The sequence below is a fragment of the Triturus cristatus genome, chromosome 1_1, assembly GCF_964204655.1.
Source record: "Triturus cristatus chromosome 1_1, aTriCri1.1, whole genome shotgun sequence".
Taxonomy (NCBI): Eukaryota; Metazoa; Chordata; class Amphibia; order Caudata; family Salamandridae; genus Triturus; species Triturus cristatus.
The window spans coordinates 1309362276-1309506454 of NC_140579.1; positions in this window are offsets into that span (position 1 = coordinate 1309362276).

Sequence of the window (144179 nt, forward strand, 5' to 3'; positions counted from 1 at the left end):
CCAGATACCCAATTCCTATGCCCCAGATGTCAATTAACGGAAGCAGACTTCCACCATATGTTCTGGAGCTGCCCTACATTACAACCATACTGGAAAACTGTTCATGAAACACTTAGGGATCTCACAGGACTACTACACATGAATACATGAGAGGCCTGCGCACTGGGAGTCTTCCGGAGATGGAAACAACACAAAGTGTCCATCCGCTTCGTTTCGCTGGCAATATTACTAGCGAAAAGAGGCATAGCAATGTACTGGCGGACCCCTACAGGCCCCCCGATAGAGGCATGGGTGGGAGCAGTACGCAAATGGGCGGCAGCGGAGGAGGAAACACTTAGGGGCATATTATCAAGAAACGGCGTTAAAATTATCGCCGCTTTAGCGGCAGAAAACTCCCGCTAAAGAAGCGATAATGGGCTTGATAATATGCCCTGGAGAATTCCCATAGAAGCCCATGTTCTGGTGTCAACACGGGCTTCTATTAGAATTCTCTGCGGCATATTATCAAGCCCATTATCGCCGCTTTAGGGCAGTTTTCTGCCGCTAAAGCGGCAATAATTTTAGCACCGTTTCTTGATAATATGCCCCCTAGGGAGGAAGAGGTTAAAGGGATGCGTAAACACCCCGTATCCACAGAGTGGACTTTACTACTACATCAATTCAAACAGCAGCCAACGCGCGACAAATCAGACACCTCCACACAAGCCCCAGCGAACTCGCAATCACAAGCCCAGCCCGACACCGCACACACTGACACTCATACAACAGCAAATATGTAACGACGCACAGCAAAGCAACCACGCACCACACAGGACAGCTAGACGAGTGATGATGACTGGACCAACCCTTAGTAGCAGAACTCTGTCACACCTACCAGCAGGATTCATAACAGCCCCGGTACCCTGTCTGACTAATATACCCAAGGCCCTATACACATTCCCCCAGTTTTACTCCCCAGTTATGTGTTGAAATTGGTTACTGCAACGATAGACGTCAGCCCAGAGAAACGACTGTAATGCCAAATATTGAGTAATACATGAAACGAGGTCAATTTACTAGTATTACAATGCAATGTGTTTCTATTATGAAAATGTTAATAAAAAAAATATTTCATTAAGAAAAAAAAACAGGTCAAGGAGAGGGCTTTGTGTTTCTATGAACATCCTGATAACGAATATTGTTATATGTCGCTTGACAAATTAATTTTATTTGAAGGGCACCTGCCTGTGAGAGCACTCATTCATGATGCGCAGTGGCGTGTGGCTCAAAGGCATCCTGGTTCTGTGAACAACTGTAGGCATTTTTTCAGTTGGAGATTTATACTTATTGCACCTGCTACCACTTTAATCAACCTCCATATGCGAGTTGAAAGACTGGCATATTACTGCAGTATGGCTCTCACTATGACGTAGTTGTGGTAAACGTTTGTGTGACTGGTGCTTCTCCAGAACAGATAAATGCCATCTTTGCATTCTTCACTCCCACCACCTTTGCGTGTGTCCATTACATTTGTTTACTGTTCTTGACATGCATTGTGTGTTTACTGGAGCATGTTTCAGAATATGGAATTGGACATGGACTATTAAAGGTATCTACATATTTAACTGTGAATATCTTAAGCTCTACATGTGTGTAAATGGACATGGGGTACCTGGTGTAGTATTACTTCAAGTCAGCAGTTTCTGCGCCTTCAATTCCAGCCATTTTTGATGCAGTTGCGACCATCACATGTTCTCAATTGCAGTGAGTCTCTCCTAGGCATCACAAACTCTCCTTCTTACATGCTTTTTCTTTGTTCTGCATGCCATTCATTTTAATAATGTTATTGCCTTTACTTTTTATAATATGTCATTCTACAATGAAGCTTTCTTTTCAGGTGCAATTTTGTAAGTCACACATAGAATGATCGTTCACGTTTTGCTTAATCAATGAGGATGTCCACCTCCTTATCTGTGAAACGCTGTTTCCTCTTCCTCCCAAGAATGCCTTCTGATGCCTGGATCTTAAGCTGGTCCTTCTGTCCTAGCTCTCAGACTATGCTATGGTTTCGCGAGGACATGGCCATGGTTGTAGAACGGACTCACTTCCATAAAGTTTGATGGGTTCTTATTATCTATTTTTGTTCATCAAGCAGTGCAATTGCTATGTGTACCTCTTTATGTGGCAAACTGTACAGCGCTGTTTGCAAATGTGCCGCACACATTTAAAATAAGGCATGTGGATGTATGCTAGCCAGGCTTATCACATGCCACATGTTAGACTTGGGGGTCTCTAGTTGGCACAGGTAAGCACCTGTGACAAATAGGGACCCTCGCCTCTAGTCAGGGTAAAGGGGTACACTCCTAAAATAACCCCTGCTCACCCCCTTAGTAGCTTGGCATGAGCAGACAGGATTATCTCAGAGGCAGTGTGTAAAGCATTTGTGAACACATACAGTAATCAAGTGACAACACTACAGATGGACCCAACACAGGTTTTATATCAAAAATAAGTATTCGTTATATAGATTTACCACAAGACCATTAAACGACAAAAATGCACAATACTGTTACTTTAGATGGTAGAATTTTGCTTAGTTCTCTTTAGTTCTTAAATGCGACACTTTAAGTCAATGTACCTTTTAGATGTGACACGCAGGGCAATGAAAGTGTTGCAACGATGTTGATGCGTTGAAGATTTTGGTGCAAAGACATAAAGAAGTGAAGATCTTCTAGATGCGGCACGCTTCTCCAATGTTGCGAGAAGACTCGAGTCGATGCTTCAGCTGAAGCGGCGACACACTTTACGCGATGCAACGACAGCGGCCTTGGCAGCGACACTCTTCTCCGACGTTGCGAGACGCTTCCGCTCGATGCGATGCTGCAGCGGCGACACCCCTTTACGTGATGCGACGACAACAGCTCCGACGGCGGCACGCTTCTCCGTGGATGCGAGGCGCTTTTCTTGATGCGGTGCAATGCGACAACTACGATGGCGACACGCTTCTTCCTCGATGCGAGACTCTTCTCTTGATGCGGTGCAATGCGTCAGCTACGATGACTGCAATGGCGACACGCTTCTTCGGCGTTGCAAGACACTTCCTGGATGATGCGAGATGCTTCCGCTCGATGCGACAGCTGCAGCGGTGACACACTTTATGTGATGCGACGACAACAGCTCCGACGGCGGCACGCTTCTCCTTCTTGAGTCGCGCTTCCAGCTCCTTGCGACACGCAGTCCCTCAGAAGGCCCAACACAGCAGCAGACACTTCCAAAGAACTCTAAGGAGCTGGGGGGTGAAGTCTGTTGTTCCTGAGACTTCAGCAGGAGGCAAGCTCTTTTCCAAGCCCTTGGAGATCCTTCACAAGTTGAGCAAAAGTACACACAAAGTTCCTTTCTCCTCTCTTTGGCAGTAGGCAACCCCTGCAGGCCAATCCCCCAGTTTCAGGGATAGTCTCTCCTCAGTTTCTTCTTGGTTCCTCTCCTCAGCAGAGTTTCTTCTTGTTTCCCAAAGTGATCTAAATTCTTGGGATCAGGGTCCCAATACTTATACCCCAAAATCCTTTGTCCTCTGAGGGCAGAGGGGCCTTTGCCTTGTTCAAACCGGTTCTGGTCAGTCCTAGGGCACTTTGTTTACCTGACTCCTTCTTTCCTTTCAGAGTGCAGGGCAGAGACATCAGACGCACCACAGGAGGTGGAGCCAGCATTGTGGAGGGAAGGCACAGCCCTATTCAGGTCCCAGGTGCAACTCCTCCCACCCATCTAGATGCAGGTCTCTCTATTCACCACTGGGACACCTCACCCTGTCTCCTGGAATTCCCCAGCCCTGTCACTCAAACTCCAGACAGGGAATACACAGCCTAGTAGAGGCAGGTTTTGAATGGTTAGACAAGAAAATGCCTACTTTCTAAAAGTGGCATTTTCAAACACAGAATGTTAAAACCAACTTCACTAAAAGATGTATTTTATCATTCTGAGTTCAGGCATACTAAATTCGAATTTCTACCATGTTCCCTGAGTCAGTTAGGATTATAAAATGTAATAACACACCAGGGCATGTCCTACTTTATCCTTACAATGCACCCTGCCCTTGGGCCTACCATAAGGGTGTCTGATATGAAGAAAAGGGAAGGTTTAGGGACTGACAAGTGGGTGCACTTGCCCAGTCAGCATGACAGTACCAGACTGCACGCAGGCTCTGCAATGGCAGACCTTAGACACATTTTTACAGGCTGCTTCTGTGGGTGGCACAACCAGTGCTGCAAGCCCACCAGCAGCATTTGGATTTACAAGCCCTGGGCACTCCTGGTGCACTGTACTAGGGTCTGACAAGTAAACCAAACCAACCAATCATTGAATCACAAATCATACATTCATTTAACATAGGGAGCACTTGCACTGTGGCACTGGATAGCAGTGGCACAGTGCCCTGAGCAACTAACACCAGCAAAAATACATGAGGCAACAGCGAAAAATGGAAGGGAGCCCCACGCCAATGTGCCAGGTCTAACACGTGTCCCCTCCAGCTGAAATGTGGGGAGAACTACCCTACCTCCTGGGAGTTCTCATCACTAAGGCGGAAAGATCTGGACAGACCATCAGCATTGGCTTGTTCTGTACCGGGACGATGTTTCACCGTGAAATCCATCTCCTGTAGGGAAATGGACCACCTCAACAGCTTTGGATTCTCACCCCTCATCTGCATCAACCATCTGAGGGGCCTGTGGTCCGTCTGAACCCGGAAGTGAGTCCCAAACAGGTATGGTCTCAGCTTCTTCAGTGCCCAGACCACAGCAAAAGCCTCACGCTCAATAGCACTCCACCTCTGTTCCCGTGGAAGTAACCTCCTACTGATGAAGGCTACAGGTTGATCTAGGCCCTCCTCATTCATCTGTGATAGAACAGCCCCCACACCATGCTCTGAAGCGTCTGTTTGCACTATGAACTCCTTGGAGAAGTTGGGTGCCAAGAGCACGGGCGCTGTGTACATAGCAGTTTTTAAGGCCTCAAAAGCTTTCTGACAGGTGTCAGTCCAAATCACTTTCTTTGGCTGCTTCCTGGAAGTCAGCGCTGTCAGGGTGCAACAATGTTGCCATACCCCTTGACAAACCTCCTGTAGTAACCCGTGAGTCCTAAGAAGGCTCTCACCTCTGTCTGGGTTTTGGGCGGCTCCCAAGCCAGGATGGTTTCAATCTTGGGCTGCAGGGGCGCCACCTGGCCGCTCCCTACCTGGTGTCCCAAGTACACCACGGAACCCTGCCTGATCTGGCACTTACTCGCCTTGATCGTGAGGCCTGCCCTCCGCAGCGCCATCAACACTTCCCAGAGGTGGCGCAAATGTTCTTCCCAACTGGCGCTGAACACTGCGATGTCATCCAGGTAGGCGGCACTAAACGAGTCTAGTCCAGCCAACACCTGGTTGACCAACCTCTGAAAGGTGGCAGGGGCATTCTTCATCCCAAAGGGCATCACCCGGAACTGGTAGTGCCCATCTGGTGTGGAGAATGCTGACCTCTCCTTTGCCCCATCGGTCAAGGCGATCTGCCAGTACCCAGACGTTAAGTCAAACGTGCTGAGGTACCGTGCAGGCCCTAGCCGATCTATGAGCTCATCAGCTCGGGGGATGGGGTGTGCATCAGTCCTGGTGACTGCATTGAGCCCTCGGTAGTCCACACAGAACCAGAGTTCGGGTGTGACACCCGGCGCGGCAGCCTTTGGGACCAAGACCACTGGGCTGGCCCAAGGACTGCTAGAGGACTCAATTAACCCTAGCGCAAGCATCTTGGAGACCTCCTCCTTGATGCAAGCCATTACCCTGTCAGTCACTCTGTAGGCCTTGTGCCTCACAGGTGTACTATCCCCAGTGTCCACCTCATGGACACCAGGAACCAGGGAGAACAGATCAGAAAACTGTCCCAGCAGCTGGTGGCAGTCCTTCTGTTGCTCAGGGGTCAGGGTGGAAGAGAGGTTGACACCATCCACTGACCCATCTTGCTCTCTGGCTGACAGGAGGTCAGGAAGAGGCTCGGTCTCCTCCTCCATCCCAGCATCTGTTGCCAAGAGCATGCCCACTTGGGACCTCTCCAAGTGGGGCTTCAAGCGGTTGACATGCAGGACCCTCAAGGGGTTCCTGGGGGACCGCAAGTCCACCAAGTAGGTAACCGGACTCTTGCGCTCCACAACCTCAAAGGGGCCGGTACACTTATCCTGGAGCGCACAGGGCTCCACTGGGGCCATGACCCACACCTTCTGTCCAGGCTGAAGCTCAACCAGAGTGGCATTCTGGTCGTACCACCGCTTCATCTCCTCCTAGCTGGCTTCCAGATTCGCCTCAGCGAGTTGTCTGAAACGCCTAGTCTGGTTCCTAAAGGCCAGCATGTAGCTATATACATCCTGGGGAGGTTTCCTGGGAGATTGCTCCCAGCCTTCTTTGACCAGACTTAGAGGTCCTCTTACGGGGTGTCCATAGAGAAGCTCAAAGGGACTGAACCCTAGAGATTTCTGTGGCACCTCATGGTAAGCAAAGAGCAGGCATGGTAAGAGGACGTCCCACTTACCCCTCATGGGTTCCTCAAGACCCATTATCATGCCTTTAAGGGTTCGGTTGAATCTCTCAACCAACCCGTTTCCTTGGGTGTGGTAAGGAGTGGTGAACTTATAGGTTACACCGCACTCCTGCCACAGGGATTTCATATACTTAGAAATGAAGTTGGTTCCCCATTCAGACACCACCTCGCGAGGGAATCCCACTCTGGAGAAAATTCCCATCAGTGCTTGTCCCACCACGGGGGCTGTCACTGTCCTCAGAGGTATGGCTTCCGGGTACCGGGTGGCATGGTCCACCAAGACCAGGATGAACCTGTTGCCCATGGCTGTCTTGGGGTCCCGTGGCCCCACTATGTCAATACCCACCCATTCAAAGGGGGTGCTGACTACAGGGAATGGCTGGAGAGGAAACTTGCGCTTCCTCCCACTCTTTCCACTTGCCTGGCAAGTCTGATATGTCCTGCAGTGAGTGTCTGAACCCCTGTGCATTTGGGGCCAATACAAATGGATAAGAGGCCTTTCAAAGGTCTTGTCCTGCCCCAAATGTGCTGCCAATGGAACATCATGAGCCAGCCCCAGTAGGAAGGCTCTGAAGCGCTGGGGTACCACCAGCACACGGGCTGACCCAGGCTCAGCAACCTTAGGATCTGTATAAAGGAGGTCATTCTCCCAGTAGATCCAATGTGACCCAGACTGATCACCTGCTGCCTGGTCTGCAGCCTGTTGCCGCAGACCCACAAGAGAAGGGCATTATTTCTGCTCCTGGCAGAATTCCTCCCTGGAGGGGCCTCCTTTTTGCTGCTAATGGGTCAACTCAGGCATGTCCCCCAGTTTGGCTACCTGTTCCCCTGTAGGCTCCAGGGCATCCCCCTCAGGGTCTGCTCCCTCCTGGAACGTGGGAACTTCGGGGGCCGGTTTCCCGCACCCCCTGCCTCTACTCTTGACGGCAGGTACTTGGGCCTCCCTCTCAGGTTCCAGGTCCTCTTGAGCACCTTTACTTGCTGCCATTGACCGGGTGGTCACACACGCCTAGTCAGGCAAACCCAACATTTCTAAATGAGCACTCCGCTCCACCTTCGCCCAAGGTGAGCTCTCCAAGTCATTCCCTAACAAACAGTTAACAGGCATGGCCGGCCTCACAGCTACCTGAAGAGTACCAGAGACCCCCCCCCCCCACTCAAAGGGAACCTGAGGCACCTTGCAGTGACTCTCTGTGTTGTCAGCGGCAACAACTGGGTAGAATGCTCCAGGGACAACCTGCTCTTGAGACACCAGGTGACAATTGATAGCTGTCACACTGGCTCCTGTATCTCTAAGAGCCTCCACTCTATGGCCATTGATGGTCACCCACTGCCTGTATTTTTTAGTGTGATCAGACAGCTGGGTCCTGGGGACCATCTCACAGTCTCCTAAGGAGACAAGGGACATCTCTGCGGGACCCCACCCACCTTGGGCACCCATCTCCTCACCCAGGGCTACACTATCCATCTGCCGGGGGGCTGCACCAGTGGGTGCTGGTTTTCCAAACAGGCGACACTTGGGTTCATTGGCAAAATGACCCAGTTCTCCACATTTGTAGAATTTCGGGTGCCCTCTTTGAACAGGTGGACCTGTCGGGGCCACTGACGGTTTCTGGGGGGGAGGCTCAGAACCTTTCCCTTGGTTCCCTTGGGGATTACTTTGGGGCCTCCTATGGAACTCCCTCTGTTTACCCTTGTCCCCCTCACTCTTCTGCTGGGGACCCTGCCCACTCTTGGCTGAGTCTCCCACGTGACCCTTGTGGACCCTGGTACTGACCCAGCGGTCCACCTCCTCAGCAAGCTTCCTAGGACTAGTCAGCCTACTATCAATCAGGTGCTGGCGTAGCTCAGGAAAACAGTTACTTGACAAGTGCTCCCATGCAATTAAATCAAGAAGTCCCTGAAAATCATCAACTTTGCTACCCTCCTTCATCCAACCATCCAGTGCTCTGCAGAAAAAAAGTGACATACTCAACAAAGGTACTGTTTGCTATCTTGGTGCAACCCCTGAATCTCTGTCTGTACATCTCAGGAGTCAAACCATATCTAGACATTAATGCATCTTTCATGTGGGGATAGGAATTATAGACATCAGAAGGCAAGTCTAGCAGGGTGTCCCACCCCTCACTAAGGAACCGCCCCCACAACCCCGCTCTCCAATCCTTCTCAGGGACCCGGTGGGAAGACATGGCTACCTCAAAGTCCTTGAACCACTGTCCAATATCATCATTTTTTTTAAAATTCCTTCACCACATCCTTAGGGATGTACACTCTAGATTCCACAGGCATTGACGGTGTTCTGCCACCAGAGGGAGCAATATCTAAGCTTTTGGCTTTCAACTCCAACTCCCTCAAAACCTTTTCATGTTCAAACTGTAGCTTCTTCTCTTCTAGGGCTAACTTTCTACTCTGCATTTCAAATTCTAACTGCCCACTTAACTTGAGCTTGGTCAGCTCCATTTCGTGCATCCTACACTCTTTTCTATCTGCCAACTTCTCTGGAGATAGACTTTTACCAGAAACACTGCTACCGGCAGGGGAAGGGGTTCTCCTTTCTCTTGGACCCACTGGCCCTTCCAGCTGCTCCTCTGCATTATCATCATCAGTGGCATTCCTTGCTTCTACCCAGGCCCTCAGCGCCTTGTAGAACTCTGGCTTATATTTGCATCCAGTAGTAGAAACATTGAAATTCTTGCAGAAGAACTTTAGCTGTTTTACTGGGTAGCTGTCCAGTTTCTCTTCTTCCCACTCCCATTCATTCTCAACAGAGACTATGGATGCTGCTTTCTCCACCACTGTTAAACTTGGCAGTACTCAAAAATAGAAAGTCCCAAAAAGAAATCTACCAACAAGTATTGGTTGCGTTATGGTCTGCACTCACTAAGTAGTGTTCACCAATCACTGTACATGAGTCACAAATGCAAGTCCAGAATCCTCACCGATGACCACCAATGTTAGACTTGGGGGTCTCTAGTTGGCACAGGTATGCACTTGTGACAAATAGGGACCCTCGCCTCTAGTCAGGGTAAAGGAGTACACTCCGAAAATAACCCCTGCTCGCCCCCTTAGTAGCTTGGCACGAGCAGACAGGATTATCTCAGAGGCAGTGTGTAAAGCATTTGTGAACACATACAGTAATCAAGTGACAACACTACAGATGGACACCACACAGGTTTTATATCAAAAATAAGTATTCTTTATATAGATTTACCACAAGACCATTAAACGACAAAAATACACAATACTGTTACTTTAGATGGTAGAATTTTGCTTAGTTCTCTTTAGTTCTTAAATGCGACACTTTAAGTCAATGTACCTTTTAGATGCGACACGCAGGGCAACGAAAGTGTTGCAACGATGTTGATGCGTTGAAGATTTTGGTGCAAAGAAATAAGGACGTGAAGATCTTCCAGATGCGGCACGCTTCTCAGATGTTGCGAGAAGACTCGAGTCGATGCTTCAGCTGCAGCGGCGACACACTTTCCGCGATGCGTCGACAGCGGCCTTGGCAGCGGCACTCTTCTCTGACGTTGCGAGACGCTTCCGCTCGATGCGATGCTGCAGCGGCGACACCCCTTTACGCGATGCGACGACAACAGCTCTGACGGCGGCACAATTCTCCGTGGATGCAAGGCGCTTTTCTTGATGCGGTGCAATGCGACAACTACGATGGGTGCAATGGCGACACGCTTCTTCGGCGTTGCAAGACACTTCCTGGATGATGCGAGACGCTTCCGCTCGATGCGACAGCTGCAGCGGCGACACACTTTACGCGATGCGACGACAACAGCTCCAACGGCGGCACGCTTCTCCTTCTTGAGTCGCGCTTCCAGCTCCTTGCGACACGCAGTCCCTCAGAAGGCCCAACACAGCAGCAGGCACTTCCAAAGAACTCTAGGGAGCTGGGAGGTGAAGTCTGTTGCTCCTGAGACTTCAGCAGGAGGCAAGCTCTTTTCCAAGCCCTTGGAGATCCTTCACAAGTTGAGCAAAAGTACACACAAAGTTCCTTTCTCCTCTCTTTGGCAGTAGGCAACCCCTGCAGGCCAATCCCCCAGTTTCAGGTATAGTCTCTCCTCAGTTTCTTCTTGGTTCCTCTCCTCAGACGAGTTTCTTCTTGTTTCCCAAAGTGATCTAAATTCTTGGGATCAGGGTCCCAATACTTATACCCCAAAATCCTTTGTCCTCTGAGGGCAGAGGGGCCTTTGCCTTGTTCAAACCGGTTCTGGTCAGTCCTGGAGCACTTTGTTTACCTGACTCCTTCTTTCCTTTCAGAGTGCAGGGCAGAGACATCAGACGCACCACAGGAGGTGGAGCCAGCATTGTGGAGGGAAGGCACATCCCTATTTAGGTCACAGGTGCAACTCCTCCCACCCATCTATATGCAGATCTCTCTATTCACCACTGGGACACCTCACCCTGTCTCTTGGAATTCCCCAGCCCTGTCACTAAAACTCCAGACAGGGAATACACAGCCTTGTAGAGGCAGTTTTGAATGGTTAGACAAAAAAATGCCTACTTTCTAAAAGTGGCATTTTCAAACACAGAATGTTAAAACCAACTTCACTAAAAGATGTATTTTATCATTCTGAGTTCAGGCATACTAAATTCGAATTTCTACCATGTTCCCTGAGTCAGTTAGGATTATAAAATGTAATAACCAAACTGCCCATTCTGGCCTATGGAGAACAGGTAGCCTTGCAATAGTGAAAAACGAAAATGGCCGTAATTCACTATTAGAACATGCCACACACACCAGGGCATGTCCTACCTTATCCTTACAATGCACCCTGCCCTTGGGCCTACCATAGGGGTGTCTAATAAGAAGAAAAGGGAAGGTTTAGGGACTGGCAAGTTGGTGCACTTGCCCAGTCAGCATGACAGTACCAGACTGCACGCAGGCTCTGCAATAGCAGACCTTAGACACATTTTTACAGGCTGCTTCTGTGGGTGGCACAACCAGTGCTGCAAACCCACCAGCAGCATTTGGATTTACAAGCCCTGGGCACTCCTGGTGCACTGTACTAGGGTCTGACAAGTAAACCAAACCAACCAATCATGGAATCACAAATCATACATTAATTTAACATAGGGAGCACTTGCACTGTGGCACTGGACAGCAGTGGCACAGTGCCCTGAGCAACTAACACCAGCAAAAATACATGAGGCAACAGCAAAAAATTGAAGGGAGACCCACGCCAATGTGCCAGGTCGAACACCACAGTAATTATTTAAATGAAATTTAGGTTAATTGTAAAGTGCTATAACCACCCAAATATAGACTCAGAGCACTTCAGCATGTGGGTATCTATAAGAGTGGGTTGCAGGTAGCATTATAAGATATTTGCTAGAACTGGTGGTAGGGAATCAGCCAATAATCCAGCAGTTATTATCAATTTCTGGAGGCAGCACATTGTCGATTATAACACCAATGAAGCAGCAAAGTCTTGAAAAAGCAAAAGTCCTGAGAACATGGATGAAGGGGAGAGATCGATCTTAAGAGGTTTAAGGTAGAAGAGGGTAAAGAGGTGGGTCTTCTGAATTGTTTTTAGGTCTCAGTTGATGAAGCAGGGAAGGCCTGGACGTGGGAGATCAGCTATTGTATTTCCTTTATGTTTACAGACAGGACCACAGCAGGTGCCAGTTGGCAGACTTGAGAATTCCGAACAGTTGGTAAGATACGGTTTTGCAAAGCAGATGAGAATGCAAGCTTGGAGCACCTTGTATGAAAGGCAAAGTGTTGTAAAGGGCACTCTTACTGTATTAACATAAATGAAATAGCATTGTGCCTCACTGCAATATCATAGGCTTTCCACCCCCAAGTTGTTAACGAAAGGTGTTATCCCAGGAGTCTCCAACCAGTCGAACGTGAAGTACGAATAGCTCACATACATTTTCAGAGTAACTTACAGCCCTGAGTTTATTTTTAAATAAGCACAAGGTCACATATTCCATTTACAGTTATGGGAAGGCTGTGTTTATTTATCAACAGGCTGCAGATAGCAGGGCCTGATAATGAGCAGTGAATGTATTTATTAATTGTTCGATTAATTAAAATCATTACAGTAAAATATATATAACCCCCCCCATCCTATAAAATACAAGCCAATTCACAAATTAACCTTTTTTCCACATTTCATTTCGAGCTCTCTTTCCTCATGCCTAAATTGTAAAAAGAAAGAAGTGAGCTTCAATAAGTATTACACAGAACCTGTAATTGCACTTTACTTTCTGTGACGCCCTAGGACGCTTTACAGTTCTCGCTCGTACCCATTGTCATCATCTCTAATAAGGAATAAGCATTTCCTCACAATTACAGTACCTTGGGGGTAAATTTGCACAGGCCTTTTTTGCCTCACCCTAGGGCACCTACCCTACCTCAAACGTGCCCATGAGACGGTGTGAGTTACACTTGCAGATGTGAAGGCTGCAAATGAAGATGCCGACTCTTAGTTAATATGTTAATATGCAACAACAATTGGTTCTGTAGGGAAGGTTATATTTCTTTTACAAAAACATTAATTAATCTCAAACATTCTTCGAGATGTGGCAAATCAATTCCACCTCAATACAAACTAAATAATACTTTAAAACACCAAAGAGAGAGAGTTTATAAGAAGGGTATATTATCAATCATATATCATGAAGTGATGCAACATAATACCATGTCACAGAAACACACAGTACTGTTAAGAAACATATACAATAATGGAAATGAAACTACAGGAATGAACACAAATGAAGACTACAACAGAATAACCACAGTGATACAAAGGTTACATAAATGATTCTTTTTAGGGTGTCCCAAGGAACAGGTGACTGCACAAGCAGATGTCCTTTTTAACTTTGAAATGAAAATGGCTTGACAGGAATAGGGAGCACCAATAATTATCATCGACGTTTCGATCCTTTATGTGTATGGATATCATATTCTAAAAACAATAAATAAGTAAACACTTAGGCTCAAGGCCATTTAAAACAAATTGTCAATTAAGGCCATTACTATAAGCTTCTTCTAGTAGGAGAGGAAGCATACTGTCCTAGATCATGGAAGGGGTACAGTGCAAAGTGCTATTGTATTAATCTGTGGTACTCAGTCAGTACAAACCTGATGGAATTGGTGAACTTCTCCAGTCTTGCCAAACTGCATGCCATGTTTTCCGTGAAGCACAAGTCCGAGGTCTCCCTGCAAGTTCTGACACCCCTTGCCCTAAAAATATTGCAAAGCAGGGGGCGTCGATAATTAGCCAATTTAGGGCAACAGCGCAGCAAATGTATCCAAGATTCTTTGCGATACATATATAGCCTGCATGAAACTGACTACTCCTCGCGTAGCCTGGCGGGATTGAAGTCAGAGATTGGTAAAGCGATGAGCTTCATGTAGAATATTTTCCTGCAAGCCTGGACTGTCAGGGCATGATAAAAATAGGGTTGAGCTTTCACCGAGATGTATGATGCATCCAATGGCACTGTGATGGGCTTAGCACGAAAATGTGCATGATTTTTTTCAAATGAGGTTTCTACCACCTGCCTATTCACCGTTTTTTTGCCAGGCAGACAGTTGACTGTCGAGGGAGAGCAAACTTTCTGCCTTGATCTTCAAGTTGCTGATTTCCCATCCAGGCCCAGTTTCCCAGGGGAAACCCTCCTCCTCAATGATCCTCCTCAGTTGGCATTTGCGTGAGTTATCTTGGGCTCACAAATCCCTGATGAAAAACGTTATTAGGTCTACCTGACTTGCCAAGTCTTGTCTCCTGAGGCCTAGCTCCAACCTCAACCTCATGCTTTCAGCTTGCCGCCAGGCTAACAACACTGGCTGTTAAAAGCCTGTCCAGAGTACCTGGAAAGGCCAGGTGGCCTTAGTTGAGGGCCGGGATCAGCTTGGATTTCAAGACTGTCAGCATGGGTTCTGTAGTTGAACTTAGTAGATGGTTGATGAGGCACTTCAATGTGTAGATGACACGATTTGACTTTAAACTGAGGTGCCTTAAATGGGGGCCGGTTTGGCCCTCTCAGAAAACCAAACCCCAAGGTAGTTCTAAGCTGGCGCTGTTCTAATTGGCAGGTCTCCCAATTGCCAGCGAGATTGCTTTTTATGGGGATGACCTTGGTTTTGCTCTGATTAACCTGTAGATTGTAATGATGGAGTGTGTTGAGGACTGTCTGTAGGCCAACTCTGGTGTCGTCCATAATTACTGTGTCATCTGCATATTGCAGGGTGGAAAGTCACACCCTGCCCAGCCTTGGGTGACTAAACTAGCACCTTGAAGGGCAGCCTCCAGATCTGCAGTGTAGTGATTAAAGAGAAGGGGGGCCAAAACGCAGCCTGGTTTAAGTTAAGTTTGTGGCAACTCTGGGGGTTACAGTGGTGGGACCAGTTTTAAACCAAACCCATGTCCCCTGGTATAATGACTGGAGGAACATGGGCGGAATCCACCATGTGGACAGTTTCACCCATAGACTTTTGCGATCCACCCTCTTGAAGGTGGTGCTATAATCGAAGCAGCAAAATAAGGAAGGTTACTTCCTCCTATCAGCTTGTGTAGACAGGTAAGCCTTTCTTATGATATTGTCCATAATTGAGCAGTCTAGCCTGAATCCTTGCTGAAAAAATGAAAGGAGGCCTTTTTCCTTTGCCCATGTCTCCAGCTTCTTCAAAATAATTCAGGCATAAGCCTTGGCTTCTAGATCAAGCAGGGTAAGAAGCCTGTAGTTAGACAGATTAGAGCGGTCACCGGATTAGAGCGGTCACCATTTTTGTGGATGGGAAAGAGTATTGAACCTCTTCAAGAACACAGCGTTGTTGCAGTGGCAAAGGCATGATGAAAGAGAGGTGTTACAGTTGTCGCCCAAAAATCTTGTGCTGATTTAAAAACAGGTGCAGGACTCCCTTTCAGTCCTGGGGTCCCATCATTCCTAAAAAAAATTATGGTCGCTATTACTGCTCCATTAGGTAATTGGAAAACCTTGAGAGGTGCCAGTGGCTGGTTCTGAACAGCGTGTTGGAGCAGCTACCACTGCCAATGAATCAGTTGAGTATCGTTGTTCAACATACCACATCCAGACTTGTTCAGCAACCCTGTTCTCCTTTCTTATTCTTGGGTTATCAAGCAGATTTGTATGCCTCCATAGACGGGAGTGGTTCTTCTCTTTTAATAGAGTAAAGACTTTCAGCCATTCTAATTCTATGTGCTCCCCTTTAAGCTCCTGTGCTTTCTTTTTGTAAGCTGTCATAAGAGCAGTAATAGAATGGCCATCAGTTGATTTACCACCTCTTTTGCTGGCATCCATGGCCCTGGGAAGAGCATGTTTACTGTTGATGAGATCCTTGGGACGATGGGGAATGTATAATGTTGTTGCAGGGCTATTTCTCAGTGGTGTACGTTGGCTATTCCCCAGTGTCTGTTGAAGGTCAGCAACGAGATCTTCCCAATCTCCCATTACTGAATTCGAATTAGGTGATTTGAGGCCAGAGTTTCTCTTCTCCATCCAGGCTGACAATGTATCTCCTAATTTAGCAGACCATTTGATTCGTTGGAGAACCGTGAGGCGCTCTTCTCCTGTTGTTTCCCTGATTGCTGAAAATGTTGTTGCTGTGGGGACCGCTAGTTGTAAAATAGCATGCAGGGGCCTGTGGTAACTTTCAATCCTGTCATCATTTTCAGAATCTTCAAGCATGGGAGCAATCTTATCGCTTACTAGGATGTAGTCTATTGTAGATATATTGCTAAAAGTAGGTTTCGGGGACCATGAAGGAAATCGGGCTCCCTTTAATGAATGGGTCAAGCTAACTTTACGATTGTAAAATAAGGCATGAAGAGGAGCGGCCCCACCTGCTCACCTGAGGGGGTTAGGTGTCTTGTCCAGGTCCCGCGTATTGAAATCCCCAACTATGATTGCTTGGTGAGAGTCGTATTTAATCAGTAAGTCATCCATCGTTCTTGTTAGGGAGTCCAAAATATCTTTCTTCTGAAGCTGTGCGGGATTAAAATAGCAATTAATTAACAGCAGATGAAGGGCTTGGGAATTAAGCTTCAGGACTTTTATGAGTAGGGCTTGGATAGCAGGTGAATTAGTGGTTATTTCATGAGCGGCAATTTTCGGCCATGCTTTTTAGAGACTGAGAGACCTCCAGATGGTGGCCAAAAAATATTTTGTTTTAAAGCTGTGACGTGGAATTCATAATAGCCAGCAAGTGGTTTAGTGCTCAAGGCCCAAGTCTCCTAGAGGCACACTATGTCGCCGTTGGATAGATAGTCCTGAATAGACGTATCCTCGAAGATTTTCATAATCCCTGCTGTGTTCCAGGAGATAATTGTCAGTTGTTGTAGGCCGGGGGTTTCCCTCCTTTCCCCATCGTCGGACTGCGCCTGTTAATAGGAATACTGCCTCTATGCTCAATGAACCTCTGTGGGGCAACCAGAGGTAGACAAAGGTGCGCTGCCGTTTGGTTTTTAAAGCAAGTAATCCTAATGTCAGTCTTGATTGTATTTGACTGATTCTGCCGCCCTTGATGTTGCTGTTAGTGTTAGTGCCCCGCAGAACTGAGGAGACCCTCTTTGCCCCATTAATAGGGTTGAGGACATAAGGCTATTTCTCCAGCCAGGATCAGACATTTACACCCTAGTTGGCCAACTGTGGCACTTGCCCAAGTACTGCAAGTTGAAGTCTCTGATTACGGAATTCCACTAGAGTTGAGTCACCATGAGAGTTCCCAGGAAGTTTCAGGAATCTTACCCGCTCCAGTTCATCTGAATGGATATGAGCAAGAGATTGTACATGTTTAAATAGAAAAAAATGTTACTCCTATTCAGGATGTCATGAGGGCCCTTGATATGATATCAGGGAGTAAGCACAAACTCATAGATGCAGGAGATTTCATTGGAGGCTGATGATTCTGCCGTTCGTAGGCCACTTCCTTGGTTGGTGACTGGAGAGCCAAGGCCGGATGGTCCCCTCTGGATTTTTCTAGTTTGACAGCTGGCTAACCTTCCTGAAATAAGGGACTGCCTCTCTGGTGTCGTGGACTTTGGCTGTAAAATTGTGGGAGATCCTACCGGGCATATTGACTCCACGGCGTTTGAGGCATTAGCTGCAGATGCCTGAGTACGGGCGTCCATCTTCATAAGGTTTGGCACTGGTGCATCTTTCAACTCAGGGTTAGGTTCTGCAATGCAAAGAGCCTGGGAATCTTGTGTGTGACTAGGATAAAGTGAGATCTTATGGCCTAGAATCCCTCCCTCTCTCGTTGCCCCTAGTTTAGCCCCCTGTGTGAGAGTCAATATTGGATATAGTGGCTTTTTGTTGTTGTTTCCTAGTGTCTGCCTGTTCAAGGTAGGTGGCAATATCGTCCTTCTTTTAGCTTTGGCTTTTCTTTGCTGCTTCTTCAACTTTTTCTTGGCTCTCCTAGATAGAGGGGCCTCTGGCAGGATTGGGCTGGCTGGTGCCACTCTATTGTGGCTGTTCCTTTTGAACTCAACCACACCACTGGGCCTGGTCCCCAGTTGGACGGTTGAGGTTTCTAGCTATGACACTGGGCTCAAAAAACCCTGGATGGGCTTGTGGATGTTGCTTGAATTTGTTATTGGGCTTGGAGGAGACCCATCTACACCTGGTGGGGCCTACGAGAAATCATCCAGAACTGTTGGTCTGGTGGTTGCCAATGCACACTCCCACCCCCTAAGTTTTAATACGATTTCCCTGAGAGTGGCCCACCTATCTACTATTGCTGTACATGAACAGGAGCAGGACCTTATGGCCAAATTTTGAGAATTTTCTCTCCCATTGCCTCAATCCTGGAGCTTAGTTTCACCAGGCGTTGCACAATCGATTGTAAAAGATCTATTTGAACCTCCTTTTTTGTGGACTGCCATATTAAGAATCTTGCTATGATGTTTTGTGCCATGCTTATGGCTGTCGAATGCAGGTCTTCCTTACCGTTGGAGACTTGTGTCTCAGAGGGTGATTCCCTTGCCCCTTCCAGCATTCTGAACAGCTTTGGGGTTAGTTCTAGGGTTCTTTCTATTTTTGACTCCGGGTTTTGTAGGAAGGAGGCTGTGAGATCACCCATGCCAATGGAATCAGCCATCTGGTTGGTTACGGGTGGAATGAGCCCTGGAGTAGCTGAGAGGGTTTCTCGCTTTATATCTTCTGATCCGGTTCTGCTATGATAATGAATTTGCGTGGAAATGACTTGAATGCCACCCTTTTTTAAGACCTCCCGGGCGCGCACTGAGTTCTGTGCAATCACTGGAACTGATGTCACAGGCTCTCTCTCTTAACTTATGAGAGAGACGTTGAAATCTTTTGGCTCTTGACGGACCTTAATCGAGTCCCTCTTCCCTGGACAAGAAAGCGATCTGCGCCTCAAATTGAGCTTACTAGGATGGAGAGTGTTAGTTATGCCCCGGGTTGGACCAGCCATAGAGATGATTGCTTACGATCCTTCTGGTGCCCTGGCAGTAGAGGAAACTGGAGTGGATCTTGACCTTTCAGATATTTGAAAAAACTATGTGATTAAGCCTATTTGAGGGGATTTAGAAGGAGGTTTCTTTGGGCTGCTGCCGAACAGAGCTCTGTGCGACCCTTTTGGTTATTACCAGTGAAATGACTTTCTACTCAGAGCCTGTTATTGCACTTTACTTTCTGTGGCGCCCTAGGGCGCTTTCCAGTTCTTGCTCATACCCATTGTCATTGCCTCTATTAAGAAATAAGCTTTTCCTCACAATTACAGTACATCAAGGGTAGGTCTCTTTTTGGGTACCGTCATACATGTCAGTAGTAGAAGGGGTCAGTTGAGGCCCTCTCAGATCTTGCTGACGCCACCTGTTTTTTTTGTTGTTGATAAATTTGGGGTTGTTAGAACTTGTTCCTATTGGCCCCTTCTAGATCCGGTTCACCATTAGGTTGTCCGAGGAGAATACCTCATGTCTGCAAATACTTTTGCACAAGATAAATAAGTAAGTGGGGCCAGAGAGAGTATGAGTAGTTCAGGTAGAAGTTAGAGGTGCTGGATCCTGGGAGGGAGGTGACATCATCGGGCCGGAGCCAGACTGTCTTTCCACTGGATGAAGCTGCGAGGATTGGCTGAAGTGTCTCCTAATGAGCAGTGCTCAATTAAATTTATGACCTGAGTGGGGCATAGAGATGAAGAACTGACGCAAGGAGGTATTTAACTCTTAAATAAAAGTCCTTGTTAATTCAATATTGGAGTTTGAGAACAAAATTATGTTTCTGAATGTATACCTTAACTCTTCATTCTAATTTTCTCCCATTTCAAAGTGTTGCTTTTACAAACATCCACAAAACAATGTTCTAAACACTTTCAAATAAGTATTTCTGGCCTTGGTGCGGTTTAAAGTATTTCAATACATGCATGTTGTACATGGCCCTTATCATGGGAAATTACCACCAAACTATCCTCTTAGTCTTTGCTGACTGTCTCCGTATGACCTTAAGGATCGGGGCACCTTCTCACTGTACTGCAGAAGGAAGGTGCACACATTTGCCTCGCCAACTCCAGGAAGTGGGCTGCGTGCTCGATGGGGTCAGCTGCCATACTTCTGTGTGCACCGTAAACAGATATACCACATAGCCGGGGCGGCATATGGCACATGCTAATAGTGGGACGTTGCACTGAGTGTGCCACCCACGAGATAGCCTATCAACCATGTATCGGGCCTGTCAGCACAGTCCTGTAGGGAGCCATTGCACCCCTGCCTAGGTTGGCATAATTAATACCTCAACCAACCCTGAGTGGGTCATCGTATACCATGAGGGCGCTCCCCAGGGGAGACCTGAAGGGCACGGGGTGGTAGGCTGAAGGCTGGGAGGATATATGCCCAGGTAGTGAGGAGCCCACCACGGGGGGTGCTTCCCTTTCCTTGGAGTTCGACTCTTCCCATGAAGATACTCCTGAGGTGTTGCCAATTCTCTTGTACGGCCTCTGGGTTCTGAGCATGTCCTCACTGTCGAGGCAGTGTGGAAGTGCGTGCAAATTTCTACACAGGCTAGGAAGAGGCGCTGACACGGTGTTCTGGAACATGGGTCGGTCTGCCAACACAGACCTGGAAGTGCTCACTTGCTCCTGTGGAGTGTTAACTAGGCGCCCGGCTTGCCATACAGGCCTGGGTGCATGCACCGGCCCTCGTGCTGTTTTGAATATGTGTCCAGCCTGCTGTGGCCGGCTTGAGGATGCACCCTGGTACCTATGGCATTTAGGATAGGTATCCGTCCTGCCATTGCCGGCCGGTGAATGAATACCTGCTTTCTAGGTGTTCTAACAGCGCCTAGAGATCCTGCTAGGGATGATTAGTGCGCCTAACAAATGTAACTAATAAATAAATAAATAATAACACTCGGGCTAAACCTGCCATTGCAGGACTTTGTCCATGCGATTGCACCCATGTTGCTAGTGCTGAGATGCCCGGTCTGCCATCACAGGCTGGACATGCGTCATTGAACCCATCAGGGGTCAACCTGTGTCCGGCTGGGGGGTACGGTGGTGTGCGCGCACTTGCATCGAAGGTGCTGGGGCTGAGGGAATCCCATGTGCCCGACTTGTCACTGCAGGCCGGTGTGTGCACCCTTGCTGCCAAAGGTGCTAGGGCCTGGGTAAGCCCATGTGCTCAGCCTGTCATTCGAAGCCGAGTGTGCGCACTGGCATCCATAATGAGTAAACTCATGAGCAGCCTGCCAATGCAGGCCGCAGTGTGTGCATCACGTGCACCTATGGTGCGAGTGATTGTGTGTGCAGCCTGCCGTTGCAGGCGTGCGGGTACACTGACCCCCATATTAGTTGAACCCGTGTCCAGCCTGCTATTGCAGACCGGTGTGGGTGCACTTGCACCTCTGGTGCTGGAGAGTAGGGGGTGTATTTACAAGGAAATTGAGCAGCGCTGCAAGCAATTTAGCTGCACAGTGATGCATCATTTGAAAAGCGCATGGATGCGCTATATTTACAGTAATACGTGTTTTCTTTTGCCCCGGCGCTAAAAAAGCTGCCTAGCACGAACTTGCGCCATGGTTCAAGGGTGCATGCATTGCAGGGATGATTGCTTATGTGCAAAAAGGGACACCTTCCTGCACATAAACAATCATTAATGGCAATTTGCTCCTTGTATGTGTGCTGCACAAATAGAAAGACTAAAAAACAAGGAGAAATAAAATTATTTATCCTTGTTGCGCCACACTAACGCTTGCTTTTCCATAGCATTAGTTTTAAGCGCTGCCTCAGATTTGCATATCCTTGTAAATCTGGGGCAGTGCCAAAAAGCAATGGGTGTTGCATTGGAATGCCCACAGCAGCACACATTGCACACCCCTTTGATGCAGATACCTACGTCAAAGGGTATGGTATTTAAAAGTCGGCGTTAGGCCACGCAAAGTAAATATGGAGCAGGCCATTGCCCCACCAGAGCATCGGAAAAAGTGATCCTGCAGTGGTACAATGCCCTTGTAAATATGCCCCTAAGGGTCCATCCTGCCATTGTAGGTAAGTGTGCTCAATAGCTCACATGCACTTAGGTGGTGAGGAATAGCTGTGTGTGTTTTGCCTACCTATGAGGCTTGCTTTACCATAAGCTAGCACGGGGAAGTGGTTGACACTACTTCGGGCTGCAATAGTCGATTGCAGTAGGTCAGTGTTGGATAGTGGGTTATTGGTAGGGATAAGTATACACCTACTCCTAGTAATAAAGCCACCAACACAATAGAAGGTTCAATAAAGATCTCAGTAAATTAGTCCCTTGCTCAACCCTTGGTAGCTGACAACAAGCAGTCAGGCCTAACTTAGGAGACAGAAGTGTAAAGCATCTGAAGACACCAATACACCATACACCACATAAGTAAGACACAACACACAATAAAAATCCCACACCAATTTATAAAAATAAGAAATATTTTATGAACAAATAGAAACCACAACAACAATTCAATGTAGGGAAGCGGAGACATGAATTTTTAAAGATTATGCACTTTATAGTGCTTAAAAACATATAGTGCCACTCTGGGACATCTGGTTGCGCTTGACTAAGAGAAAGTCAAAGTTCGAGGCTGACCACAAAGGAGCTCTGGTCAGGACACACTAAGGGGGAGGCCCTGGTAAAACTTTTACTTTCACAAACTTCTCTGGAACTTTTCCTTCCGACATCGCTCGACCTTCCACAGCAGGCCGGATTCAGTGAGTGTTTACCGGTTGGATTTTCTGTGAGACCCCGGGCAAATCCTGGAAGTATGAAGCTCCAGAGCGGGACAAACCTGAAATCCGGGTCGCAGTTGAAGGTAGTCAGCTTGACTCTCAGCGTCGGGTTGGTCACCTTATGGATAATTTTCACAAAAGTGCTCCAAAGTCTCCAAACTTCAGGAGGTGCTTCCTGAAGGTCTCCTTGTAGGTTCAAAGTGTCCAAATCACCGATTCATAGGTCTGGAAACTCCGAGATGGTCGCTGGAATGTCTGGACCGCAATTCCAACAATGCACCCGGTAAAGTCCTTAAAAGTCCACTGGACGCACACCAGCATCGCAACTCTTGATGGAGATGATGCAGGTGGGCTCTGTTAACCTGTGGCTTGCAGAGAGTCCACCCCTTAACGCTTCTTGAAGCAAGGCAAAGTCTCCAGGGGTGTATTCAGGTGAAGTCATTTAGAATGCAGGCCTTTGGGTGCAGATTCAGATTCTAGCAGGGCAGTCCTTCTCCTTATAATTTCAGGCAGCATGTCTGAGAGACTATGCAGCTTTTACATATTTATTCAGTGTTCTGGGGTGAAAAGCAGGGGTGCACCTTGTCGTACTTTACAATTTGGGACCGCGTAGGAGGCAGGGCCCTACCCCTGTCTATTCCGGTATTAGCGAACCGCGAATGGTCAATGCGGAATGTACAAGTGCTTTGTGTAACGTTTTAGCTATGAATGCACTATGTATACGTTATTATACATTGACTCCGTGGGTTCCATCTTAGAGCGGTGGCCATCTTATGGTTGCCCTCACATAGGCTACATATCATGAAGCAGATACGGGCCTTTTAGAGCACATGTGCCTTCCTTTGACTTCTCTGTGACCTGGGCAGCTTGGCTCCACTGCCCCAGGTCAGTCCGGTCTCACGAGCTCCCCGTCCTTCGCTCCACCTGTGATTAGCATCAGGGTTTGACACACCATAAAGCCTTTTCATCCCACACGAGCCTCCAGCTAATCTCTTTCACACCTGACTGTTCCTGCTTTATGGCTTGTTTTCCAAACAGGAGATGCTCATGTTTATTGGGGCCTGTTGATATCTGATGTGGGATCTGAGCCTTGCTGGGTAAATAATTGTGGGCTGGCTTAACTGGAATGTGGGATGGTCATCATGACTCTGCCTTTTCGTTTGAAATGTATACATATGAATGACCATGCCATAAAACAAGGAATGTATGCCTGAAGCAGGATATTTTGTATTTAAGGAGAAGCCCGTTTCTGTGACTTTTAGCAGTCTCCTGAGAACATACACGCTGTTGTACTTCTAGGATACCTGTAATTGGTCTGCAGCCAATAAACTGATCTTTGACTTCACCCAGAAGACTCTGTGTTTCTGTAGGTCTGAAACAGGAAGAACCCGAAGTCATAGGGTGTGTTCCCCTGCACCGCTGGGCTTAAAATTCCCAGTACTTCAGTTGGCGCCCAACGTGGGGCGATTTCAGCGGTACCGGTCCAAGCCAGAGGTTCGTGAGGAGCTTCGTGTGGAAATTCTGGAGGAAGGCCGCCACTTCATCGACCCCTGCATGTCGACGTGGTCCGAAAGTCTTTTCTGCGAGGTTCTACGCGTCCCGACGGCTACGAAGGACTGCTGCCCTGATTAATCGCCCTGTTTTGGACCCTTGACGATTTTGGTAGAGCGAAACAATTGAGAGAGTCTTCTGGTGACGCCATTGATCATCGATATTCAGTTAAGTATAAGTGGAGCGTCTCCCAGTTTGTTTGGTATCCTTTGGAATTTTTGGTATCCTTCGGGATTATTTTGATTTGGAGTTTGCAAACGCCAAAGCCAGAGGACTCGTGTATTCACGAGACTATCGTAATCGATAATCCTTTGAAGTTTTGGAACTAGACTAGTGAGCGAAGATGCCTGGTGCTAGTGTATTTGGAAGATTATTTTGTTTGGGTTGTGGAAGGGATTTCCAGTTAGAGGATTCATGTCCGGTTCCTCCAATTGGAACTCCAACTTATGAGCTTTATGTAAAATATGGCGTGGGCCACACTGCATATAATGAAGTATGGATCCGATACACCAGACAAGACGGCGTTTTAAAATGGCCCCAAAATGGTAGTTTCGATACAGATATCTTAGATAATTTGGAAGTTAAATTGTTTAAAAAGAAAGCCCGGCCGGCGATGTTTGATTCTTTCCGCCTATGGCGAAAGGAAGCCAAACAGAAGGAAATTAAGCTAGCGAAAAGGAATAGGAGAGAAAGAGGTATGTCAGTGATGCAAGCAGCTGTGCAATTTAAAGATAATGAGGAGGAACAAATGAATGAGCAATTGCACAGACAGCGCAAACTAGGGATCGATAAATGTTACCCTGTTTTGTCACCCCTTGTGCAAGATGAGACAAAAGAGAAAGAGAAAGATTCCCTAATGTCCCATTTGCTAAGTTCATCACCCCCGTATGTGCAGACTGCCACAGCGCCTCCACAGCTTGTAAATGTGCAGCCTCCAGTAAATATGCCGCAAGCCTTCCCACAGCCGCCAGCTCCTCCTCAGCTGGCTCCTATCCCTGCAGTACAGCCCTCTCAAGGGCCGCCAGTTTTGTTACCTGTTACCCCCGCGCTTCCTGCGACTTTGCCTAGCACGCCAGCGGCTTCCCCTGGCGCTCCTTCTTACACTACCCAGGTACCTGTATCTGAATCCGTTTTTCTTCCCTCTGTCTATCCCCCTGTTTTCGCCTCAACTTCTCCTTCAGCACGACAACGACTAGCTAATGTAGTTACTAGTTTAATGTCGCCTCTCTTTGGGTCATCTAGTGCGACTCCTGGCTTACAGCGTAAGCAATTGCGTAGTCAGCTGCCTGGTTCCGACGAGAAAGAGGTGTTAGATCATCTGGCGCGTAGGTGGATTGGTTTCCCTTCACTCTATGATGTGGAATCAGTTGTTAACGTTTTTCACCAATGGGATGCCCCAAAACAGAGGTATGTCTTTGATAAGATGTGTGAATTCCTCTGTGAGGAATTGGAGGATAATGGTGCAAACCCAAACCCACAGGAATTGTGTCGAGTGCGATTTGATTTTGAAAAAGGTACAATTGTGGGCCCCAATGTAGATAAAGCAGTTGCGACTTTACTGTCCTTCAGAAATGGCGATTGTCAGCAATCGTTGTTTGAGCAGGATTTCCCTGTGGGGAAAAAAGGAAAAGCGCGACAATACCCTATGAGAGAAGTCCCTCCGGTATGGAAGGAAGCTGTTGCGGCTGATGCCGCTAATGGTATTGCTGCTATGCCAGCTCATTTTCAGCGTGTTTGGGTGCATGTCCCTTGGAAACGATCTGAAGTAATAGCACTCAAGCAGACATTGCCTGACCCCCGTAAAAACCCTACAGGATATTATAAGGAGTTATCACAAACTGCAGAATCATGTGTAATGAATCTGGCTGACGTAGATATGCTGTTTGGGAATGTGGTTCCACAGCCTTTATGGGGATCCATTCGTAATGTAGATCACGCTGCAGAATTGGGTAACACATGGGCTAATATCATTGCTGCAGATGCTGGCCAAGTTGGTGGTGCAAAGCCTGACCCTTTAGTAGCAGACCTCCCTGGTAGAATTATTACCTATATGAAAACTATAATGCCTGCGATGCGCGTAAATTGGGATAAACTATCCGCATGTAAGCAGAAGAAAGATGAGACAGTGTCCGATTTCTTTACCAGGTTTGAAGAAACGTTTATCGACCACAGTGGTCAAGACATGAGCACTGAAGGTGGCCAACGGTTATTTGTTGATAAATTTGTGCAGAATCTACTTCCCGAGTTGTGTAAAAAATTAAAAGACTCAGAAAGTTCCTGGGCTGTTTCCTCTTCAGCGCAAATACTGGCTACTGCACAGTATTATGAAAATAGGGATAAAGATGAGAAAGATAGAACAGATAATAAAACGAAAGAACTGAAAACGAAGGTCCTCTTGCAGCAGGCTTATCCACCACGTGGAGGACAGAATAATTATAGGCAAACACAAGGTACCTATCAGCAACCCCAACAATTTCAGAATAATCAGCAAATGAATGGGTATTATCAACCACGCATCCCTGTAGGTCCCAACCAATGTTCATATTGCAAAGAGGAAGGTCATTTTAAATATAGTTGCCCTAAATTAATGCAGCGTAACAGTAATGCGTATGGCGCAAGAGGTAGAGGTGGTCAGCAAGCTCCTAGAGGCAGAGGGCGTGGAAATGTTCCCCAGAACGCGCGTCCTCTTCCGCCTCAAAATACCATAAATAGCTTTGATCAGCAAGCCAATGCGACTGGTAATACAGCTCAGTACTACAATAATGATTATTATGCAGAAGACGACAATATAGAAGATAATGATTACTAGGACAGCCGTAGACAGAGAGAGGGAGTTGTTTCAGTGCCAGTGGATCAGAGCGGACCCTATGTTAAAGTAACTACAGCAAATGTAACGGAGCCCTTTCTGCTGGATACTGGTGCTGCAAAGAGTTCAATCATGCATTCAAAACTCCCTGGCGCGCCTTTGTCTGGCGCAATGAATGTCTCAGTAGGTTTTTCTGGCGCCCCAGTTAGGAACCCGATTTCTAGTCCTTTGTCACTTTCTGTTGTACCTTGCGAGTTAAAAGCACCCCTCATCCTAACGACAGGTTGTGGTGAAAATTTGCTAGGCTTAGATTTGCTAAAAAGATTGCATGCAACACTATATTGTTCTCCCTCAGGAGTACAACTTACATTAGGTAAGAAAGTGATTTCCCCGATGTATTTGTCTAAGAATGCAATGCCACCTGAATTATCATCCCTTCCGGATGTCCTTTGGGCTACTGGTCCCAATGATGTGGGTCTTTTGGAAATACCGCCATACGTGGTCACTTTAAAAGCCAATGTCAGATTGCCACATATTCCCCAGTACAAGATCTCCAATGAAGGTCAGAAAGCATTGTTAGCAATTGTCAGTGATTTGATTAAAAAGGGTGTAATTGAAGAGACAAGAGGCAACGTTTGCAATAGTCCTGTTTTACCTGTCTTAAAACGAACGGACCCTTCACAGCCACCTGTTTACAGATTTGTGATTGATCTTAGAGAGGTTAATAAGATTGTTGTGCCACAGTTTCCAGTTGTCCCTGATATAACTGCCTTGTTAACCATGATTCCAGCCTCCGCTGCATGGTTCTCAGTGATCGATCTAAAGAATGCTTTCTTTAGCATCCCAATTGCAGAGGAGAGCAGAGACATTTTTGGCTTCAGTTTAGGAGGTCGAAGCTTCCGCTTTAAACGCACTCCACAGGGCTACTGTGAAAGTCCATCTATATACAGTCAGGCTTTAAAAGCGCAGCTTGATGTACTTGTTTTACCTAGTGGCGCTATCCTTATTCAGTATGTTGACGATTTACTAATCACCGCGGATACTGAAAAGATTTGCAAAAAAGCTACATTGTCATTGTTGCGTCATTTGTCTGCCTTTCATCACAAAGTGTCTCTCTCAAAGCTGCAATATTGTCGACAAGAAGTGACCTACTTAGGTCATCTCTTATCGAAGGAGGGAAGGAAACTGACCCCAGAAAGAATTCAAGCCATTGCACAGTTGAGTGTGCCAAGAACACAGAGAGAAGTGCGTGCTTTCTTGGGCATTACTTCATACTGTAGGCATTGGATTCCCAATGTTTCCTTGTTGGCAAAGCCTTTGTTAGCATTAACATGTAAAGACACACCGAATCCTATCCCATGGTCTGAAGAGTGTCAGAAACGTTTTTTGGAATTGCGTAATGCATTGTGTTCAGCTCCTGTGTTGGGTACCCCTGACTACAGTAAGCCTTTTACATTGTATGTTCATGAAAAAGATGGTTGCGCATTATCAGTGTTAACACAGCCTTTTGGTGACAGACCGCGTCCATGCGCGTATTTTTCGTCAACCTTGGACCCGGTAGCGAGGGCATTGCCAAATTGTCTGAAAGCCACAGCCCCCGCAGCTATGTCTATTCGACAGTCTGCTGGCCTAGTGATGGATAATACATTGATTGTTATGGTTCCACATGCTGTGGACACATTGTTAAACAGGACCAAGACACAACACTTAACTAGTGCGCGATTATCCGGATATGAGCTGACACTGTTAGCAAATCATATACACATAAAGAGATGCAACACGTTGAATCCAGCTACATTTTTACCAGTTCCAGCAGACCTAGATGAGATTGAGCAACATGATTGTCTGTTCAGAACAGAAGAAGAGACGAAAGGGAGAGTAGATCTTAAAGATACTCCCCTGACTGAGTGTGATGGTACTTTATGGGTGGATGGTTCGTGTTTCAAGCTTCCAAATGGTGATACGACTGCTGCATATGCTATCACGACTTTGCACACGATTGTTGAAACTGTACGTGTGCCACAAAATTCGGCTCAAGCAGCAGAACTGATTGCCCTTACAAGAGCATGCGTGTTGTCTGAAGGAATGAAAGTGAACATATATACGGATAGCCAGTACGCCTTTGGCGTGGCACACAGTTTTGGGCGATTGTGGAAAGAACGTGGGTTCCTGACTTCGCATGGAGCTAAGATTCAGAATGGCAAGTTGGTGAAGGATCTCCTTGAGTCACTGACCCTACCATTACAAGTTGCGATTATGAAATGCAGTGCGCACAAGAAAATCCCTGATGATGTTGGTCGTGGTAATGCGTTTGCTGATGAAGTCGCGAAAGAAACAGCAAAAGATGTAAAGACTCGAATGTATGTTGCAGGCCCTGCAAGATGGGTTGGTGATGTTGGAATGTGTGAAAACACAATAGAAAGTGTAAAGTCCCTTCAAGCTGAAGCCACAGAGAAAGAGTTGAGCAAGTGGAGAGAAAGTATGGGTAAGTTGGATGAGAATGGTTGTTGGATTGATCTGTCAGAACATAGGCGATGGTTGTTACCTGATGCATATGTGCTTCCAGTGGTTACTATGGCACATGGAATGGCACATATCAGTATGAAAGGAATCTGTAAGTTGTTGGCTCCAGTATGGCAGAATGCTGGAATTCCCAAGTGTGCAGAGAATGTGGTCAAGAATTGTATGGTATGCTTGAAGTACAACCCTGGTAGGGGAACCCCAACTCCAGCTGGTCATTTTGCGCCTCCATCATATCCATTTGAAGTTTTGCAGCTAGATATTATCCACATGGAAAGGTGCAACAACCTGAAATATGTATTGGTGGTTGTTTGCGCTTTTTCAAAATGGATAGAGGCCTATCCCCTAAAAGACAACACTGCTCTATCCACAGCCAAAGCCCTTGTGAAGGAATTTTTTCCTAGGTTTGGAATGCCAAGAATGGTGTGGAGTGATAATGGGAGTGAATTTGTGGGTCAAGTGATGAAGAATGTGTGTGAGGGATTAGGGATCAAGCAGAAGTTCCACGCTGCAAATCACCCCCAATCAGCTGGATTAGTAGAGCGCTACAATGGCGCTCTAAAACTCAAGCTGGCCAAAATCCAGGCGAGCTCCGGTCTTAAATGGCCTGACGCTCTGCCTCTAGCACTCCTGTCCACCAGAATGACCGTACACTCACGAGTGGGACTTAGCCCATACGAGATTATTTTTGGCCAATGTATGGGGTGTGCCAAGACCGTCAAAATTCAGCGAAATCGAGCATCCAGTACTGCTTGATTACTTGTACGAATTGACGGCTAAATTGCGTGTTTTACACCAACAGGTGCACGATACTCTTCCCCAGGCCTCTGAAGCTCCAGGACACCCTATCAACCCTGCCACATGGGTGCTCGTCAAAAATTTCCAGCGCAAAAGCCACGATGAGCCCTGTTGGATTGGCCCTCATCTCGTACTTCTGTCTACAAGATCAGCTGTTCGAGTAAAGGGGAAAAAGAACTGGATCCACGGCGCCCACATCAAAAGGATCCCTTTGCCTCTGCCGTATGACCAGTGGGTCCAGGAGGGTATCGCCGATTCTGAAACAGACACTGTACCTCGTTTTGTGCCGTTCAGTGATGCACGCGTAAGAGGCACAGCCTCAGCACAGGAAAGTGACGATATTTTACAAGGAGCTGTGCCACCGTCAATTCGATTGGACACTACAGAGCCTGAACTCTTGTTTCAAGATCAGACAGTACCTGGCCGTCTCCACTATAACTTAAGACCAAGGCCTATGGACAAATAAATATTCTTTTCCTTACCTTTTTGTTTTTTTGATAACCATAGCTCTCCCATCTGAAGGACTTTCTTGATTTTTGTTTTTCGAACCACCATCCGGGTTCAGCAGCAGGGTTGCGGTGCCAAGACTGTGGGGTACAGGCCGAAGACGTCAGGTCGACGGTTCTGGTTGGTCTAGGGCGTTCCCTGGACCGACAGGCGTACTCCTTAGCAGAAGATACTCACCCGCCGCGAGCGGCACGATTAGAGGATGGAGTTTTTCAAGATGGAGAGACTCGCTGAGGAAATGAACTTTAAAGCAAGAATGTGTAAAATAATGAAGAGCAAACGTTTTGTATTTTTATGTCGGTTTGTATTATGTAGTATGGTAGTGTTTACTGTAGGATTTGTATTCTTCTCCTCTCAAGAGCCCATTGCACCCACTGAACAGCCTATACCTCCTCCTACTGTCTCCTCACACTCTTTTCACCCTCTGCCTGAACATGAACAAGCTAGACGGTCAGAGTTTGTAAACAACTCGTTTATTCAGCTTCTGCACCAGCACCAACTAGTCATGAATACAACCAATTGCTGGGTGTGTGGTTTAATGCCACATACCATTAATAAGGGTATTCCCTATCTAGTGCTGCCGTTTAGTTACAATGGATCGTCATGGGCATTCCAGACCATGTTTCTCTTTGCTCTAGATGCGTACTCCCCGCGACAACCGCGTTCCATCAGACCTAGCACAAATAATAAAGCTTTAATGAAAGGAGTTGCCGATATGAGCAGAGATATCGATGCATACTCATCTATTCCCAAAGATGAATTGAGAGCTTATGTAGGGTGGAACGCGACGGGGTATAGTATTAGTCTGGGTGAAAGACAGCGAAAAATCTCATCCCCAATCTGGGTCGTACCCCACATAGGTCGGTTCTGTTTACAAGGTAATGGTCAGAATCCTAGAGCTCAACTGGGAAGAAGTGACTGTACTGAAACGTACACTTTTCCGTCACAGTTTTCCCCTGCGTTTTTGGCTGCCAAGGGTACATATTTTATCTGCAATGACCGAGCGTATACATGGTTGCCCCCTGATTTCTCGGGCACATGTTATATTGCAAATCTGCTACCGCCAACATTTACTGCTGCCTCTGACTATCACAAGACCAGAGTTGTGAGAGGCGTGATTAGTAAGGAGGATACTGCCGGTCAGGAAGCAGGAGACTTCTTTTTGGGTTTCCTGCCATTTTGGGGACCTATAGTCAATAGAAGGAACCTGAGACAACTGACTCGTGTGGTTGAATCCACTGTTAATGTTACGGCTGGTGCCCTTGGTAATTTAACAGCTGAGCTCCAAGCGGATCGCCTCATGACTTTGCAGAACCGCATGGTTCTAGACGTTATACTTGCAGACCGCGGTGGGGTATGTAAGGTTATCCAATCTAGTTGTTGCATTTTCATACCAGATAACGCTCCAACGGTCTATCAAGCCATCTCCAAACTGCATAGAATATCTGAATCCATACACGTGGATAAAGGAGATTGGTCACTAGTGGGGTGGTTCTGGGAACTGATATCTGCCTGGGGTTGGAAGATTCTGATGGTCATTGGAATGATCTTACCCATCCTTTTCCTGTTCTGTCTGTGCATACAGTGTGCTCCTGCGATATGTGGCCTCTGTGCTACATTATGTGTAAGGAAACCTGTATCGAGGGACGAGCTAAGTAATAGGATGATGCTACAGCAACATCTCCATGACTTTGTGAATATTGACCTAGACTCGGATTGATGTGAGCATAGTTATTGCCTATGTAAGGGCAAAAGGAGGGTCTGTCGTACTTTACAATTTGGGACCGCGTAGGAGGCAGGGCCCTACCCCTGTCTATTCCGGTATTAGCGAACCGCGAATGGTCAATGCGGTATGTACAAGTGCTTTGTGTAACGTTTTAGCTATGAATGCACTATGTATACGTTATTATACATTGACTCCGTGGGTTCCATCTTAGGGCGGTGGCCATCTTATGGTTGCCCTCACATAGGCTACATATCATGAAGCAAATACGGGCCTTTTAGAGCACATGTGCCTTCCTTTGACTTCTCTGTGACCTGGGCAGCTTGGCTCCGCTGCCCCAGGTCAGTCCGGTCTCACGAGCTCCCCGTCCTTCGCTCCACCTGTGATTAGCATCAGGGTTTGACACACCATAAAGCCTTTTCATCCCACACGAGCCTCCAGCTAATCTCTTTCACACCTGACTGTTCCTGCTTTATGGCTTGTTTTCCAAACAGGAGATGCTCGTGTTTATTGGGGCCTGTTGATATCTGATGTGGGATCTGAGCCTTGCTGGGTAAATAATGGTGGGCTGGCTTAACTGGAATGTGGGATGGTCATTATGACTCTGCCTTTTCGTTTGAAATGTATACATATGAATGACCATGCCATAAAACAAGGAATGTATGCCTGAAGCAGGATATTTTGTATTTAAGGAGAAGCCCGTTTCTGTGACTTTTAGCAGTCTCCTGAGAACATACACGCTGTTGTACTTCTAGGATACCTGTAATTGGTCTGCAGCCAATAAACTGATCTTTGACTTCACCCAGAAGACTCTGTGTTTCTGTAGGTCTGAAACAGGAAGAACCCAAAGTCATAGGGTGTGTTCCCCTGCACCGCTGGGCTTAAAATTCCCAGTACTTCAACCTCTGTCCAATGAGATGTTGGGTGCCAGCCTACCGCATGACAACTTCCTCCAAAGAGTGGCATCTTCTTGTCCCACAAAGCACAGCACTTCCACAATCCAACATGGATGATTTCTGTCCAGAGGTGTAAGTGCTGGCTTAACCAACTCACAGTGTGGTTCAGCTCCATTAGCTCACCTCCCACTGACCTCTGCAAATTCCTGTCCTAAGCCTACCATCTGGCTGGGGCACAGGGTGCGGGGGTAGGTACTCCTGCCATTACTTACTGATCTGCTCTCTCTTTGGGCTCAGTTTGATTTACCCAGCCCCACTACACGACCCATCCTCCTCAGCTTCAGAGCTCTCTCCATCAGATAACCTCTGCTCTGGCTAGCCCACATATCACCTAATTAAAGCAGACTGGCTAAGCCTGTTATGGCTGACCAATCAGCAGAGACCACTAGAAGGTTAGATAACTTCTCTTCCGTACTAGTTATGATAAATTCAACAGTGGCGAGCTGTTGACTTTATCAATACTAATCTTTTAAGTCCTTAAATATTTCCTCCTTTCCTAGCAATAGTTATACCTAAGTAAAACATTGCAATGTTAGCCTAAGGAGCTAGGTATCTACAATGGGGAAAAATGAAATGGGCAGTTATTTTCCTCACCAGGGCATATAAAACATATTTTATAAAGTCCCTGCTTATAACTACATGACCCTCTATCCCAGGGACCTTAGGGGTGCCTAATATTTAAAAATATGTTAGAGTATCACTTTTGAAGTACCCATACCACCAAAGTCGAATTTGCACACAATTTACTTTTAAAGATAATCTGCAAAGCCAGGCTGCATTTAAAATGACAGCAGGCACTCAGCAGTGCACACATGCAAGTGCAGGACATCTAAACTTCCATGCTCTATTATATACTAAGGACCTATAGGTAGATTGCACCCCCTGGCCATATTATCTACTAGGGACTCATAGGGTCTGTCATTGCCAATTGTGCGAGTACCCTATTACATGCACCTTTTCAACCATAGCACTGGCCCTGGGCCTGAATAGCAGACCCCAGTGTACAGTCAGAGTTTGTTACAACCAGTAGCATTCAGCAAAAAATGGAGTGAGCGGGGCAAAAGGATTACTTTCTAACATGCCTCTCCCAAACGAAAGGTAATGGGTAACTAACCTGCACCATGGTATTCCAATTCAGCTAAGTCGAAAAACCTTGAAAGCCCATCCGCATTGGCATGGGCATCCCCAAGTCTGTGTTCCACTGTGAAGTGCATCCCCTATAGAGAAATGGACCACTTCAATAGCTTGGGATTCTCCCCTCTCATCTGCATGAGCCACTGGAGAGGTATGTGGTTAGTTTGAACACAAGAGTGAGTACCAAACATGTATGGTCTCAGCTTTTTCAGGGACCAAACTACAGCAAAGGCCTCCCTCTCAATGGCACTCCATCTGTGTTCTCTGAGTAGAAGTTGCCTGCTAATAAAGTCAACTGGCTGATCAAGGCCCTCCTCATTTACTTGTGCCAACACTGCCCCAATCCCTGATTCTGAAGCATCTGTCTGAACAACAAATTCCTTTGCGTGGTCAGAGACCAGTAACACTGGTGCTGAACACATAGCTGCTTTCAGAGTGTCAAAGACCTTCTGACACTATGGGGTCCACATCACTTTCTTGGGCCTATTCTAAGAAGTAAGTTGTCAGAGAAGCCACAATGGTCCCATAGTTCTGAACAAATCTTTTATAGTACCCAGTCAGACCAAGTAATGTCATGATCTGTGTCTGGGTAGTAGGAGCTGTCCAATACAGAATGGTTTTCATTTTGGCCTGAAGAGGTTGTACATGGCCTCCACCTAAGTGGTGGTCCAGGTACACAACTGAACTCTGTCCTATTTGGCACTTGCTGGCCTTAATAGTCACACCTGCCTGCTGCATGGTCTCAAGCACTTCCCTCTGGTGGTTTAAGTGATCCTCTAATGTGGAACTATATACGGTTATAACATCCAGATACGCTGCACTGAACTGCTCCAACCCAGAAGGGACCCTGTCCACCAACCTTTGGAAGGTGTCAGGGGCAATCTTTAAGCCAAAGGGCATTTCTTTGAACTGGTAATGTTCCTCTGGTGTGAAGAATGCTGACATCTACCCTGCTCCTTCAGTGAGGGCAATTTGCCAGTAGCCTGAAGTTAAACCAAATGTACCCAGATACTTAGCAGTCCCTAACCTATCAATGATCTCATCAGCTCCAGGTATCGGGTGAGCATCAGTATAAGTGACTGTATAACTCCTTATCCCCTCCCCCACCGGGGATTAGGTTTGGGCAACATCACTACTGGGCTGGCCCATGTACTGTCAGGTGGCTCAATTACCCCCACCTCCAGCATTTTAGCCACCTCAGCCTTGATGCTGGCTCTGACATGGTCAGACAAGCCTGTACAGTTTATTTTTGACAGGTGGGCTGTTACCAGTGTCAATGTGGTGCAAACACCAGTCAGTGATATCTGGGGTCAAAGAGAATAGACCAGCAAACTGCCCCAGCACCTGGTTGCAGTCTCTGTGCTGCTGGTCTGACAATTTGGGGGAGAGTACAACTCTCTCCACTACCAATCTTACAAATTGTTGGCGAGGAGGTCAGGCTTTGGTTTTGTCTCTTCCTCTTCTCCCTCACCTGTGACCATTAACATAGTCATGTCTGCCCTGTCATGGTAGGGTTTCAATAGTTTGACATGCAGGACCCTATGAGGGTTCCTGGGGGTGTTAAGATCTACCAGAGAGGTAACCTCGCCCTTCTTTTCAATGATTTGATATGGGCCAGTCCTCTTGTCACGGAGGGCCCAAGGAGCTACAGGCTCCAACACCCACACCAATTGTCCTGGAGTATACACAGGCATTGCAACCCTTTGATCGTACCAGTGCTTCATGAGCTCCTGGCTGGCCTCCAGTTTCCTGCCTGTCATGTACATGTACTCTGCTGTGGGAGATCTCAGGCCTAGCACATAGTCAAGCATATTGCCCTTTGCTTCCTTGAGAGACTTCTCCAAAGACTCTCTTAGAAGGCACAATGGCCCCCTCACAGAGTGCCCAAACAAAAGCTCAAAGGGACTGAAACCAACCCCTTTTCATCAGGCCTCACTGTAGCCAAACAGTAGCATGGGAGGAGAACATCCCATCTCCTCCTGTGTTTGTCAGACAAACCATTGATCATACCATTCGGGGTCGTATTGAACCTCTCCACCAGACCATTAGTCTGGGGATGATATGGGGTAGTGAACTTGTAGGTAATACCACATTCATCCCACATGGCTTTCAGATAGGGGCACAAACCTCATGTCCAGCTATCTGAAATAACTTCCTTTGGGAAACCTACTCTGGTGAACACACCAAGTAGGGCCCTAACCACTGTAGGAACAGTGACTGTTCTGAGAGGTTTTGCCTCAGGGTATCTTGTGGCATAGTCCACTACCACCAAGATATACTATTCACTGATGCAGTTGGCAGCTCTAGGGGACCAACAATTTCCACTGCCATTCTCTCAAAGGGTGTCCCAACTACTGGCAGTGGTATGATAGGAGCCTTTGACTTGCTCCCTGTATTGCCATTGACCTGACATATGACACAGGAGCAACAAAACTCCTTTTCCTTCTCAGACACATGGGCCAGTAGAAATGGTTCACCAACCGGTTCCAAGTCTTGTTCTGCCCCCCAAATGACCTGCCAAGAGGATATCATGACTCAAAGTCAGGATGCACTCTCTGTACTTCTGTGGCACCACCATCCTCCTGGTGGCCACCTCATTGAGGGTTTTGGCCTCAGTGTAGAGAAGTTTATCTTCCCAGTAGGTTCTGTGTAACCCACTGTGATCCCCCTCCTCTTGCTTTAAGGAAATCTGCCTCAAGCCCTTAAGGGTAGGACAGTCTCTCTACCCCTGACAAAACTCCTCTCTGGGGGGTTCTCCGGCACCTGTCAGTTCTGCCAATTTTGACAGCTCTTGCAGGGATGGAGTCCCTTCCTCAGAGTCCAGAGCCTCCCCCTCAGGGTCAGATTCCTGCTGCACCTCTGGAATTCCCTGGGCTGGTTCACCAGACCCAGTGCCCTTGTCCATGGAGGCTTGGGCCATTATTCCAGGGTCCAAGTATCCATCATCCCCCATCTGGCTAGACTGTCACAGCACATACCACTCAGGGAGCTTAAATGCTCTCATATTGAGCCCTCTCTCCACCTCTGACCATTCAGTTGCTTTGAGATCATTTCACAATAAGCACTGTACTGGGAGTACAGGAGACACAACTACCTTCATAGGGCCTATTACAATGCCCCATTCCAAATCCACCATCTATATATAGAGTTTGGTCCTGCTGTCTGCATAGATCACCGTGTGAACCTCACCAGGTAGGATCTGCTTTTTAGACACCAGTGTTTCCATGACCAACATCACACTGGCTCCTGTGTCTTTCAAATCACTTTCCTCCCCGTCTCTGGGGCACTCTCCACCCCCAAACTGTGGGGGGCTTCTTTGTGCAAATAGAATCTTCTTTATGTGCTCTCGCTGATTACAATCAAAGCATGTTCCCACCTTTAAAGGAATCAAAGAACCTACCATTCATCCCTTGATACCCCTGTCCTTGAAGTTGGATTGGTCTCAGTCCCCCTCCTTGTTCAGGCTTTTGTGGGTCTTTTGAGGACTCCTTCTGTTTTTGACCTTCTTTCCCCTGTGTTTTCCCCTGGAGGGGGACCGGTCCTCCCTTTTTCTGATCATCCCCCTGATGCTGATTGGAAACCCGGGTTCTCACCTACTCATTGCTGGCATGGCTAGTTCCCTAGGACTAGAAAGCTTAGAGACCAATAGGTACTAGCGTAACTTCTCTTGCACACAAGGAGTCAAAATATGTTCTTTGATAAACACATTGTACAGCCCCTCATATGTAGTTACTTGATTAACATCAATCCAGCCTCCTAGTGCTTTTTTCCGGGAGGTCCGCAAAGTCCACCAAGGACAGCGTTTTCACTTTCTGGGTCTCCCTGAATTTCACCCTGTACTGCTCTGGCTTCAAACCAAATTTCTCAACTAAGATTCTTATGTGGGTGTAGGATGTAGCCTCATCCCCCCTCTAGGAGCAGGAGCCTATCCCTTCCAGCTATAGGGATTAGTTCCGACAAGGGTGAACCCCAATGCTTGGGGCTAATGTCCCTCATCTGAAGGGCCCTCTCTAATGCTTAAATGCTGTGAGCCATTCCCCAAAGCTGTCTCCCCCTGTGTACCTGGGCATTATCTATTTGGGGAGCTTGGAACCAACCTCCCCACCCCAGCGGCGTAACGAAACTTGAGGGGGCCCCCCTGCAGGGTGTGCGTGAAGGGGCCCCCTGGAGGTTGGGGGTCCCCTGCACCGCAGGGGCTGCGGGGCCTGTGTTGAGCCCCTGCTCCCTGCATGCCACTGCAGACTGGAAAGACAGTTGTCTCACTGCAAGTTCAACTTTACCAGTACAACTAATGGCAAAGTCACCAGTATGTTTAAGTCTACTCCAAGAACGGCCTATAGAGCCCTAGGGCCGGGAGCTTTATATTGTTAAGCAAGACACATAGGTTTATATATGGCTTTGCTGCAAAACCTCTAAAAGTTGTTGTTTTGCTGAGGAAAGTTAGTAGCCCCATAGGCTAACACAGGGTTACCTGCTGGCATCCCAGCCTGGTTAACTTCTGAATGGGACTACTGCTGGAACCAGCACCTTCTGGTTGGCTGAAGGGGTACCCCCAGCCAGGCAGAATCCACCGCTCATGTCAAGGGCAGGTTATTACACAAACTGTACTACCCACGCTCACCCTCGTGTAGCTTGGCACTGAGCAGTCAGGATTATTACAGAGGCAATGTGTAAAGCAAAGGCATAGCATGCCCCCACGGTAAATACACGGCACGTCACAAAAGAGAGACGTCACACCAAATATTGTTTTTAGTCAGCACATATATTAATCGATGCAATTGGAATATCATGTATTTATGGGCATAAATCACACTTGCCAATATTATTAGCAGTACTAGGCCCAATCGTGTTGATAGAATTTCAATATATGCACACATGAGAAAAAGCTGTATTCTAAACCCTACACAGCACCCGTATCTGGTGCAACACGTTGACAGTCTCAAGCCCACCCCCACAATCCTATTACTGCAATATCACACAGTTTAAGGGTGCACCTTAGGCTACAATGGCATCAGTAATATGTACATACAAAGAATGATAACACTTTTTAGCAGCACCGCAGAAGCAGGTTTAGGGCAATAACTGGTTAGAAACAGGGCTCCGCCCGGGCCTTCTGACACCAGTCCAGTTCTGAGAAGCACAAAGGGGTCACTCAGTGTCTTGACCTGCTTCCGAACCTTCTCAGAAGTGTTCCTTTAGCCTAGTCACATACTCTCCCACCTACCAGGCACCAAGACCTCTCTGGGAGCGCCAGGTGGGAAGAGGGGAATTGGTCCACTGTGATGAGGCCTGTGATGGTGCCAGGAAGGTACAAGCGATGAATGGGAAATAACACAGGGAAACCACGGGTCTGAGGAGCACCCCTTCTGGTACACGTTGATCAAGGTCATGCCCAGGCAATCCAAGCACAAGGTCTGGTGTGATACTATGAGATTCACCAGACAGTTCAGGTCACACAACTAAGAGTTGCAAATTCTGTACCTCCCTGGAAATAAAGCACTCTGTCCAGCACACGTTGATGTAGGTTGCGCCTACAGCGCATCCTCCATGCATGCCAGCTCACTTCTGCACATTGCGTCCTCCATGAATGCCAGCACACTGCTGCACAATGCGTCCACCATGCATACCAGCACACTACTGCACAGAGCGTCCTCCATGCACAGCATTAATCCAGACAGCACCAGCATGCCATGATAACCACCAGCCTTTCCTTCACTGAAAGCCATTCAGTGTAAAAAAAAACAACACACAAAATGGCGCCATAATTGAGAAGTCTTCTGCCTCCATGACACATATTGGGGTGGCATGGACTAAATGTAGACAGAGCCCCCTCCCCTGTGTCCCTGAACTGTTGTTGTACAGATCAAGATGCCCACTAGCGTGACTTCTGGTGGACACACATATGGTTTATTTGCATATGTGCTAATTCTGTACAGTTTTACTGCACTCAGTAACACTGCATGGAATTAGTGCACATATAAGTACCACCACCAGGCAAAATCGTGGGTGTGGTGTACATACTTAGAGTATGGAAGTGGAGTTTGCAGATGCTGCCAATTTTGCTCTCTAACAACAAAGAACTTGTAAGTAGGCTGTAACAGATTTATGCTTATTAGGTCATCTTCATAGCCATTATACTGATTTTTCAGTGGCAGATTTTCTTATGCATTTATTTACCCATTAATTTATTCATGTAACCCACAAGGTAAACATATGAGGCCGGCATTTTATTTCAGGGCACACACCAACACTATGTGATATACAGTGGTCGAAGTGGGGGAAAAAAAATAGGGGAATTGTGGGCGGAGAATCAGAGGACAGGAATAACCCGTAGATTGGATCAGTGGGCGGAGTCAGAGGTGTGGCAGGAAGAGCAAAATATCCCAATTTTTTGTATTTGTTTCCCATTTCACTGACCAGTTGCAGCGTATTACGTTATTTATTTTAACCAATGGATACACATGTTTACTTTAGGTGTAATATGAGTTATTGACATTAAAATACATTCACAAAGTGGGATACGTTTCCAATCACAGAATGTCCCAAATATCCTTAAAAGTGGAATCGCAAGCCATTTGTCTCCCAGCCATGGAGTTTCTGTCATCAGCACTTCTCCTCCCTTTTTCCACAAGAGCAGTTAAAACATGAATGGCAAAATATCTTAGTTTGCAATTGTTTTCCACATAATTATGGCTCTGCCATATTAGCCACATAATACATCATCTGCATAATGTGATGATTTTTAACTAGTAAATTGTTTATAGCTCAAACGGAACAAAAGTGCCTAAAAAATGTCACTTGTGCTGCTGTGAATTGAAGGGCCCTTTGCAAAGGTTGACTGGTCACTTTTCTCACTGCTGCAGTTGTATGATCCACTGGTACTAATAAGGAAAAATCTTTGCAGAGACTGTTAGCATGTGTAAAAATCACAAAATATTAAAGTATCAGAAAATTTACAGCACCACTAATACCAATGTAGGGTGTCAGAGCATTTTACATCACACATATTACACAGAGATAATCAATCTTATGTGTGTAAATCACTGTATAGGAAATGTTACATAAGACAAAGGACTACAAGGTGGAGGAGTCACATGACAACTGCTGGGGCCCAATTTTCTTGAATCCATTTATCTCAAGAACCCACTCTGGTCGAATGAACCTTTTTACTTGCCCAATAGCGTGGAGGGAGCAAACACAATTATCAAATTGACTCGGAGGTCAATTTCTATTTCTTTCGGAATTTTATTATCAGGAAAAACATCTGCAGATACAAGCACCTTAGCACAAGGTTCAGTAAATAAATGGGTACTAATACAAATGCCACTCTACGAAGAATCCGCATACGACTGAATATGAACAAAAGCACGGCTTCTAAAAGCATGCGGTAGATAACTACCAAGCTAATGTCGATGTTAGGAATCATTAAACCAAAGCATTTCTGTCCCTACTCTATGCTAGATGACATCCCTGCTTACCATTCCCTTGAGACCCAAGAACTCGTGAAAAGGTGTCAGAAGTGAACTTCCTAAGAAGCCTTCACTTGGAGAGCTCGATCTAAAACGCTCCTTCTAGCTCCTCACCTATCTCCCCTCTGCTCAACCCTTGGGGCGCTGTCCCTAATACGAAACCCCAAAACATAGAACACGCCTTCTGGCACACCTCCTCGACCAGGTCTTCTTCCAGTAATTTTCCATTCGGCTCCGTCCATCTTCCCTCGTCCATCAGCTTGGCCTTGAGTCCCAGACACCGTCAGCACTAGGAGTTACGATTGGCAGATTCCAATGCACTCCCATGTCTGGCTTTCTCCATAATTCAACTGCTAAACAAAGACCTTTTTACTAACGAACCAACTGTCCTTGCACCTGCGGGGAGATCACAGAGTGAAGAAATACTTTGCATCCCTTACTTCTACAATTTACTGCAGCCTAAAACCTCTGCTAAAATAAATCACTTGCGGCCTACCGCATACAGCTAACATAAGAAATACCAGGCCTTTCTCGTCCACGATATATGTTACTTCGGGCCTCTTCTGGGTTAAATACACTATTAGATTACATTCTAACATTCGGGCTTCTACTTTCACATACATGAATAAACGCCATACATGAATTAATCCAATCGAATTACACATTTAGTCGGGTACATTGCATTAAACAGAAACTTATCGTTTTACATTTTCTTAAATACATCCATTATATGTTTTCCGCGTCTCCTAATGCTTCTACATTGCGACATAGCTGATACATTTTCTTGATACATTTCGCACAGCACAACTAAAGATACGTTCATTATATGCGGGTGCCAACTAACCGTGAATATGATGCCCCCTACAATTTTCAATACATTTAGGCGCTACATCACAACCATATTAGTAGGCAGCATAGTTTAATGGTGATTGGTCTGGAGAAACACAAACTCAGAATGTAAAATGTAATGCCATGGTTGGTGGTTCTCTTTAATAATCAGAATTGATTTCTACCCAAATCAACCCTTTTTCTGCAACATTAGGATAATCAAAGACTGGGGAAAAAACCATAACACTCTAATTTATACCTTGCAGTTTGCATGCAGCTCTTACGCAACAATTAAGAGCTCACTGTTCTATGCTAGGATTTTAACTTATTAGCTGCAAGTAACAATAGGGTCTCTCTGACAAAAGCAGTAACCCACTGACCTGTTTACATTATGTGCACTTTGTGATCTGCATGGTACATGTTCTTAGCAGTAGGCACATTAACCCTCTGCACTTCGTTTCCATGAGTCAAAACGTCCACTAGACAAAACACCATCTCTCTAATAAGAACGTTAACCACTGGAGTTATCATGACATTTTTATTGTTGCCGAAAATTGTTGGAGGCCAGGAAGGAGGCAGCAAGTGTTGTTAAAACCATTTTATACTTGCACACACAACGCCTCAACCTAAAGTCAGCGCCAGCCGCGGTCCATGCAGGTAACAGCGGTGGGTCCGGGTGAGGGGGGATTTAGAGGGACGATGCAGAGGGAAAATTAATTATTTATTTAATTTTCCCTCTGCATCATCCTTCGAAATCCCCCCTTACTCGGCCCCTCTGCCTCACTGCTGTTACCTGCACGGACCGCCGCTAGTCAGTGCCTGGTGCAGTCACACTGCCCTAGAGCCACCCTGCTCAAGGGTCCTGTGACCTCAGTGACAGAGTCACTGTCACTCTATGGTGTGCTGCTTCATAGGCCTGCCTGCAAGACTGGAGGTGAACTTCAGAATGAATGGTGGCGAACAGGCCTTCAAGGTTAACCTACACTTGCCACTGCTATAGGGTCCACCTGCTGGTGCTAAGACACCAGGGCTTTTAAGATCTTGTGGGTCCTTCTAAGGTTTAGCATGGGAATGTGCTCCCTCAGGGGGAGTGGTCTGGTGGACTGGTCATAAAGGCTGAACCTGGTTCCCCAGTTCAAAATCCAGCAGCGCTGACCATAGTGCCACATCCTGTCCTACACTGAACACCATACTGCCCCATTGAGAGAAACCAAACTTGCACTGCACTGACCCACTATAAACATCTGGATGTGACTCAATTCAAATTACACCCTAAATAGGAGCAATATGCTGCCTAAAAAAAATTAACAAAATCCTAGAAAACGCAAACACTCATAGAGAATGTAATATTAAGTGAAGCATGTGAAATGTAACTAGGAACAACATGGTTGCCTTTTTCTTTTTATACTCATTATTCAGAAATTAGTGAGTGCTTTTGCCTGAAAAGTTAAGTCCATGACTACAGGGTCCAGAAGGGGCCCGTTTCAATGCCCATTGCTTATATCCTTACAAAACGCAAGCAGTGTGTTTTAAAAAGACCACGTTTGTGAATACAGAGCCGCAGTATGCAGTTTGTTTTCCAATTCACCCATCAAGTAGGTATTTCAGTACCTCCAGGAATAGTGCCCTTTCCCACCTAGGAAAAACAATGTTGTTCAAAGTGCTAGGTGAAAACAAAAGTAGCGCTTCACTGGCAAACACTGTAAAGTGGCGCTAATGTGTTTAGGGGTGTGTTGGACCTGTCAGCCCTAGGGTGGTCTCCCCTTCTATTTTTGTATCGTGCCTCATTTTTTCCACCCTCATTTTTATGTTGGACTAGGTCTCCGGGCGCCTTTTCATTGCCAGGCAGTGTTAAGGTGCAGGTGCTCCCTTCTCCCAAGATGGCTGCCACAGACCCCTGCTACTGCAGGGTGGTCGTTTTTCATAGTAGCACCCTAGCTGCCAGGAGCTGGCTGGGACCCACAACAATGTTGCGATACCAGCCCGCCTTTTTGTCCCATAGTTAGAGTGGGGAAGCTCCTGGAAGAAGCTGGAACCTTCTAGAAGGGAGGTGGGGTTTTACTTTTGCCGCCTTGGCTAGAGGTCACCTGACCTAGGGCTACTTAAGAGTGGGAGGGAAACTTTTGAGGTGAGTTGGCCATTGGGGTGAAGCAGAGCTGGAAGAATCCACCAGGAGTGTAGACGGTAGGGCCTAGCCAGGGACTTATGCCTCTGAGAGTGACAGGATTTAGATACTGCCTCTTAAGTGAGTGAGGTGCCCTGTGAATCCCACTGATCTTGCCCAGTAGTAGGAGGACCCAGAGACTCTCTGCCAGCCTGACTAGGAAGGACCTAGTCGCCCTCTCCATTCCTACCCCTGTAACAGAACCCCTTAAGGGCGCCAGATACATCTGCGCCAAAAGACTTCATCTGTCAACTGAGAACTGAAACCTAACTTTAAGAACTGAGACTGCATGACAAGAGCGAGCTGTAAGCCTTGAATGCCAGAGCTGAGACTGCGTGTCCAAGCTAACCCATTGAACTAATTGCTAAACCGATTGCCAAGCCACTGGGGATCGACCAGGTACTAGCGCTGTGACCCCCGCGCTCCCTGCCCTGGTCTGGGACCCCCGGCAGCGTGCTCCGCTGAGCACTTTACCTCATCCTTAATTTGAGCCCCCCCCCCCTGCGACGACGAAGCCAGCGCGCTCACCGCCGCGGCCTGGAGGAGTGCCCTGCTGTGTCGCGAGGCCCAGGCGAAGCCCGGGGCCCCGTCGCTGCCGTCGCAGCCGTGTGAGGAGGTGCGCAAGGTCGGGGCCGAGTTCCCCCAACGTCGTGAGGACGGACGCCTGCTGACGCCGAGACGGAGGTAAGCCCGGAGGCCGAGATCCCCCCTGGTGCGCCCCCTGCTGGTCTGGAAACCACACCGCACTTGGCCCGGGTTGTCCCCTCCGTGGGAGTCCCCTCCCCTGCCTGCGCGACGGAGAGACCCCGCCGAGGGATCCTGTCCGTGTCCCCCCTTTGGTAATACTGAGCGCGGTGCTCTGTGAACTGCACCGGAGCATAGGGACCCGCTCCTCAAGTCCGGTCACCCTCCCCGCTGGAAGCCGCCCAAAGAACTGACTGACATTACCCTCATGTGGCGCTTCACGCCACCGACCCTGCTTCCCCAGCCAGAGAGACCGGGACTGCGAGTAACCCACTGTGTTATATGCTCTGCTCGAAAGTAGATTACATGCCAAGGAATGCGAGTAGCGCACTGTGTTATATGCTCTGCTCGAAAGTAAATTACATGCCAAGGAATGCGAGTAGCGCACTGTGTTATATGCTCTGCTCGAAAGTAAATTACATGCCAAGGAATGCGAGTAGCGCACGGTGTTATATGCTCTGCTCGAAATTAATGATATGCAACTGATTACGAGTAACGCGTTGTGATAACTGTTCTACGCGAACGTTTCCATATGCAACTGATTGCGCGTAGCGCTGTGTTTTATATGCCTTGCTTCACAGTACTAGGGGCCAGTGGTCACAAGGAGCGCTCAGTTCGACGGGCGCCATGTTGATGACCCCAATGTTCCCCCTTACAAGTAGTGCGCTGTGTTAGACGGCCTGTTCAGGGAAAGACTTTACATAAGCGCGCACAGCGCTAGAATCTCCCGCATTCAACCCGCGGGCGTGGGTACATGAACGAGATTAGGCACTGCATAGATATCACCAAGAGTGTCGCATGTACTGAACGATGGTATTATGATTCATGTATTACCTTGTTATTTCCTGAACTGCAACTGACCAGCTATACTTGGATAAACTTGAAGTATTTGCATAATTTAAACGGTGTGGCGTCCCTTATTGTGTGTGACTCTAGTTCATGAGAAGCGTGTGGTGTATGGTTGCTTAACACATAGCCCTCTGATTGCCTGACCGGCTCGCGCCACGTTACCGCCCTTAGGGCCTGGTGAACCCAGGTTCCTACATTGTTGGCGAGCGGTGGGATCCTTGGGACTTGTGACCATACAGCACCCTTCCGTGAGGCGAAGGGCGCCACAATTAAACGCCTGTTGTGTTCCAAAGCTCTAAAAACATTGATTGCTGCATTGTTAGTTCCACTGTCCAGGTTGAGAGTGCAAGAAGCCTGGTGAGCCGGTAACTGTTGCCTATACCCTAGGAATTTTCTCCTTAGTGTCTAGGTCCCCACCTGCCAGAATGGAATCCCGGTTAGCTGACCTCGAGGGGTACACAGTGAAGCAACTAAGGGAGTTCGCGCAGGAGTTGGGGGTGCCCGGGATGCGGAAGGCTAAAGCGCCATTAGGGCATGGGTAGAAGCCCACCCAGAAGGGAGAGGGGATGAGGGACAGGGGGCGCAGATGCACCTCAGGAGGAGAGCGCCCAAGAAGTCCTAGACATTGTAAACATAGAGGAGTCTGAAAATGTGCCCCCAGGGAGAATTTCTGGGGCCAGTAGTAGGACAGGGTCTAGTAGGAGCGCGTCTCCAAAGGAGTATGAGGACAGAAGGGAAGAGAGGCAGTTAAAATGGGAGCTAGCCAAACTGGAACAGGAAAGGGAAAGGGAGAATAAGAAATGGGCAATGGGAGGAGCCTAGCGCGCAACCAAGATGGCCGCGTAGGTGCGAGGCTCCCGAGGACCTCCGTGACCTCCTACATAAATCCTGACAATATCCTGTCCTAGATGAGGGGACTGTGTTGGTGAGCCCGAGCTGAGGTGTCACCCGTTTTCCGCTTCCAAATTGGACCTCGGACACCGGCGGGAGCACCGAGTGAGGTTTGCGGCCTTCTCCACGCCGGCCCCCCGGATTGGAGTTGTGGGGCGATCCGGAGACAAAGTGATCAACAGCGGCGGGCAGGGCCGGGCGACTCGCGTACCCCGCACTTTCACTTTCGCTTTTGCACCCTCCTTGCTGCGTAGGCGAGGTTGGGTTGCGGGGCGGTGTGCGGTGGTGTGGCCTCGTTGGGGTGCCCTGCCGGCCCGCCGGCTGTGATCCGTCCTGCGGACCTGTGGTTGCCCCCCCCCGGAGCCCGTGAACTGGTTTGTTGGCCCCCCGGAGCCCGTGAACTGGTTTGTTGGCCTTTTCCGAGGGAATTGGCACGATTTGGGGACTGAAACCATGTCCACAAAGCAAGATGGCGACCGGGCAAAGGTGAAATCGACCCGCCGTGGCGCAGCCCATCAGTCCAACAACATGGACCGCTACACCCTCCAAAAGGGATCTCCTGAGGTGCCGCGTAGGTCCCCTGAGGGCCCGACTGATGCTCCTGCTCTGCCCGCGGATCTGACCCTGCGAGATGTCATGGGCGCTATCGCCGAGATGAAGGCCTCGGTGGACCAGCGCTTTGACACACTGGCGCAGAAGATTGACTCGGTCCACGTGGATGTTGGCCTGGTGAGGGCCGATCTATCCAAGACCAATGACCGGGTCGATTCTTTGGCCCACACCACCTCGGGCCTCACAACGGACGTAGCGGCCCTCCAAAAGGAGGTGCGCCGGCTTGGCCAGGCGAGCGCCCTGATGGATCGTCGACTGGAAGATTCCGAGGGTCGGGCCCGGAGGAACACTGTCCGCATTGTCGGGGTGCCGGAGGGACGTGAGGAGGCGGCGGCGGACCTGTTTGTGGAGGACCTGATTCTCACCCATCTCCAGCCCCGGGGGCTGAGTAAATTCTTTGCGGTGGAACGTGCCCACAGGGTTCCCGGAGGAAGACCTAAGGCCGGAGCCCCTCCGAGGCCTCTCATTGCCCGGATTTTCAACTTTCGGGACAGAGACGCTATCCTGCAGACTTCTCGGCTACAAGGACCGGTCAGACTCGACAATATGGACGTAAACTTCTATCCTGATTTCACCCCAGCGGTCCAGAAGCAGAGACTGAGCTTTCTCGGAGTTAAACGTCGTCTACGGGACCTGAACCTCAAGTATGCGATGCTTTTTCCAGCTAAGTTGCGGGTGGAGGTGGATGGCCGCACGCACTTTTTTGATCGTCCCGAAGCGGCCGGGGACTGGTTGGACTCTTTGCCCGGGGATCGGGGCCGGGGGGGTGGGGGCTCGCGGTTGGAGGGGAGGGCTCGCCGGATCAGGACTGAGGGACTAATAGTAGGCCTCGCTCTGGACAACATTATCGTCACTTTTGACTGTTCGTGTAAGTTCCCCTCCTGTGGAGGTAGTACGGGGTCTCCTGGGGGCTCTCCCTCCTCCTCTGGGGGACTAGTTAGTTTAATCATTTATGGGGCGACAGGCACACTGCACTTTGGGGGGGCTGTTTGGGCTCATGCAGGGGTGCAGGGAGGGGGGAGTTTTGTTGGGAAGGGTGGGTTGGGGTGGGGTGTTGTTTGTTTTTACCGCAAGGCAAACCCTTTATTGTATTGGTGTTTTTAAGGTGCTCTCAGGGGGACGAATGATGGCTTCTGTACGTGATGGGGGGTAGGGACCTGACTTTATTGTCTTGGAACGTTAATGGACTGGGGGATAGGATCAAGCGAGGTGTGGTCCTGCAGTATCTGAAACGAACTTCGCCAGATGTGGTCTTTCTGCAGGAGACACACCTTATTGGTAATTCCTTTTGTGCCATGAATCGGCGTGGCTATCGTTTGGTGGCCCACTCGGGCTTCACGTCGGGCTCACGGGGGGTGGGCATCATGGTGAAGAACTCGCTCCCGTTGGAAATAGACGAGGTGCGCCATGATGAGAGGGGACGCTACACTGTCTTAGTGGGGAGAATGGAGGGCAAAGTAGTTGTCTTTGTATCAGTGTACGTCCCACCGGGGTTACAGTCTACCACTTTTGCAGACCTGGGGCGCCTCCTTCTTGACCTTCCGGGGGGGCTTCTGGTGGTCGGGGGGACTTCAATGCGGTGGTTTCTGGGACCGTGGATCGCCACCCCCCTAGGGACCTCCCCCGGGCGCAGGCGTGGCTGTCCGGCTTTCTAGATACGCTGGGATTGGTGGACTGCTGGCGCTTAAAACATCCCACGCAGCTGCAGTACACTTTCCACTCGGGTGCCCATGGTAGCCTCTCTCGGCTTGATTATGTCCTTGTCCCTGCGGCCTATGTGGGGAGGGTAGGAGAGGTACGCCATTTGGCGCGGGGTATTTCAGATCACTCCCCGCTCCTGTTGCACTTTGATGTCTTCCCGAGGGGGGAGGGCAGGGTAGCTCCAATCAACGCCTGGTACCTGCGCGACCCCACCATTCGCGCTGATTTGATTAAATCCTTGCAGCGGTATTTTGATGAAAATGTGGGGTCCGTCCCTTCGGCTATCTCCCTGAGGGAAGCCTTCAAGACAGTTCTTAGAGGGGAGGCCCTCTCCTTTATCTCCCATGCCCGGAGGTGCGAGCAGGAGGAGGTGACCCGGGTGGAGGCCGAAATTGCTGAATTGGAGGGTGATCTAGAGGGTGGGGTGACGGATGCTGCACTACATGTCCTACAACTTAAGCAGGCGGCCTACAGGGCCCTCGTCACGGAGGCGGCCAGGGGCCTCAGTAGAGAGCAACAGGGGCGACTGTATGATGTGGGTGATAAGGCTGGTAAACTGCTTGCGTGGTTGGATAAGAAGGAGAGAGCGAGTCGTGTGGTCCCGCTGATTGAGAGGATGGATGGTGTGCGTGTCACCGAGCCAGAAGACATTGTCTCTTGTTTCGCGGATTATTTCCGCGATGTGTATTCCCCGGTTTCTCCCTGCTCGGAGGAGGATTCCCATGCCCTGCTTAGGGATATCGCGCTGCCTTCCCTTTCGGTGGAGGACAGGGTGTCGTTAGATGCCGCTCCCACCTCCGACGAAATTGCACTCGCCATACGCTCGGTCGCATCCGGCAAGGCCATGGGCCCGAACGGCATCCCTATCGAGTTGTATAAGCTGCGACCGGATGTACTGGCACCCCATCTCCGCGCGATGTTCCTGGCGGCCCACTCGCTGGGCTCCCTCCCGCCGGACCAGCGTCTGGCTACAATCGTGGTGATCCACAAGGAAGGGAGACCCCGGGACCGGGTTACATCCTATCGGCCCATCTCGCTCTTGAATGCGGAGCCCAAAATCCTCGCCAAGGTGCTAGCCAACCGGCTGGTCGGCGTGGTGGGCGATCTGGTCCACCAAGACCAGTCCGGCTTTATTCCCCATCGCAACACGGCCCTCAATCTGCGGCGCTTGCACGGGGTGCTCGCGCGTGTCCCGTTTGTGCGGGAGCCGGCCGTATTGGCGTCCTTAGACGCCACCATGGCGTTTGACACGCTCGAGTGGCCATATATTTGGGCGATGCTGGCGAAGTTTGGATTTGGCCCGGGGTTCATCAGCTGGGTCAAATTGTTGTATTCGGGCCCTTTGGCGCAGGTGGTGGTGAATGGAAGAGTATCGGTCCCATTCGAGCTGGGACGGGGCACGCGACAGGGCTGCCCCTTGTCGCCGCTCCTGTTCGCGCTGGCCTTGGAACCCCTGGCGGAGTGGCTGCGGTGGCACCCTTCCATCCGTGGTCTCCGTTGGACCCCCGAGTATGAGGACCGCGTGTCCCTATACGCTGACGATATCCTTTTGTACCTAGCCTCCCCGCGTAAATCACTGATTGTCCTGGTTGATGTGTTGCGCTCATTCGGCCGCAACTCAGGCCTTGTCATCAACTGGGCTAAATCATGTGTGTATGTGCTTTCCGGGGAGGCTCCCGTCCTCCCGCGGGGCTGTCCGATCCAGATTGCCTCTCAGGGGTTTCGGTACCTGGGTGTTTATATTACTCTGGACCCGGAGGCCCGCTACGAGCGGAATTTGCTTCCCCCCCTCCAGCGCTTGAAGGAGGACGTCGCGCGTTGGCGGCGCCTGCCGCTTTCGCCGCTCGGCCGGGCGGCATTGTTTAAGATGATGTCGTTGCCACGCTTCCTGTACGCTCTCCAGAACACTATGGATTTAGTCCCAGCGCGCTACTTCCGTGAGGTGGAGAGTCTACAGCGCCGCCTGTTCTGGGACGGGAGGCCGCGTATTGCCCTGGCGAAGTTGACGCTCCCATGGTACGACGGGGGGATTGCCCTCCCGGATATTAAACGGTATTACTGGGCCTCCCAGCTAGCTGCAATTAACCATGGCCTTTACGGGCCCGCCTTAAACCCGGCATTTGAAATGGACAAGATGCTCCTGCCTGGTGGCGACTATAATCGAGCGCTCTACTCTGGCGCACCCGGCCCCCGCCTAACGGGACCTACGCGTGTCATGGTGCGAGTATGGCACGCGGCTAACGCAGCTATGGGGTGGAAGGACCGTTTGACCCGGACATCACCGTTGTACGCGTCTGAGAGATTGGGCTCCCTGTGGACCTCGAAGGGCTTCGAGAGGTGGGACACGATAGGCATCAGTAAAGTTGGGGATCTCTGGACGAGGGGGGGATTTAAAACATTCGAGACGCTGCAGACGGAGTTTCAGCTGCAGGGCAGTGAATACTTTCGGTACTTGCAGGTCCGTCACGCACTGGGCTCCGTCTTCCCAGACGTCGCCTCCATCCCGGAGTCCTCCCCCCTGGAAGATAGGGTGCTGGACGGCCACGTTCCGGACAGCACGATCTCCCTTATTTACAAAAAATTGATTAATGACCGATCGGGCTTGCTGACTGGCCTCCGCGAGGCTTGGGTTGCCGATGGGCTGGAGTTGGACGACGAGGACTGGATTTCCGCGGTGGCCTCTCCGAAGGAGGTGGCCATACCGGCTCGCCTTCGCTTCGTCCAGCTTAAGATACTCCACCGGGTTTACATGACGGGGCCAAGGCTTCTGCGTATGGGCTATGCTGGGGATGGGTTGTGTAAGCGTGGGTGTGGTGCTTTGGCTACTTTTTTGCATATTTTGTGGGAATGCCCGAAGGTGGAGCGATTCTGGCGTGGTGTGCATGAGGTCCTGCGAGTGGTTACGCATGTCGCGCTGCTGCCTGAAGCGAGGAGATGCCTGCTGAATGTGTGGGAACCAACTGACTACTCGGTTCCGCAGACGCGATGGGTGACTCTGGGATATATGATTGCTAAGCGTGACATTGCTCAACTGTGGGGATCCCAGAGGCCCCCGGCGGTGTCGGCCTGGAAAGAACACATGGATTGGTGCATGTTCCGAGAAAAGGTGGTGTATGTGGCGAAGGGGTAAGCCTGGGGCATGGGTGAAAGTATGGGCCCCTGGAACGCCTACCGCGGGGGTATCTGCGCGCCACCACTGCTGCCTGCTGCCTCGCCAACCCCGTCCCCTTAGTTGACTCCTTTCCCCAGCCCCGGGCACAGAGTTCCCCCAGTCCTCGATCTGTTCCCCTTCCCCTCTTTAGACTCCTGTGGATGGCTGGGGTCCCCCATTCGGGGAGCAAGTGCTGTTACTTTCGATTGCGGGTTGCCCTGCGGGTGTGATTTTTCGTGTTGTTTGTATAAAATGAAACCGTATTGTGGGGTCAGAGTGATGTGGCCCACGACGTTGATACCTCCTGATTCTGCTTCTCTGCAAGGCCAAGTGTTTTTGAACGTATGTCATATGCTCCTGTCATTCTAGCGGCCGGCCGGAAGGTTGTAGGCCCATACTTGTATATTCTTGAGATTGCAATAAACGGTTTCAAAAAAACAAAAAAAAAAAAAAAAAAAAAAAGAAATGGGCAATGGAGGAGAAGAAGCTGGCGCACGAGCTTCAGTTAAAAGAGCTGGAGCTACGCGCCCTCCAATTGAACGCGTCTAACAAAGACAATGGTGGCAGCATACCCAGGGAACCTCAAGAACCAAAATTCTACCTACCCAAAGAAGTCATAGCCAATTATACACTAGGGGATGACATCATGAAGTGGTTGGAGGCATACGAGGTAGCCTTAACGGCCCATGGGGTACCCGAGAGTAACTGGGGAGGTGGTCTCTACCGGTATATACCTCCCGCTGTTAGGGACACCCTGTTATATTTGGCCAAGGCGGATCAGGTTAAGTACGCCCCCATGAAAGAGGCCTTGTTAAAGAAGTTTGGCCTGAACCCCGAGAAGTATAGGCAGAAGTTTCGTGGCAGCCATAAGCTGTCCACCCAGACATGGGTAGATTTTTTTGATTATGCGAGGAAGGCACTAGATGGTTGGGTGCGTGGCAGCGAGGTGCAGGACTACCAAGGGTTGTACGATCTTTTTTTAAGGGAGCACCTCTTGGATAAGAGCTTTCCGGAGCTGCGCCAACATCTGGTGGACCGCAAGCTGAAGGATCCTCGAGAGCTTGCGGAGGAGGCAGATATTTGGGTGAGCACCCGGGTGTCTCACAAGGGCCCCGGGGGAGATGGCTCGAAAGGCGGACAGGGTTTCCCCCAGAAGAGAGAGGGGGGGGAGATAAAAAGGTGGAGTTCTCGAAAGGTCCCCAAAATAAGTTTGGGAAGGGAGTAGGAACCCCACCCCCGTCCAATTCCACAAGACCCACTTACCCTGACAGGAGTCAGCAGCCAAGGATTGTGCGGTGCTACGAGTGTGGGGAGATTGGACACTATAGAGGAGATCCCAAGTGTCGCAAGCGACCACCAGCCCCATTGGGCGGGAAAAGTCCCGGGGTGAGTAGTATAGCGCTTGGGGTGGAGCTGCCCTTAGATAGGGAAGGGGAGTGGACAGGCCTGACACTGGTTTCACTCGGGGATAGAGAGGTGGTCCCCGTAGTGTCCCTGCCCCCGAACACTGCTAAATATCAGCAGAGGGTGAGAATTAATGGGGAGGAGGTGGAATCTCTGAGGGACACAGGGGCCAGCATGACCACTGTCGTGCGGCGGCTGGTGTCCCCAGACCAAGTAGTCCCCGAGGAGTTCCATCCAGCCGTATTGGCTGACGGCAGTTTGAGTCACTATCCAGTGGCTCGTGTTCCATTCGAGTGGGGAGGAGTCAAAGGCCTACTGCGAGTTGCTGTGAGCCCTGCCTTGCCTGTGGGGTGTTTGCTAGGGAACGACCTGGAGCACACCAAATGGAAGGACGTCGAGTTTCACGCTCACACTGAGATGCTGGGATTACCAGGGTGGACTTGCGTGAGCACGCGGTCCATGACTGCCCGGCATGGGACTCACCCGGAGTTGGAGCCTGGAATCATGGCCCAACCCAAACCCAAACGTGGGAAGAAGAAGGTGGTAGAGGACATGCCCCTTGAGTCGGATGGGGAGGCCGCAGAGGTCCCCCCGGAGTCCGCGGAGGTAGATGTCGTTCCTGTGGAGGACTTGCCGACCCTTGCTGACTGGCAAGTGGAAGGAGGGCCTACCCGGAAGGAGTTTTGTCGAGCACAAAGGACGTGCCCCACTCTTGAGGGTATGCGGCGGCAGGCCGAAGCTCAAGTGGCTAGTCAGGAACTGGGAGGTTATCATGTGTATTGGGAGGATGGTCTCCTATACAGTGAGCCCAGGGTGCCGGTACATGGATCTTCGAGGGCCATAGTGGTCCCCCAGTGTTACCGGGCCTTCCTGCTGGAGTTAGCGCACGAGATCCCCTTAGCTGGACACCTGGGCCAGGACAAAACCTTTGCACGGTTAGTCCCCCATTTTTATTGGCCCAGGATGAGGATTGCCTCAGACGCCTTTTGCAAGACCTGCAAGTCTTGTCAGGCTAGTGGCAAGACCGGGACAAAGTTGAAAGTCCCGTTGGAACCGCTCCCCGTGGTCGGGACCCCTTTTGAGAGGGTCGGTATCGATATTGTTGGGCCATTGGACCCTCCGACCGTAGCGGGACACCAGTTCATCTTGGTTTTGGTGGACCACGCCACAAGGTACCCAGAGGCTATTCCTCCGAGGACCATCACTGCACCAGTGGTGGCGCGGGCACTGTTGGGAATTTTTACCCGAGTGGGATTCCCGAAGGTCGTGGTGTCGGACAGGGGCACCAATTTCATGTCGACCTACATGCAGGCCATGTGGAAGGAGTGTGGAGTGACCTACCGGTTCTCCACCCCTTACCACCCCCAGACTAACTGACTTGTAGAGCGCTTCAATAAGACATTGAAGGGGAGGATCCGAAGCCTTCCCGAAGGCTTGAGGCGTAAGTGGGACGTCCTCCTCCCCTGCTTGTTATTCTCCTATCGGGAGGTACCGCAGAAGGGAGTCGGGTTCAGCCCGTTTGAATTGCTCTATGGCCATCCCGTTAGGGGTCCCCTCAGCTTAGTGAAAGAGGGGTGGGAGAAGACTTCGCAGAAGCTTCCCCGTGACATTGTCAGCTACATGCTGGCGTTCCGCAGCCAGATGGCCAAGCTGTGGAAGGCAGCCACAGAGAACCTGGAGGCTAGCCAGATCGTGATGAAGGAGTGGTATGACCGCAACGCTCGGACGGTCGAGTTGGACGTTGGACAGAAGGTGTGGGTTATGGAACCTGGGGAGCTTTGTGCCCTCCAGGACCGGTGGACTGGCCCGTTCGACATTGTGGAGCGGCGAGGCCAGACCACATACGTTGTGGATGTAAAAACCCCCCGTCAGCCCCTCAGGGTGCTCCACGTCAACCGCCTGAAGCCGCACCATGAGCGATCGGAGCTTGCTCTCCTTATGGTGACGGATGGGAGCGAAGAGGAAGAGAGTGAAGCTCTTCCTGACCTTCTTGCGGTACAAGAGAAGGATGGTTCGGTGGAAGGTGTAGTCCTCTCCCCATCCTTGACCCCAGAGCAACAGAGGGACTGTCGCCATGTCCTGGGACAGTTCGCCTCGTTGTTCTCCCTCACGCCTGGAATCACTCATTGGTGTACCCATGATGTGGACACAGGGGATAGCCCCCCGGTAAAGAACAAGTCTTACCGGCTTTCTGACCGAGTGAAGGATAGCATCCAGCGTGAGGTGGCAAAGATGCTGGAGCTGGGGGTGATAGAACCTTCCAGCAGCCCGTGGGCTAGTCCAGTGGTGTTGGTGCCGAAAGCGGCCCCACCGGGTACGACGCCAGAACTACGGTTCTGTGTGGACTACCGGGGGTTGAACTCTGTCACAAAGACAGATGCTCACCCCATCCCACGTGCAGATGAGCTGGTGGACCGGCTGGGAGCAGCCCGGTACCTCAGCACCATTGACCTGACGTCCGGATATTGGCAGATTGCCATGGCCGACGGAGCACGGGAGAAGACAGCGTTCTCCACCCCAGAGGGCCACTACCAATTTCGAGTGATGCCCTTTGGGCTCAAAAATGCTCCGGCCACATTCCAGCGGTTAGTGAATCAGGTACTATCTGGCCTGGAGTCCTTCTCAGCAGCCTACTTGGATGACATAGCTGTCTTCAGTAGCAGCTGGGAGGACCATCTGCGACACCTCCAGGAGGTATTGCAGGTGCTGCAACGCGCTGGTTTAACCATTAAAGCCAGCAAGTGCCAGATTGGACAGGGATCTGTCGTGTACCTGGGACACCAGGTGGGCGGAGGTAAGGTGCAACCCCTCCAGGCCAAAATTGAAACCATCTTGGCTTGGGAGCCCCCCAAGACCCAAACCGAGGTCCGAGCTTTCCTCGGCCTCACTGGGTATTACCGCCGGTTCGTCAAGGGATATGGTACCATCGTGACCCCCTTGACGGAGTTGACCTCAAAGAAACAACCTCGCAAGGTCATATGGACAGCTGCATGCCAAGAAGCCTTTGATACGCTGAAAAATGCGATGTGTACAGCTCCAGTACTAGCAACACCCGATTTCAGCCAGGAATTTATTGTACAGACCGACGCCTCAGAGCACGGCATAGGTGCGGTGCTCTCGCAACTCAACACCGAGGGCCAGGACCAACCTGTGGCCTTCATATCTCTAAGACTCCTCCCTCGGGAACGGCGATGGAGCACCATTGAGAGAGAAGCCTTCGCGGTGGTATGGGCTCTGAAGAAGTTGAGGCCATACCTCTTTGGCACTCACTTCCTTATCCAGACCGACCACCGCCCCCTTCGCTGGCTCATGCAGATGAGAGGCGAAAACCCCAAGTTGTTGAGGTGGTCCATTTCCCTACAGGGGATGGACTTTCGGGTGGAACATCGGCCCGGAGTTGACCACGCCAATGCTGACGGTCTCTCCAGGTTTTTACGCCTTAGTGAAGAGAACTCCCTAGAGGTTGGATAGCTCTCCCCTCTTTCGGCTGGGGGGGACGCATGTTGGACCTGTCAGCTCTAGGGTGGTCTCCCCTTCTATTTTTGTATCGTGCCTCATTTTTTCCACCCTCATTTTTATGTTGGACTAGGTCTCCGGGCGCCTTTTCATTGCCAGGCAGTGTTAAGGTGCAGGTGCTCCCTTCTCCCAAGATGGCTGCCACAGACCCCTGCTACTGCAGGGTGGTCGTTTTTCATAGTAGCACCCTAGCTGCCAGGAGCTGGCTGGGACCCACAACAATGTTGCGATACCAGCCCGCCTTTTTGTCCCATAGTTAGAGTTGGGAAGCTCCTGGAAGAAGCTGGAACCTTCTAGAAGGGAGGTGGGGTTTTACTTTTGCCGCCTTGGCTAGAGGTCACCTGACCTAGGGCTACTTAAGAGTGGGAGGGAAACTTTTGAGGTGAGTTGGCCATTGGGGTGAAGCAGAGCTGGAAGAATCCACCAGGAGTGTAGGCGGTAGGGCCTAGCCAGGGACTTATGCCTCTGAGAGTGACAGGATTTAGATACTGCCTCTTAAGTGAGTGAGGTGCCCTGTGAATCCCACTGATCTTGCCCAGTAGTAGGAGGACCCAGAGACTCTCTGCCAGCCTGACTAGGAAGGACCTAGTCGCCCTCTCCATTCCTACCCCTGTAACAGAACCCCTTAAGGGCGCCAGATACATCTGCGCCAAAAGACTTCATCTGTCAACTGAGAACTGAAACCTAACTTTAAGAACTGAGACTGCATGACAAGAGCGAGCTGTAAGCCTTGAATGCCAGAGCTGAGACTGCGTGTCCAAGCTAACCCATTGAACTAATTGCTAAACCGATTGCCAAGCCACTGGGGATCGACCAGGTACTAGCGCTGTGACCCCCGCGCTCCCTGCCCTGGTCTGGGACCCCCGGCAGCGTGCTCCGCTGAGCACTTTACCCCATCCTTAATTTGATCCCCCCCCCCCCCCCTGCGACGACGAAGCCAGCGCGCTCACCGCCGCGGCCTGGAGGAGTGCCCTGCTGTGTCGCGAGGCCCAGGCGAAGCCCGGGGCCCCGTCGCTGCCGTCGCAGCCGTGTGAGGAGGTGCGCAAGGTCGGGGCCGAGTTCCCCCAACGTCGTGAGGACGGACGCCTGCTGACGCCGAGACGGAGGTAAGCCCGGAGGCCGAGATCCCCCCTGGTGCGCCCCCTGCTGGTCTGGAAACCACACCGCACTTGGCCCGGGTTGTCCCCTCCGTGGGAGTCCCCTCCCCTGCCTGCGCGACGGAGAGACCCCGCCGAGGGATCCTGTCCGTGTCCCCCCTTTGGTAATACTGAGCGCGGTGCTCTGTGAACTGCACCGGAGCATAGGGACCCGCTCCTCAAGTCCGGTCACCCTCCCCGCTGGAAGCCGCCCAAAGAACTGACTGACATTACCCTCGTGTGGCGCTTCACGCCACCGACCCTGCTTCCCCAGCCGGAGAGACCGGGACTGCGAGTAACCCACTGTGTTATATGCTCTGCTCGAAAGTAGATTACATGCCAAGGAATGCGAGTAGCGCACTGTGTTATATGCTCTGCTCGAAAGTAAATTACATGCCAAGGAATGAGAGTAGCGCACTGTGTTATATGCTCTGCTCGAAAGTAAATTACATGCCAAGGAATGCGAGTAGCGCACGGTGTTATATGCTCTGCTCGAAATTAATGATATGCAACTGATTACGAGTAACGCGTTGTGATAACTGTTCTACGCAAACGTTTCCATATGCAACTGATTGCGCGTAGCGCTGTGTTTTATATGCCTTGCTTCACAGTACTAGGGGCCAGTGGTCACAAGGAGCGCTCAGTTCGACGGGCGCCATGTTGATGACCCCAATGTTCCCCCTTACAAGTAGTGCGCTGTGTTAGACGGCCTGTTCAGGGAAAGACTTTACATAAGCGCGCACAGCGCTAGAATCTCCCGCATTCAACCCGCGGGCGTGGGTACATGAACGAGATTAGGCACTGCATAGATATCACCAAGAGTGTCGCATGTACTGAACGATGGTATTATGATTCATGTATTACCTTGTTATTTCCTGAACTGCAACTGACCAGCTATACTTGGATAAACTTGAAGTATTTGCATAATTTAAACGGTGTGGCGTCCCTTATTGTGTGTGACTCTAGTCCATGAGAAGCGTGTGGTGTATGGTTGCTTAACACATAGCCCTCTGATTGCCTGACCGGCTCGCGCCACGTTACCGCCCTTAGGGCCTGGTGAACCCAGGTTCCTACATTGTTGGCGAGCGGTGGGATCCTTGGGACTTGTGACCATACAGCACCCTTCCGTGAGGCGAAGGGCGCCACAATTAAACGCCTGTTGTGTTCCAAAGCTCTAAAAACATTGATTGCTGCATTGTTAGTTCCACTGTCCAGGTTGAGAGTGCAAGAAGCCTGGTGAGCCGGTAACTGTTGCCTATACCCTAGGAATTTTCTCCTTAGTGTCTAGGTCCCCACCTGCCAGAATGGAATCCCGGTTAGCTGACCTCGAGGGGTACACAGTGAAGCAACTAAGGGAGTTCGCGCAGGAGTTGGGGGTGCCCGGGATGCGGAAGGCTAAAGCGCCGGAACTCCGTACCGCCATTAGGGCATGGGTAGAAGCCCACCCAGAAGGGAGAGGGGATGAGGGACAGGGGGCGCCAGATGCACCTCAGGAGGAGAGCGCCCAAGAAGTCCTAGACATTGTAAACATAGAGGAGTCTGAAAATGTGCCCCCAGGGAGAATTTCTGGGGCCAGTAGTAGGACAGGGTCTAGTAGGAGCGCGTCTCCAAAGGAGTATGAGGACAGAAGGGAAGAGAGGCAGTTAAAATGGGAGCTAGCCAAACTGGAACAGGAAAGGGAAAGGGAGAATAAGAAATGGGCAATGGAGGAGAAGAAGCTGGCGCACGAGCTTCAGTTAAAAGAGCTGGAGCTACGCGCCCTCCAATTGAACGCGTCTAACAAAGACAATGGTGGCAGCATACCCAGGGAACCTCAAGAACCAAAATTCTACCTACCCAAAGAAGTCATAGCCAATTATACACTAGGGGATGACATCATGAAGTGGTTGGAGGCATACGAGGTAGCCTTAACGGCCCATGGGGTACCCGAGAGTAACTGGGGAGGTGGTCTCTACCGGTATATACCTCCCGCTGTTAGGGACACCCTGTTATATTTGGCCAAGGCGGATCAGGTTAAGTACGCCCCCATGAAAGAGGCCTTGTTAAAGAAGTTTGGCCTGAACCCCGAGAAGTATAGGCAGAAGTTTCGTGGCAGCCATAAGCTGTCCACCCAGACATGGGTAGATTTTTTTGATTATGCGAGGAAGGCACTAGATGGTTGGGTGCGTGGCAGCGAGGTGCAGGACTACCAAGGGTTGTACGATCTTTTTTTAAGGGAGCACCTCTTGGATAAGAGCTTTCCGGAGCTGCGCCAACATCTGGTGGACCGCAAGCTGAAGGATCCTCGAGAGCTTGCGGAGGAGGCAGATATTTGGGTGAGCACCCGGGTGTCTCACAAGGGCCCCGGGGGAGATGGCTCGAAAGGCGGACAGGGTTTCTCCCAGAAGAGAGAGGGGGGAGATAAAAAGGTGGAGTTCTCGAAAGGTCCCCAAAATAAGTTTGGGAAGGGAGTAGGAACCCCACCCCCGTCCAATTCCACAAGACCCACTTACCCTGACAGGAGTCAGCAGCCAAGGATTGTGCGGTGCTACGAGTGTGGGGAGATTGGACACTATAGAGGAGATCCCAAGTGTCGCAAGCGACCACCAGCCCCATTGGGCGGGAAAAGTCCCGGGGTGAGTAGTATAGCGCTTGGGGTGGAGCTGCCCTTAGATAGGGAAGGGGAGTGGACAGGCCTGACACTGGTTTCACTCGGGGATAGAGAGGTGGTCCCCGTAGTGTCCCTGCCCCCGAACACTGCTAAATATCAGCAGAGGGTGAGAATTAATGGGGAGGAGGTGGAATCTCTGAGGGACACAGGGGCCAGCATGACCACTGTCGTGCGGCGGCTGGTGTCCCCAGACCAAGTAGTCCCCGAGGAGTTCCATCCAGCCGTATTGGCTGACGGCAGTTTGAGTCACTATCCAGTGGCTCGTGTTCCATTCGAGTGGGGAGGAGTCAAAGGCCTACTGCGAGTTGCTGTGAGCCCTGCCTTGCCTGTGGGGTGTTTGCTAGGGAACGACCTGGAGCACACCAAATGGAAGGACGTCGAGTTTCACGCTCACACTGAGATGCTGGGATTACCAGGGTGGACTTGCGTGAGCACGCGGTCCATGACTGCCCGGCATGGGACTCACCCGGAGTTGGAGCCTGGAATCATGGCCCAACCCAAACCCAAACGTGGGAAGAAGAAGGTGGTAGAGGACATGCCCCTTGAGTCGGATGGGGAGGCCGCAGAGGTGCCCCCGGAGTCCGCGGAGGTAGATGTCGTTCCTGTGGAGGACTTGCCGACCCTTGCTGACTGGCAAGTGGAAGGAGGGCCTACCCGGAAGGAGTTTTGTCGAGCACAAAGGACGTGCCCCACTCTTGAGGGTATGCGGCGGCAGGCCGAAGCTCAAGTGGCTAGTCAGGAACTGGGAGGTTATCATGTGTATTGGGAGGATGGTCTCCTATACAGTGAGCCCAGGGTGCCGGTACATGGATCTTCGAGGGCCATAGTGGTCCCCCAGTGTTACCGGGCCTTCCTGCTGGAGTTAGCGCACGAGATCCCCTTAGCTGGACACCTGGGCCAGGACAAAACCTTTGCACGGTTAGTCCCCCATTTTTATTGGCCCAGGATGAGGATTGCCTCAGACGCCTTTTGCAAGACCTGCAAGTCTGGTCAGGCTAGTGGCAAGACCGGGACAAAGTTGAAAGTCCCGTTGGAACCGCTCCCCGTGGTCGGGACCCCTTTTGAGAGGGTCGGTATCGATATTGTTGGGCCATTGGACCCTCCGACCGTAGCGGGACACCGGTTCATCTTGGTTTTGGTGGACCACGCCACAAGGTACCCAGAGGCTATTCCTCTGAGGACCATCACTGCACCAGTGGTGGCGCGGGCACTGTTGGGAATTTTTACCCGAGTGGGATTCCCGAAGGTCGTGGTGTCGGACAGGGGCACCAATTTCATGTCGGCCTACATGCAGGCCATGTGGAAGGAGTGTGGAGTGACCTACCGGTTCTCCACCCCTTACCACCCCCAGACTAACTGACTTGTAGAGCGCTTCAATAAGACATTGAAGGGGATGATCCGAAGCCTTCCCGAAGGCTTGAGGCGTAAGTGGGACGTCCTCCTCCCCTGCTTGTTATTCTCCTATCGGGAGGTACCGCAGAAGGGAGTCGGGTTCAGCCCGTTTGAATTGCTCTATGGCCATCCCGTTAGGGGTCCCCTCAGCTTAGTGAAAGAGGGGTGGGAGAAGACTTCGCAGAAGCTTCCCCGTGACATTGTCAGCTACATGCTGGCGTTCCGCAGCCAGATGGCCAAGCTGTGGAAGGCAGCCACAGAGAACCTGGAGGCTAGCCAGATCGTGATGAAGGAGTGGTATGACCGCAACGCTCGGACGGTCGAGTTGGACGTTGGACAGAAGGTGTGGGTTATGGAACCTGGGGAGCTTTGTGCCCTCCAGGACCGGTGGACTGGCCCGTTCGACATTGTGGAGCGGCGAGGCCAGACCACATACGTTGTGGATGTAAAAACCCCCCGTCAGCCCCTCAGGGTGCTCCACGTCAACCGCCTGAAGCCGCACCATGAGCGATCGGAGCTTGCTCTCCTTATGGTGACGGATGGGAGCGAAGAGGAAGAGAGTGAAGCTCTTCCTGACCTTCTTGCGGTACAAGAGAAGGATGGTTCGGTGGAAGGTGTAGTCCTCTCCCCATCCTTGACCCCAGAGCAACAGAGGGACTGTCGCCATGTCCTGGGACAGTTCGCCTCGTTGTTCTCCCTCACGCCTGGAATCACTCATTGGTGTACCCATGATGTGGACACAGGGGATAGCCCCCCGGTAAAGAACAAGTCTTACCGGCTTTCTGACCGAGTGAAGGATAGCATCCAGCGTGAGGTGGCAAAGATGCTGGAGCTGGGGGTGATAGAACCTTCCAGCAGCCCGTGGGCTAGTCCAGTGGTGTTGGTGCCGAAAGCGGCCCCACCGGGTACGACGCCAGAACTCCGGTTCTGTGTGGACTACCGGGGGTTGAACTCTGTCACAAAGACAGATGCTCACCCCATCCCACGTGCAGATGAGCTGGTGGACCGGCTGGGAGCAGCCCGGTACCTCAGCACCATTGACCTGACGTCCGGATATTGGCAGATTGCCATGGCCGACGGAGCACGGGAGAAGACAGCGTTCTCCACCCCAGAGGGCCACTACCAATTTCGAGTGATGCCCTTTGGGCTCAAAAATGCTCCGGCCACATTCCAGCGGTTAGTGAATCAGGTACTATCTGGCCTGGAGTCCTTCTCAGCAGACTACTTGGATGACATAGCTGTCTTCAGTAGCAGCTGGGAGGACCATCTGCGACACCTCCAGGAGGTATTGCAGGCGCTGCAACGCGCTGGTTTAACCATTAAAGCCAGCAAGTGCCAGATTGGACAGGGATCTGTCGTGTACCTGGGACACCTGGTGGGCGGAGGTAAGGTGCAACCCCTCCAGGCCAAAATTGAAACCATCTTGGCTTGGGAGCCCCCCAAGACCCAAACCGAGGTCCGAGCTTTCCTCGGCCTCACTGGGTATTACCGCCGGTTCGTCAAGGGATATGGTACCATCGTGACCCCCTTGACGGAGTTGACCTCAAAGAAACAACCTCGCAAGGTCATATGGACAGCTGCATGCCAAGAAGCCTTTGATACGCTGAAAAATGCGATGTGTACAGCTCCAGTACTAGCAACACCCGATTTCAGCCAGGAATTTATTGTACAGACCGACGCCTCAGAGCACGGCATAGGTGCGGTGCTCTCGCAACTCAACACCGAGGGCCAGGACCAACCTGTGGCCTTCATATCTCGAAGACTCCTCCCTCGGGAACGGCGATGGAGCACCATTGAGAGAGAAGCCTTCGCGGTGGTATGGGCTCTGAAGAAGTTGAGGCCATACCTCTTTGGCACTCACTTCCTTATCCAGACCGACCACCGCCCCCTTCGCTGGCTCATGCAGATGAGAGGCGAAAACCCCAAGTTGTTGAGGTGGTCCATTTCCCTACAGGGGATGGACTTTCGGGTGGAACATCGGCCCGGAGTTGACCACGCCAATGCTGACGGTCTCTCCAGGTTTTTCCGCCTTAGTGAAGAGAACTCCCTAGAGGTTGGGTAGCTCTCCCCTCTTTCGGCTGGGGGGGACGCATGTTGGACCTGTCAGCTCTAGGGTGGTCTCCCCTTCTATTTTTGTATCGTGCCTCATTTTTTCCACCCTCATTTTTATGTTGGACTAGGTCTCCGGGCGCCTTTTCATTGCCAGGCAGTGTTAAGGTGCAGGTGCTCCCTTCTCCCAAGATGGCTGCCACAGACCCCTGCTACTGCAGGGTGGTCGTTTTTCATAGTAGCACCCTAGCTGCCAGGAGCTGGCTGGGACCCACAACAATGTTGCGATACCAGCCCGCCTTTTTGTCCCATAGTTAGAGTTGGGAAGCTCCTGGAAGAAGCTGGAACCTTCTAGAAGGGAGGTGGGGTTTTACTTTTGCCGCCTTGGCCAGAGGTCACCTGACCTAGGGCTACTTAAGAGTGGGAGGGAAACTTTTGAGGTGAGTTGGCCATTGGGGTGAAGCAGAGCTGGAAGAATCCACCAGGAGTGTAGGCGGTAGGGCCTAGCCAGGGACTTATGCCTCTGAGAGTGACAGGATTTAGATACTGCCTCTTAAGTGAGTGAGGTGCCCTGTGAATCCCACTGATCTTGCCCAGTAGTAGGAGGACCCAGAGACTCTCTGCCAGCCTGACTAGGAAGGACCTAGTCGCCCTCTCCATTCCTACCCCTGTAACAGAACCCCTTAAGGGCGCCAGATACATCTGCGCCAAAAGACTTCATCTGTCAACTGAGAACTGAAACCTAACTTTAAGAACTGAGACTGCATGACAAGAGCGAACTGTAAGCCTTGAATGCCAGAGCTGAGACTGCGTGTCCAAGCTAACCCATTGAACTAATTGCTAAACCGATTGCCAAGCCACTGGGGATCGACCAGGTACTAGCGCTGTGACCCCCGCGCTCCCTGCCCTGGTCTGGGACCCCCGGCAGCGTGCTCCGCTGAGCACTTTACCCCATCCTTAATTTGAGCCCCCCCCCCCCCCTGCGACGACGAAGCCAGCGCGCTCACCGCCGCGGCCTGGAGGCCTGGAGGAGTGGCCTGCTGTGTCGCGAGGCCCAGGCGAAGCCCGGGGCCCCGTCGCTGCCGTCGCAGCCGTGTGAGGAGGTGCGCAAGGTCGGGGCCGAGTTCCCCCAACGTCGTGAGGACGGACGCCTGCTGACGCCGAGACGGAGGTAAGCCCGGAGGCCGAGATCCCCCCTGGTGCGCCCCCTGCTGGTCTGTAAACCACACCGCACTTGGCCCGGGTTGTCCCCTCCGTGGGAGTCCCCTCCCCTGCCTGCGCGACGGAGAGACCCCGCCGAGGGATCCTGTCCGTGTCCCCCCTTTGGTAATACTGAGCGCGGTGCTCTGTGAACTGCACCGGAGCATAGGGACCCGCTCCTCAAGCCCGGTCACCCTCCCCGCTGGAAGCCGCCCAAAGAACTGACTGACATTACCCTCGTGTGGCGCTTCACGCCACCGACCCTGCTTCCCCAGCCGGAGAGACCGGGACTGCGAGTAACCCACTGTGTTATATGCTCTGCTCGAAAGTAGATTACATGCCAAGGAATGCGAGTAGCGCACTGTGTTATATGCTCTGCTCGAAAGTAAATTACATGCCAAGGAATGCGAGTAGCGCACTGTGTTATATGCTCTGCTCGAAAGTAAATTACATGCCAAGGAATGCGAGTAGCGCACGGTGTTATATGCTCTGCTCGAAATTAATGATATGCAACTGATTACGAGTAACGCGTTGTGATAACTGTTCTACGCGAACGTTTCCATATGCAACTGATTGCGCGTAGCGCTGTGTTTTATATGCCTTGCTTCACAGTACTAGGGGCCAGTGGTCACAAGGAGCGCTCAGTTCGACGGGCGCCATGTTGATGACCCCAATGTTCCCCCTTACAAGTAGTGCGCTGTGTTAGACGGCCTGTTCAGGGAAAGACTTTACATAAGCGCGCACAGCGCTAGAATCTCCCGCATTCAACCCGCGGGCGTGGGTACATGAACGAGATTAGGCACTGCATAGATATCACCAAGAGTGTCGCATGTACTGAACGATGGTATTATGATTCATGTATTACCTTGTTATTTCCTGAACTGCAACTGACCAGCTATACTTGGATAAACTTGAAGTATTTGCATAATTTAAACGGTGTGGCGTCCCTTATTGTGTGTGACTCTAGTCCATGAGAAGCGTGTGGTGTATGGTTGCTTAACACATAGCCCTCTGATTGCCTGACCGGCTCGCGCCACGTTACCGCCCTTAGGGCCTGGTGAACCCAGGTTCCTACATTGTTGGCGAGCGGTGGGATCCTTGGGACTTGTGACCATACAGCACCCTTCTGTGAGGCGAAGGGCGCCACAATTAAACGCCTGTTGTGTTCCAAAGCTCTAAAAACATTGATTGCTGCATTGTTAGTTCCACTGTCCAGGTTGAGAGTGCAAGAAGCCTGGTGAGCCGGTAACTGTTGCCTATACCCTAGGAATTTTCTCCTTAGTGTCTAGGTCCCCACCTGCCAGTATGGAATCCCGGTTAGCTGACCTCGAGGGGTACACAGTGAAGCAACTAAGGGAGTTCGCGCAGGAGTTGGGGGTGCCCGGGATGCGGAAGGCTAAAGCGCCGGAACTCCGTACCGCCATTAGGGCATGGGTAGAAGCCCACCCAGAAGGGAGAGGGGATGAGGGACAGGGGGCGCCAGATGCACCTCAGGAGGAGAGCGCCCAAGAAGTCCTAGACATTGTAAACATAGAGGAGTCTGAAAATGTGCCCCCAGGGAGAATTTCTGGGGCCAGTAGTAGGACAGGGTCTAGTAGGAGCGCGTCTCCAAAGGAGTATGAGGACAGAAGGGAAGAGAGGCAGTTAAAATGGGAGCTAGCCAAACTGGAACAGGAAAGGGAAAGGGAGAATAAGAAATGGGCAATGGAGGAGAAGAAGCTGGCGCACGAGCTTCAGTTAAAAGAGCTGGAGCTACGCGCCCTCCAATTGAACGCGTCTAACAAAGACAATGGTGGCAGCATACCCAGGGAACCTCAAGAACCAAAATTCTACCTACCCAAAGAAGTCATAGCCAATTATACACTAGGGGATGACATCATGAAGTGGTTGGAGGCATACGAGGTAGCCTTAACGGCCCATGGGGTACCCGAGAGTAACTGGGGAGGTGGTCTCTACCGGTATATACCTCCCGCTGTTAGGGACACCCTGTTATATTTGGCCAAGGCGGATCAGGTTAAGTACGCCCCCATGAAAGAGGCCTTGTTAAAGAAGTTTGGCCTGAACCCCGAGAAGTATAGGCAGAAGTTTCGTGGCAGCCATAAGCTGTCCACCCAGACATGGGTAGATTTTTTTGATTATGCGAGGAAGGCACTAGATGGTTGGGTGCGTGGCAGCGAGGTGCAGGACTACCAAGGGTTGTACGATCTTTTTTTAAGGGAGCACCTCTTGGATAAGAGCTTTCCGGAGCTGCGCCAACATCTGGTGGACCGCAAGCTGAAGGATCCTCGAGAGCTTGCGGAGGAGGCAGATATTTGGGTGAGCACCCGGGTGTCTCACAAGGGCCCCGGGGGAGATGGCTCGAAAGGCGGACAGGGTTTCCCCCAGAAGAGAGAGGGGGGAGATAAAAAGGTGGAGTTCTCGAAAGGTCCCCAAAATAAGTTTGGGAAGGGAGTAGGAACCCCACCCCCGTCCAATTCCACAAGACCCACTTACCCTGACAAGAGTCAGCAGCCAAGGATTGTGCGGTGCTACGAGTGTGGGGAGATTGGACACTATAGAGGAGATCCCAAGTGTCGCAAGCGACCACCAGCCCCATTGGGCGGGAAAAGTCCCGGGGTGAGTAGTATAGCGCTTGGGGTGGAGCTGCCCTTAGATAGGGAAGGGGAGTGGACAGGCCTGACACTGGTTTCACTCGGGGATAGAGAGGTGGTCCCCGTAGTGTCCCTGCCCCCGAACACTGCTAAATATCAGCAGAGGGTGAGAATTAATGGGGAGGAGGTGGAATCTCTGAGGGACACAGGGGCCAGCATGACCACTGTCGTGCGGCGGCTGGTGTCCCCAGACCAAGTAGTCCCCGAGGAGTTCCATCCAGCCGTATTGGCTGACGGCAGTTTGAGTCACTATCCAGTGGCTCGTGTTCCATTCGAGTGGGGAGGAGTCAAAGGCCTACTGCGAGTTGCTGTGAGCCCTGCCTTGCCTGTGGGGTGTTTGCTAGGGAACGACCTGGAGCACACCAAATGGAAGGACGTCGAGTTTCACGCTCACACTGAGATGCTGGGATTACCAGGGTGGACTTGCGTGAGCACGCGGTCCATGACTGCCCGGCATGGGACTCACCCGGAGTTGGAGCCTGGAATCATGGCCCAACCCAAACCCAAACGTGGGAAGAAGAAGGTGGTAGAGGACATGCCCCTTGAGTCGGATGGGGAGGCCGCAGAGGTGCCCCCGGAGTCCGCGGAGGTAGATGTCGTTCCTGTGGAGGACTTGCCGACCCTTGCTGACTGGCAAGTGGAAGGAGGGCCTACCCGGAAGGAGTTTTGTCGAGCACAAACGACGTGCCCCACTCTTGAGGGTATGCGGCGGCAGGCCGAAGCTCAAGTGGCTAGTCAGGAACTGGGAGGTTATCATGTGTATTGGGAGGATGGTCTCCTATACAGTGAGCCCAGGGTGCCGGTACATGGATCTTCGAGGGCCATAGTGGTCCCCCAGTGTTACCGGGCCTTCCTGCTGGAGTTAGCGCACGAGATCCCCTTAGCTGGACACCTGGGCCAGGACAAAACCTTTGCACGGTTAGTCCCCCATTTTTATTGGCCCAGGATGAGGATTGCCTCAGACGCCTTTTGCAAGACCTGCAAGTCTGGTCAGGCTAGTGGCAAGACCGGGACAAAGTTGAAAGTCCCGTTGGAACCGCTCCCCGTGGTCGGGACCCCTTTTGAGAGGGTCGGTATCGATATTGTTGGGCCATTGGACCCTCCGACCGTAGCGGGACACCGGTTCATCTTGGTTTTGGTGGACCACGCCACAAGGTACCCAGAGGCTATTCCTCTGAGGACCATCACTGCACCAGTGGTGGCGCGGGCACTGTTGGGAATTTTTACCCGAGTGGGATTCCCGAAGGTCGTGGTGTCGGACAGGGGCACCAATTTCATGTCGGCCTACATGCAGGCCATGTGGAAGGAGTGTGGAGTGACCTACCGGTTCTCCACCCCTTACCACCCCCAGACTAACTGACTTGTAGAGCGCTTCAATAAGACATTGAAGGGGATGATCCGAAGCCTTCCCGAAGGCTTGAGGCGTAAGTGGGACGTCCTCCTCCCCTGCTTGTTATTCTCCTATCGGGAGGTACCGCAGAAGGGAGTCGGGTTCAGCCCGTTTGAATTGCTCTATGGCCATCCCGTTAGGGGTCCCCTCAGCTTAGTGAAAGAGGGGTGGGAGAAGACTTCGCAGAAGCTTCCCCGTGACATTGTCAGCTACATGCTGGCGTTCCGCAGCCAGATGGCCAAGCTGTGGAAGGCAGCCACAGAGAACCTGGAGGCTAGCCAGATCGTGATGAAGGAGTGGTATGACCGCAACGCTCGGACGGTCGAGTTGGACGTTGGACAGAAGGTGTGGGTTATGGAACCTGGGGAGCTTTGTGCCCTCCAGGACCGGTGGACTGGCCCGTTCGACATTGTGGAGCGGCGAGGCCAGACCACATACGTTGTGGATGTAAAAACCCCCCGTCAGCCCCTCAGGGTGCTCCACGTCAACCGCCTGAAGCCGCACCATGAGCGATCGGAGCTTGCTCTCCTTATGGTGACGGATGGGAGCGAAGAGGAAGAGAGTGAAGCTCTTCCTGACCTTCTTGCGGTACAAGAGAAGGATGGTTCGGTGGAAGGTGTAGTCCTCTCCCCATCCTTGACCCCAGAGCAACAGAGGGACTGTCGCCATGTCCTGGGACAGTTCGCCTCGTTGTTCTCCCTCACGCCTGGAATCACTCATTGGTGTACCCATGATGTGGACACAGGGGATAGCCCCCCGGTAAAGAACAAGTCTTACCGGCTTTCTGACCGAGTGAAGGATAGCATCCAGCGTGAGGTGGCAAAGATGCTGGAGCTGGGGGTGATAGAACCTTCCAGCAGCCCGTGGGCTAGTCCAGTGGTGTTGGTGCCGAAAGCGGCCCCACCGGGTACGACGCCAGAACTCCGGTTCTGTGTGGACTACCGGGGGTTGAACTCTGTCACAAAGACAGATGCTCACCCCATCCCACGTGCAGATGAGCTGGTGGACCGGCTGGGAGCAGCCCGGTACCTCAGCACCATTGACCTGACGTCCGGATATTGGCAGATTGCCATGGCCGACGGAGCACGGGAGAAGACAGCGTTCTCCACCCCAGAGGGCCACTACCAATTTCGAGTGATGCCCTTTGGGCTCAAAAATGCTCCGGCCACATTCCAGCGGTTAGTGAATCAGGTACTATCTGGCCTGGAGTCCTTCTCAGCAGCCTACTTGGATGACATAGCTGTCTTCAGTAGCAGCTGGGAGGACCATCTGCGACACCTCCAGGAGGTATTGCAGGCGCTGCAACGCGCTGGTTTAACCATTAAAGCCAGCAAGTGCCAGATTGGACAGGGATCTGTCGTGTACCTGGGACACCTGGTGGGCGGAGGTAAGGTGCAACCCCTCCAGGCCAAAATTGAAACCATCTTGGCTTGGGAGCCCCCCAAGACCCAAACCGAGGTCCGAGCTTTCCTCGGCCTCACTGGGTATTACCGCCGGTTCGTCAAGGGATATGGTACCATCGTGACCCCCTTGACGGAGTTGACCTCAAAGAAACAACCTCGCAAGGTCATATGGACAGCTGCATGCCAAGAAGCCTTTGATACGCTGAAAAATGCGATGTGTACAGCTCCAGTACTAGCAACACCCGATTTCAGCCAGGAATTTATTGTACAGACCGACGCCTCAGAGCACGGCATAGGTGCGGTGCTCTCGCAACTCAACACCGAGGGCCAGGACCAACCTGTGGCCTTCATATCTCGAAGACTCCTCCCTCGGGAACGGCGATGGAGCACCATTGAGAGAGAAGCCTTCGCGGTGGTATGGGCTCTGAAGAAGTTGAGGCCATACCTCTTTGGCACTCACTTCCTTATCCAGACCGACCACCGCCCCCTTCGCTGGCTCATGCAGATGAGAGGCGAAAACCCCAAGTTGTTGAGGTGGTCCATTTCCCTACAGGGGATGGACTTTCGGGTGGAACATCGGCCCGGAGTTGACCACGCCAATGCTGACGGTCTCTCCAGGTTTTTCCGCCTTAGTGAAGAGAACTCCCTAGAGGTTGGGTAGCTCTCCCCTCTTTCGGCTGGGGGGGACGCATGTTGGACCTGTCAGCTCTAGGGTGGTCTCCCCTTCTATTTTTGTATCGTGCCTCATTTTTTCCACCCTCATTTTTATGTTGGACTAGGTCTCCGGGCGCCTTTTCATTGCCAGGCAGTGTTAAGGTGCAGGTGCTCCCTTCTCCCAAGATGGCTGCCACAGACCCCTGCTACTGCAGGGTGGTCGTTTTTCATAGTAGCACCCTAGCTACCAGGAGCTGGCTGGGACCCACAACAATGTTGCGATACCAGCCCGCCTTTTTGTCCCATAGTTAGAGTTGGGAAGCTCCTGGAAGAAGCTGGAACCTTCTAGAAGGGAGGTGGGGTTTTACTTTTGCCGCCTTGGCTAGAGGTCACCTGACCTAGGGCTACTTAAGAGTGGGAGGGAAACTTTTGAGGTGAGTTGGCCATTGGGGTGAAGCAGAGCTGGAAGAATCCACCAGGAGTGTAGGCGGTAGGGCCTAGCCAGGGACTTATGCCTCTGAGAGTGACAGGATTTAGATACTGCCTCTTAAGTAAGTGAGGTGCCCTGTGAATCCCACTGATCTTGCCCAGTAGTAGGAGGACCCAGAGACTCTCTGCCAGCCTGACTAGGAAGGACCTAGTCGCCCTCTCCATTCCTACCCCTGTAACAGAACCCCTTAAGGGCGCCAGATACATCTGCGCCAAAAGACTTCATCTGTCAACTGAGAACTGAAACCTAACTTTAAGAACTGAGACTGCATGACAAGAGCGAGCTGTAAGCCTTGAATGCCAGAGCTGAGACTGCGTGTCCAAGCTAACTCATTGAACTAATTGCTAAACCGATTGCCAAGCCACTGGGGATCGACCAGGTACTAGCGCTGTGACCCCCGCGCTCCCTGCCCTGGTCTGGGACCCCCGGCAGCGTGCTCCGCTGAGCACTTTACCCCATCCTTAATTTGAGCCCCCCCCCCCCCCTGCGACGACGAAGCCAGCGCGCTCACCGCCATGGCCTGGAGGCCTGGAGGAGTGCCCTGCTGTGTCGCGAGGCCCAGGCGAAGCCCGGGGCCCCGTCGCTGCCGTCGCAGCCGTGTGAGGAGGTGCGCAAGGTCGGGGCCGAGTTCCCCCAACGTCGTGAGGACGGACGCCTGCTGACGCCGAGACGGAGGTAAGCCCGGAGGCCGAGATCCCCCCTGGTGCGCCCCCTGCTGGTCTGGAAACCACACCGCACTTGGCCCGGGTTGTCCCCTCCGTGGGAGTCCCCTCCCCTGCCTGCGCAACGGAGAGACCCCGCCGAGGGATCCTGTCCGTGTCCCCCCTTTGGTAATACTGAGCGCGGTGCTCTGTGAACTGCACCGGAGCATAGGGACCCGCTCCTCAAGTCCGGTCACCCTCCCCGCTGGAAGCCGCCCAAAGAACTGACTGACATTACCCTCGTGTGGCGCTTCACGCCACCGACCCTGCTTCCCCAGCCGGAGAGACCGGGACTGCGAGTAACCCACTGTGTTATATGCTCTGCTCGAAAGTAGATTACATGCCAAGGAATGCGAGTAGCGCACTGTGTTATATGCTCTGCTCGAAAGTAAATTACATGCCAAGGAATGCGAGTAGCGCACTGTGTTATATGCTCTGCTCGAAAGTAAATTACATGCCAAGGAATGCGAGTAGCGCACGGTGTTATATGCTCTGCTCGAAATTAATGATATGCAACTGATTACGAGTAACGCGTTGTGATAACTGTTCTACGCGAACGTTTCCATATGCAACTGATTGCGCGTAGCGCTGTGTTTTATATGCCTTGCTTCACAGTACTAGGGGCCAGTGGTCACAAGCAGCGCTCAGTTCGACGGGCGCCATGTTGATGACCCCAATGTTCCCCCTTACAAGTAGTGCGCTGTGTTAGACGGCCTGTTCAGGGAAAGACTTTACATAAGCGCGCACAGCGCTAGAATCTCCCGCATTCAACCCGCGGGCGTGGGTACATGAACGAGATTAGGCACTGCATAGATATCACCGAGAGTGTCGCATGTACTGAACGATGGTATTATGATTCATGTATTACCTTGTTATTTCCTGAACTGCAACTGACCAGCTATACTTGGATAAACTTGAAGTATTTGCATAATTTAAACGGTGTGGCGTCCCTTATTGTGTGTGACTCTAGTCCATGAGAAGCGTGTGGTGTATGGTTGCTTAACACATAGCCCTCTGATTGCCTGACCGGCTCGCGCCACGTTACCGCCCTTAGGGCCTGGTGAACCCAGGTTCCTACATTGTTGGCGAGCGGTGGGATCCCTGGGACTTGTGACCATACAGCACCCTTCCGTGAGGCGAAGGGCGCCACAATTAAACGCCTGTTGTGTTCCAAAGCTCTAAAAACATTGATTGCTGCATTGTTAGTTCCACTGTCCAGGTTGAGAGTGCAAGAAGCCTGGTGAGCCGGTAACTGTTGCCTATACCCTAGGAATTTTCTCCTTAGTGTCTAGGTCCCCACCTGCCAGAATGGAATCCCGGTTAGCTGACCTCGAGGGGTACACAGTGAAGCAACTAAGGGAGTTCGCGCAGGAGTTGGGGGTGCCCGGAATGCGGAAGGCTAAAGCGCCGGAACTCCGTACCGCCATTAGGGCATGGGTAGAAGCCCACCCAGAAGGGAGAGGGGATGAGGGACAGGGGGCGCCAGATGCACCTCAGGAGGAGAGCGCCCAAGAAGTCCTAGACATTGTAAACATAGAGGAGTCTGAAAATGTGCCCCCAGGGAGAATTTCTGGGGCCAGTAGTAGGACAGGGTCTAGTAGGAGCGCGTCTCCAAAGGAGTATGAGGACAGAAGGGAAGAGAGGCAGTTAAAATGGGAGCTAGCCAAACTGGAACAGGAAAGGGAAAGGGAGAATAAGAAATGGGCAATGGAGGAGAAGAAGCTGGCGCACGAGCTTCAGTTAAAAGAGCTGGAGCTACGCGCCCTCCAATTGAACGCGTCTAACAAAGACAATGGTGGCAGCATACCCAGGGAACCTCAAGAACCAAAATTCTACCTACCCAAAGAAGTCATAGCCAATTATACACTAGGGGATGACATCATGAAGTGGTTGGAGGCATACGAGGTAGCCTTAACGGCCCATGGGGTACCCGAGAGTAACTGGGGAGGTGGTCTCTACCGGTATATACCTCCCGCTGTTAGGGACACCCTGTTATATTTGGCCAAGGCGGATCAGGTTAAGTACGCCCCCATGAAAGAGGCCTTGTTAAAGAAGTTTGGCCTGAACCCCGAGAAGTATAGGCAGAAGTTTCGTGGCAGCCATAAGCTGTCCACCCAGACATGGGTAGATTTTTTTGATTATGCGAGGAAGGCACTAGATGGTTGGGTGCGTGGCAGCGAGGTGCAGGACTACCAAGGGTTGTACGATCTTTTTTTAAGGGAGCACCTCTTGGATAAGAGCTTTCCGGAGCTGCGCCAACATCTGGTGGACCGCAAGCTGAAGGATCCTCGAGAGCTTGCGGAGGAGGCAGATATTTGGGTGAGCACCCGGGTGTCTCACAAGGGCCCCGGGGGAGATGGCTCGAAAGGCGGACAGGGTTTCCCCCAGAAGAGAGAGGGGGGAGATAAAAAGGTGGAGTTCTCGAAAGGTCCCCAAAATAAGTTTGGGAAGGGAGTAGGAACCCCACCCCCGTCCAATTCCACAAGACCCACTTACCCTGACAGGAGTCAGCAGCCAAGGATTGTGCGGTGCTACGAGTGTGGGGAGATTGGACACTATAGAGGAGATCCCAAGTGTCGCAAGCGACCACCAGCCCCATTGGGCGGGAAAAGTCCCGGGGTGAGTAGTATAGCGCTTGGGGTGGAGCTGCCCTTAGATAGGGAAGGGGAGTGGACAGGCCTGACACTGGTTTCACTCGGGGATAGAGAGGTGGTCCCCGTAGTGTCCCTGCCCCCGAACACTGCTAAATATCAGCAGAGGGTGAGAATTAATGGGGAGGAGGTGGAATCTCTGAGGGACACAGGGGCCAGCATGACCACTGTCGTGCGGCGGCTGGTGTCCCCAGACCAAGTAGTCCCCGAGGAGTTCCATCCAGCCGGATTGGCTGACGGCAGTTTGAGTCACTATCCAGTGGCTCGTGTTCCATTCGAGTGGGGAGGAGTCAAAGGCCTACTGCGAGTTGCTGTGAGCCCTGCCTTGCCTGTGGGGTGTTTGCTAGGGAACGACCTGGAGCACACCAAATGGAAGGACGTCGAGTTTCACGCTCACACTGAGATGCTGGGATTACCAGGGTGGACTTGCGTGAGCACGCGGTCCATGACTGCCCGGCATGGAACTCACCCGGAGTTGGAGCCTGGAATCATGGCCCAACCCAAACCCAAACGTGGGAAGAAGAAGGTGGTAGAGGACATGCCCCGTGAGTCGGATGGGGAGGCCGCAGAGGTGCCCCCGGAGTCCGCGGAGGTAGATGTCGTTCCTGTGGAGGACTTGCCGACCCTTGCTGACTGGCAAGTGGAAGGAGGGCCTACCCGGAAGGAGTTTTGTCGAGCACAAAGGACGTGCCCCACTCTTGAGGGTATGCGGCGGCAGGCCGAAGCTCAAGTGGCTAGTCAGGAACTGGGAGGTTATCATGTGTATTGGGAGGATGGTCTCCTATACAGTGAGCCCAGGGTGCCGGTACATGGATCTTCGAGGGCCATAGTGGTCCCCCAGTGTTACCGGGCCTTCCTGCTGGAGTTAGCGCACGAGATCCCCTTAGCTGGACACCTGGGCCAGGACAAAACCTTTGCACGGTTAGTCCCCCATTTTTATTGGCCCAGGATGAGGATTGCCTCAGACGCCTTTTGCAAGACCTGCAAGTCTTGTCAGGCTAGTGGCAAGACCGGGACAAAGTTGAAAGTCCCGTTGGAACCGCTCCCCGTGGTCGGGACCCCTTTTGAGAGGGTCGGTATCGATATTGTTGGGCCATTACACCCTCCGACCGTAGTGGGACACCGGTTCATCTTGATTTTGGTGGACCACGCCACAAGGTACCCAGAGGCTATTCCTCGGAGGACCATCACTGCACCAGTGGTGGCGCGGGCACTGTTGGGAATTTTTACCCGAGTGGGATTCCCGAAGGTCGTGGTGTCGGACAGGGGCACCAATTTCATGTCGGCCTACATGCAGGCCATGTGGAAGGAGTGTGGAGTGACCTACCGGTTCTCCACCCCTTACCACCCCCAGACTAACTGACTTGTAGAGCGCTTCAATAAGACATTGAAGGGGATGATCCGAAGCCTTCCCGAAGGCTTGAGGCGTAAGTGGGACGTCCTCCTCCCCTGCTTGTTATTCTCCTATCGGGAGGTACCGCAGAAGGGAGTCGGGTTCAGCCCGTTTGAATTGCTCTATGGCCATCCCGTTAGGGGTCCCCTCAGCTTAGTGAAAGAGGGGTGGGAGAAGACTTCGCAGAAGCTTCCCCGTGACATTGTCAGCTACATGCTGGCGTTCCGCAGCCAGATGGCCAAGCTGTGGAAGGCAGCCACAGAGAACCTGGAGGCTAGCCAGACCGTGATGAAGGAGTGGTATGACCGCAACGCTCGGACGGTCGAGTTGGACGTTGGACAGAAGGTGTGGGTTATGGAACCTGGGGAGCTTTGTGCCCTCCAGGACCGGTGGACTGTCCCGTTCGACATTGTGGAGCAGCGAGGCCAGACCACATACGTTGTGGATGTAAAAACCCCCCGTCAGCCCCTCAGGGTGCTCCACGTCAACCGCCTGAAGCCGCACCATGAGCGATCGGAGCTTGCTCTCCTTATGGTGACGGATGGGAGCGAAGAGGAAGAGAGTGAAGCTCTTCCTGACCTTCTTGCGGTACAAGAGAAGGATGGTTCGGTGGAAGGTGTAGTCCTCTCCCCATCCTTGACCCCAGAGCAACAGAGGGACTGTCGCCATGTCCTGGGACAGTTCGCCTCGTTGTTCTCCCTCACGCCTGGAATCACTCATTGGTGTACCCATGATGTGGACACAGGGGATAGCCCCCCGGTAAAGAACAAGTCTTACCGGCTTTCTGACCGATAGCATCCAGCGTGAGGTGGCAAAGATGCTGGAGCTGGGGGTGATAGAACCTTCCAGCAGCCCGTGGGCTAGTCCAGTGGTGTTGGTGCCGAAAGCGGCCCCACCGGGTACGACGCCAGAACTCCGGTTCTGTGTGGACTACCGGGGGTTGAACTCTGTCACAAAGACAGATGCTCACCCCATCCCACGTGCAGATGAGCTGGTGGACCGGCTGGGAGCAGCCCGGTACCTCAGCACCATTGGCCTGACGTCCGGATATTGGCAGATTGCCATGGCCGACGGAGCACGGGAGAAGACAGCGTTCTCCACCCCAGAGGGCCACTACCAATTTCGAGTGATGCCCTTTGGGCTCAAAAATGCTCCGGCCACATTCCAGCGGTTAGTGAATCAGGTACTATCTGGCCTGGAGTCCTTCTCAGCAGCCTACTTGGATGACATAGCTGTCTTCAGTAGCAGCTGGGAGGACCATCTGCGACACCTCCAGGAGGTATTGCAGGCACTGCAACGCGCTGGTTTAACCATTAAAGCCAGCAAGTGCCAGATTGGACAGGGATCTGTCGTGTACCTGGGACACCTGGTGGGCGGAGGTAAGGTGCAACCCCTCCAGGCCAAAATTGAAACCATCTTGGCTTGGGAGCCCCCCAAGACCCAAACCGAGGTCCGAGCTTTCCTCGGCCTCACTGGGTATTACCGCCGGTTCGTCAAGGGATATGGTACCATCGTGACCCCCTTGACGGAGTTGACCTCAAAGAAACAACCTCGCAAGGTCATATGGACAGCTGCATGCCAAGAAGCCTTTGATACGCTGAAAAATGCGATGTGTACAGCTCCAGTACTAGCAACACCCGATTTCAGCCAGGAATTTATTGTACAGACCGACGCCTCAGAGCACGGCATAGTTGCGGTGCTCTCGCAACTCAACACCGAGGGCCAGGACCAACCTGTGGCCTTCATATCTCGAAGACTCCTCCCTCGGGAACGGCGATGGAGCACCATTGAGAGAGAAGCCTTTGCGGTGGTATGGGCTCTGAAGAAGTTGAGGCCATACCTCTTTGGCACTCACTTCCTTATCCAGACCGACCACCGCCCCCTTCGCTGGCTCATGCAGATGAGAGGCGAAAACCCCAAGTTGTTGAGGTGGTCCATTTCCCTACAGGGGATGGACTTTCGGGTGGAACATCGGCCCGGAGTTGACCACGCCAATGCTGACGGTCTCTCCAGGTTTTTCCGCCTTAGTGAAGAGAACTCCCTAGAGGTTGGGTAGCTCTCCCCTCTTTCGGCTGGGGGGGGACGCATGTTGGACCTGTCAGCTCTAGGGTGGTCTCCCCTTCTATTTTTGTATCGTGCCTCATTTTTTCCACCCTCATTTTTATGTTGGACTAGGTCTCCGGGCGCCTTTTCATTGCCAGGCAGTGTTAAGGTGCAGGTGCTCCCTTCTCCCAAGATGGCTGCCACAGACCCCTGCTACTGCAGGGTGGTCGTTTTTCATAGTAGCACCCTAGCTGCCAGGAGCTGGCTGGGACCCACAACAATGTTGCGATACCAGCCCGCCTTTTTGTCCCATAGTTAGAGTTGGGAAGCTCCTGGAAGAAGCTGGAACCTTCTAGAAGGGAGGTGGGGTTTTACTTTTGCCGCCTTGGCTAGAGGTCACCTGACCTAGGGCTACTTAAGAGTGGGAGGGAAACTTTTGAGGTGAGTTGGCCATTGGGGTGAAGCAGAGCTGGAAGAATCCACCAGGAGTGTAGGCGGTAGGGCCTAGCCAGGGACTTATGCCTCTGAGAGTGACAGGATTTAGATACTGCCTCTTAAGTGAGTGAGGTGCCCTGTGAATCCCACTGATCTTGCCCAGTAGTAGGAGGACCCAGAGACTCTCTGCCAGCCTGACTAGGAAGGACCTAGTCGCCCTCTCCATTCCTACCCCTGTAACAGAACCCCTTAAGGGCGCCAGATACATCTGCGCCAAAAGACTTCATCTGTCAACTGAGAACTGAAACCTAACTTTAAGAACTGAGACTGCATGACAAGAGCGAGCTGTAAGCCTTGAATGCCAGAGCTGAGACCGCGTGTCCAAGCTAACCCATTGAACTAATTGCTAAACTGATTGCCAAGCCACTGGGGATCGACCAGGTACTAGCGCTGTGACCCCCGCGCTCCCTGCCCTGGTCTGGGACCCCCGGCAGCGTGCTCCGCTGAGCACTTTACCCCATCCTTAATTTGAGCCCCCCCCTGCGACGACGAAGCCAGCGCGCTCACCGCCGCGGCCTGGAGGCCTGGAGGAGTGCCCTGCTGTGTCGCGAGGCCCAGGCGAAGCCCGGGGCCCCGTCGCTGCCGTCGCAGCCGTGTGAGGAGGTGCGCAAGGTCGGGCCGAGTTCCCCCAACGTCGTGAGGACGGACGCCTGCTGACGCCGAGACGGAGGTAAGCCCGGAGGCCGAGATCCCCCCTGGTGCGCCCCCTGCTGGTCTGGAAACCACACCGCACTTGGCCCGGGTTGTCCCCTCCGTGGGAGTCCCCTCCCCTGCCTGCGCGACGGAGAGACCCCGCCGAGGGATCCTGTCCGTGTCCCCCCTTTGGTAATACTGAGCGCGGTGCTCTGTGAACTGCACCGGAGCATAGGGACCCGCTCCTCAAGCCCGGTCACCCTCCCCGCTGGAAGCCGCCCAAAGAACTGACTGACATTACCCTCGTGTGGCGCTTCACGCCACTGACCCTGCTTCCCCAGCCGGAGAGACCGGGACTGCGAGTAACCCACTGTGTTATATGCTCTGCTCGAAAGTAGATTACATGCCAAGGAATGCGAGTAGCGCACTGTGTTATATGCTCTGCTCGAAAGTAAATTACATGCCAAGGAATGAGAGTAGCGCACTGTGTTATATGCTCTGCTCGAAAGTAAATTACATGCCAAGGAATGCGAGTAGCGCACGGTGTTATATGCTCTGCTCGAAATTAATGATATGCAACTGATTACGAGTAACGCGTTGTGATAACTGTTCTACGCGAACGTTTCCATATGCAACTGATTGCGCGTAGCGCTGTGTTTTATATGCCTTGCTTCACAGTACTAGGGGCCAGTGGTCACGAGGAGCGCTCAGTTCGACGGGCGCCATGTTGATGACCCCAATGTTCCCCCTTACAAGTAGTGCGCTGTGTTAGACGGCCTGTTCAGGGAAAGACTTTACATAAGTGCGCACAGTGCTAGAATCTCCCGCATTCAACCCGCGGGCGTGGGTACATGAACGAGATTAGGCACTGCATAGATATCACCAAGAGTGTCGCATGTACTGAACGATGGTATTATGATTCATGTATTACCTTGTTATTTCCTGAACTGCAACTGACCAGCTATACTTGGATAAACTTGAAGTATTTGCATAATTTAAACGGTGTGGCGTCCCTTATTGTGTGTGACTCTAGTCCATGAGAAGCGTGTGGTGTATGGTTGCTTAACACATAGCCCTCTGATTGCCTGACCGGCTCGCGCCACGTTACCGCCCTTAGGGCCTGGTGAACCCAGGTTCCTACAGGGTGAATAACTTAGTCTGGCCACCTTGCAACCACTCTGTCTTACTTTAGTTAGTTAGTTAGTTATTTTTCATATTTTGAATGTTTTTTTCTCTCCACCCCGAGGCTACAATTAGAAATTCAAAAATGTCAGAAAAAGCCGACGTATCCAGCAAGTGTTTTTCATTTTTGGATCCATTTTACAGGGGAGCAAATAAACGAAAGGAGGAAAGAGAAGGTAATACGAGTTTCTTGAAGTCTCGTTTTTACTAAATGAGGAGGAGCGCGACAGTAAGAGAGGGAAGAAAGAGGGGGAACAAAAAGGGGCTGGGGGCAGCTGCCAGCGGCAGGGGAACTAGACAATGTCTTTGTCTTCTTTGTGCACGAAGGAAAAGACAGAGTCCTTTTCCTTCTCTGCCCATCTCGCCCGTAATGATATCGCTTAGCAAGTTAATGTGTGTAGGTATTCGGCTGGCTGGCTGGAAATGAAGAGAATTGCTTGCAGCCCGGCTCCGCTGACTGAGGGGGCCCCTGGAGTGCGGGGCCCCCGCACTGCAGGGGCAGCGGGGGCCTGTGTTAAGCCCCTGCCCCACCCTAGGACACCTCAACCTCTTCTTCAATTTTGCTGCCACTATTTGTTCTTGCTGTCTTCTCCTCCCACTGCTCCCTTGCGAATTCATATTTCCTTTATTCTTGGGCTAGCTCCCTTTCTCTAAGGACATCCATAGCCCTTCTTTGGGAAGATCCCCTCTCACACTTCTTGGAAGAACTATCATCATCACCCTCCTCCTGGGTGACGTTGGAGGAGGGCAATCTTCCCCTCCCATTCATTCTTTGGGGCAAACCTGGTCCAAGCCAACAACTATCAATCAGACTTAGAACAAATAAAAAAAATCAAAACAATGGATTACAAATCAGTTTAGTCGAAATTTTGAAAATTCACATATCAAAAGGTTTGTTCTAAGACAATTTTTAAAAGATTTTTACTTAAATTACTGTATGGTGTACTTTAAAGAAAAGTCTGCATCTCACCACTGCAACCAAAATGTGGGAAAGTGGGTTATTGGTAGGGGTAAGTATGCACCTACCCCAGTAATAAGGCCGCCAACATGGTGTGGAGCAGATTAATTAATAACATGCTGGTGCAGGGATCACCACTTCGCCACGGGTTCTTAACAAGTAAGGAGGAATCGACACTGGAGCGAAGTCAAACCATGGGTTATTTATTAAGCATTCATGAATGGTTCTCCATCCAACAAGTACCATCAAGATACCCAAGGAGAGAACACACTAAACGATGGTTACATCAGTTTTTAAAGTAAAAATCATAGACAAGGAACGCCCAGAGGTAAATAGAGCTCTGGGAACAACACACAAATGAGACAATCAGTAAGAATCAACAACCTTGGTGCCTTTTGTAACTGTCGCGTCCTGAAGCTGAACAACAAGATAGGCTATCTGAGCAAACTTTATCTAAGGCTTTACCATTGTTTAACAAACAAACGAAACCCAGTGCAGACATCAGCTATTCTTTTGTGCTGACTTTGCATGTTTACGCAGCCTACAATGTCTCAATCTAGATTCTTTACCAGTGTTGATGCAGATGCGGTGTCAAGGATAGAGCCAGGCTGAATACAGGACAGGGGTGAAAATGGATGAAGCACAGCTTAATCAGAAAACGAGAGAATTCAGATTTTACATTTTAACAATGGTATAGCGTTCAGTAAAGGTCTCACTAAACTTTCCACTTGCTTAACCATTGCTAATGACCAGTCAGGTCTAATTTAGGAGACAGGAGTGTAAAGCATTTAAAAACACCAATATATCAAATACATAAGACAAAACACACAATAAAAAGTCAACACCAATTTATAAAACTAGGAAATGTTTTTATTAACAAACAGACACCAAAATGACAAAAATCCAATGTAGAGAACCACGGATACTGTATGGTGCTTAAAAACATATGGCGCCACTCTGGGACATCTGGTCACATTTGACCGGGACAAAGTCAAAGTTTGAGGGCGACCACGATGGAACCCTGGTCGGATACACTAAGCAGGAGGACCCGGTCAAAATGTTACCTTCACAATTAGAAAGGTTTCTGGAGTTTTTTTCTTCCGACGTCGCTCGACACTCTACAGCAGGCCGGACACAGTGATGGTTTGCTGGCTTGACTTTCTTTGAGGCCTGGTCAAATCCTGGAAGTTTGGAGCTCTGGAGCTTTCAGCGGGGTGAACCTGAAATCCTGGGCGGGTCGTGGTTGAAGATAGTCAGCTTGACTCTCGATGTCGGGTCGGTCACCTCATACAGCGTTTTCACAAAAGTGCTGCAAAGTTCTCCAAACTTCAGGATGTGCTTCCTGAAGGTCTCTGTTGTAAAGAAAGTTCAGCAGAGGTAGTGTAGATTATAAGAAGAAGGTTTTTAGATCTTAGTTACAAGTAGGTAAGTAGATAGCTAAGCCAAAGTATAGTACCACAAGGAGAAATCTCCTTGCTGATCAGAACACACACTCTAACTGACATTCTGAACCTCCCCAGATACTCAAGTATTCCATTACATCACCAAGCACTCCAACATTCCACTACATCACATTCATAGTGGCTGAGCAGCAGGGACTATGACCACTGGGGAGCATGCATGAAGTTACAACAGTCTCTTTGTAGGTTCAACGTGTCCAAATCACCAATCCAAAGGCCTTAAAACTCCTAGATAGTCTCCAGGATGTCTGTACCACACTTCCCACAATGCACCTGGCTTAATCCCTAAATGACCGCTGGGCGCACTCTGAAGCAGGGGTGCGTACTTGCTCCGCACCTTTTTAATTTATTCATCTCAGACCTTTCAAGACAGCTAGATGGATTTAACTCACACTCACCAAAGCTGGGAAAACTACAATTATCGTATCTCGCCTACGCAGATGATATCGTTCTTTTAAGTTTGACTAAAGTAGGCTTGACAAGACTACTAAACAAACTCTCCGAATTTCTGTAGATAAATAATTTGGAATTAAATTTTTCAAAAACCAAATCTATGCTTATTACAAACCGAACAGCTTCGACTCAACATATTAGATTAAAGGGCAATCTACTGGAGAAAGTATCGTGCTACAAATATTTGGGATTTTTTATCGATGATAAATTATCGTTTCGTCATCAGAAAAAATATATGACACAGCGACCAGGGGCATTAACATTCGCCCTTAAAACACTTGCAAAGAAACTGGAGGGACCGTCTTTGAAACTATTATTAACGATAATTTCAGCCAAAGCTCTGTCAACACTATCATACGCCAGTGCTGCAATGCACGGGAAGGATTCAGAAACCCTAAACAAACTAATGACGCGCATTTATAAAAAGGTTCTTCAACACCAGAAGACTTCCTCACCAGCACAGATGCGCCTGGAGTTCGGGCTAATGAACGAAACACTGGGCAGACTTTACACATACATTAAAGTATGGTACCAAATAAAACAAAACGTAGAGGAAAACAGTCTTAACGAATCTTTATGGCAGGAAATGGAACAAGATAAACACTCGCCAGCATATACATTTTTTGAACATGCATTAAAGGTTACCTGTACAAGTGAGCTGTGGAATAAACAAATGCCCTACCAAACATTCAAATTAACACTAAACAAGGCTTCAAAGTTCCACTCGCTCCTGGTTGATAAAGACCTTTTTTCTACAAGAAGTCATTCATGGACACTGACCAATACTTATAAAACACTGACACAAGCGGCCTATTTGGACTCCACTTACTCCATTTACGTAAAGAGGAAATTAATAGCATTAAGGTTTGGACAGTTCCCCACTCTTGCAGATGCCCCTCATTGGAAATATAAGGAAAATGAAAATTGCCGGCATTGTGGCTATAAAAAGGAAGATCTGATTCATCTTGTATGCCACTGCAAGATACTGCAACCAGCACGAACCACAATATTATGGCGAGCATTTCTAGACAGAGGCATAAAGTCATGCAGAACAGCTATCATAAGAGGACTAGACTCCACTGACCCCCAAATGAACTGTAACTGATTACATTTTTACGTACTCACGAACAAGAACTGAAAGCTAAATCTGAGCAATGATAAAACATGAAGTATATTTCATAATTACATACATTTTAAGATGTTTTTAGAGACATGTAACTTTTATGCGATTTGCTCTTTTTTAAAATTAGTGTTTGGAATATTGTTATGGTTTTAACTAACTGAACAATAAATAAATAAATCAAATCAAATCACTGGGCGCACTCCAGGATTGATACTCTTGGTGGAGATGATGCAGGTAGGCTCTGTTAACCTGTAGCTTGCAGGGAGTCCATTTCTTAATCCTTCTTAAAGCAAGGTGCATTCCCCAGGGCTGTATTACCAGATTTTGCAGCAGGTGCAGTCATTCAGAGTGCAGGCCTTTGGGTAGAGATCCAGAATCCAGCAGGGCAGTGCATCTTATCCTTGTAGTTTCAGGCAGCAGATATGAGAGACTATGCAGCGCTCACATATTTATTCAGTGTTCTGGGGCGAAAAGCAGGGGTGCACCTTTGTCCAATGAGTTGATGGGTGCCACCCTAAAGCATGACGACTTCCTCCAAAGTGTAGCCTCTTCTTGTCCCACAAAGCACCGCACTTCCAAAATCCAACATGATGATATCTCTCCAAAGGAGTAAGACCTGGCTAAATCAACCTACAGTGTGTCTCATTTGCCATAGTTCTCCTCCCACTGACCTCTACAAATTCCTGTCCTAAGCCTGCCATCTGGCTGGGCACAGGGTGTGTGGATAGGTATGCCTGGCATTACTTACTGAACTTCTCTTTTAGTTCAGTTTGATTTACCCAGCCCCCTCTGCATAACCCATCCTCCTCAGCTTCAGAGCTCTCTCTATCAGATAATCTCTGCTCCGGCCAGGCTACTTATCACCTAATCAAAGCAGACAGGCTAAGCCTGTTAAGGCTGACCAATCAGCAGAGACCATTAAAAGGCTGGATTTTGGATTACAGAAGAGAAAGTTGTATAACTTCTCTTCGGTACTAGTTATGGTACATTCAACAGTGGCAAGCTATTGACTTTATCAATACCAATCTTGTAAGTCCTTGAATTATATTTCCTCGTTTCCTAGCAATAGTTATACCTAAATAAAATATTGCAATGTTAGCTAATGTAGCTAAGCATCTACAATGTGAGGAATTGAAATGGTTGAAAAGTTGTTTTTCCTCACAAGGGTATATAAAACTTATTTTATAAGGTCCCTGCTTATAGCTACAAGCTCCCCCACCCCTGGGACACCTAGGGGATGCCCAATATGTAAACATGAGGTAGCTGATCACTTTTAAAGTACCCATACCACCAAAGTCAAATTTGCACACAATTTACTTTTAAATTCAGTCAGCAAAGCAAGGCTGCCTTTAAAATGACAGCAAGAACTCAGCAGTTCGCACATGCCAGTGCAGGAAATCTGCTGGGCCTCTAAACGTCCATGCCTTATTATATACTGGAGACTTATAGGTAGTTTGAATTCGCTAGCCCCAATACATACTTGGGACTTATAGGGTCTTTCAATACCAATTGTGAGAATGTACTTTTAAAGACAGGCTGCAAAGCAGGACTGCCTTTAAAAGGACAGCAAGCACACCTCAGGGCAGATATGCAAATGTAGGAAATCTGCTGGGCCTCTAAACCTCCATGCCCTAATATATACTAGGTACTTATATGTAGATTACACCCCCTGGCCCTATTATCTTTCAGATACTTATAGGGTCTGTCATTGCCAATTGTAAGTGTACCCTATAACATATACCTTTTTAAAAATAGCACTGGCCCTGGGCCTGGTTAGTGGACTCCAGGGTACAGTCCGAGTCAGTTACCATCAGTATCATTCAGCAAAGAATGAGGGTGAACAGGGCAAAATGATGACTTTATAACATGCAACCTCATGATGTTTCCAATCAATGGATTCACTGTTCCAAACCATTTCCAGTGGTGAAGGTGATGTTGGCATAACTCGTTTCGAAATGCCACTTATTGAATATGGATATGTTTATGCTCTCAGAGTCTCATGTGTCGTGGTACCTGGCTCCAGTGGACACCAGGGGTCGGGGGAGCACATAAGTGTATTCCGCAGCAACAGCCATAAACCATGGGCATACAATGGGAACCACAGACCTCTGCCGGGTCGGATGTAATAGATGGGAGAGCAAGGTTTTTGACACTTTGCCTCTCGGGCCGGATCATGGCCCCATTAAAGACTAAGATCTACATTTCAATGCCCCATGGCAGAAAGGCTTCAATTTAGGGGAGACATCTGTGGTTCAAAGGGAAAACCCTACACCACCCCCCCACTTCAAAAGCACACAATAGTATAACTATGGGTGGCATCCTTCAGCAAAGGGTGAGATAGGCTTGTGGGAATGCAGGACTGGAGACCGGACTGCGTAATGCAGATTGCCAGAGGACTCTGTTGTGCACATTGTAGATTACTGCCATTAAAGGGGACAGTGTGCCCTTTCTGAATAGTGGCTGACCAGGGTTGAGACCTGCTGAAGTGTGGCACTCTGAAGTGTGCTCTCCAAGCGACCACCAGATGGCCTCCTGTTCTCTCTGGGATCTCAGGGACATCAATGATCTCCCACGAAGGACCGACACCATCTGCCTGTAGTGTCCTGAGAGATGGGGCACGAGGGCACTAGGACCTCGGAGGAGGTCAGAGTGCAGGACAGGTCACCGGACACCAGTTCCGGTTAGGAGGGCGAGGGGGCAGAGCACGGGAAGCAGGGGACGAGGCAGGACGTGCAGCATGCTGGCTTCAGATAAGATATAATAAAGAAACAACAACTGCACTTGGAAGGCAGGAGTAAAGAAGGAGGAGATGCTGGCTCTACAGAAAATAAGCGGGGAACTATCGGAGACAAATAGTGGAATTGTAATGCGGGGCACCAGGATAGTCATTCCAAGCTCACTACGACGACAAGTGGTCAACATTGCACACGAGTCACACAGAGGCATAGTGGCGACAAAGAAGCTGCTGAGAGAAAAAGTGTGGTTCCCTGGGTTAGACCGTCTAGTCGAAGACACGATTGCAGCCTGTCACCTCTGTCAAACAACAGGTCCACCTGCAAGACAAGAACCATTACAGATGTCGGAACTACCAAGGGCTGTATGGACGACAATGGCGGCCGATTTCTATGGACCTCTAGACGCAGGAACGTACCTACTGGTCATTATAGACGAATACTCCAGATTCCCCATTGTGAGATCGGTCTCCTCAACGTCAGCAGCCGCAACATTACCGGTTCTGGACGACATATTCGCAGCATGGGGCTCTCCAGAGACACTGAAAACGGATAATGGTCCTCCGTTCTCAGGAGAGGAATTTCGAAGGTTCATGGCCTACCTTGGAATACAGCACAGAAAGATAACACCACTATGGCCGCAAGCAAATGGCATGGTCGAAAGGTTCATGGGAAATATCAAGAAGGCAGTTCAGAGGGCGAAGTTGTCACAGATTTCCCTGGGCCAAGCACTATGCCAAATACTGAGAGACTACAGAAACACGCCTCATGGGTCTACAGGGAAATGCCCGGCGGAGCTAGTACTAGGGAGGACAAGCAGAACGAGGCTGCCGCAGGTAGAAGGACTGACCGTGCCAGGGCACGAGAGCGTGGCAGCAAAAGATGAGGCGGCTAAGAAAAAAATGAAGGAATATGCTGACGGAAGGCGACATGCCATCAAATCACACCTCCATGAAGGAGATACTGTTGTAGCACGACAGAGACAACAACGGAAGTCGGACCGTACATTCGCCCAAGACCCGTTGACGATAACAAAGGTGAAAGGAACAATGATAACAGCAGAGTCAGACAGCCGACGAATAACATTTCAAACGCCTAAAAGAAGAAAAGGACGAAGAGCAAGTGACAGGCATCAAAGAGACCACAAAAAGGGAGTGCAACGAAGCAGGTGCAGCAGAAGCCGCCAGGCCAAAGGAGGGCCAAGGACTTGTGACGAGGCCGAGAAGAGACATTGTGAGACCAAAGAGACTAATAGAAGAAATGTGAGATGCCGCTCTAGGCAGCATCTCGCGAAGAACATCCATCGACATTTCACATTTGCAACAGAATATGCGAAAGAAACTGTCCCATTTCTGATTACCAACGAATGCTACTGTCGTAACGTTTTGTGACAAAGGGGGGAGATGTAGTGTCCTGAGAGATGGGGCACGAGGGCACTAGGACCTCGGAGGAGGTCAGAGTGGAAGACAGGTCACCGGACACCAGTTCCGGTTAGGAGGGCGAGGGGGCAGAGCACGGAAAGCAGGGGACGAGGCAGGACGTGCAGCATGCTGGATGCAGATAAGATATAATAAAGAAACGACAACCTACTTGGTGTGGGGGTGATTCTTGTGGCAGACGCGGCATGACACTGCCTTACAGTTGGAGAGCGGTGCCCTCTCAAGTTCCCACATCAGCTACTAAATACCAACCGTTAGCGTGGTGTGAGTGTGGAACTAATACTTCTGCCTGGAGACCGGATTGTCTTGTGCGGCGCACAGAAATTTTGCCCGCAGCTAAGTCTTGTAGTTCCTGAATCACAGGAACCCAGACACTCATAACTGTCTTGTTGGTGGTTAATGGATTCACCGATTGCGGGATCGAATGTGACCCACTTCGTTGATAATGCTGCATCTCTCACATGTGACACACCAAATGCATGCTCATTGCATGCATTGTCTGATTCACAGGGTGAAACCCTCAAAGGTGTGGATGTACCTATAGCAGTGCCAAATTCTACTTCCTGTGGCTCTGCTGAACTTGCACCTGTGTGTGTGTGTGACCAGACTGTTCTGGTGCAACCCAATCATCATGCACAGAACACGGTGCCTTTTTTCCCGGGAGGGACGGAATTTGCATCTCTTTGTGTGTGACCGGAATTGCCTGGTGCAACCCATATCAACGTGCACCGGTCATAGTGCCTTATTTCCAGGGAGGTACGGAATTGGCAACTCATTGTGTTTGAGATTTGAAATGCCTGGTGCAACTAATACCAGCGTGCACCAAATGCTGTGCCCGGATTGTCTGGGAAGAACCCTGATCATCGTAAACCTGCCGATGTGCCTCTTCCTATCGAGGGGCTTCCCTGTGCTACTCCCAATTCATTGGTTGTTTCCTTTTTGACCCTCATTGAGGCAGACCAACAGCCCTCTCTACACTTGGCCCCCCTGAAGGCATCTTGGTGCCCAGGTAGTAGTGAGAGAGATTGACTGGGTTGAAGGAATTCTTCAAAGACTGTTCAGAAGCGAGTCAAGAGACTGCATGACTCCATTGTGTTTTAAGATCTGTGGATGAACTTCAGAGTGGCTGTTAAACCCCCTTGTAAACAGTGCGATTCACAAAAATCGGCAGTTTGCGAATGCAAAATGTCCTTTCCCAATGTACGAAAGGGTTCGAATTCGCAAAATTTGTAATCACAAAAAATGCAAATCCTTTTTTGCCAATACCAAGTTTGCGAATCGCAAATTTGTAATCGCAGACCAATGTATGAACCATTCACAAACTGCGAAGGATCTAAAATTCGCAATTTGGCATGTGCAAATTACCACCTATTACAATCAGGTGGTAACCAGGTACAAACTATTTAACCAGGCCCAGAGGGCCTCAGAATGTTTCACAATGGCAGCACCATATGTCATAGTGAGGAGGATGAGGATTCTTTCAGCAGCTCAGAGAAGGAGGAGGAGACAAGAACACATTTAGAGTGCGCCTAACCCTGTTTCAGCAGACAGAGGAAGAAATCCATGACAAATATAGATTAGACTCACAGGACCAATGCCTTGCCCACACATGTGCAGGTCCTATGTTCACTGCACCTTCTAGCTTCAGGGAGCTACCGGGGGGGTGGTACCAGCAGCAGGAGGGGTCTCCCACAGTGCGCTTTCATGCTTTTTCAACGCCTTCTTGGAGGCAATGGTACAGAGGGTACACCATTCCATTAGATTCCCCACTACACCACAGGAATTGCAGCAGACCAAATTAGATTTCTACCAGATGGGATTGGGTGCATTGATTGTACACATGTAGCCATTTGTCCCCCTTCAGGTAATGAGTACGTGTTCAGGAACAGAAAATCCTTTCATTCAATAAACGTCCAGGTCATATGTAATGCCTCACACATAATAACTGACACGGTGGCAAAATTCCCTGTAGTACGCACGATTCTTTCATATTCAGACACAGTGGTAAATACACATGTCTCCTTGGGGGTGAATTTGGCGAAGGATACCTGCTAGGTAGATGCATGTAATACAGTCTGATAGACTCTCTGCATATGGTGAAACAGTACAGAGACTAATCTATTGCCTTTTACCCTGTAGGCGACAACGCATATGCTGTGAGCTCCTTTATATTCACTCCATACCTGAATAAGAGTAGGTTCCGCTGCCTACACAAAAGTTGAGGTGCACTGTAGTATGGGCCGGAGATATGTTACCAAATTGTGTGCACAACCTTGAGACAACCAATGGCATACCATTGGACCCGACAGATTCTGAGTCTGATGAAGAGGATGAACCACGTCAACCTCACAGAGCAGCAGACAGTGCAAGGGCAGCAGATGGCAGACAGCGACGTGCTGAAATAAAACAGAACTTTTTTAAAGTGAGTAATGATGAGACAATGCACTTCATGACTTATTTGCTACTGTGTTTTATTCACCTTAATCTCAGGTAAACTATGTGCACGCAGCCATCATCATATTACATCTGTGTATATTTGTAGGATAACATAGGATTTAAAATAAGCATGCACAACATTCTGCACTGAGCATCACATGCAACAGGTTACCTCACCCATTGGCATGCCTTGGTCACATCACTATCTACTTTTTGCAGTAACGCACAGCACTGGAACAGTCAGTGTGTACAATGGCCTCCCTTGATGTGGCCTCAGATGCTGTACCTTGCCTCACACTGCACCGTCTGGTCTCAGTCACCGGGGCAGTGATGCTGCTGAGGCTGGAGGCTCCTCACTATCCAATGCACCCAGTATACTTGTCTCAGCTATAGTAGCTGTTTGTAACTGTTCTACAGCAGTGGTGACCTGCACCAATCCCCTGGCTACATCAGAACTACAGTGGAAGGTTGTATGACGTTACAACGCATGCTATTACAACGCATGTATTTACAACGCAAATACTTTTACAACGCATGTTGTTACTACGAAAACTGTTACAACGCGAGAAAGAGATATTAAATAAAAAGTACTTTTACAACGAACACAACTATATCGCATACCTTTACAACGCATCAATAAATATATATATATTTTTTTGGGATAAATAAAACCTGGCACGGGATGCAGGGAAATTAGGGTTTTTTGGGTGGGGAAGTGTTTTAAAACGTAGAGAAAAACTGAACGTAAATGTATTGAAAAGCATATTATTTTTAAAAGTTAATACTCGAGTACTAAAATTAATACTCTAGTATTAACATTAATACTCGTATATAAAAAAAATTATATTATTCAACATTTATAAAAGTATTCCACAAACAACAATTTATTAAATATATTAAACATACAAAATATTATTAACTAACAAAACAAATGAACAAAATAAAACATGTCACATACACATAGTGGCCATTTTAAACATTCTACTTCCAAAACATGTCCTACAACACTTTCCATGAAAATAAAACCACAACACTACTTTCAAAATGGATGCCAAAACGGAACTTAAAAGTAAAAACAACACATCTTAAAATGTTTTTAAAATTATAAGTTTACACAGCAAATGAAACCACATTAAAAATTATAACCAACGCTGTGTTTAAAAAAATTAATAATGACACTGACTAAAACTTATAAATACAAGCAAGACACCATTTTTAAACCAGTTGATTGTCAACTCCCAGAGAGACCAGACTCAGAAACCCGACCCTCTGACCTCTTCACCGAGAAAACGCCGAAATACATTTGAGAAGCATTTTTCGTTTCGAAATACAAGTAAGTTTCTATTAAAATTAAACACAAACTGCTTCTTTATTCATTTTACATTTCAAACATTGCATACACTGCACCTAATAAAATACAAATATTATTTTTTAATCACAAACATGTTAAGCAAAATTATCATTTAATGAAATATATGTTAACTAAATATTAAGATGTATTATTTTTTGAAAAATACCAACAAATTATTTTTTTACTATAGCATAAGTTGTATCAACTGTGACGAAAAAGACAACGTAAAAAAAACGAAGTTTATCTAAAGAACCTACACTCCTCATCTTTACTAATGTGAAGGTATATTTCTAAATAATTGTATGCACAATTGTAAAATAGTAAATAAAAAATATTTGTTGCGTAGCATAAATATTTTATGTTTATCATACAAATCTAAATTCGCAAATACATTTTTTTTGGTTAAACTATATAAAATTGTGAGATAGTATGATTTTTAAAATTATTAATGTAACTCCAGAAATGTGCTGCTAGTGACAAATTGTAGTATAGTGTAAGAGAATAAATAAAAATTCTAACTTCATGAACGTAGAGCAGTAAGAAAGCTTTTATTGAATGGTGTAGGGGTAAAAATTACGATTTTAACTCCAGTAAGGTAGAGCAGTAGAGAAAGCGTTGGATCATGTAGGGGTAAAAATTACTATTCTAACTCCAGGAAGGTACAGCAGTAGGGAAAGTGTTGGATGGTGTAGGGGTAAAATGGACTTTTCCAACTCCAGAAAGTTAGAACAGTAGGAAAAGTGAGGAATGGTGTAGGTGTAAAAATTACTAATCTAATTCCATAAAGGTAGAGCAGTAGAAAAATTGTTGCATGGTGTAGAGATATCAATTACTATTATAACTCCAGTAAGTTGTAGCAGTAGTAAAACTTTTGAAAACAGTACAGATACACTATAATAAATTATCATCAAAGCACAGAAATGTTTACATATGTAAAATTTTAAATAAACGTTTTTATAAATGTACATTAACTTTTTTATTTCTTATAGATCCTTTCACAAATCTATTCAAGTCTTTAACAAAACTGGAAGCACATAAAACCAGCCAACCCAAATCAACACAAAATTACAACATAGAAGACAGGAAGCCAGACCAAGAAAAAATCACCCAAACCAAAAGGTATTTGAAATAAACACACCCAAATACTGCACAAATTAATAGTTAAAACTTTTTATAAACTAATCAATATAGCTTAAAAAATATAGAAATTGTAGGCTAGTCTAGGGGTTATAATTACTATTCTAACTCCATGAAGGTGCAGCAGTAGGGAAAGTGATGGATAATTTTGTTTTATCAATTAATATTCTAACTCCAAGAAGGTGCAACAGTAGGGAAAGTGTTGGATAGTGTAGGGGTAAAAATTACTATTCTAACTCCAGAAAAGTGCAGCAGTAGGGAAAGTGATGAATGCTGCAAGGGTAAAAATTACTATTCTAACTCCAATAAAATACAGCAGTAGGGAAAGTGTTAGATAGTGTAGGGGTAAACATTACTATTCGAACTCCAGGAAGGTGCAGCAGTATGAAAAGTGATGGATGCTGTAGGAAAAAAATGACTATTCTAACTCCAGTAAGATGCAGCAGTACGGAAAGTGTTGGATATTTTTAGGGTATCAATTAATATTCTAACTCAAGGAAAGTGCAGCAGTAGAGAAAGTGATGGATGGTGTAGGGGTAAACATTACTATTCTAACTCCAGGAAGATGCAGCAGTATGGAAAGTTTTGAATGGTGTAGGGATAAAAATTAATATTCTAACTCCAGGGAGGTAGAGCAGTAGAAAAAGTGTTGCATGGTAAACAGGTATCAATTACTATTCTAACTCCTGGAAGATGTAGCAGTAGTAAAACTTTTTAAAACAGTACAGGTACACTATAATAAATTATCATCAAAGCACAGAAATGTTTACATATTTGCAATTTTAAATAAATGTTTTTATAAATGTACATTAACATTTTTTATTCTTATAGATCCTGACACAAATCGATTCAACTCTTGAACAAAACTCGAAGCACAAAAAACCAGCCAACCAAAATTACCAGAAAATTACAACATAGAAGACAAAAAGCCAGACCAAGAAAAAATCACCCAAACCAAAAGGTATTTGAAATAAACACTCCTAAACACTGCACAAATTAATAGTCAAAACTTTTTTAAATAATCAATATAGCTTAAAAAATAAAGAAATTGTGGGATACTCTAGGGGTAAAAATTACTATTCTAACTCTAGGAAGGTGCAGCAAAAGGGAAAATGATGGTTAATTTTGGTGTAAGAATTACTATTCTAACTCCAGAAGGTGCAGCAGTAGGGAAAGTGTTAGATAGTGTAGGGGTAAAAATTACTACTCTTACTCCAGGAAGGTGCAGCAGTAGGGAAATTGATGGATGCAGTAGGGGTAAAAATCACTATTCAAACTCCGGTAAGATACAGCAATAGCGAAAGTGTTGGATAATTTTAGGGTATCAATTAATATTCTAACTCAAGTAAAGTCCAGCAGTAGAGAAATTGATGGATGGTGTAGGGGAAAACCTTACTATTCTAACTCCAGGAAGATGCAGCAGTAGGGAAACTGTTGGATAGTTTAGGGGTATCAATTACTATTCTAACTCAAGGAAGGTACAGCAGTAGAGAAAGTGATGGATGGTGTAGGGGAAAACATTACTATTCGAACTCCAGGAAGATGCAGCAGTAGAGAAAGTTTTGAATGGTGTAGGGATAAAAATTAATATTCTAACTCCAGAAAGGTAGAGCATTAGAAAAAGTGTTGCATGGTAAACAGGTATCAATTACTATTCTAACTCCTGGAAGATGTAGCAGTAGTAAAACTTTTTAAAACAGTACAGGTACACTATAATAAATTTTCAACAAAGCAATGAAATGTTTACATATTTGCAATTTTAAATAAATGTTTTTATAAATGTACATTAACATTTTTTATTCCTATAGATCCTGACACAAATCGATTCAACTCTTGAACAAAACTCGAATCGCATAAAACCAGCCAACCCAAATCACCAGAAAATTACAACATAGAATACAGGAAGCCAGACCAAGAAAAAATCACCCAAACCAAAAGATATTTGAAATAAACACACCTAAATACTGCACAAATTAATAGTTATAACTTTTTTTTAAAATAATCAATATAGGTTTAAAAATACAGAAATTGTGGCATACTCTAGTGGTAAAAATTACTATTCTAACTCCTGGAAGGTGCAGCAGTAGGGAAAGAAATGGATAATTTTGGTGTATGAATTACTATTCTAACTCCAGAAGGTGCAGCAGTAGGGAAAGTGTTGGATAGTGTTGTGGTAAAAATTACTATTCTAACTCCAGGAAGGTGCAGCAGTTGGAAAAGTGATGGATGCTGTAGGGGTAAAAATGACTATTCTAACTCCAGTAACATACAGCAGTAGAGAAAGTGTTGGATAGTGTAGGTGTAAAAATTACTATTCTAACTCCAGGAAGATGCAGCAATAGTGAAAGTGATGGATGCTGTAGGGGTAAAAATGACTATTCTAACTCCAGTAAGATGCAGCAGTAGGGAAAGTATTGGAAGGTGTAGCAGTAGACTTAGGTGCCAATTACGATCCGGTAAAAAAATGGCCCGTACGACTCGTATCCGGTCTTTTTACCGTACGAATCGTACAAGTGCCGTACAAACTGCCAATTACGATTCGCATGGGAAAAAGACCACACGAATCGCATTGGGAATAATTCCCCACACGTCCTCGGGTCGGAAAACGTGTCCGACACGTCCCCGGACGATTTACCGTACAAATGTGAAAAGTGAAGTCCGACCGCGGATTCACGATCCATCCCGTGCGTCCGATGTTACAACCGTATGGAAAAAACACCGTCCGCACCGAACTCCCATAGCAACCATGGCGACATGTGCCCGCATACGCGCCGAACACCCCCCAGCCCCCGTACGTTCGAGTCGTACCCCCACCCGTGTATGTACACCCATGTACGTGTTGCACCCCCGTGTATGTACACCCGTGTACGTGTCGTACCCCCCGTGTATGTACACCCGTGTACGTTCGAGTCGCACCCCCACCCGTGTATGTACACCCGTGTACGTGTCGTACCCCCACCCATGTATGTACACCCGTGTACGTGTCGTACCCCCACCCGTGTATGTACACCCGTGTACGTGTCATACCCCCCGTGTATGTACACCCGTGTACGTGTCGTACCCCCACCCGTGTATGTACACCCGTGTACATGTCGTACCCCTACCCGTGTATGTACACCCGTGTATGTTCGAGTCGTACCCCACCCGTGTATGTACACTCGTGTACGTGTCGTACCCCCCGTGTATGTACACCCGTGTACGTGTCACACCTCCACCCGTGTATGTACACCCGTGTACGTACGAGTCCAACCCCCCTGTGTATGTACACCCCTGTACGTGTCGAACCCCCCGTGTATGTACACCCGTGTACGTGTCTTACCCCCACCCGTGTATGTACACCCGTGTACATGTCGTTCCCCCACCCGTGTATGTACACCCGTGTACGTGTCGTACCCCTACCCGTGTATGTACACCCGTGTACGTGTCGTACCCCCCGTGTATGTACACCCGTGTACGTGTCGCACCCCCACCCGTGTATGTACACCCGTGTACGTTCGAGTCGTACCCCCACCCGTGTACGTGTCGTACCCCCACCCGTGTATGTACACCCGTGTACGTGTCGTACCCCCACCCGTGTATGTACACCCGTGTACGTTCGAGTCGTACCCCCACCCGTGTACGTGTCGTACCCCCATGTATGTACGAACCATACCCTCACCCGCAGACGTATGGAGCGTACCCCAGGCCCCAACACCAGCACCTTCACACAACATCGCGCATGTACGAGTCGTACCAAGCCAGACACAAGGACAGCACTGTACAACCAAATGGCCGAAGTACACACCGTACACACGTTAAAAACACACGTACACAACCAGGACAAAGCAAAACAACACAAGAATACACCATTCGAATGGCACAAAGCCACTAAACATGTCCAACAAGCTCAAAAACAACACAATCACTGACCTGCAACTGCCAAAATCCAAAACAGAGGCCCAAAACACAACCACTCCTTATAACACACCCACCCAAACTTCAAACACAGCCACACCCACCAATGGACCAATAAAAAGGGCCCACACACACAAACCATGAGCCTTTGCAACAGACTCACTGCTGCCAGACCCCACAGACAACCTACAGCACCATACTAGAAGCTTGACCACACCTTACACTTGCACACCTTCACACACACACCTTCACAAACAACCCCACATCACATTCACACACACACCTGCACAACCACACCCACACACCCACAACCATCCACACCCCCCCATCCACACCCCCACCCCTCACCATGCCCACTAACAAGAATCCAAAGTTCACTAGCCGAGAGTTGGAGGTCCTTGTCGATGAAATCCTCAGAGTTGAGCCACACCTCTTTGGAACATTGGTCAGACAGACCAGCATTTCAGAAAAAACATCCATGTGGCAGACCATCATCGATGCTGTGAATGCTGTTGCGGACACCAGAAGGACCAGGCATGAATGCCAAGCCAGGTGGTACGATCTGCGGAGGAGGGTCAGAGCCAAAATGACGGACAAACACAACCAGGCCAACGTCACTGGAGGAGGGCCGGCCCGCAGACGCGTAGAATACCATCCCTGGGAGGAGAGGGTGATGGCCATACTGCCGGTGGTGGCAGTGGACGGATTAGAAGGAGTCCAAGACCCGGGTGAGTACACAAACAACTCACCTCACATGGGGGGAACGTCATCCACAACCAAACTCACAAACAGGCACGCAAGCACCCCAAGCTATCGCATGACTCAACCACACTCCATGAACATGCACATGCCACTAGCGCCACCATGCCCCATGCACCCAGCTGGACAATGTCAAGTCACAGGCCACAGAAAACACCAACACAAGACACGGTAACCCGGATGGCGGTAGTGTGGGCCCCAAAAATCACATAGTGCAACTCAGAAGCAGACAACAATGCCCTCTGCCCATATGGCCTAGGTCACAGCCAGACAAACAGTGTGTCCCCACACAGGAAAGACTCGCCAGAAAATGGAGGACGCCTTGCATCAACACATGGGGGTGACGGCACGTTCTTGCACATGACAGCAGCTAATGAACAGCCAACACTGTGAAAGAGTGGCAGCACACACCACCACAGCAGCAGTGCAGACACACACACTACACACAATGGGTGCCTGAAGATCAGAAACAAACTCACATCAACAATCCCAAGGGCCATTCAAAGATCTGCTAACAGTCTGTGCCCAGGAAGCTGGGCTGAGGTGACAGAGGGTGACACACAGAGGGAGGGAGAGGGGGACAGAGAGGGAGGGAGACAGAGGTGGACACAGGGAGACAGACAGAGGGAGGGAGGAGGGTGACAGAGGGAGGGAGAAAGGGAGACAGACTGAGGGAGGAGGTTGACAGAGGGAGACGGACAGAGGGAGGAGGCTGACAGAGGGAGGGAGAAAGGGAGACAGAGGGAGACGGACAGAGGGAGGAGGCTGACACACGGAGGGAGGGAGAGGGGGACAGAGAGGGAGCGAGAAAGGGACACACAGGGAGAGCAAATCAGCCTTGTGGGGTGTGGGAATGTCTGCTCGTCAGCAGGTGGACTGCGTGCATGTAGACAAGGGTGGCCAGTGCCAGAACCCCCCTCTTCTCCATGGCTAAACACAGGGCCATGTCACAACCTGTGCACGAGCACAACGACAGCTACCTGCATTATCTAAGTGTGTGGAACCACTCCATGTGCCCACGTACAGTGCAACACGGAAGGCGCCAATGCATGGCTCGCCACACCTGCCCACTCCACTGCTGACTGCAGTCACAATTGACGCAGCAAGTAAGACTGTGCCACACATAGGTAAAGTCGCTAAAGCTGTGGCCAAGGGACATACCCATGTACAAGTGCACTGTGAGTGGAATGCAAGACATATCCAAATTCCCAGAGGAAATGTGCCAACTTAGAAACGAATGAAACATGGATGTTGCATGGAACAAAATTAACATTGTCTCTCTCACACACAGGTCAACGTCGTGGATCACCCCCCAACACTGGGGGGGAAGACTCACAGGACCCGGCTCGGCAGGATGACGGAGCCACCGGCAGCGACGACTCTCACCACTCTGTGGACGAACCCGACCCCGACCAACCTGGCCCCTCTGGTGTCCAACGATCTGCAGCACCTGCGTTAGGTACAACTGGGCCAACCACCACCCCCACTCCTGCCACATCCCAGGAGACACCCAGGATCCCTGCCCCAACACCACAATGCAGCCAGGCTGGCCAGGAGGGACACGGTGTCCCGGGCACCCAGGAGGAGGCAGGCGACAACGCCAATGCCATCCCTCAGGGGTCCCGGAGACCCGATGTGCCCACAAGGGCAGGCCAGGTGCAAGTGGGCAGGGGTGGTGGGAGTGGAGGACGGCGGAGGCGCGAGCCTGACCAGTTGGCTGGGGAACCGGTATATTCCCATGTCCGTAACATCCTGGACGCATACCGGCAGGACACCACGGGCATGGCCCAGGTTGTGTCCACCCTCAATGAGATGAAGGGGACCCTCGATGAGATCAAGACCCAGCAGGCCCAGCAACATGCGGAGCAACATGCCTGTCTACTGCGACACCAACGGCGGATGGAGGACAGACAGGCTGAGCTCGTGACGGTGTTCACGGGAATTCACAGTACACTCCGTCGGATGGCCGACAACATGGGCAACCCTCCCTGTGCCAGCAGGCGTAGAACATCACCACCCACAGGGAGGGATGAGGAGGAGGAGGAGACATCAGACGGAGCACCCCAAACATCGTCACGGCCTGCTTCTGAGGGTCCCCGCAGGAGGGCGGGTCGTCCACGGAAAAGACCGTGAGGGTCGGCGCAACAGCACCATCTCCCAGGACACCTGGCCTGGCACCTGGCCCACTGGAGCAACAGCAGCACAGCATCAAAAGACATTCTCTGCCACATGGACTTGCCGGTCACTGTCTGACCAATGTTGACAAAGACTGTGGCATGGACTCTGAGGATTTCAAATGGCAAGGACACCAACTCCCCTAGTGAACTTTGGATTCCACACACCCGGAAAGCCCCTCATGTCAAACACCCCCACCTACCCCAACCAAAATAAAAAGTCACACCATAAAGAGAAGATGCCTACTGATTGCATTATTACCTTACATGTGTCTTGTAAAGTCTAACTATGCCTGAGTTCTCATTTGACTTCAACCATCCACACCCTGGGGCCTGAGTCTGGCACAGGACACACATGGGTCACATTGTAGTAGGCAAGACAGACATGGAGCACCATACACACCCGTGATGGGCCCAACCAGCTGAGGGGGTGGCCGCACAACCGTGCCGACAGACATATTGAGTACAGCTACAGCCATGCGCAGAGGTCAGGGATCATGTGGAGTGTCCTGGGGGGCACCCAGGTATGTATGGACAGGTGGCAGAACCATGTCCTCCAAGCTTGAGTCAGGTGGATGCAGTGAATGGTGGCCTGGCCAACGTGGGATGCATGGGGATGGCACATGTCACAATACCCACACAGTCATTGACTACATGCACAATACACAGTCTAATCCCACACAAACAGCTTGCATCTTGCTACTCGACACATAGACACATAGCCACTATCACGGAAAACCATGCCAGACATGCCGGATGCACCGTGGCAACACACCAGCATTGACTGAGAAGAGGCACCTTGGAGGCATAGGGACACCTTTATTTGTCATGTATTCGGGATTGCAGAGGCAACTCGGAGTACACATGAACGGGTAATGTGGAGTAACATGTGGGTCCAACACTGGAACCCCCCTTCTGCAGCCCAAATGCGTGATAGCCATGGAACTGGCACACAAGTGTCGGCTAACAGCTAAACACCCCCTGCTGCTCATGGAGAGACTGCCATACACCATTGATCCGCTGATGTGGAAGTCCCACAGCATGTCAAGCCAAGGCAAACCGTATGTGTCCGGGGGCAGTGTAACACACATTGATGCCATCATCACATTCCACAATCCCATCACTGATGACTGTCAACAAGTCTGACCATCTATTCAGGTGTACCCAGCTGCATGTAATGTGTACCATGGTGATGCGACATGTCTGCAGAGGAACCAAACATCGACAGGGGCAGTGTGCATACATCGTGAAAAACTGCCACACCCAATACACCCCTGATGCATCCCTTACCCTAAGGAAACTTCCAAACTTGTCCGTGCGTGTAACGCTGAGTCAGCACACGATGACGTGTCCATGAGGAATAGCAGTGCCACAACAATGCAACCAGCAGACGGCATGCGCAAGTACCTGGGGATATGAGAGACACAAGAAGTCAGCCACAAAAAGCACAGCCACTTGCATGTGCATGTACTCGACACATGTAAGGATGACAACATGCCAGGTCACAATTATGACTGGGGAAATACACATCACTGCCACCATCACTCCAGTGACACATCCACACACACCTCTGACTCACGTGCCATAAATGCAGATGGACACACACATCGCAACACATGCCACACGGGGACCAATGCGTGCACACACAGACACTGGTACTCACCACTAAGCAAAGAAGTCGCGTATGAGCCGAGTCCGGATGTCCTCTTGCGGAACCACGTCCTCCACATCACTAGCCCCATTGCCAAGCCCTTCGTCCTCCACGGGGGGATGGTCCTGATCATCTTGATCCAGGATGAGTGGCACAGCTTTCTCAACTGCCATGTTGTGCAGCATGCAGCAGACCATGAAGATTTTGCAGACCTTCGCCCGGGCATATGGGAGGGCGTCGCCGGTCTTGTGGAGGCATCGGAATCGGCTCTTCAGGAGGCCAAACGTCCTCTCTATCACTCGCCTTGTCCGGCCATGGGCGGTGTTGTAGCGGAGCTGGGCCGGCGTGATGTGGTTGCGGAGAGGTGTGATCAGCCATGGCATGTTGGGATAGCCAGCATCCCCTACATGGAAAGCACATGGACATAAGTAGGACAGGAGAAGCGGTCGTGCTGGAAGTCTACGCAAGATACAGGACAGACAGACTGTACCCACCAACAACACATGCTCGTTCGTTGCGCAGCTGCGTCATCATTTCAGGCATCCTGCTACGCCTCATGATGTAGGCATCGTGTGCTGATCCTGGAAAATGAGCACAGACATGTGAAATCACCATGTTGGACAGACACACCACAAGGGCATTGATGGAGTGGTAGTGCTTGCGATTCCTGTACGCTACCTCCTGTGCCTGTGGTGGTACCAAAGCCACATGTGTCCCATCTATGGACCCAATGACATGGGGCATCCCTCCCAGGGCATAGAATCCACGCTTGACCCCAGTCAACATTGCAGGGGTTGGGAAATGGATGAAGTCATCAGAGGTGAATCAACATGGCCTCTAAGAAATCATGCAGCACACGGCAGAACATGCTCTGGGACATGCCACCAACATGAGCTATGGTATTTTGAAAGGTACCCGTGGCAAGAAAATGTAGGGCTGCCATTACCTTCAGCTTGGGTGTCAGTGCCGTAGGATACCTGTGCAGCGGTTGCAGGTGTGGTGCCAGTCTCGCCGTCAACTCCAGAATCAACCGTTGGGGGAAGCGGTAGCACCGGATACAGTCATTCTCCCGCATGTCAGCCAAGTCCGGAATTGGTCGGTGAAGAGGCGGCGCTCTGCAGTAATTTGGAAGTGACAAGGAAGAGTGAGTGCACCACAACAACAATTTATTTGTACTGAGCACATGTTAATCTGCCAATACACATATGCTACATACGGAGTCAGGTATGTGCCACATGCCCTGGACACGTATGGCTGCCAGGTGACATCCCTACCAAGACCCAGCTACACACGGAGATTGTGAACCTCCACATGCCATAGCATGGGATTAGCTGTGTCCCAGTGTAAGTGAACAGCCAGACGCAAGACAGGAGTGACATACATCCACACATCAGCAGAAGTAGGATGTCGATTGCAGAGACTGGTAGCGGAACACTAGAGCCACAGGTCACATGACATTACACTAGGACAGCCCACACACCTTGCCATGAAGGTGTACATGTGATGACTCACCACACATTCATAGAGAGGATGCAGACATGTCCTTGTTACGCTACTCCGTGTCACATGCATACATACGCACCTCACATCCAATACCACATGTGCCATGGTGTGCGGAACAGTGTGCCATGTCAATCTACACACAGACACATGTTGGTTGCTGCAGTGATGTGTATTTCCCCAGTCATAATTGTGACCTGGCATGTTGTCATCCTTACATGTGTCGAGTACATGCACATGCAAGTGGCTGTGCTTTTTGTGGCTGACTTCTTGTGTCTCTCATATCCCCAGGTACTTGCGCATGCCGTCTGCTGGTTGCATTGTTGTGGCACTGCTATTCCTCATGGACACGTCATCGTGTGCTGACTCAGCGTTACACGCATGGACAAGTTTGGAAGTCTCCTTAGGGTAAGGGATGCATCAGGGGTGTATTGGGTGTGGCAGTTTTTTCACGATGTATGCACACTGCCCCTGTCGATGTTTGGTTCCTCTGCAGACATGTCGCATCACCATGGTACACATTACATGCAGCTGGGTACACCTGAATAGATGGTCATCTGGTGCCTTCTCCACTCAGGAGTAATGTGCCACATCACAGCCTTTCACACCTGTGCCCCACACATGTAGTACTGCCCAGACAATGCCTTGATGTCCATCCATGGACAAGTATGTCAGCCCTATTCCTTCCTGTGTGCTGCCTGTCACCACTGTGATGTGTGAAAAGCACCGTACTTTCGCAAAAAGGGCCTGTGTACGTTCCCGTATCACTATGGGAGTGCTGCCGTATGTGTACCCCTAGGGATAGTGAGCGTACGCACGCGTGTACGCTCCGTACCACCATGGGTACGCATACGCGAGAACACCCATAGGGAGACGGCCCGTACACGCGTGTGTACGCTCCGTACCACTATGGGTGTTCTCGCGTATGCGTACTCATAGTGATAGTGAGCGTACAGTGGTGGGTACGGTCCGTACCACCATGAGTACGCATACGCGAGAACACCCATAGTGAGACGGGCCGTACACGCGTGTGTACGCTCCGTACCACTATGGTTGTTCTCGCGTATGCGTACTCATAGTGATAGTGAGCGTACAGGCGTGGGTACGGTCCGTACCACCATGAGTACGCATACGCGAGAACACCCATAGTGAGACGGAGCGTACACACGCCTGTACGGGCCGTTGCTATGCATTTGGGGTGCCCTAGGGCCCCGGAACGCACCATACCTGTGTGTGAAGCTCCAAATTACATAGGGGACACATGAGTGACAAGTATAAAGGCCTACATGCATGCTGGTTGTCATGGAGACCAAGTTTAAAGTTTGAATTTTTTCCGGAAGGTGCACAGCAGAAGTCAGTTGGAATGAATCTACTTTGTTGCAATGTGTTTGTGGAGTTGACATCATGCTCAAGAAAAAAACACAATAAGAACCCACTGACTGCTAGGTTTGAAGGGATTGGAGGAAACATAGGATGCAAATGTGAGTGACCAATCACTCTGTACTCCTGTGCATGAAACAGGCCAGCAAGGTAGATATAAGGCAGCCAGGTCCCATGAGGGAGCACTTGCCTGCACATCTCTGTATTCCACGACCCAGCTGCTGCTACTGATTCCCTGGAACCATGTCAAGGGCTGTGGAGAGGTCACAGCCATTCACCCTGGAGGAGAACCTGGCATTGCTGGATGTGATCCTCCCACAGTACCCCCTGCTGTATGGGCGACCAGGGTATCAGGTGAGTGCAGAGTCCACTAGCACAGACTGTGTCCCTTTTTGTGACTGTGACTTCTGGCATTGTGTCCAGGTGTGACACACATGCCATGTCCTGTAGGGGGGGTCCCAGGGGGGGAATGCCTGATGTCTCACAGCCAGAGCATGTTGTGGTGCATGTCTGCCTTCCTCACTAGCATGGTGTTTACTGTGACAATCACTGCATGGTGCATGCCACATTCTGCCTGTCTTGTCCTCCTGGGAATGTAGCCTCTACAGTCCTCATGTGATTATGTGGTCAGCCCAGTGTGACAGGTGACTGTACCCACAGATGTGTGTTAGTTCTGTGTACCTGTGCTGAGAGTGTCCACATGATGTGTTCGTACCCTGGACATCGGTGTGTGTGTAAGTCCCCTGTCATGTGGGTTGGTGCATATGTGGAGTGTAGCACCCCAGCTGCATGAGGGATGGATATACCCTGGCCATGTGATGTGAGCAGGGAGCAGTGCTGTGTGTCTGACGTGCAGAGCCAGCCCCACACCTGTGGCCCCCCCGTCTAGTGGCACATGTGCAGAGTGAGGTATGTCGCTGCATTTGGCAATGGCAGGTGAATGTCCTGTGCCTGTGTGTGTCTGTGTACTCTGCTGCGGTGGCGTCAGTGGCCTGTGGCATGTGACTGCTTAGAGGTGCTGCACATTATCCTGGTGTAGCTTGTGATGCACAGTGTGAGCAAGGATCATTGATTGTGTAGTTGCCCTCATTCCACCTGTGTACTTTCAATGGCACATACTGCTTTTGCCCTTCCCCAGAGGATCATGTCCCTATGACAAAGGTGCAATGCGTTGGATGCATACTATCCCTTGTTGTAAACAGCAAATGTGTTCTAATATGTGTCTCTGTGACATGTGCCAGGTGTATTGATGTAGTGTCACTTGTTCATCCTCACAGGTATGTAGAGGGAAACAGTGGTTCTGGATGGCCTAAGAAGGTCCAGGACAAAGAGAAACCCTTAAGAGGGCGGATGATTTTGTATAGGTTCAAAGACTCATACGGGAGAATGATACTTAATATAGAGAAACAGGGGACAGGACAGGTCAATATATGACACTTATTTATTATACATAGGATAAATTCAAGTGCTCACATATTTAGTGACAACAAGCGTGACGTGCAGGTGAGGGTGAACTTTTAAAAGAGAGCATCGCATTGGCAACAATAGAGAACCATTTTTCTTGGTTAAATCAGTACAAAAAGGTTCAAGTTGCGCAAGGTCGACGACGTTTCGAACTCAATTATTTGAGTTCATCTTCAGGACAAATGTGAGCATATGAACTCTAAATATGGAAAATGCAAAAATAAACAAGTATAAATAACTCATAAATTAGTCCCTGAACTGTAAATAGCATCACAATCAATTAAATGTAAGGTACATAGTGTTCTCCAAATAGTGATGCAAGTAGGAAGATCTATTTGTGATAATAATTGAGAAACTGGAAAAAGAATCATGAAGACGAAAAATGAACTGTCTACTGCCCAAAAATTGGACGCATTTAGCATTTACAAGGGTTATTTTCATTAGACCCGTAGGGTCACAAGGACGAATTAGCTATTAAAATTGCTAGCAGGGTGAGAAGGGGGCGTGAGGCAGCGCGAAGACAATGGACCACTTACTTAGCATATGGGAAGGTAAGTAATGGAGGTGTCGACAGTTAAGGAAGTTGCAACGGTGGAATCGCCACAGCAGTGAATGCCTCGATAAAGAACAATGGCCTGGGGAAACGGAGTGATTTGTGGTTAGCAAGACGTAGTTCGGTGTGGTTATGCGAGAATACGGGGTTGTGCCAGATTAGGAGAGAAACACTTACTCGAATATAAAACTTAGTCCAACCTGCTCAATATATGAAGGCGGGGTTCCGGTGCCGGGAATTTAATCTGCAAGGGAGGGGGAGTAAGTGATTACTGTCAGGCGGACATTAAGGCCGCGAGAAAAGGGGAGGACGAAGAAGGTAATTGCAGAATTACTTACTCATTTCAAACGGCACACAGATCATTCAATGGGGGTCTCGCGGGGGGTTGGTGGAGCGGGTGTGGACCCAGCGTCGAGAGTTGGCTCAGGATATGCCTGTTCTAAAGTGGTAGCGAGTGGGAAAAGGAGCATGCGAGTAGGTGCTCGATAGTTATGGGTCCACACGCGCTTCAATGCACGCAGCTGCTTTCGCTTTACGTAACCAATAGCAACCTGCTTCCTCAAATACCCTCCACATCCCACCACACTACCAGTCGCTGCGCGTACCTGCACGCGACCAGGACCCGCTCCACCAACACTATGTACCTTACATTTAATTGATTGTGATGCTATTTACAGTTCAGGGACTAATTTATGAGTTATTTATACTTGTTTATTTTTGCATTTTCCATATTTAGAGTTCATATGCTCACATTTGTCCTGAAGATGAACTCAAATAATTGAGTTCGAAACGTCGTCGACCTTACGCAACTTGAACCTTTTTGTACTGATTTAACCAAGAAAAATGGTTCTCTATTGTTGCCAATGCGATGCTCTCTTTTAAAAGTTCACCCTCACCTGCACGTCACGCTTGTTGTCACTAAATATGTGAGCACTTGAATTTATCCTATGTATAATAAATAAGTGTCATATATTGACCTGTCCTGTCCCCTGTTTCTCTATATTAAGTATCATTCTCCCGTATGAGTCTTTGAACCTATACAAAATCATCCGCCCTCTTAAGGGTTTCTCTTTGTCCTGGACCTTCTTAGGCCATCCAGAACCACTGTTTCCCTCTACATTGTATCACCCCAGGTTCGCATAAGGGGTACCCTTGTCCTTCATAAACACATCCTCACAGGTAGGCGCCTCTGCCAAGGAGCAGAAATGGCTGACCGCCGTCAGCGCCGTGAGGAGTGCGGATGGTCAGAAGCGGTGCCTGTCCCAGGTGAGGAAACGCTGGCAGGATATCCGGTGCTGGACGCGGAGGATCGCACGGGTCCTGCTGGGGGACTCACCTGAGAGCCATAAGAACCGCGGGCGCCGCCGACTGACCCACATCCACAAGCGTGTGCTGCCGGTGGTATTTCCAGACTTGGAGAGGTGCTTACAGGAGAAGCAGCAGCAGGAAGGGGGTAGGTACATGTGTGTTTGTTGTGTTTCACCAGCATTTGTAAGTGCACAGTTGCATGGATACACTGCCAGGGTTTAAAGGTGCTGTGCAGATCCTGTTAGGCACAGTATAGCTGTGCTCTCCTGCCTCCCTTCCCCTCCTTGCAATGTGTTCCCTGGTCTGTGTGTAGTCACTCCTTCACAAGGTAATGTAGGCTGGCGCTTTCTCCACATGAACTATGCCTGTAGCATCATGTGTGGGGGTGGTGTGTAACAGGTTTGGGGACCTTGGCTGTGCCCTGTCCAGTTCAGTACATGTGGGTTCCATGTCAGTTGGCACTGATGCAGAGTCCAGACATGGGAGTTAGTCTCACAAGTGTCATGCCTTACAGCGCGCATGTCCTCTGTTGTGGCCTGTGACATGATGTGCATGAGTGTGCGATACGCATAGTGCAGGGATGTTGCGGTGTGTTGCAGTCATTCCCATTCAGGACCATGGAGTTGTGTTGCCACTACTGTCCCCTGGGGCATATTTTCATAGGTGTCATGTGTGTCATCACAAAATGTGGACACTCTCAGTGTCTACAGCATAGGTTGTGCTCTGTGCCATTGTCCCCTGGCACCATGTATATTGACGTGAAATGTAGTACAAGTGTCCACTGTACAGCCTGACCTGCTTTTTCTTGTTCATAGTCACAGTGGCCAGTGCCTGTGTGTCTAGTTACAATCCTCTGATGATGCCCATTTGTACATGATTATTTGGACAGGCGCACCTTGGGTATTTGGCGTCCAATCTTGCATTTCTGCAGCCCCTGTGTATTTCACCCAGACTAAGAGATGTAAGTGCCACCTGTGTCTCAACAAATTGTCTCATGTAGGGGGTGGTTGGTGCGGGCCGAGCCTACATGTCAAAACCAGAATCTCCTTGCTAGGTCTGGCCAGTGTGTGATGTTTGTCTGGACATACACTCAAGGTGCAGTGAGCCAGTCATGGTGGGCATGTTTTCAGTATTACCTATGCAGCATGTGCCTCAAGTTCATGGATATGGTCCCTCCTCATCCCTATTGTCGGCAAGGCTGTGTGGTGCAGATGCAGTGCTGGATTGTCCCCAGGGCCTGGCTCCTATGTCAAACTCCATTTCATGTCAGTTGCTATTGTGTCATGCTCTCCATGGGTTTTCATTGGCATGGTGGGTGAACCAACTGGGTTTTGCATGCCCTACATCTGTACCTTGTTTTGTAGATGTTACTGATCTTTCTTTGCAGGCTATGCACTGTAACCTATGTAGATTGGACTCATGTGACATATATAGACAGGTGTGTGATTAATTGCTGTCTCTTCACCTTGCCCACAGCATCGTCGGGGGACACGGACGGAGACATGAGCACAGACGGTGCGGAGGGACCGAGCACCTGTGCCAGCGTTGACATCGTGGCTGGCACATTGAGTGGTACTGAGGCGGAGGAGAGTGAGGCCGAGGACCTGTCCACTGGCACCACCGAATATGAAGCGGACGGGTCCGAGGATGATCTCTCCGAGTGGGCGGAGGCTGCACCAGCAGCTGACAGCGGCACAATATCGCACCCCGCCCCCTCCATTGCCATCAGCCGCCTCCCACTTGTTCGTGTCCCTTCCCAACGTGCCCGGTCACCACATGTCTCCTTCCTGCCAGGCACCGCACCCCCTGCCCCTGTCTCCACTGCTGCCGCCAATGCCGAGTCTGTGGACATCCAGCGGCAGTTGCAGATTGGTCAGGCTGCGATCCTTAATGTCCTCCATGGCCACAGCCAGGTCCTCAACAACATGGAGGCATACTTGGAGGGCATTCACTCATCGCAGGCTGACCAACGCAGCTTGCTGAGGTCGATAGACTCGACACTGACTGCAGCAGTGGGTCTCCTGCAGCGCTTCATCCAACCCCCTACCCCTGCCCCATCCACACTTCCCACTCCCATGCCTGTCCCACGTACACCCAGACGTCAGCATGCACCCACCACGACGGACACAGGCACCACACCAGCAGGGAAGGTCACCCGCACACCTCCTGGCACGCACACACAGGGTGAAGTAGGCACACCCACTGGGTCGGGGGGCAAACGTAAGACACGCAGCCAGAGTGGGAGTCCGCATTCCACCAAATCCACTCCCTCCAAATCCCCTCCCCTCAGCTCTCCTGGCCACATATCACACAAAGACTCCTTCATGGCCGCTCTGTCCCTGAGCCCCACAGTGACACCACCCCGCAAGCGGTCAAGGGAGTCCCCGGTCAGGGTGGTTGAGTCCCCCCCCTGTCTACGCCCTCCCCCAGTGGCGCTGCGACCCATCCCTCTGACCCCCCCCCCCCCTCCTTGGGGCCTGTGGTTCCTTCGGGTGCAGGGGATTCCCTGGAGGACCTTGCTAAGGTGTGCAGCGAGATCCTGGCCTCCACCTTTGGCCTTGCCCCACCCCCTGTGGTGGAGTCCTCCATCCCTGCACCCACGACGCCTACCCTTCGCCCTCCTGTCCCTGGTTCTTCCCCCCCCACATGATGCCCTCACCCCTGTGGAAGACGACGGAATCTAACTGTGCAGGCAAGCTAGGGGACACGCATCCCACTGTGTCCCCCATCCAGCTGTGACTTCTGGACTGCCCTATGGGCTTTATAAATATTGAACTTCCTACAAACAAGATTTATTGGATCATGCTGAATAAAGCATTTTTTTTTTTCTCTTGGAACACTACTGCTTTGCTGGTATTGCTGTTGGTGGGGCTGCTACATGGTTTTGGGTGGTGTTCATGTGTTGGGTGTGTGGGAAATGTAGTAGTGTGCTGGTCATAGGGGGGACCCTGGTATCTGTGTGCCATCACACGGTGTTAGCTAGGTTTCTCTGTTCATGTAAGCAGTTGCTGCATGGTGAAATTGTCCAAAGGTGTATTCCTTCCTCTGTGTACCCTGCCATCTTCCCTGCAGTGTGTTCCCAATATTTAGCGCTGAGCTGTGTGCACATTAGCTGGGTGTGTGACGGACTCCTTCAACTTAGCACATGCATGCTGAGGGATGTCTCCACCTGCATCATTCGTGGCATCCTTGGTAGTCATTGTACTTGTGTATGTGGACGATTGCATGACTTCATGTGGACATGTTTTCTTTTCGGCGCTATGCATGCGTATACTCCCAGCCTCGCACACATGTGGTACATGTACTGCAGGGTCTTTGTGCACCTGACTGACATTTGTGGGCATGGTATCTGTGGCTACTCCACCCTTTGCGTTCCATGGGCACTGCTGGGAGTGTTAGGCACCCACCCCTCCTGTGTCTGGGCACTGCTGGGAGGACTCTGCACCCACCCCTCCTGTCTCTGGGCACTGCTGGGAGTGTTAGGCACCCACCCCTCCTGTCTCTGGGCACTGCTGGGAGCACTCTGCACACACCCCTCCTGTGTCTGGGCACTGCTGGGAGTGTTAGGCACCCACCCCTCCTGTGTCTGGGCACTGCTGGGAGGACTCTGCACCCATCCCTCCTGTCTCTGGGCACTGCTGGGAGCACTCTGCACACACCCCTCCTGTCTCTGGGCACTGCTGGGAGTGTTAGGCACCCACCCCTCCTGTCTCTGGGCACTGCTGGGAGCACTCTGCACACACCCCTCCTGTCTCTGGGCACTGCTGGGAGGACTCTGCATCCACCCCTCCTGTCTCTGTGCACTGCTGGGAGGACTCTGCACACACCCCTCCTGTGTCTGGGCACTGCTGGGAGTGTTAGGCACCAACCCCTCCTGTCTCTGGGCACTGCTGGGAGCACTCTGCACCCACCCCTCCTGTCTCTGGGCACTGCTGGGAGCACTCTGCACACACCCCTCCTGTCTCTGGGCACTGCTGGGAGTGTTAGGCACCCACCCCTCCTGTCTCTGGGCACTGCTGGGAGCACTCTGCACACACCCCTCCTGTCTCTGGGCACTGCTGGGAGGACTCTGCATCCACCCCTCCTGTCTCTGTGCACTGCTGGGAGGACTCTGCACACACCCCTCCTGTGTCTAGGCACTGCTGGGAGTGTTAGGCACCCACCCCTCCTGTGTCTGGGCACTGCTGGGAGCACTCTGCACCCACCCCTCCTGTCTCTGGGCACTGCTGGGAGCACTCTGCACACACCCCTCCTGTCTCTGGGCACTGCTGGGAGTGTTCGGCACCCACCACTCCTGTCTCTGGGCACTGCTGGGAGCACTCTGCACACACCCCTCCTGTCTCTGGGCACTGCTGGGAGGACTCTGCACCCACCCCTCCTGTCTCTGTGCACTGCTGGGAGGACTCTGCACCCACCCCTCCTGTGTCTGGGCACTGCTGGGAGTGTTAGGCACCCACCCCTCCTGTGTCTGGGCACTGCTGGGAGCACTGTGCACCCACCCCTCCTGTCTCTGGGCACTGCTGGGAGCACTCTGCACACACCCCTCCTGTCTCTGGGCACTGCTGGGAGGACTCTGCACCCACCCCTACTGTCTCTGTGCACTGCTGGGAGGACTCTGCACACACCCCTCCTATTTCACAATATGTACACTTAGAACATACACGTGTGTGGGTTCGCTCCATGCGTACGAGGTGGGGGTACGTGTCGTACATACACGGTTGGGGTGGGGGTACGCTCCATGCATACGGGGTGGGGTTACGGTCCAGACGTACACTATTGGCATGGGGGTACGCTCCATACGTCCGCGGGTGAGGGTACGGGTCGTACTTACACTGTTGGGGTGGGGGGTACGCTCCATACGTACGCGGGGAGTACGGGTCGTACTTACACTGTTGGGGTGGGGGGTACGCTCCATGTGTACGCGGGTGAGGGTACGGGTCGTACTTACACTGTTGGGGTGGGGGGTACGCTCCATACGTACGCGGGGGGGTACGGGTCGTACTTACACTGTTGGGGTGGGGGTACGCTCCATGCGTACGCGGGTGAGGGTACGGGTCGTACTTACACTGTTGGGGTGGGGGGTACGCTCCATACGTACGCAGGTGGGGGTACGGGTCGTACTTACACTGTTGGGGTGGGGGGTACGCTCCATGCATACGCGGGTGGGGGTACGGTCCGTACATATCCGTACCCACGCTGTGGAATGCTTGTGCGGGCCGTACCCAGGCCTTTGCCACGTGGGTACGAGCCGTCCCGCCATTGTTGGGGTGACGTAGGTGTGGGCGTGGTACGACTCGTACCCACGCTCTTAAGGCGTGGGTACGGGACGTACCTGTATTGTTGTGTTGCCGGTTCGCGTCGTCAAGAACTTCCGTTGTGGCGGTCGCTGGCTTAGCTGGACACGCCCCCACCCCCTCGTAGTGACCAGGGCCTGAGGGTCAGGTATGTCCAGGGCATGTGTGCTGTGTGACTTTGGTGGGGGTTTTGTGGCCTGCCCCTGGTCTGCCACCCCCCCCCTTTCCCCCCTCCCTTTGTTGTTCTAACCTTCTGCGGCGTCTGCGTCCGAACCTGTAGAGGAGGTCGACTGCTATGAGGGCCGGGATGACACGTAGGTTCGGGTCCATGTCTGTCCGTCGCGTACAGGTACTCCTTGTTCGCGTCGTCCTGATTTCCCGGCAGTTTTTGGCAGCCGGAAAATATTCACCGTGCGGGATGACGTCGGTGCGAATCGTGATTCCTGGTTCGTGAATGGCAGGCTGCGTGCGTCCCGACGTCACGTCGGCGCTTTCCCGGATCGCATTTGTACGTTTATTTTCGTCGGTCGGGGTTTTGTACGATTCGTACGGAAATGGTGTTTCCGTGCAAATTGTAATTCCATGTTTGTATATTTTGACGACCTGGTACGCGTCGGACGGAGAATATGCTCCGTCCGACGGTTCGTACCCGGTTTTTACCGGATCGTGATCGGCACCTTATTGTGGAATATTTTAAAGTAACTGTAAAGCCATTTTTTTGTAAAGCAAACTAAATTAGTACACAGATTTTTCGATAAATGCAGCATATTCTTCACTCATATATCTCATTTTAATTTTTAAAGTTATTTTTTCCTTTTTTTCTTTACAGATAATGTCTACACAAGAAACTGCTACCTATATTAAATCTAGAAAAGGGAAAAACTTACTAAACCATGCTGGATACATATATTGTAAAGAAAGAATAAGTTTCCCAAGAAATCATTGGAGGTGTGTGCAATACTACTCTACCCATTGCACTGGCAGAGCGGTAACACATGATAATTTCATTGTAAAAACAACTGAACATAACCACTCTGCCTCTGCAATTGAGGTAGAAGTAAGAGAAACCTTAAACGAAATGAAAGCAATTGCAAGCACCTCCAATGATTCAACAGGATCCATTCTAAGAGAGGTTGCACAGCATGTCCCCAGTCATGTTGCTAGTAACATGCCTATAATTCCTAATTTGAGACGAATTATTCAAAGACAAAAGCAGGCAAGTAACACAAAAACCACTACACCTCATACATTTTCTGACATTATTATTCGACATGAACTTTCTATTTCTTTTGCTGATGAACCCTTCCTCCTGCATGACAACGAAAACCCTCAAAAACGTATTCTTATCTTTAGTACATCACGTAACCTTGTTAAATTAGAAAACAGTGAAATTTGGATGATGGATGGGACATTTAAAAGTACACCCTATCCTTTCACTCAAATTTACACTATACACGCTAACATTAATCATAATGTGATCCCCTTAGTATATAGTTTGCTACCTGATAAGACTTCTGCTACTTACTCTGAACTTTTATCAGTTATTAAAAATTCTACATCAAAAAGTCCTAGGAAAATTATAGTTGATTTTGAATTGAGCATGATCAATGTGATCAGTAAAACGTACATGGATACCCAAATTCAGGGATGTTTTTTCCATTTTTCCCAGGCATTTTGGCGTAAATTACAAAAAACATCCCTGGTAGCAGAATATTCTTGTGATAGCAAACTACAATTTGAATTAAAAAAATTAACAGCTCTTTGTTTTGTTCCTCCAGATAGTGTTGACGAGTACTACACTTCCATTACAGAATCAGAATTTTACAATGTAAATGAAGAAAAATTGGCCCCCATTCTAAATTATTTTGAAGACACATGGATTGGACACCTAAGCAGATCTGGTCGCAGGAGGAAGCCACGTTTCCATGTGGAGTGGTGGAACTGCTACACGAGCTGCTTAGAGGGAGAAGCTAAAACAAATAATGCCATTGAGGGATGGCATAACTCCTTCAATCATACCATTGGTAAACCACACCCTAACTTCTACGCTTTCTTGGAAACTTTGAAGAAGGAGCAAAGTTTTCAAGAAATGAGACTTTCACAAACACTAGCTGGTAGTCTAAACCCACGAGTTTCTCTAAAAACAAAGGAAATGTCTGAAAGACTATTGGGTGTTATACAACAATTTTCGTTGTGTGTGGCTTTAGACTACCTTGAAAATCTTGCTAACATTCTTAACTTCTAACTATCTTTTTCAAGATACTTTCCTGCTTTGCATTAAATTTTATTCCACATTAATTACAATTGGCAATAACATTTTTCAAAAACATTTTTCTAAATTAATAGTCGGGTCAGCCTATGTTATTTTTCCTTTTCCCTATTTCATCTCCTTATTTCAAAATAAGATCTATTTTTCAAACAACCAAACTCTAATTCAAAAGTACAGTTTTCTTAATTTCTCTAAATGTGAAAAACCATTCCTATATTACAATTACTACTACCTACAAAATTATAATCTCACTACCTCTGCAAATTACCCAATTTAAAACCACAACCTCAAAAAATCAATAAACCTTTTTCCATAGTAAATAAAGGACATTTTTTTTACCCCTACCAAAACAATATATATATTTTTTTTTTTACGATCTTTATTTAAATCGCCTTTTTGAATTCCTTAATTTTGATTTTCTGCTTGAGCTATAGAAATAAGTAAAGGACAATTTTTCACATTGACTTCAATACAAAAGCGTGGGAATATTATTAAATTTCATTCTTTTTTTTTAATACATTTTTTTTAATGTAATTATTAATTATATATTTTAGAAAAAATGTTGAAGTTTTTCTTACATTTACATCATGATAATTTCAATGTTTAAAAATTATAATAAACAACTAATTTTTTTTTCTATAACTTAACACTATTTTTTTTTTCCTGAAATGTATTATTAAATATAAATTTATTATTCACACACTTAACATGTTTTATAATCTTTTTTTTTGTTTAATATTTTCACTTAACTTTGTATTCTTTGAAATTCTTTAATTCATAAATTTCTTTTTTTTCTAACTGTTTTCACCCTTTTTTAATATGTTTAAAAATGTACACAGTTTATTTTTTCCCATTAATACAACTATATCAATACAGTAATATAAATCTTTATTTGTTTTTTATTTTCCTTAAATATATACACTTAATATTAAATAAAATAAATACTTGAGTATCTTTTTTATTTTTAAACCTCTACCAATAATTAATATATTTTTTTTTATTCTAGAGTAATTTTTTAAGATAATTTTGCGAAATATTAATAACACTAAATCACATTTTCTTTTTCATTTTTAAATACTTTTATTATTTATCATTCCAAATGTATTTTTTTTAATAATTAATTTATTACCAAATTATTAAATATAATAAATACTTACGTTTTGTTCAAATAATTAATACTCAAGTATTTTTTTTAATACTATAGTACTAAATACTTATTAAATTTGTTAAATATTAATATAACAAAATCACTTTATTTCTTCATTTTTTAACACAATTTTTATTATACATCACAAAAAAATATATATATTATTGTTACATTATATAAAAAATACAATAATACAGATAATAAATACTTACATTTTGAAGGTACTTTAGCGTTGTAAAAGTATGCGTGGTAATGGAACTTGCGTTGTAAATGCATGCGTTGTAAAATTCTGCGATGTAAATGAACTTGCGTTGTTAAACTTGCGTTGTAATGGTAGTGCGTTGTAAAAGTTGCGTTGTAAAGGTTGTTAACCACAGTGGAACATTTCCACCTACATGGCCACGGTATATCTGAACAGGACAGCTGTGGCATTGCTCAGACTTTTTTTGCCTTGGTGTAACCATCCAAACGGCCTAATAGGTGGGGACTTTGTCTGTTTTTGGAGGTATGCTCCCTCTGCATGGTGTTACAGAGGTCTCTAATGGCTTCTGTCATGTCCCTGAGGCTTTCTGCATTTGCCCCATGGCCCTCCATCACTGTGTTGGTCAACTCCTTGATGCTGTCCTTAATGTCCACCATGTTGTTCTTCAGGCACACCAGCTGGGTTTGCATTGACCGCATGTTTTTTCATTGCAGGTGCTGCACCTTCACCATGGTGACCTTCAGCCCAGCAAAGACAGAGGACCCATCTTCTTCCTCAGAAGCACCGTGTGCTCTTGCTCTGTGTCTCATGCAATAGGTGTTGTGACGCTGCAAGTGTGACTGGTCACTTTGGTCTGTGCCTACTCATCTGGCCTCGACTGCAGCTCTTCCTGGGTGTCTTCACCTTCTACCTCAAACTCCTATAGTGGGGCCACAGTGTTCCTGCATGTTCTTGGTGCAGGTGTTGTTGGGATTGTGGTGACTGTCTCTTCTTCCCCTGCATGTTGTTGTGTCATCACCCTTTGGCACAGGAGTATCTGTGAATGTAACACAACTACTTCAGTATGATGTGTTGACAGCTTTGTGACCTTTAGAACCTCAATGACAATGGATTTGATTTACCAAAATACAGTGTATTCATTGGTCACTTGGATGTGGTTCTCAACTGCGCCTATGCTGCAACAATTTTGTTTTTTTTAATCTTGTGTGCCTGACAACATCTCCCATGAGGCATTGCTGGGAGGTAGCCAAGAATTGCACTGGAGTGGGATTTTACAAAAATGTTTCTCGACTTATTAAGAGTGCATTATGTGAGTTAAGGGGAAAGTGTAGTTTAGCATGCATCCTACCTTGGCTGGTGGTGGGGGCAGCTGAGCTGTCGATGTCCATAAGACCACTCATAGACTCAGGCTGTAGGGTCGACTCCACCAAGTCCTCAAAGGGCATAGACGCAGGCTGGGTAGATGGTCTGCTTGCCACCTTCTCCTCTGCCCTTGCCCTTGATGTACAATTCATACCAGCAATTGCGTAAATTTTCAATGGAGCACTGTGTGACCCCTTCAACGTTGATTTTTGCTTGGATGTCAGGACACATTTTCCTTTTCTCTGACTCTGGCACATAGAGGGATTTTATTCCAAATAATTGTTCATGGGTCTTGACCATTTCCTCAATTAGAATCTCCAATTCTTTTTCACTGAATTGTATTTTTCTTTTACATCCTACAGCCTCCTTTGTCTTCTCCTGTGATGCCATACTGGGTATTTTTGCCTGCCTCTGCACCCAGGATGTTCTCCTGAGTGGTGTGCTCCTGATCTCAGCCTCCTGCACAGCTGCAGGCCCTCAGGAACAGCATGGGAATTCTCACTTCCTGGTTGTGAGGTCATCATGCTGCATCAGAATAGTAGATTCGCAATTTTGCAATTCTTTAATTTGCTAATTCACTATTTGAGAATCGCAAATTGGGAATCTGTATTTGCAAATGCGAACTTTACCGCTTCAGTATTTTTGTGCACATTTTTTGATACATTGCATTTTGTGATTACCAAATAGCGATTCGGTTAAAATCGCAATGTGGAAATCGCAAAATGCTTTTTTCATATATCTGGCTCTTAGTGACTTTGTGTCTGGAAGGCGAGGTTGGTTGTTTGTCATCCAGAAGTATAGGACAATTGGGGTGTACTAGAGGGTGGAGCGAGGCTGGGGCCACGGAGTCTGAAGAGTGAAATTCATTGATCTGCTGGGTACCAGTGGCACCGTATTAGGGTGCTGAGTGTGTACATGTGCAAGAGCGTTCCATACAGACTGCTGGATACCTGTCACACCGTGTAGCAGTGCAGAGTGGGTGTATGCGAGTGGGGATGATAGTGTGCGGAGTGCCTATGATTCATGACACTGACTGGCGGAGCTGCGTCGAACATTGATTTTGTGCCAAAGGCACAATATATTTCACATTGGGTTTACCTGCATGGCTCCGATCCGCGGTGCTGCTAAAAAGTGTTCTTGTTTCATATATGCACATATCGTTGATATCATTGTGACCTGCTGTGTACCATATAACTCTGTGGGACTGTATTATTAGGATTTCAAGGGTGGGCCTCGGATGGACAGTTTATCGCACCAAATAAGGGTGCTCCCTCTGTGGGGGGGAGGGGGGGTTAGATTAGGAACTGTTCCCATGTACATACTGTTGATATCCTAATCATACGAGTTGGCCTAGTACAGCTAGTAATAATTCCAAATGTGTTTTCTGCCTAAAAGTACATGATGTTTATGTTATAAATATTAAATTTGTGTGTTTAATTCAAAAGTTTTTACATATATCATGCAGGAAGTCTCTTTTGTGACACTCAGGGTATTTATCGCAACTAACTGCTGTGCCTTTGCTTTACACATTACCTTTGGATAAAACCTGACTGCTTAGTGCTACCCAAGGGTGAGCACCGGCTATACGCCGTGTGTAATCACTTACCCTTGATGGGAGCTGTAGGTTCCGCCTGGCAGCCTTCAGCCAACCAGAGTGCTGGTTCCAACAATGCATCATTTGAGATGTCATCAGTGATATTATCAGTGATGTCACTGACCATGTCATGAGTGATGTGCTATGTGACGTCATCAGCAGTGCATTGCGGGGGCACGAGTTATAGTTGGCTGAACTAACTATAACGGGGGAATTTCTCTGGTTTTGTACGAGTGAAATGTCCAACTAACTATAACGCCCCTGAAACCTATGGTTTTTCAGTGACTTTCTAAGGTTTTTTAAATGCGAATTTCTAACTATAACGTGCCTGAAACCTATGTTTTTTTTTGTGCATTTCAAAGGTTTTTTAAATGCTAATTTCTAACTATAATGTGCCTGAAACCTATAGTTTTTTTAAGTGAATTTCAAAGTTTTTTTAAAAGCTAGTTTCTAACTATGCCTACAGAGGTAGGACATGTGAAGAAAGAAGAAACAATGCACGGAAAGAAGCTAAAGAAATGCAGAAAGAAGCAACAGAAGTCCACAAAGACGAAGGCCTAGAACCAGTGCTATGCTAAAAGACACTTAGAATACAATGAAAACACCTACATACATTAGGGAACACTATGGTGCCAATCACGATCCGGTAAAAACCGGGTACGAACCGTCGGACAGAGCATATTCTCCGTCCGACGCGTACCCGGTCGTCAAAATATACCAACATGGAATTACGATTCGCACGAAAACACCATTTCCGTACGAATCGTACAAAACCCCGACCGACTAAAATAAACATACAAATGCGATCCGGGAAAGCGCCGACCTGACGTCGGGACGCACGCAGCCTGCCATTCACGAACCAGGAATTACGATTCGCACCGACGTCATCCCGCACGGTGAATATTTTCCGGCTGCCAAAAACTGCCGGGAAATCAGGACGACGCGAACAAGGAGTACCAGTACGCGACGGACAGACAGGACGACGCGAACAAGGAGTACCCGTACGCGACGGACAGACATGGACCCGAACCTACGTGTCATCCCGGCCCTCATAGCAGTCGACCTCCTCTACAGGTTACGACGCAGACGCCGCAGAAGGTCAGAACAACAAAGGGAGGGGGGAAAGGGGGGGGGGGTGGCAGGTCCAGGGCAGGCCACAAAACCACCACCATAGTCACACAGCACACATGCCCTGGACATACCTGACCCTCAGGCCCTGGTCACTACGAGGGGGTGGGGGCGTGTCCAGCTAAGCCAGCGACCGCCACAACGGAAGTTCTTGACGACGCGAACCGGCAACACAACCAGACAGGTACGTCCCGTACCCACGCCTAAAGAGCGTGGGTACGAGTCGTACCACGCCCACACCTACGTCACCCCAACAATGGCGGGACGGCTCGTACCCACGTGGCAAAGGCCTGGGTACGGGCCGCACAAGCATCACATAGCGTGGGTACGGATATGTACGGACCGTACCCCCACCCCGTATGCATGGAGCGTACCCCCAACCCCAACAGTGTAAGTACGACACGTACCCCCACCCGCGTATGCAAGGAGCATACCCCCCATGCCAACAGTGTAAGTACGACACGTACCCCCACCCGCGTATGCAAGGAGCGTACCCCCCATGCCAACAGTGTAAGTACGACACGTACCCCCACCCGCATGTGTAAGGAGCGTACCCCCCATGCCAACAGTGTAAGTACGACACGTACCCCCACCCGCGTATGCAAGGAGCATACCCCCCACCCCAACCGCGTATGTACGACCCGTACCCTCACCCGCGTATGCATGGAGCGTACCCCCCACCCCAACAGTGTAAGTACGACCCGTACCTTCACCCGCAGACGTATGGAGCGTACCCCCACCCCAACAGTGTAAGTACGACCCGTACCCTCACCCGCGGACGCATGGAGCGTACCCCCACCCCAACCGTGTATGTACGACACGTACCCCCACCTCGTATGCATGGAGCATACCCCCCCATGCCAACAGTGTAAGTACGACACGTACCCCCACCCGCGTATGCAAGGAGCGTACCCCCCATGCCAACATTGTACGTACGACACATCCCCCCACCCGCGTATGCATGGAGCGTACCCCCCACCCCAACAGTGTAAGTACGACCCGTACCCCCATGGAGCGAACCCACACACGTGTATGGACAAAGCGTACATATTGTTAAATAGGAGGGGTGTGTGCAGAGTCCTCCCAGCAGTGCCCAGACATAGGAGGGGTGGGTGCCTATCACTCCCAGCAGTGCCCAGACACAGGAGGGGTGGGTGCCTATCACTCCCAGCAGTGCCCAGACACAGGAGGGGTGGGTGCCTATCACTCCCAGCAGTGCCCAGAGTCAGGAGGGGTGGGTGCCTATCACTCCCAGCAGTGCCCAGAGACAGGAGGGGTGTGTGCAGAGTCCTCCCAGCAGTGCCCAGAGACAGGAGGGGTGGGTGCAGAGTCCTCCCAGCAGTGCCCAGAGACAGGAGGGGTGTGTGCAGAGTCCTCCCAGCAGTGTCCAGAGACAGGAGGGGTGGGTGCCTATCACTCCCAGCAGTGCCCAGAGACAGGAGGGGTGGGTGCAGAGTCCTCCCAGCAGTGCCCAGAGACAGGAGGGGTGTGTGCAGAGTCCTCCCAGCAGTGCCCAGAGACAGGAGGGGTGTGTGCAGAGTCCTCCCAGCAGTGGCCAGACATAGGAGGGGTGGGTGCAGAGTCCTCCCAGCAGTGCCCAGAGTCAGGAGGGGTGGCTGCCTATCACTCCCAGCAGTGCCCAGACGCAGGAGGGGTGGGTGCCTATCACTCCCAGCAGTGCCCAGAGTCAGGAGGGGTGTGTGTAGAGTCCTCCCAGCAGTGCCCAGAGACAGGAGGGGTGGGTGCCTATCACTCACAGCAGTGCCCATGGAACGCAAAGGGTGGAGTAGCCACAGATACCATGCCCACAAATTTCAGTCAGGTGCACAAAGACCCTGCAGTACATGTACCACATGTGTGCGAGGCTGGGAGTATACGCATGCATAGCGCAGAAAAGAAAACATGTACACATGAAGTCATGTCAATAGTCCACATAGACAAGTACAATGACTACCAAGAATGCCACGAATGATGCAGGTGGAGACATCGCTCAGCATGCATGTGCAAAGTAGAAGGAGTCCGTCACACACCCAGCTAATGTACACACAGCTCAGCGCTAAATATTGGGAACACCCTGCAGGGAAGATGTCAGGGTACACAGAGGAAGGAATACACCTTTGGACAATTTCACCATGCAGCAACTGCTTACATGAACAGAGAAAGCTAGCTAACACCGTGTGATGGCACACAGATCCCAGGGTCCCCCCTATGACCAGCACACTACTACATTTCCCACACAACCAACACATGATCACCACCCAAAATCATGTAGCAGCCCCACCAACAGCAATATCAGAAAAGCAGTAGTGTTCAAAGGAAACAAAAATGGCTTTAATCAGCAATATCAAAAATTGTATGTTCGTAGAAAGTTCAATATTTACAAAGCCCATTGGGCAGTCCAGAAGTCACAGCTGGAACGGGGGACACAGTGGGATGCGTGTCCCCTAGCTTGCCTGCACAGTTACATTCCGTCGTCTTCCACAGGGGTGAGGGCATCATGTGGGGGGGAAGAAACAGGCACCGCAGGGACAGGAGGGTGAAGGGTAGGCATCGTGGGTGCAGGGATGGAGGACTCCACCACAGGGGGTGGGGCAGGGCCAAAGGTGGAGGCCAGGATCTCGCTGCACACCTTAGCAAGGTCCTCCAGGGAATCCCCTGCACCCGAAGGAACCACAGGCCCCAAGGAGGGGGGGGGGGGTCAGAGGGATGGGTCGCAGCGCCACTGGGGGAGGGTGTAGACAGGGGGGGGGGAATCAACCACCCTGACCGAGGACTCCCTTGACCGCTTGCGTGGTGGTGTCACTGTGGGGCTCAGGGACAGAGCGGCCATGAAGGAGTCTTTGGGGGAGATGTGGCCAGGAGAGCTGAGGGGAGGGGATTTGGAGGGAGTGGATTGGGTGGAATGCGGACTCCCACTCTGGCTGCGTGTCACACGTTTGCCCCCCAACCCAGTGGGTGTGCCTACTTCACCCTGTGTGTGCGTGTCAGGAGGTGTGCGGTGGACCTTCCCTGCTGGTGTGGTGCCTGTGTGTGTTGTAGTGGGTGCATGCTGATGTCTGGGTGTACGTGGGACAGGCATGGGAGTGGGAAGTGTGGATGGGGCAGGGGTAGGGGGTGGGACGTAGCGCTGCAGGAGACCCAGTGCTGCAGTCAGTGTCGAGTCTATCGACCTCAGCAAGCTGCGTTGGTCAGCCTGCGATGAATGAATGCCCTCCAAGTATGCCTCCATGTTGTGCAGCACTTGGCTGTGGCCATGGAGGACATTAAGGATCGCAGCCTGACCAACCTGCAACTGCCGCTGGATGTCCACAGACTCGGCATTGGCGGCAGCAGTGGAGACAGGGGCAGGGGGTGCGGTGCCTGGCAGGAAGGAGACATGTGGTGACCGGGCACGCTGGGAAGGGACACGAGCAAGTGGGAGGCGGCTGATGGCAATGGAGGGGGCGGGGCGAGATGTAGTGCCGCTGTCAGCTGCTGGTGCAGCCACCGCCCACTCGGAGACATTATCCTCGGACCCGTCAGCTTCATATTCGGTGGTGCCAGTCGACAGGTCCCCGGGTTCACTCTCCTCCGCCTCTGTCCCACTTGATGTGCCAGCCCCGATGTCACCGCTGGCACTGGTGCTCGGTCCCTCTGCTCCGTCTGTGCCCATGTCTCCCTCTGTGTCCCCCGACGATGCTGTGGGCAGGGTGAAGAAACAGAAATTAATCATACACCTGTATACATATGTCACATGAGTTCAATCTACATAGGTCACAGTGCATAGCCTGAAACAAAAGAAGAGTTACATCTACAAAACAAGGTACATATGTAGGGCATGCAAGACACAGTTTTTTGACCCACCATGCCACCGAAAAACTATGGAGAGCATGACACAATAGCAAATGAGATGGAATGGAATTTTGACTGAGGAGCACGGCCCTGGGGACTATCCAGCACTGCATCTGCACCACACAGCGTGGCAGGAAATAGGGATAAGCAGGGACCATATCCAGGAACAAGAGGCACATGCAGCATAGGTTAAACTGAAAACATGCCCACCATGACTGGCCCACTGCACCTTGAGTGCATATCCAGACCAACATCACACACTGGCCAGTCCTAGCAAGGAGATATCAGGTTGTGACATGAAGGCCATGCCCGCACCACCCACCCCCTACATGAGACTAATATTTTGAGACACAGGAAGCACTTACATCCCTTAGTCTGGGTGAAATACACATGGGATGCAACAAATCAAGGTTGCACACAAAATACCCAAGGTGCGCATGTCCAAATAATCATGTACAAATGGGCATCATCAGATGATTGTAACAAGACACACAGGCAATGTCCACCGTGAGTATGAACAAGGAAAATCAGGTCAGTCTGTACAGTGGACACTTGTACTACATTTCATGTCAATATACATTTGGCCAGGGGACAATGGCACAGAGCACAACCTATGCTGTAGACACAGATTGTCAACATATTCGGATTACACACATGATACCTAGGAAAACATGCCCCTGGGGACAGTGGTGGCCACACAACTCCATGCTCCTGAATGGGAATGACTGCAACACACGCTACCATCCCCGCACTATGCGTACCGCACACTCATGCACATCATGTCACAGGCCACCACATAGGACATGCGTGCTGTAAGGCCTCACACTTGAGAGACTAACTCCCATGTCTGGACTCAGCATTAGTGCCAACTGACGTGGAACCCACAAGACCAGAACTGGACAGGGCACAGGCAAGGTCCCAAAACATGTTACACACCACCCCCACACATGATGCTGCAGGCATTGTACACGCGGAGAAGGTGCCAGGCTACATAACCTTGTGACGGAGTGACGTCACACAGACCAGGGAACACATTGCAAGGAGGGGAAGGGAGGCAGGAGAGCACTGCAATACTGTGGGTAACAGGATCTGCACAGCACCATTAAACCCTGGCAGTGCATCCATGGAACAGTGCACTTACAAATGCTGGTGAAACACAACAAACACACATGTACCTACCCCCTTCCTGCTGCTGCATCTCCTGTAAGCGCCTGTCCAAGTCTGGAAATACCACCGCCAGCACACGCTTGTGGATGTGGGAGAGATGGCGGCGCCCGCGGTTCTTAGGACTCACAGGTGAGTCCCCCAGCAGGACCCGTGCGATCCTCTGCGTCCAGCACCGGATATCCTGCCAGCGTTTCCTCACCTGGGACAGGCTCCGCCTCTGACCATCCGCACCCCTCACGGCACTGACGGCGGTCAGCCAGATCTGCTCCTTGGCAGAGGCGCCTACCTGTGAGGATGAACAAGTGACACTACATCAATACACCTGCAACATGTCACAGAGACACATATGGGAACAAATTAGCTGGTTACAACAAGGCATGTCATGCAGCCAACGCATTGCACCTTTGCCATAGGGACATACTCCTCTGGGGAAGGGCAAAAGCAGTACGTGCCAGTGAAAGTACACAGGTGGAATGAGGGCAAATACACAATCAATTATCAAGGCTCACACTGTGCATCACACCCACCCCTCCTGTTTCTGGGCACTGCTGGGAGGACTCTGCACACACCCCTCCTGTCTCTGGGCACTGCTGGGAGGACTCTGCACCCACCCCTCCTGTCTCTGGGCACTGCTGGGAGGACTCTGCACCCAGCCCTCCTGACTCTGGGCACTGCTGGGAGTGATAGGCACCCACCCCTCCTGTCTCTGGGCACTGCTGGGAAGACTCTGCACCCACCCCTCCTGTCTCTGGGCACTGCTGGGAGGACTCTACACCCACCCCTCCTGTCTCTGGGCACTGCTGGGAGGACTCTGCACCCACCCCTCCTGTCTCTGGGCACTGCTGGGAGGACTCTGCACCCACCCCTCCTGTGTCTGGGCACTGCTGGGAGACATCAGGCATTCCCCCCCCCTGGGACCCCCACTACAGTACATAGCATGTGTGTCACACCTGGACACAATGGCAGAAGTCACTGTCAAAAAAGAAGGGACACAGTCTGTGCTAGTAGCTCTGCACTCACCTGATACCCTGGTCGCCCATATAGCAGGGGGTACTGTGGGAGGATCACATCCAGCAATGCCAGGTTCTCCTCCAGGGTGAATGGCTGTGACCTCTCCACAGACCTTGACATGGTTCCAGGGAATCACGAGCAGCAGCAGTGTGTTAGATAGGAAATATGTGCAGGCAAGTGCTCCCTCATGGGACCTAGCTGCCTTATATCTGCCTTGCTGGCCTGTTTCATGCACAGGAGTACAGAGTGATTGGTCACTCACATTTGCATCCTATGTTTCCTCCAATCCCTTCAAACCTAGCACAGTCAGTGGGTTCTCATTGTGTTTTTTTCTTCAGCATGATGTCAACCCCACAAACACATTGCAACAAAGTAGATTCATTCCAACTGACTTCTGCTGTGGAACTTCCAGAACAAATTCAAACTTGAAATTTGGGCTCCATGACAACCAGCATGCATGTAGGCCTCAATACTTGCCCCTCATGTGTCCCCTATGTAAAATTGAGCTTCACCCACAGGTACGGTGCGTTCCGGGCCCCTAGGGCACCCCAAATGCATAGCAACGGCCCGTACACGCGTGCGTACGTTCACATTCACTATGGGTGTCCTCGCGTATGCGTACTCGTAGTGATAGTGAGCGTGAGCGTACAGGCGTGTGTACGGCCCGTACCACTATGGGTGTCCTCGCGTATGCGTACTCGTACTGGTACGGCCCGTACACACGCCTGTACGCTCACTATCACTACGAGTACGCATACGCGAGGACACCCATAGTGATAGTGAACGTACAGGCGTGTGTACGGGCCGTACCAGTACGAGTACGCATACGCGAGGACACCCATAGTAATAGTGAACGTACAGGCGTGTGTACGGGCCGTACCAGTACGAGTACGCATACGCGAGGACACCCATAGTGGTACGGCCCGTACACACGCCTGTACGCTCACTATCACTACGAGTACGCATACGCGAGGACACCCATAGTGATAGTGAACGTACAGGCGTGTGTACGGGCCGTACCAGTACGAGTACGAATACGCGAGGACACCCATAGTAATAGTGAACGTACAGGCGTGTGTACGGGCCGTACCAGTACGAGTACGCATACGCGAGGACACCCATAGTGGTACGGCCCGTACACACGCCTGTACGCTCACTATCACTACGAGTACGCATACGCGAGGACACCCATAGTGATAGTGAACGTACAGGCGTGTGTACGGGCCGCACCAGTACGAGTACGCATACGCGGGGACACCCATAGTGATAGTGAACGTACAGGCATGTGTACGGGCCGTACCAGTACGAGTACGCATACGCGAGGACACCCATAGTGATAGTGAACATACAGGCGTGTGTACGGGCCGTACCACTATGGGTGTTCTCGCATATGCGTACTTTCTGACCGTACACATGCCTGTACGCTCACCATCACTATGGGTACACATACGGCAGCACTCCCATAGTGATATGGGAACGTACACAGGCCCTCTTAGCAGCAGTACGGCGGTTTTCACACATCACAGTGGTGACAGGCAGCACACAGGAAGGAATAGGGCGGACATACTTGTCCATGGATGTACATCAAGGCATTGTCTGTGCAGTACTACATGTGTGGGGCACAGGTGTGACAGGCTGTGATGTGGCACATTACTCCTGAGTCGAGAAGGCACCAGATGTATGATGAGATGTGTACAGATGTAATGTGTGACGGTGCAATGTGTGCCAGGCATGCCCTTGACTCCTTGGACATGTGTGCATGTCGTACTGCACACTTGGGATGACCGACACTGGCATGGCACGGACACCAACACACGGAAGTGTCCCCTGATGCCCAGTACAGGGGTTACCACACCTGACTTGTCACTACCCACGGTGCACGATGTGACTATGTCATGTATGTGTGGGGGGTTCCCATTAGGTTGATGTTGGAGCACCCTCAAAAGCTGCAGCTGTTGCAGCAACCAACATGTGTCTGTGTGTAGATTGACATTGCACACTGTTCCGCACACCATGCCACATGTGGTATCGGATGTGAGGTGCGTATGTATGCATGTGACACGGAGTAGCATAACAAGGACATGTCTGCATCCTCTCAATGAATGTGTGGTGAGTCATGACATGTGCACCTTCATGGCAAGGTGTGTGGGCTGTCCTAGTGTAATGTCATGTGACCTGTGGCTCTAGTGTTCCGCTACCAGTCTCTGCAATCGGCATCCTACTTCTGCTGATGTGTGGGTGTATGTCACTCCCGTCTTGCGTCTGGCTGTTCACTTGCACTGGGACACAGCTAATCCCATGGCATGGCATGTGGAGGTTCTCAATCTCCGTGTGTAGCTGGCTCTTGGTAGGAGTGTCACCTGGCAGCCATATGTGTCCAGGGCATGTGGCACATACCTGACTCCGTATGTAGCATATGTGTATAGACAGATTAACATGTGCTCAGTACAAATTATTTGTTGTTGTGGTGCACTCACTCTTCCTTGTCACTTCCAAATTACTGCAGAGCGCCGCCTCTTCCCCGAGCAATTCCGGATTTGGCTGCCATGCGGGAGAATGATCGTATCCGGTGCTACCGCTTCCCCCAACGGTTGATTCTGGAGTTGACGGCGAGACTGGCACCACACCTGCAACCGCTGCACAGGTATCCTACGGCCCTGACACCCAAGCTGAAGGTACTGGCAGCCCTACATTTTCTAGCCACGGGTACCTTTCAAAATACCATAGCTCATGTTGGTGGCATGTCCCAGAGCATGTTCTGCCGTGTGCTGCATGATTTCTTAGAGGCCATGTTGATTCACCTGGATAACTTCATACATTTTCCTACCCCTGAAATGTAGACTGGGGTCAAGCGTGGATTCTATGCCCTGGGAGGGATGCCCCATGTCATTAGGTCCATAGATGGGACACATGTTGCTTTGGTACCACCACACGCACAGGAGGTAGCGTACCGGAATCGCAAGCACTACCACTCCATCAATGCCCTTGTGGTGTGTCTGTCCAACATGGTGATTTCACATGTCTGTGCTCGTTTTCCAGGATCAGCACACGATGCATACATCATGAGGCGTAGCAGGGTGCCTGAAATGATGACGCAGCTGCGCAACGAACGAGCATGTGTTGTTGGTGGGTACAGTCTGTCTGTCCTGTATTTTGCGTAGACTACCGGCACGACCGCTTCTCCAGTTCTAACGATGTCCATGTGCTTCCCATGTAGGGGACGCTGGCTATCCCAACATGCCATGGCTGATCACACCTCTCCGCAACCCCATCACGCCGGCCCAGCTCCGCTACAACACCGCCCATGGCCGGACAAGGCGAGTGATAGAGAGGACGTTTGGCCTGCTGAAGAGCCGATTCAGGTGCCTACACAAGACCGGCGGCGCGCTCCCATATGCCCCTGCGAAGGTCTGCAAAATCTTCATGGTCTGCTGCATGCTGCACAACATGGCAGTTGAGAAAGCTGTGCCACTCATCCTGGATCAAGATGACCAGGACCATCCACCCGTGGAGGACGAAGGGCTTGGCAATGGGGCTAGTGATGTAGAGGATGTGGAGCCGCAAGAGGACATCCGGACTCGGCTCATACGCGACTTCTTTGCTTAGTGGTGAGTACCAGTGTCTGTGTGTGCACGCATTGGTCCCCGTGTGGCATGTGTTGTGATGTGTGTCTCCACCTGCATGTATGGCATGTGAGTCAGAGGTGTGTGTGGGTGTGTCACTGGAGTGATGGTGGCAGTGATGGTTGTATTTCCCCAGTCATAATTGTGACCTAGCATGTTGTCATCCATACATGTGTCGAGTACATGCACATGCAAGTGGCTGTGCTTTTTGTGGCTGACTTCTTGTGTGTCTCTCTTCCCCAGGTACTTGCGCATGCCGTCTGCTGCTTGCATTGTTGTGGCACTGCTATTCCTCATGGACACGTCATCGTGTACTGACTCAGCGTTACAGGCACGGACACGTTTGGAAGTCACCTTAGGGTAAGGGATGCATCAGGGGTGTATTGGGTGTGGCAGTTGTTCACGATGTATGCACACTGCCCCAGTCGATGTTTGGTTCCTCTACAGACATGTAGCATCACCATGGTACACATTACATGCAGCTGGGTACACCTGAATAGATGGTCAGACTTGTTGACAGTCATCAGTGATGGGATTGTGGAATGTGATGATGGCATCAATGTGTGTAACACTGCCCTCGGACACATACGGTTTGCATTGGCTTGACATGCTGTGGGACTTCCACATCAGCGGATCAATGGTGTATGGCAGGCTCTCCGTGAGCAGCTGTGGGTGTTTAGCTGTTAGCCGACACTTGTGTGCCACTTCCATGGCTATCACGCATTTGTGCTGCAGAAGGGGGGTGCCAGTGTTGGACCCACATGTTACTCCACATGAAGTGTTCATGTGTACTTCAAGTTGCCTCTGCAATCCCGAATACATGACTAATAAAGGTGTCCCTATGCCTCCAAGACGCCTCTTCTCAGTCAATGCTGGTGTGTTGCCACGGTGCATCCAGCATGTCTGGCATGGTTTTCCCTGATAGTGGCTATGTGTCTATGTGTCGAGTAGCAAGATGCAAGCTGTGTGTGTGGGATGAGACTGTGTATTGTGCATGATGTCCATGACTGTGGAGGTATTGTGACATGTGCCATCCCCATGCATCCAACATTGGCCAGGCCCCCATTCTCTGCATCCACCTGACTCAAGCTTGCAGGACATGGTTCTGCCACCTGTCTACACATACCTGGGTGCCCCCCAGGACACTGGACTGGATCCCTGACCTCTGCGCATGACTGTTGCTGTACTCAATGTGTCTGTCAGCACGGTTGTGCGGCCACCCCCTCAGCTGGTTGGGCCCATCACGGGTGTGTATGGTGCTCCATGTCTGTCTTGCCTAATACACTGTGACCCGTGTGTCCTGTGCCAGACTCAGGCCCCAGGGTGTGGATGGTTGAAGTCAAAAGAGAACTCAGGCATGTTTAGACTTTACAAGACACATGTAAGGTAATAATGCAACCAGCAGGCATCTTCTCTTCATGGTGTGAATTTTTATTTTTGTGGGGGGGGGGGTGGGGGTATGACGTGAGGGGCTTTCCGGGAGTTTGGAATCCAAAGTTCAGTAGGGGAGTTGGTGTCCTTGCCATTGGAAATCCTCAGAGTCCATGCCACAGTCTTTGTCAACATTGGTCAGACAGTGACCAGCAAGGCCATGTGGCAGAGAATGTCTCTTGATGCTGTGATGCTGTTGCTCCAGTGGGCCAGGTGCCAGGCCAGGTGTCCTGGGAGATGGTGATGTAGCGCCGACCCTCACGGTCCTTTCCGTGGACGACCCGGCCTCCTGCGGGGACCCTCAGAAGCAGGCCGTGACGATGTTTGGGATGCTCCATCGGATGTTTCCTCCTCCTCCTGATCCCTCCCTGTGGGTGGTGATGTTCTACGCCTTCTGGCACAGGGAGCGTTGCCCATGTTGTCGGCCATCCGACGGAGTGTATTGTGAATCCCCTGGAACACCGTCACGAGCTCAGCCTGTCTGTCCTCCATCCTCCGTTGGTGTTGCAGTAGACAGGCATGTTGCTGGGCCTGCTGGGTCTTTATCTCATCGAGGGTCCCCTTCATCTCATTGAGGGTGGACACAACCTGGGCCATTCCCGTGGTGTCCTGCCGGTATGTGTCCAGGATGTTACGGACATGGGAATATACCGGTTCCCCAGCCAACTGGTCAGGCTGGCACCTCCGCCATCCTCCACTCCCACCACCCCTGCCCACTTGCACCTGGCCTGCCCTTGTGGGCACATCGGGTCTCCGGGACCCCTGAGGGGTGGCATTGGCGTTGTCGCCTGCCTCCTCCTGGGTGCCCGGGACACCGTGTCCCTCCTGGCCAGCCTGGCTGCTTTGCGGTGGTGGGGCAGGGATCCTGGGTGTCTCCTGGGATGTGGCAGGAGTGGGGGTGGTGGTTGGCCCCGTTGTACCTGACGCAGGTGCTGCAGGTCGTTGGACACCAGAGGGGCCAGGTTGGTCGGGGTCGTCCACAGAGTGGTGAGAGTCGTCGCTGCCGGTGGGATCGGCCTCCCGCAGAGCCGGGTCCTGTGAGTCTTCCCCCCCAGTGTTGGGGGGTGAACCACGAGGTTGACCTGTGTGTGAGAGAGACAATGTTAATTTTGGTCCATGCAACATCCATGTTTCATCAGTTTCAAAGTTGGCACATTTCCTCTTGGAATTAGGATCTGTCTTGCATTCCACTCACAGTGCACTTGTGCATGGGTGTGTCCCTTGGGCACCACTTTGGCGCCTTTAACTATGTATGGCACAGTCTTACTTGCTGCGTCAAGTGTGACTGCAGTCAGCAGTGGAGTGGGCAGGTGTGGCGAGCCATGCATTGGCGCCTTCCGTGTAGCACTGTACATGTGCACATGGAGTGGATCCACACACTTATATAATGCAGGTAGCTGTCGTTGTGCTCGTGCACAGGTTGTGACATGGCCCTGTGTTTTGCCATGGAGAAGAGGGGGGGTTCTGGCACTGGCCACCCTTGTCTACATGCACGCAGTCCACCTGCTGACGAGCAGACATTCCCACACACCACAAGGCTGATTTGCTCTCCCGGTGTCTCCCTCCCTCTCTGTCCCCCTCTCCCTCCCTCTCTGTCCCCCTCGCCCTCCCTCTGTGTGTCAGCCTCCTCCCTCTGTCCATCTCCCTGTGTCTCCCTCCCTCTGTGTCCCCCTGTCCCTCCCTCTGTGTGTCAGCCTCCTCCCTCTGTCCATCTCCCTGTGTCTCCCTCCCTCTGTGTCCCCCTGTCCCTCCCTCTGTGTGTCAGCCTCCTCCCTCTGTCCGTCTTCCCGTGTCTCCCTCCCTCTCTGTCCCCCTCTCCCTCCCTCTGTGTCCCCCCTGTCCCTCCCTCTGTGTGTCAGCCTCCTCCCTCTGTCCGTCTTCCCGTGTCTCCCTCCCTCTGTGTCCCCCTGTCCCTCCCTCTGTGTGTCAGCCTCCTCCCTCTGTCCGTCTTCCCGTGTCTCCCTCCCTCTGTGTCCCCCTGTCCCTCTCTCTGTGTGTCAGCCTCCTCCCTCTGTCCGTCTTCCCGTGTCTCCCTCCCTCTCTGTCCCCCTCTCCCTCCCTCTGTGTCCCCCTGTCCCTCCCTCTGTGTGTCAGCCTCCTCTCTCTGTCCGTCTTCCCGTGTCTCCCTCCCTCTGTGTCCCCCTGTCCCTCCCTCTGTGTGTCAGCCTCCTCTCTCTGTCCGTCTTCCCATGTCTCCCTCCCTCTGTGTCCCCCTGTCCCTCCCTCTGTGTGTCAGCCTCCTCCCTCTGTCCATCTCCCTGTGTCTCCCTCCCTCTGTCACCTAAGCCCAGCTTCCTGGGCACACACTGTTAGCAGATCTTTGAATGGCCCTTGGCTTGTTGCTGCGAGTTTGTTTCTGATCTCCAGGCACCCATTGGGTGTAGTGTGTGTGTCTGCACTGCTGCTGTGGTGGTGTGTGCTGCCACTCTTTCACAGTGTTGGCTGTTCATTAGCTGCTGTCATGTGCAAAAACGTGCCTTCACCCCCATGTGTTAATGCAAGGCGTCCGCCATTTGCTGGCGAGTCTTTCCTGTGTGGGGACACAGTGTTAGTCTGGCTGTGACCTAGGCCATATGGGCAGAGGGCATTGTTGTCTGCTTCTGAGTTGCACTATGTGATTTTTGGGGCCCACCCTCCCGCCATCCGGATTATCGTGTCATGTGTTGGTGTCTTCTGTGGCCTGTGACTTGACATTGTCCAGCTGGGTGCATGGGGCATGGTGGCGCCAGTGGCATGTGCGTGTTCATGGAGTGTGGTTGAGTCATGTGATGGCTTGGGGTGGTTGCGTGCCTGTTTGTGGGTTTGGTTGTGGATGACGTTCCCCCCATGTGAGGTGCGTTGTTTGTGTACTCACCCGGGTCTCGAAGTCCTCCTAATCCTTCGACTGCCTCCACCGGCAGTATGGCCATCACCCTCTCCTCCCAGGGATGGTAGTGTACGGGTCTGCGGGACGGCCCTCCTCCAGTGACGTTGGCCTGGTTGTGTTCGTCCGTCATCTTGGCTCGGACCCTCCTCCGCAGATCATACCACCTGGCTTGGCATTCCTGCTTGTTCCTTCTGGTGTCCGCAACAGCATTCACAGCATCGACGATGGTCTGCCACATGGCTGTTTTTTCTGAAATGCTGGTCTGTCTGACCAATGTTCCAAAGAGGTGTGGCTCGACTCTGAGGATTTCATCGACAAGGACCTCCAACTCTTGGTTACTGAACTTTGGATTCTTGTTAGTGGGCATGGTGAGGGGTGTGGGGGTGGATGGGGGGGTGTGTGTGGATGGTTGTGGGTGTGTGGGTGTGGTTGTGCAGGTGTGTGTGTGTGTGTGTGTGTGTGTGAATGTGATGAGGGGGTGTTTGTGAAGGTGGTTGTGTGAAGATGTGCAAGTGTAAGGTGTGGTGAAGCTTGTAGTATGGTGCTGTAGGTTGTCTGTGGGGTCTGGCAGCAGTGAGTCTGTTGCAAAGGCTCATTGTTTGTGTGTGTGGGCCCTTTTTATTGGTCCATTGGTGGGTGTGGCTGTGTTTGAAGTTTGGGTTGGTGTGTTATAAGGAGTGGTGGTGTTTTGGGCCTCTGTTTGTTTTTGGCAGTTGCAGGTCAGTGAATGTGTTGTTTTAGTGGTTGTTGGACATGTTTAGTGGCTTTGTGCCATTCGAATGGTGTATTCTTGTGTTGTTTTGTTTTGTCCTGGTTGTGTACGTGCGTTTTTACCGTGTGTACGGTGTGTACATGGGCCATTTGGTTGTACAGTGCTGTCCTTGTGTGTGGCTTGGTACGACTCGTACATGCGGTTGTGATGTTGGGGCCTGGGGTGCGCTCCGTACTTAGGAGGTTGTGGTGGGGGTGCGACTCTGACGTACACGGGTGTACATACACGGGGGGCACGACACGTACAGGGGTGTACATACACGGGGGTACGACACGTACAGGGGTGTACATACACGGGGGTACGACACGTACAGGGGTGTACATACACGGGGGTATGACACGTACAGGGGTGTACATACACGGGGGGTATGACACGTACAGGGGTGTACATACACGGGGGTACGACACGTACAGGGGTGTACATACACGGGGGTACGACATGTACAGGGGTGTACATACACGGGGGTAGGACACGTACAGGGGTGTACATACACGGGGGGTACGACACGTACAGGGGTGTACATACACGGGGTACGACACGTACAGGTGTGTACATACACGGGGTAGGACACGTACAGGGGTGTACATACACGGGGGGTAGGACACGTACACGGGTGTACATACATGGGGGTAGGACACATACAGGGGTGTACATACACGGGGGTACGACACGTACAGGGGTGTACATACACGGGGGGTACGACACGTACAGGGGTGTACATACACGGGTGTACGACACGTACAGGGGTGTACATACACGGGGGGTACAACACGTACACGGGTGTACATACATGGGGGTATGACACGTACACGGGTGTACATACACGGGGGGTACGACACGAACAGGGGTGTACATACACAGGGGTACGACACGTACAGGGGTGTACATACACGGGGGGTAGGACACGTACACGGGTGTACATACACGGGGGTACGACACGTACACGGGTGTACATACACGGGGGGTATGACACGTACACGGGTGTACATACACGGGGGTACGACACGTACAGGGGTGTACATACACGGGTGGGGGTGTACATACACGGGGGTACGTCTCGGACATACGGGGGCTGGGGGGGGGGGGGGGGGGGGGGAGTGTTGGGCGCGTATGCGGGCACATGTCTCCATGGTTGCTATGGGAGTTCGGTGCGGACGGTGTTTTTTCCATACGGTTGTAACATCGGACGCACAGGATGGATCGTGATTCCTCGGTCGGACTTCACTTTTCACATCTGTACGGTAAATCGTCCGAGGACGTGTCGGACACATTTTCCGACCCGAGGACGTGTGGGGAATAATTCCCAATGCGGTTCGTATGGACTTTTTACCATGCGAATCGTGATTGGCAGTTTGTACGGCACTTGTACGATTCGTACGGTAAAAAGACCGGATACGAGTCGTACGGGGAATTTTTTTACCGGATCGTAATCGGCACCTCAGTGTTGGGGTACCCCTGTGATTAGCATGACATCCTCTGTGAGGCCCTAGTACATAATAGGGCAGGGGGATTAAACCTACTTCTAAGTCAGAGGTGCAGAAATCTGCTAATTTAACTAGTAGTCGTGTTTGCAGAGTGGTGGAGGGATTCTTGGCCCCCAAACACCCTCAGGACTAAATTGGACTTCATCCCCCATCCCGTAGTCTGCCACGAGGCACGTTTGCAGAGTGGTAGAGAAAGGGGGCCATCGTCTCCGAAGACGTCTTAGCAATCCCACTGTGTGGGACTTACTGGAGGTAACAAGAGTGGTAGTTGGCCCCCAAGGACATCCTTGGGGGCCAACCTCCCAAACTATTACCTCCAGTCAGTCCCACACAGAAGCATTGGTAAGTACTCGTACCAGGCCAGGCCCACTTTGCCCACCACTCTACAAACGCGCTCCCTGGCACGCTCTTGGATGGGGATTGAAGTCCCTTTCACTGCTGGGGGTCCTGTAGGGGTCAACTAGCCTACCTTTTACCTCCAGTAAGCCCCGCGCAGTGGGATTGGTGAGAGGTAGACAAAGGCCATGCCCCCCTTCTCCACCACTCTGCAAACGTGCCCCCTGGCGCGTTGGAAGTTGGGGGATTAAGTCCCCTTGAATCCTGAGGGTCCAAATAGCCCACCAGGTACCTCCAGTAAACGCCACAGAGCTGCATGCAGAGAGGTGTAAAAAGGGGTGTGACATGGACCACCTCTCTACAACACAGTGCAATGGCGCTTACTTGAGGTACCTGGTGGGCTAGTTGGCCCCCAGGGACCCTCAGGATTGAATAGGAATTAATTCCTCACCTTAAAACGTGCCACAGGGCGTGTTAATTTAAGAAGGAGGGCTGTGTGGCCTCCTACTCTTCCCTTTTTTTTTGCCCTGGGGACCCCATCCCCCAGGGCCTGGCCCTCTTTAAAAAAAAAAAGAATGTAAATGGGAGGGGGGCCGCATGGGCCTCCCTTCCGTGGCCACTTCCGGCCCCGGGGACCCCATCCCCTGGGGCATGGCCACACATTGTTTTTTATAGGAAGGAGGGGCTGCATGGCCCCCCTCCTAAGGCCTCTATTGGCCCCGGGGACCCCATCCCCTGGGGCCCGCCTTTATTTAATAAATATTTTTTGGGGGAGGGGGCCGTGTGGCTCCCCTCTCGGGCCACTTCTGGCCCCGGGGACCCCATCCCCCGGGGTCTGGCCATCCTTTTTTATTTTTTTTGGCCCCCCTCCTCAGGCCATATATGGCCCAGGGACCCCATCCCCCAGGGCCTGGCCTCTCCTTTTTTATTTTTTATACACAGGGGAGGGAGGCCGCGTGGCCCCCCTCCCGGGCCACTTCTGGCCCCGGGGACCCCATTCCCCGGGGCCTGACCTCTTTGTTGGGGACCGTGGGGGGAGCCCCAATGCCTCAACGGTCCCTGCCCGCTCACCGCGTCCTGTGGGAGACGGCATTCCTTTTCCACATGGGGAGCTGCTGACATGCAGCTCCCCGTGTGAAAAAGAAATGTGGTTTGATTTTTGAAAGCGAGAGCAGGTTTCCTGCTCTCGCTTTCAAAACCCAAACCACAGTTTGCTATGACAGGGCGGGAGCCACACGGCTCCGCCCTGCCATAGCAAACACAAGTGTCCCGGGGTGGGCACCCCGGGACACTGCAGGAGCTGGCCCTGGGGGGTGGCGGTCCCCAGGGCCATCAAGGCCTCCAGAAGGGGGCCGCGCGGCCCCCCTCCCAATGTTTGCACATCCCCGGGGAGGTGGTGGTTCCCAGGGCTCGGGGGTCTGTAACGGACCCCCGCATTTGAATATTAGTGCCACGGGGAGGTGGCGGTCCCCACAGCAGTGTGGGGGGGATTGGGCCCCCCATACATTCTTTTCACTGCCCCCGGGACCTGCCCCCCCGGGGGCTTTAATACAACGAAGCGCGGGCCGGGCTTCATTTTTTACTCGGCCGGATTCGCGCACCCAACGCGAATTTGGCCGATTTGTTTTTTTTTAATAAAATGCTTTTTGGGGCCCTGGGGGTCCTTGTGGGACCCCTGAGCAGGCCTAGGGGGTCAAGGTGTTTCTACCCTGCCCCCTTTTCTTGTTTTTCACGTGCCTTTTTCCCTATTGTTGTGACTCGGTTCTACCGAGTCACAAGATGGCTGCCAACACTTCCTGGTTTGGAGAGTTGACAGCCAATTAGAATAAAGCTCGTGGTCGGGAGGGTGCGCGGATCCACCGCGCAACTATATATCAAAACTTTCATTTTTTGATTTTCTCAGCAGCTACTGAATGGATTTACACCATGTAAAAAAAGGGCGCTTTCTGAAGCAAGCACTACCTTTTTGCCAAATTTGGTGTAATTCCGTTCAGCAGTTCAGGCTGTAGCCGTGTCTAAAGTTTCCCATAGAAATGAACATGGAGAAAACACGTTTTGGGACTCCCTTTTTTCTCAGCCCCCGCTTGCCGAATCACCCTGAACCTTTCAGGATAGGAGCTGACCGGAGCGCCCCACGGGTTTTGAAAATTTCGCGAAGATTCGTCATCCGAGGCCAAAGTTATTGGGAAAACAAAAAACGCTTTTCCCATGGAAACTAGGTCCTAAGTATAACTGCCTACTGGCGACCGCCAGTAGGTAATATATATATATATAGCTGCAACAGAATTTAATTTAATACACTACATCCAAATGGATTGAATATGGATGAGGAGATGGCGGTACATCTGGGGTGAAACTATATTTATTACTGCATAACTTCTTCTTTTTCTTCCGTATTGGCTAATGCCTTTTTAACATTGTGTGTTGTACAGTATTGTATTTTAATTAATGCTTTGTTTTTGTCAGTTACAGACAAATTGTTGGGGAGAAGCAGAAGAGTTGAAGTATCTTTAGTTTGTGGCTACGTTTTGGAGACATTGATAATGTTGTCCGTATATATTAAGATACCTTCCGGATATGCCCACTGGGGCTGTATTGTTTTGACTTTGAAATTAGTTGTTCCATTTTTTACTAGGGGGGTGGTGACTGAACCCCATGTACCATTATACTCTGACTCCTGATACTTTAGCCCACATGGGCGGAATTGAAAATGGCATCGGCTTGATCAGTATTAATGCTATACTAAGTATGTGCCAGCTAAACGTCAGCCATGGCCCACTGGGACTTTAATATGCATCAGTTTCATGCCTTAAACCCCTGCTGCCGTGAGAGTGCGCGTAACCGATACCGAACCTCAGAGAAAAACTTTATTGAAAATTATCAAAATGACATTTGCTACGTAACGCACGAGTGTTACTATGCGTTTATCTTATAATGAGTTATTCCTGATTATTAAGTTACGCTGTTTGTCAAAAACATGAATTACAAATTATTGTGTGTACTGTCACGCTGTGTGGTCAATAGGTGTGACCTTCTCAAAGCCCTGTTTGGTTGGTTAATGGATATTTTTGTATACAATGGGCACGATCAATTTGACAAAAAATGCTGTTTGACCATTTTTACATATGCCACAACAGTGTAATGTATACATTCTGCATTCATTTTTTGATTTTGACAAAACATTTCAAAGTATTTTCTTTATGTTTGTTACAACGGACTACCTGTCACTTTAAATATGGCAGGAAGTCAGCATTTGCCTAACCCGTGCCCAAGGGGTGCGTGAACTCCGAAACTCGTTGGGTTTCAATTTTTGGTTGCCGTGTGTGGATTAAACATACGCTTATGAAAAAGAGTAACAGCTCTGTTCTTATCTTCATTCTGTACTGGTTTGGAAATCTATTGCAGCTGTGTTGGGATAATTGAGGCTCGCTACCTCACTGGACACTCATCATTTGTGGCTTGAGCTAACGCAACTTTTCTGTTGGATATATATATATATATATGTATATATAAATATACATATACAGGGTCCTCACCCACAGGTACTGTGGCATACTTCATCATTGAACCCTCACCCAGACACTGAACGTGAATGGGTGGGCTCAACACGTGTGTAAGTGGAGCTCTTTGAGTGGTTGTATGAGTGAAGGCAGGGTTGAGGGAGTGTGTTAAAATACACTTTAAATCCTTTGTAACAAATGTATTATTCTGGGATCTAGGGCTAGGTTAAAATAGATCAGTGTGATGCTTTTAGGAATTAATGTTCCCACGCATACAATAGCTCAACATGTCTCTGCCTTTACATATTCTGTGAAGGCTGTATGTATATATATATATATGTATATTTTTGTATACCAATGCGCCCTGAAGCTTTTGGGAGCTCACTCGACTTCACTCTGCCCTTCGGCTTCACCATGCAGCCAGCCTTCATGCGTCAAAAAAGTTACTGCTGCCGACGCGTTTCAAGGTTTTTCAACCCCTTCTTCTTGGGCAATTACACATGACACTTGACAACTCGAACCTTTCCATTACCATCTTTTTATTCGTTAAGCAGCCCGCAGTGGGTGTGTGCATAGTGCAACCACGTTCCAATTGCATAATGGGACATTGAGTCTTCATACGAGATTCTCTCTTCCTTTGGTAAGTTCAAGTGTTCAATATGCATTTAGTTTATTAAAAATCCTCATCCTTAGTAGGTGCAACATAGTCGGGTTGGCTCAATCTGCATATAGAATGAAGTGCTGATCCAATCATATATATAGATTGATATATATATATATCAATCAATCAAACGAGAACTCCTGTCCGCCACTCACTCTGGCAGAACCTTCAGGCACGGACCTCAAATACTCCCAAAAACTTAAAAAGTCCCTCGCAGTGTTGGTGGATGAAGCAGCAACGTTTTATTTGATAAAAGAGTGCACAAATTAAACAGGCATAATGCCTGCCATGACGCGTTTCACTTCTCACAGGGAGCTTGGTCACATGATATATATAGTTTCATTTTTCTCACCTTCTCAGAGAAAGTTTACTGTCCAACAATGTACAACATGGATGATTTAGATATCAACTTTACCCAGATTCTTCCAAGTGACCATGCAGAGCAAGGTGCAAAAAAGTGAGCCAAACAATGTGTAACAACTGGTGTAAGCACTATTTACAGTATGTAGAAAGGAAGAGATTCCCCCAAACAAAAAGGACAATCATTCATGTGTATCCGATAATAGTAATAGTCAGATTTAAATAGTCCAACAATCTGTAATATGAGTAGCCCCTACAATTGTCGACGTTTTGATACCACACGCAAAATTCCATGAGGTCTTCCTCAGGACAAAGTAAGATATGAGTTTTTTAGAATCCAAGTACACAAAAAGTTAACTCTTCAATTTAATTTCCCCCCCATTTCAAAGTGTCGCCTTTACACACAACAGG